Source organism: Vulpes vulpes, chromosome 13 (genome assembly GCF_048418805.1).
Source record: "Vulpes vulpes isolate BD-2025 chromosome 13, VulVul3, whole genome shotgun sequence".
Classification (NCBI taxonomy): Eukaryota; Metazoa; Chordata; class Mammalia; order Carnivora; family Canidae; genus Vulpes; species Vulpes vulpes.
Window position 1 is genome coordinate 52916381 of NC_132792.1, and position 119406 is coordinate 53035786.

General features: G+C 35.7%; 1 protein-coding gene across 2 annotated transcripts; it reads left to right on the forward strand.

The window, feature by feature from the left end:
* Positions 1 to 62933: 62933 nt before the first annotated feature.
* On the forward strand, positions 62934 to 108466 carry IL7 (interleukin 7). 2 transcript variants are annotated; one of them, XM_026012819.2, is made up of 5 exons: positions 62934 to 63064; positions 69070 to 69203; positions 102373 to 102453; positions 103538 to 103669; positions 107427 to 108466. In XM_026012819.2, the coding sequence occupies exons 1-5, from the start codon at positions 63055 to 63057 to the stop codon at positions 107544 to 107546; spliced, it is 477 nt and encodes a 158-aa protein (XP_025868604.1). In that variant the 5' UTR covers positions 62934 to 63054; the 3' UTR covers positions 107547 to 108466. The 2 variants fall into 2 exon arrangements, with proteins under 2 accessions (XP_025868604.1, XP_072590542.1); XM_072734441.1 differs by lacking the exon at positions 107427 to 108466 and adding an exon at positions 106735 to 107419.
* The last annotated feature ends 10940 nt before the right edge of the window (positions 108467 to 119406 follow it).

Consider the following 119406-nt stretch of genomic DNA (forward strand, 5'->3'; position numbering starts at 1 on the left):
ATTATGTCTGGCTAAAGATGTCTATCCTTCAAACCAATAGTTTATTTTTCAGGTACAATGCCTACGGAAACTTCAGAAGCTGTGCACAGGAATATGTATACATTAATATCTAAAAGCATTTTTGGGCACCTGTGTGGCTTAGTGGTTGAGCATCTGCCTTTAGTTCAAGTTGTGATCCCGGGATCCTGAAATCAAGTCCCTCATCAGGCTCCCCTGCAGGGAGCCTGCTTCTCCCTCTGCCTATGTCTCTGGCTCTCTCTTGTGTATATCTCATGAATAAATAAATAAGATCTTTTTAAAAAATTAAAATAGAACAAATGCATTTTATTATAAAGGAGACTGCATAAGCATCTACCATAATGTATTGATATTATTATTAATATTATTAATATAATGTATTATTAGTTCAATGGCATAATATACCATAGTTTAAATAAGTGAAATAATGTATATAACCTGGATAAATCTTATATAATGTAATGTTGAGAAAATGCAACATAATCTATCTAGTATGATATACATGATATAGAGTTTAAAAATATACTATATATATATATTTTTTATGTATAGTCACATAGTAATAATAAAAGCATTTCCATTTCTGCAGTCCTGGAGGCTTCCCCTTCAATCTTCTAGGCACACCTTTCCACAAGGGTTGTCCTCGTGCCTCACGGAGAACTGTTTCAAGCCACCAGATCAGAGTCGCTTTCCTTGACCACCTTTATCTAAAATTGCCTTTTCTCTTATCTTCCTTCCTTTCCCTGCATAAATTTCTCCACAGTATGTCTCAACTACTGACATACCATGTGATTTGTATATAATATGTATATTTTCTATTGGTGTTTCGGTTTACCTCATGCTCATTAGAATGTAAATTCCCAGGAGTAGGGACATTGCTTCATTGTTCTCTTGTACTTCTTGTGGCAAGAACAGCACTTGGCATATAGTAGAAGCTAAAAAAATTAAAATGATTGAATGGCTGGATTTATTGAATCTGTATTTATTAATCTAAAGCAAATATGATAAAATGTTATATTTGATAAGTCTATATGTTGTCATGTAATTTTGCTATATGTAATAATTTTTTAAAATGAAAGCCCTTTATTTAAGATAAGACCTACTCTAAAAAATGGCTTTAGGACATGGAAAGGGCAAGATAATAAAAGAAATGGCAAGAGGAGAATAGATGAAAACAGATATTTCTTTTAGTTGCATCTGACAGAATGGATCACCCATTCTTTACTAGGAAATTATTAGAAATTAATACCAAAACCTTATCACATGTTAACTAATGTCATTATAAACTATGTGCCCATGTATGTATTTGTATACTAAAATTAACTGAATAAAGTTTTATTCCAAAATTATAGATTTAATCCTCAATTAATTCCTTTTTATTTTATGATGTTCTGAGTTTATTTTTATTTTATTTATTTATTTATTTATTTATTTATTTGGCCCAGGCAGGCCAGGCTGGCTGTGGCCAGTCTATGTGCCCGGGGCCTGTCCTGCGACCCATGTTCTGAGTTTAAAAAGTACTTAGTTTGCATTGATATCTACTGGCAATTTAATCAAAATAAATAAAATTTTAAAAATTAAATAAATAAATAACATTTATAAAAAAACTGCAAGTTCCATTTATGCCTCTCTGTACGCCACGTCTTGTACTTGCGGATGGTTCAATTTGACAACATGGATTTTCTTTCTTTCTTTTTTCTTATTCAACACAATTTATTAGTTCCTTGTTATTTATTCAGTGCTCTAGGAATACAGCAGAGAAGAATGGTAACAATAATAACATTATTATTATTTCATTATATATCAACAATATATATTTATTATGACAAACATTAACACTTATACAGTACCTATTATGAACCACGTAGTTCTAGGAGTTTTAGATATATTAATTCATTTAATTGTCACAACAATCTTAAAAAGAAATATAATAGATACAAGTAAAAAGGTACTGAAAGTTCAGGCATCTTGCCCAAGGTTACTCAGGATCAACTTCATGGGCATCCATGCAACCTGCGTAGTTGCTTTGAAGGATCCTATATTTAGAAGGTCCCAAGCTTGATTTAATGTTCTACAGTTGCTGTGTCAAATTTCTTAATATAACTTGAATAAGGTACTCTTAATTTTAATTTTGTATTGGGCTCCACAAATTAGGCAGCTGGTCCTGCTTGGATTTGAAAACAGGTTGTTGATTTCTGGTAAACTTGCCATTAATCACTATGCTCTACTACTTCTTTCTTTCTCTTTTAAAGGTTTGTTTATTATTTATTTATTTATTTATTTTTTATTTATGAAAGAGAGAGAGACAGCATGAGAGGAAGAGAACATGAGCTGGGGGGTGGGGCAGAGGGAGAGAGAGAGAAGCAGGCTCCCAGCTGAGCAGGAAGCCTGATATAGAGCTTGATCCCAAGACCCCAGGATCATGACCTGAGCTGAAGGCAGACCCTTAACCAACTGAGCCACCTGGGAACCCCTACTACTTGTTTCTTTAGACAGAGAATTATTCTCACTTACTTATTCAAAAAATATCAATTGCACCTCATCTGTGTTCCAGACACTATTTTAAACATTGGGGATACAATTATGAGCAAGATAGGCAATGTCTTCATAATCATGAAGCTTATTTTAGTGGAGATACAGATAAGTAAATGCATAGCCAAAAAACATAGGATTGAGATAAATTCTATGAGGTAAACTAAACTAGTTATATGACTAGACATAACTGGTGATTGTCACACATTGATCAAGAAAGAATGACTTTTAAAACAAGATTTAGCAAGCAAGACACCATTCATGAGAAGGTCTGAAGAATGTTTCACTTAGTTTCACATTTGCTCCTTATTTATTCACCTTTAGAAAAAGACTTGATCAAAAATAAAAGCAAAGACTTCCTAGTCTAGAAAATGGATTATAGTTTTAATGTGATTTTCCTCATTTCACGGGCTCTTCTTTATTTTAGTTATAATTCTTGGCTAATCCACTTTTCAAAATGGAAATGCTATCAAAAGATCTATTGAGAAAGCTTACTATCTCTTACATTGAAATGCCAAAGGACTTTGTCAGTGATTTATGTGTCTATAAATTAAACTCGGTATGCTTAGTAAAATCTGACCATGATACTAATTAATTGCAATGAGAACAAGATAGAATTAATTAAAATATTGACTCATCAAATCTGGGCTCTTGTGTATTCTACGTGAGGAGTGCCACCTGGAATTGTGCAGTGTGACATCACTGATCAGAATTTGGCTTGCAACATGCACTTTCTAAAATCAGTAGAATATACATTAGAGTTTACATCCTTTATTTTACAGACAAGGAATCTAAGGCACAGTAAGTTCATTTAGATGGTCCAAAGTTCAGGGCTCCGGATTCCTGGCCTTCTGATTCCTATTATTTATTTATCTTTTATTAAAGATGGAACATCATGACACATTCATATTGAAAAAAAGGGCCCTGGAGCAAATCAGGATCATCTGCAGATAATTAGCTCTTCTGAAATGCCAATTATGTCTCATTTAATATACTTTCTCCATACCACATTCAGACCCCAATTCCACTTCCACACACAACCTCCCATGCACATTTAATTGAGGAAGAAAAGGATCCTTATTCAATACAAATATTTGATATTTTAGAATTAAAACAAAACCCTGTTAATGAGATCATGTTATTTTTCTTTATATCTCCTGCATGTCCTAAATATTTCTTTATAGCCTACAATAAATTGCTCTTCACAAAAATAAGATAAAGATATTAAAATTATTCACATATCTTGCTCAATTGATAAGTTTCTTTCACATATTAAAAAAATGTTCCTCTCATACAAGTGATCAATTATTTGTAATTAGAATCTACTTTCCTTCATTTATCAAACTGTACATTGCTGAAAATGATAAATAGCTTCTGGACATTTGAGAAAACAAGGAGTACAGTCAGAAATATGAAAATTTTTGTCCCTTAAGGGGTGTGGAGGAGGGGCACCTGGGTGGTTCAGTTGGTTAAGCATCTGCTTTTGGCTTAGGTTATGATCCCAGGGTCCTGGAATCCAGCCAAGTTGGCTCTCTACTCAATGAGGAGTCTGCTTCTCTCTCTCCCTCTGCTCCTCCCTCTTACTCTCTCTCTCTCTCTCAAATAAATAAATACATAACATTTAAAAAATAGAAGGAGTGTGAAAGAAACTATGCTTTTGGATTTCTAAGTACAATTCACCTCAAGGTATGTTCTGATCTATCTGAAATTTGTTGGCTTTCCCTCATTTCTTTTTAGGTCTATATTTTTTATAATGGCTATTCATAGATAGAAAATCATATTCTCAGGACACCTGGGGGGCTCAGTGGTTAAGTGTCTGCCTTTGGCTCAGGGCGTGATCCTGGGGTCCTGGTATCGAGTCCCACATCAAGCTCCCTATGGGGAGCCTGCTTCTCCTTCTGCCTATGTCTGCCTCTCTTTCTCTGTGTCTTTTGTGAATAAATAAATTTTAAAAAAGAAAAGAAAATCACTGTCTCAAATTCAATTGCTTTTTAATAAAAAACCAGTGAATTTTTTATTACAGAGAAAAACATTAAAAATGAGGTAGGAGGGGAGTTACTGCCATGGATTTTTAAATCATGGTTTATAAAAACCCAGGGTTTCAGAGAGACCTTCAATGGCAGGATGATTCCAGTGGAAGTGGTGGTAAGGGGTAAGGCAAAAATTGGAGGCTGGGTACTTGTCAGGACACCACGTTCTTCCTATCAGAGTGGACTCCGTTTATTTGTACTGTCTTAATAAACAGTACTCAAAAAGATTCAAAAAGATTCAAAAAGAAATTCTCATTAAGAACAAATTTGATAACCACAAATTTAGCCCTTTCTAACCAAATTTGTGGTTGAGAGAGAGAGAGAAATTACTCTAAATTTGTTCAAAAGACACATACACACAAAAACAACAAAAGAAGGAAAGAAGAAAGAAGAAAGAGAAAGAAAGAAGAAAGAAGCAAGCAAGAAAAGAGGGAGAGAGGGAGGGATGGAAGGAAAGAAGGAAAGAAGAGAGAAAGAAAGAGAGCAGGGAAAAGAGGGGAGGAGAGAGGAAAGGAAAAGAGAAGAGTTTATTGAAAGTATAATAGAGTTCCATACAATCCTAAGGAGAATACCAACAACCAAGGAGAGGGTTGGTTGTCCAGAAAGCCCAGAAAATAAAAAGATCCTAAATTTATGTATCTCCAATTCAATAATCTAATGCGGATGGGCCAGCAGCTCTTGGGCCACCAATTCAGAATTCCCAAGAGAATCTGATTATCTTAGCTCAATTATCTACCCACAGTGGAATAATTAACCATGGTCAAGAAGAGCAGGTTCATGTGGTACCAAATAATTGCTGAGGTTTGACTTCTTTAGGTAAGCATGGATCCTAAGGTGAGCAAGGCAGACACTCCGCCTTCAATCTCAGCACTGACTTGCTAGCAATGAGGAGACCAATAATATTACATCCTTGGATTTTGAGGCCAAAGGTCATTTCAAGGGTTGAATTGCATCTTGCAAAATTTGTATATTGAAATCCTAATTTCAACTGAGGTCCTCAGCCCCTTAGAATGTAATCTTATTTGGAAACAGACTCTTTACAAAGGTAATCAAGTTAAAATGAGATCATTAGTGTGGGTCCCAATCCAATATGACTTTCATATTAGTATTTTCATTAAAGGAGAGATTTGGACATAAATACGCATAGAGAGAAGAAAATGAGAAGATATAGGACGAACACCATGTGAATATAAAGGTAGCCATCGACAAGCCAAGGATAGGGGCCTAGAACAGAGCCTTCCTTCGCAGCCCTCAGAAGGAACTAATCCCCCAAACCTCTCATTTTTGGACTTTTGGCCTACTGAACAGTGAGACAATTAATATCTGTTGTTTAAGCCACCCAGTTTATTGTACTTTTTTATGGCAGCCCTAGAAAACTAATACAATCATTTTTAAGAGACAGATTTTCTTTCTTCAGGTTATATAAATGCATCTCATGGAAAGAAACAATGTGAAGAGCTAAATTCCTGTGTGATTTCAGAAAGGCACTTACTCTTTCTGGATGCCAGTTTCTTCATCTTTAGAGGAGCCATGATACCTCAACTACAGACAATTTGGTTGTGAAGTTTTGAGAATGAATTAAGACGTTTTAGAGAGTTCTCTATGGAAGGTGAAGCAATCTGACTAGAATTCCTTTTTCTTCTGTGAAAAAATATACAACATTGCATCTACTTCTAGCAATCTAATATGACTATAGTCATCAGGTAATGGGAAAATTTATAATAAAGCCATTTTAAGCATTATGGCTTTCACAATTATACATTTAAAAGGTGGGAGGAAATAGGGTATTTTCGACTCAAAGTGGCAAGACATCCTAAAGTAATAGTACCACTTGTCTTAGAGTTTTGTCATTTTCTTCAGCTCCGTTATGGTTTCTTTCCTTCTTATTTCTCACAGCCTTTCTGTTTTACCTGGTGAGATTTGAATAACCCAGTAATTTATCAGAATCTTTTTAACATTTAAAAAATTTGCATGTATCCTGATACATTACCCTGTATCAAAGTATATTACAATACTTTCAAGCCAGAAATATCACTCCACATCAACTCCAGCTTGGAGCTATTTATGACAACATGGTGAACACTAGAGCCTGGACTTCAGCTTCATAAAGCTGGTATGTGTATGCATGCTCTCACTCTTGTGGGTCATGTACTTGATCTGATTTAACTGTTCTTACTAACCAGTGACATGCTTTTTATTGGTGTAATACTAGATCAGAAGCCATCTCATTTTTGTGCTGGATAAAGACTCAATTACAGAGTTTGTTACATTTGACATTATGGACCAGCCTGAGAGATTTTTGTGGGCGACTGATTTGTGGCAACCCTCTTGAAATCCACAGTGAAATTTACTGTGTGAAAGATACCTACTACATCTTTGCAAAGCCTCAGATAGATAAAATGCAGGAAGTTAAGTTGAACATAGATTAAGTTATTCAAAAAACTCAACTAGGTTCCAAGTAATGCGCAAATATTGTCTTTTCTGAAGAAGTTTTTATTATAACTATGTTCACTGTGCTTTATTAAGAGAACATTTAAATTTAATTTTTTTTGCTTAATTTCAAAACAAACTACAAATCTAACACTTATCCTTAGAATGACCAAACTATGTCCAGTTCTTTGTAAATAATAAATCCATTTAATGTAGGCCAAGTTCACTATATTTAAAATCTCTCCAGCATTATAAAAATTGCCTCTTTTATGTTTGCTCTTCTTCTTCCCTTTAGAACATTGAATCAAACATCTAAGAGTGATACTGATGGACTTGACAAGACAGTTGTTTTGTTATAGCTTTCCTCATCTTTGTAGGTCCTCAACATAGCTGCTGGATGCTGGACAATGTTCTAAAAAGTCAACCTTTCAAGTTTGCTTACGTTAACAGGTAATTTGACTTCCTTCATGCATATTCTTAACTTACCCAATATTTTATATAAGATGGTAAAGCGTAGATTAATTTGTAGCTTATCCATTACGTAGACTGCATAATTCACGCATTCATTATATATCATTTCTAGTAGGTATTTCACCAATCTTTGTACGTGAGAGTTTCATACTCAAATTCAACTATTTCTGAAATTATGACAAGTTTTACCCTTCATTCCATATATTAGGAAGCTCAGGGGGATCCCTGGGTGGCGCAGCGGTTTGGCGCCTGCCTTTGGCCCAGGGCGCGATCCTGGAGACCCGGGATCGAATCCCACATCAGGCTCCCGGTGCATGGAGCCTGCTTCTCCCTCCGCCTATGTCTCTGCCTCTCTCTCTCTCTCTCTGTGACTATCATAAATAAATAAAAAATTTTAAAAAAAATTAAAAAAAAAAAGGAAGCTCAGGTATATTATTTTCTTTCCTCTTTTTTCACCACCTTTCTATTCAAATCAATGTTTAATTCCTCTTTGCTTTACTTTAGAAAATTATTGGTTCTTTCTGTTCTCAATGTCTTTCATAATGAGGTCACTAGGGTTAACACAATAATGCCTAATGGATACATTTATCCATTAGTCTTGTCCTGTCATCCATTTCTCCAATTACAATTTTATCTCTATATAACTCTTCCAGAGTTGTTTTCCTGAAATGAAAATATGATATAATATCCCATTCTCCTGCTTGGGAACGTTTAAGGTATTCTAAATTTTAAATATTATGAACTATGCTGCAAATAACAGTAGCATACATGCCTATATATGTATGTGTGAGTAATTTTGAAGGTTAACAACCTAAAAGTGAAATTGGTGGATATGGAGATACATATATTGATACATATATGAAGATGTTAATGTTGATACATTCTGCAAAAAAAAAAAAAAATCATTTATGTCCCAACCAGTAATATCTATTTCTCTTCATACTTACCTTTGGAAGATCAAACTTTATAATTTTTCCAATTTTAGAGGGAAAAATCTAACTTTTTTCCCCCCCACTCATTAATGAGTTTGAGCATCTTTTCACATGTCTTTATTACCCTATTGTGTTTCTTTTTTCTGTAGTTTGCCTATTTATATGTTTTGCTGCCCCAGCTTGGCTTAGTCAAACAAAATGGCTAGATGTAATTATCCATTTTTAATAACCACATAATATTTCAAAATAAATATATTTCATAATTTATTCAGTGGTTGCCATGTTAACAGATATTCAGAATGGTTCTAGTCTTTTGCTATTACTACTAATGCTACATTAAGTGTCCTTATAAACAGATCCTTACCAAGAGATGTTTATAGTACATTAGTAGAAATTTCTAAATGTATTGCTGAGCCAAAATACTGACATCTCTGCGTACTTTTGATTTTAGTAAGTACTGACGGCTAACTTTTCTTTAAAAAATATTCAAACTCACATACACCATCAGTATGAGAACATGCCAGACTCACATTCTTGCCAGCCTTGCTGTTATCAGCTTTGGACTAGGCATGCATGCCCTGAAGTCAGAATGCCTTGGAGCAAAGCTCATTTCCACTATTTACTACATATTTCTATATTTTTTGATCAGTGTTAAATTTGTAAACTAGATACACACTCCCTAAGAGGTAGAATCGTATCTATTTTTCTCTTCATTGCAATTCTCTGTGCCCAGAAACTATGTCTTGAACATAATGTCCAAATGTGATGTGTTATTTTCAATAGTAGGAACTTTCTGTGTATCACTGATATTAAACCTTTCTTTTTTTGTTCAAGTTACAAATATTTTCCTATGTTATCTTTGTCTTAAAGACACTTTATTGAATCAAATATTCAACAGTCTTTCCATTATCATTTCTGCATTTATGTTGTTCTCTTCTCCTATAGGGTTTTTAAAATGTTATCCGAAATAGTTTTCTAACATTTTTAATAAAATTTTTACATTTTTTAATAAAATTTTTACATTTTTTATAAAATTTTCTGTCTGCCTCAGTCAGAAGAGCACGCGATTCTTGATCTCGGACTCATGAGTTCAAGCCCCACATTGGGTGTACTGGTGACAAAAAAAAATTTTAAATAACAAAATTTAACAGACAAGTATGTCAAGAACATGTGGTAAATAAGCCAATATTTCTTTACTAGACTGTAATTCTACTCTTATCATAAATGGAGTTTCCCACATAGATTTGAATTTAAATTTGGAGTGTTTAATCTAAACCATTCATCTATTTAGCATATTCTTGTTTCAATAAAAAAAACTGTTGAATTCAAATATATTATTCTTGCTGAATCAGGAGTTCCTTAATGTGTGCACAATTATATTTACTATTTAATGTAATACATGATTTTAACATATATCAGTTGTATATCTATATGACCACTGTATTTGGTTATCTTTCCCACTAGATTGTAAGATCATTGAGAACTAGAAACAGGATGTTAATTCTGTATCTTCACTGTGTAGTGCACTGCATGTTACGTTATACTTAAAAAATGTTTTATGAATTAATAATAATTGAATGCACATGCAAATTCCTAAGTTCTAAATGTGATACCGGACATTAAAGTCATCATACCACTGACATTTCATTCCTTTAGATGGAAGAGGTAACTGGCAAAACAATTTTATGGGGTTATGTCATTGTTTATCATATAGTTTAGTGTATGTTTACTGACATTGATACAATATGTGCCATGAGTGTGCATGTGCATATGACTGATAAAAAGGACAGCAAATCCATAATAAACAGAAACACTATAATTCTGTGTCCAGAAAATTCTTCTCCTCCAAAGATTCAAGATTCAGAGCTGCTAAAATCCCGTTATTTTAGTTCCCATTCTCCATTGTCTACAGATTCTATGACACAATCCTTCTTGTGAACAGAGAGATTACATGTTTTTAGACCATCAACACCCAACTACATTTTCTCTTCGAGCATCAGGAGAACTCTAATTGTATTGAAAAAGGAGGATTCTGGTCCCAAAATAATTACAGATAGGAAGCATTTTCCATGGGGATAGATACTAACACCATTTGTCTAGTCTAAAAACCTCTGGGGTCCCACTTTCCAGAAAGGACAAACATTATCCGTGTATTTCTTTTAGTCATACATCTTTGGTCTTGAAACAAAACAATAACCATTTTATTATATTAATGGATTCTGTGTATCAAAAATTGGGAGAGTTCAGTGGGAATGCCTGTCTCTGTTCCACGGTATCAGGAGCCTCAGCTGGGAAGACTTGAAGCCTGGAAGTAAGTTGATGACTGGAGGCTGGAATCATTTGAAGCCTATTCACTCATGTCTGGTGGTTGATGCTGGCTTTCTTTCAGCTGAGACCTTAGCTGGGACTCTATGATACATGAAATCTCTCCAAGTAACTGTTGGGCTTCTCTCTACAGCAGCATGAGAGCATGGGTAGAAAGAGCAAATATCCCCAGTCTACAGGGCAAAAATGCATTGCACTTACGCAATCTACCTTCACAAGGCATATAAAGTCATTTCTGTACTCTCTTGGCTAGGATAGTCACAAAGTTCCACCAGGTTCATGTTGAAGGGGCACAGATCTAACACTAAATGAAAGAAATGACAAGGATACATTATAAGAACATGTGGGATGAAAGACATGATCGTGGCCATTCCTGGAATATACAATCTCCCACGGTATTACTACTCTAAATTTGGTATTTAACATTTCCATGTATTTTCTCAAAATTTAGTATATATGCATAGAGAAAGGAAAATATAATACTTTTTGTGTTTTAAAAATATTTATTTCACAAGCCGTGTTTTCCCCCTCAATGTTATTTTTAAGATTGATTCAGATTGATATTATGGCTCTAGCTCTTTCATTTTAACTTTGATATGACATCGTTTTGTATAAGAATGCCAGAATTTATTTATTCCTACTCCTGCTTCTCTATCTTAAAGTCCCAGCAAAAGAGAATTTTCAGCACTCTTCAACACTGCCTGCAATGATGGCATGGTCCTCAAAGCGTTAATTGTAAGTTGCCATAATATGATAACAGAAAAAAAAATTGAAACAATTTCAACCTCAAAAGTCCAGGTGAGGGGCACCTAGGTGGCTTAGTGGTTGAGTGTCTGCCTTCAGCTCAGGGCATGATCCTGGGGTCCTAGGATGAGTCCCACGTCAGGCTCCCCATAGTGAACCTGCTTGTCCCTCTACCTATGTCTCTGCCTCTTTCTCTGTGTCTCTCATGAACAAATAAATAAAAATCTTTAAAAAAATAAGTCCAGGTAAATGTTGAACTTATAAATCCAAAACTGTTTTCTAAAATTTTAATATGTAACACTTGTAATGTCATTATAAAATAACAATATGTTAAATGAATGAATCAATCAACCAGTCTCCTGATGATCAGCCAGGCAGTCAGTGAATTCAAGGTTCTTCATTATCTGGAGACAAACTTTCCAACTTGACTTATCACACTTCTTCCTCTGCTAATATTAGTGCCTCCCCTTGAAATGCCTTCTATTCCAATCCATTCCAATTTCTGTCAGTTACAAACCTTTCCATCCTTCAAGCTGCATCTGAAAGTCAGTCTGGCAAAGTGACAAAGGCTCAGGCTCCCGATTTAGACAAATCTAGACTTAAATAACCTGTTAAGCCACTTACAAACTTTATAAATTTGAAAATGTTTTCTAGACTTCAAGGTTTTTTGCCCATAAAACACAGATAATAATCTTATTAACTTGGTAGACTTGTTTTAAAATTAAAAGGTATAATACATAAAAAATGCTTATTAATGGTAGGTTTTCAATAGATATTAGTTGAATGGCATTTCCTTCATGACATCTTCCTTGAACACCACATCCCAATAGCATAGAGAAGTAGTTCCCCCAATTTTTTTGTTTATTGGAGGATCTTTAAAAAATCCAAGTCCCAGGTTACATCTCAGAACAATTCGCCAAATAACAATTCCTCTGAGGGAGAATCAGAGGAATTTTTAATTTTTGAAGTTTTTCTACATGATTCCAATGGGCAAACAAGCTTGGGAACTATGGATTCCCCAATCTTTCTGTTCACAGAAGAATCATCTGAAATATTCACTAAATTATTAAAAAAGCCTCCATCCCAGACCTAAGAATCTAAATCTTCAAAGCAGAGACACAGTAATCTGTATTGTTAATAAGTGTCCTAGGTAAATCTCACTAGTAGGCACATACAGAAATGAGGTATTGGCATTTTGGATGTACTTCAGATTCTCTTAATAATTTATAAGCTCTTTTTCAATTTGGGAGAGTGTCTCTTTCAACTTTGCGTTTTCTAATGTAGTGCTTACATATATTAGGTATGCAATAAATATTCTTAGCTGAACTGAATTAAGAAACATCAAAGTAATTATGATAAACCCATTCTGTAATTAAAACATTTCCAATTTGTATCAAAAAGTGAAGGTGAAACATTAGTATCCAAAGTGCAAACCCTTGTACATAATCTTATATCTGAAAAGCGCTAGCATTAGCCTCAGCTTTGCCACCATCAAGTTTCAGGATCTTGGAAAATCATTCAGCTTCTTAGGGCCTCAGTTTCCTTAGTGGTCTAATGCTGTACATAAGCACAGAGTTAGGTAACCTCTCTATAGTTTATTCACTGTAAATGCCAAACTAACTCCAAATTTTACAAAGTATGCATGAGGAGAAACAGAAGCTATATTTCTCTCTTTTAAATTGCCTCCCTTAATTTTTCTCCCTGAAAACAATTCCATTACTTTTCTACAGCCAAACATTCTTCCCCTTTTAATGCTGCTCTTTACTATCTGCAGATGAAATGTGCTCAGAGCCTCAATGCCACTGCCCTTCCCACAGGGGCGACAGCCTCCAGGGCTGCACTCTGCCATCGGTACATATGTTTGTGCTTATTTTTATTCTGAGACTTCTCTCTCACTGTCTGGTTTGTGAATTATGTGTCTGCTTTCTGTTTCCTGCCAGAATGTTCCCTCTTCAGCAGTCGGTCATTTCTCATCAGTAGAGATACACAATCATCACCCTCATTGGTAATCCTCTCACTTTACCAAATGAAAAACATATTTATTTTTGTTGCTGTATTTTAACCCCATCTCTTCTCACTTTACAGTGAATTTGGTTTTAAAATTAAGATGACCAAAATACAAGAGCAGATATAGGATGGTCTCTGGTCTTCCTACTCAAAAATTATAACAGAAAGGATAGAAAAATCAGCAATTAACTGCCAAGTTACTTTTTATTAATTAGCTGGAAGAAAACAATGTATTGATATTTAAAAACTCAATCTCAGCAGACTTGAATGACTGCAATACACACACACACAAGGAATGAAATATGTGCTAATAGGTACAATTTTTATAGCAATTGATAAAACTGAAATTATTATTGTTCCCATTATTTTCCAAATGAATTCATACACTTAAGGATGATTTAACTTTTTAACATTTAGGACAAAATGTAATATTAAAGGAAATAATAAAGACCAAAATATAAGTAACACCTGATATCAAAGTACTTTTAAAAGAAAAATATCATTGGATTAGAATCATGGTACATATCTCTTGCTTTTTTTTTTTTCAGTGTTGCCTTTTGGGAACTGTGATTGAAAAGGTTATCCAAAAAGGGAGGTAAACTTTTATAACTAAATCTGACCTGGCCTTGGGACCAACACCTGTTTCATTTCTTCAATTGATGGTCTAAATGTTAGCTAAAGGTCAAATGTCTATGATCATTTTGTAGGTCATTCAACTACCTACAGTCACAATGAGTCATATAAAAAATCTTATGGTGATTTTGTTTCTTTATAGATGAAACTAGCAGAGAATTTTTCAGCGAGACATCTATAATGTCTTGAACAAGTCTGAATAAATCCATAAATTTTTATTCAGTGCCAGTAAACACTGTAGAAGATAAAGTAGAAGATGAAGAAGAGAAAGAAAAACTGTCATTTCAGTTTTTAAGATGCAGATTGAGGACCAATCACACAGGGATGGCTGTTGAAGACATGGAGATAACTGGCACATGATCCTGAGACAGATGGTTTTAATAAACACAGGAACTATAATCTGATTGAGCTTCATTCTTACATCCATTGAGTGCTATTACTCGAGATAACCACTTTGAGCAGATACAGAATATTTTCCATAATTGTCATTGCTCAAAACAATTTTGAATCACCTCTTTTGGTAGATATGCATTTTCCAAGTGACAAGATGGCCTGTTTGTAATTGGTCTTAATTTTTTTGTTCTCTTCGGCAATATATTGTTACTTATATGCATGCAAAGAAAAGTAATTAAGGGGTGCCTGACTGGCTCAGTCAGTTAAGCATCTAACTCTTGGTTTCCCCTTAGGTCACAACCTCATGGACTGTGGGACTGAGCCCCACTTTCCACTTCAGGCTCCTGACTCAGTGCAGAGTCTGCTTAAAAGGTTCTTTTTCTCTGCCCTTCCCCTTCCTTGCTTGCTCTCTCTCTTTCTTCATCTCAAAATAAATAAATAAATCTTTTTCAAAAAGGAGAATGGTTAAGAACATGGAATCTGGATTAAAAAAATAACTAGGTTTAAATTCCAGCTCTACCAATTCCTACCTATAAGAATTTGAACAAGTTACTTAACCCATCTCTGCACAGATTTCTTTCTATCTCTGTACCTAATTCACAGAGAGGTTGTGAGGATTAAATGATTATACATATATGTACAGATATATGTGTACACTATAAACATACATGTATAAAATACTAAATGAGAATTTGCTGTTATTGCTATTATTAAATAATTAGAGCTCATTGCTATTATTAAATAATTAGAGCTCATCCTTCTCTTGATATTTTTCTTGGTGAGGCATTTTCTCTAAAGTTATCTTATTTTTCCTTTTATAAATAATACCTTTAGGGCAGCCTGGGTGGCTCAGCAGTTTAGTGCTGCCTTCAGCCCAGGGTACGATCCTGGAGATCTGGGATCAAGACCCACATTGGGCTCCCTGTATGGAGCCTGCTTCTCCCTCTGCCTGTGTCTCTGCCTCTCTCTGTGTCTCTCATGAATTTAAAAAAAGAAAAAGAAAAGAAAATATAAATAATACCTTTAACCATGCTAAGTATGTTTTCAAAATATTGCAAAATTTACCAGAAGTAAAATTGATATAAATTTAATAAAAATTTGACATGATAATCTCAATATGGTGAATAAAAATCATTACATGTTAATTCTTACTTATGGTTTAGGATGGTTTTAGGATGACTTTAATTTTTTTTAAATTTTTTTTTTAATTTTTTATTTATTTATGATAGTCACAGAGAGAGAGAGAGAGGCAGAGACACAGGCGGAGGGAGAAGCAGGCTCCATGCACTGGGAGCCTGATGTGGGATTCGATCCCGGGTCTCCAGGATCGTGCCCTGGGCCAAAGGCAGGCGCCAAACCGCTGCGCCACCCAGGGATCCCGACTTTAATTTTTTATATAAATTTAGAAAAATAATATATATATATTTAATCTTCCCCCAAAACGACACAGCCTGTCTCTCCCTTTTCATATTGCTCACCAACATTTTATAATTTAATTCATATTGTTATTTATAAGTATTTTACATTTTCTCTGTGGTTTATTATAAATGGAATTATTTTTTCCATTATATTTTCTAACAGGTCATTGACAATATCTTAGGTTTTTTCCCCAAAAGCAGATGGTGAGATAAGGATTCATACACAAGAAACTTATTAAGAAAGTATACCCAGGGAAAAGTATTCCCAAGGGAGTAGGAATATGGAGGACAGAGTAAAAGTGTAACATCCCAGCAAGGATTTAGCCTCAGACCAACTCCTGCCTAAAGTACCTTCAACTTGAAGCCATGGGGAACAATGACATGTAAGCTAAGACTTATGTCAAGAAACTAGGGCATTCATATGCCTATAACATGTCAGTCAATGGTAAATGGACATACCCAGGAAATATAAATTCCCAGAAACTTCTGGATATTCATTCAGACAATGTAAGCCTCAGTAATCTTAAGGCAGTGACACAAAAAACCCGCCACAAATCCAACTCCTGGAAACCAAAGAACACTAAAGTCATGGCACATAAAAGCACTAAAAAGAGCTGATGCTTAATATCACTAATCCTCAACAAAATGTAAGCAATGCAAATAAAAACCACAATGACAAATCACCTTATACCTGCCATAAAGGCTAGAATCAAAAAGACAAGAAATAACGTGTGTTAGAAAAACGAACCCTCATACATTGTTGATGGGAATGTAAATTGGTATAGCTACTATGGAAAACAGTATGGAGGTTACTTTAAAAATTAAAAAACAGGGGCACCTGGGTGCCTCAGTGGTTGAGCGTCTGCCTTTGGCTCAGAGCATGATCTCGGGGGCCTGAGATTGAGTCCTGCATCAGGTTCCCCTCAGGGAGCCTCCTTCTCTCTCTGCCTATGTCTCTGCCTCTCTCTGTATCCTTGTGAATAAATAAATAAAACCTTTAAAAAAATTAGAAAGACCATGTGACCCAGTAATTCCACTACTGGGTATTTACTTCCCCCCAAAACCCCCACTGATTTGAACAGATACATGCACCACTGTTTATTGCAGCATTATTTACAATAGACACGATATAGAAGCAACCTAAGAGTCTTTGATAGATGAAAGGATAAAGATGTAGTATTTATCTACAAAGGAATATTACATAGCCATAAAAAGGATGAGATCATGCCATTTGCAACAACATGGGTGGATCTAGAAAGTATTATGCTAAGTGAAATAAGTCAGACTAAGAAAGACAAATACCATACAATCTAAAAAAGCAAATAAAACAAGCAAACAAAAAATCAGAATCAGACCTATAAATACAGAGAACAAACTGATGGTTATCAGAAGGGAGAAGGTGGGGGATGGCAAAATGCATGAAAGGGTTGTCAGGAATACAGTCAATAGCATTGTATAGTGATAAGTGGTAATTACACTTGGGGTAAGCATAGTATAACATATAAACTTGTCCAATCACTATCTGTACAGCTGAAACTAATGCAATATTGTGTGTCAACTACATTCAAATTTTAAAAAGTTAAAAAGAGAGAGAGAAAGGAGGAAAGGGGACAGGAGACTTTTGCATAGGATTTCTGCACAGAATCCCTCAGCTTCACTTGTAAAAATCATAGAAAATACAATTTTCCATAGGGGTGCTATTCACTTAATAAAATAGATGTTATTGTGATCTTGACAGAGTACCTAAATTGTCCACTTTAGTCCTAGCTTTGCATGTCTCAGACTCACTCCTATCTCACGTTGATTCCACTCCATCCTGTAACAGATTCTTCAAAATAATGGTTGGTCACAATTTCCTAGGAAAAATGTTCCATACTCGAACAGTAGCTGGAATTGGAGTTACCATCTGATAAAGTTTCAAATAATGCAATTATTTTCAAAGACCCACCACATTCTGCACAGGCCAATAGGAAAAGATAAATGGGAATGTGAACAGCATCATCACTCTATATCTTTTGAGCCTTTCATAGTGGTACTCACTTCAGCAATTCCCAGCATAAACACAGTGGATTTTCAGTTCAATATCCCGACAGAGAGGATGAGTTCAGAGGCTTCCATGTACCCTTCCTACCATTATAACCATCACTTCCTGGATCAGAAGGCCATTGCAGGGGTTCTGCTGGATGCCAAATGTGCCCATTCTAAGTACACATTCAGGAAGTAGAGAAATATTCACAGGATGAGTCTGTGGATCTATTGGGCACTTGGTGACTCAAACTTGGTACATAACTCCATTAATTACTTGACTATTATAAACGTCACATTGGTATTTTGAGCCCCTAAACATTGGTGTCAGTTCCCAAGAGTTTAGATCCCTCATTTTCTCCAAAGTACAGTCATTGTGGTAATCGGCCTCAGATCTCTTTTGACAAGGTTGGAGGAAGAAAAGGGCAGATGCCTGTGGCAGTGTTAAATGGGAGCCCAAACTCTCCTTCAGTAAAGAGGCTTTTGGTCTGTGAACTAACTGACTTAGGTCTGGAATTAGGGGAGAGGACGCGATTCTCTATTATGTTGACTCAGATCATGAATTTGGTCCACTAACTGGAATTTGTTTTGTTCTAGATCAAGTAATGCTTTGTGAAGCTGCATATGAGATTGATTAGCTCCTGCTAAGGATTTCTGTAGGTCAAAACTTCTGATGTACATTACACTAATATCTCCACTTAGTCTGGCCATTAAATGTTGCATTTATCTTCATGAAGAGCCCAACTCAATGATGGCATATCTCAACACAATATCTGGCCTACTGAAGACATTCTCATATTTTAAGCATATGGATGTTTCTCTCACTTATGTAAGTTCCCAGTGACTGAGTGAAGGGAGTATTTTGGGCTTTCACAGAGAAAACAATGAGGGAAGAACTGGTTGCACATGACAAAACCATTTCAACTTGCCTATTTCCCTAAGTCCTTGAATTCTTTTCTCTGTTTTACATCAAGAAAGGTCTGGTATCTCAACCTTACTGAGTTACTAGAGACAAATTTTTACTCAACAAACCAGGTAAGATGTTAGAGCCCCTCTCACCTGACACATTAAATACATTATATTCAGATTCTTTGATAGATGCACCCATATCAATAAATTTGGCCATATCCATAAACATTTTGCAATTCATTTTGGAATACAAGCGCTTTCCTCCCAGGTCACTTTAAGTGTATCCCCTTGGAACATGCTGAGAATTGACACCAGATGGTTGGGATGAATCTTGAGAAGAAGAGGCATCCCTTGTATGCAACTACACTAGGAAATATTATTACAATCCTTAGTAAGAGAAAGCTAATCTCCTCAAAACAGGAGGGAGGGCTGTTTCCATTAGGAAAGAAAGTTCAGAATGTTCAATTGTTCAACCTTCTTGACATCATCCAAGACTTCCCAATTCTCCTATTTCAAGTCTCAGAGTCCACTCCTTCCCCATTAATGCCCTGACCTTCATACAAGACACTTGAAGAGACTGTGGATTTATAACCCATACAATTAAATTTGTTTCTGGTTTTTCAGGGAGATTATCACAGAACTTCAGGAAATAAGAGATGATGTTTAGATCCACCATTGAATTTCTCTGGTTCTCTGAATGTGACTTGACTGCAATTCACATCACTTGAGAGTTTAAAGATATCATTTCCTTTCTGAAAGCATTTCAATGCACTGAGAGCAGCCATCTCACTCCAGAGTGGTTTTGGTCATCATTGGAACCACAACAGTTAAACACAGTAGCCACTTTGGTTCTCAGTTCATTTGCTTCACTGGATACTTTACCAACAATCAACTGGAGATGATACATTTGTTAATCATGGCATCACTGAATGTCTTGGATCACTCAACTCATTTGGATCCCATTTCATTTTGGCAAGGTTCATAGTGCTGCATTCAAGTTTAGTTCAGAGAGAAAACTGAACCAATCCCTAAATACAATACAAATGTTTGCAAAGACAAATACATACTGGGAGAAAAGACTTGCAATGCGTTTAACTACAAATGATTAATACTTAAAACATAAAAAAGAATTTCTACGATTAAGAGAAAAACAACACAAGAAAAAATAGGCAAAGGCATATGAACCGCCAGTTGCACACAGGGAAATGGCCAATAAATGCATGGTACCCTGATTAATTGAGTGCTTAATCTTTAGGTAGTAGTTGTTTTTATTCCTATTTTTTTGTCTTAAAATGAAATTTGTTGATATTAATACAGCCTTAAGAGTTTCTTTTGGTTAATATCTTCTGGGTACTTTTTTCTTTTGCCGTTTTTCCACACTCTCAGTTGTGCACAAACTGCAGATAGCAGATTTTTTAAAATATAGCCTATTTATTTTCACTGCCGAGAATGATCTTTTTACATTTATAGTGATTATTTCTATATTTGGAACGGTTTCTACTTTTAACTCAGATCATTTCCATCTCATCTTTCATGCTATCATTTGTAGCACATTTTATGTCTGTTTATTTATTCCAATGTGTAGTCATTATTGTTTTATATGTTCAATGTTTGTTTATATTTACTTGTGTGTTTAACATTTTAATTTCTTTGCCCACTTAATGTTGCAACTCACACTCTTTCTGGGATAATTTCCCTTCTGAATTACATCATTTCCAAGATGTAATGAGTGTAAAAATAAACTCAGTATTTATTTGTCCTAATTTTTTTTACTCTTATTCTTGGAAAAAAAGTAAAAAATCTGGGTCATTTTTGCTCAGCACTTTGAAAATACCCTTCTGCTCTTTTCTGGCTTTCACTGTCACAAAATCTGTTTCCGATTTTATTCACACTTAGCTTCGTTATTCTATGGCCTTTTAAAGATCTCTTTACCTTTGGTGATCTGTAGAAAACTGTAATGCATTTAGAAATTGATCTTATCTTCCTTTTAACTGCTTAAGATTCCACTTACACTTCTGGAATTCAGTAATTCATGTCTTTAATCAATTATTAAAAATCTTAGACTAGATCTTTTTTGTTTTTAAAGACTTTATTTATCCATTCACAAGAGACACACAGAGAGTGAGGCAGAGGCAGAGTGAGAAGCAGGCCCCATGCAGGAAACTCGATATGGGACTTGATCCTGGGACTCCAGGATCACAACCCGAGCCAAAGGCAGACACTCAACCACTGAGCCACTCAGGTGTCCCTAGACTTGATCTTTAAATATATCCTTTACTTCATTGATTCCATTCTCTTCTAAAAGCCCTATTGGTTCAATTAAAACTTTCATGAAAAATATGCTTGATTTTATTTTTTACTACAAATTCTGTTTCCTCATTAAGAATATTTGTTCCTCTTAACACATACACTTCTTTCTCATAGTCTCTGTGTTGCAGTCATTCTCATCCACTGTGGCTAATTTCTTTGTGTGTTTTAATTTTAACTGTGAATTTATATTCAGTGGACTTTTTCTGGGGAATTTTCACCTAGCCTGGGATCTAACCTTCTTCAAAGGTTATATATTTGTTTGACCATGTATATGAAGCATCTTATTTCATGCTGTTTATTTTGTCTTTTCTTTCCGTTCCATTTTACTTGTCTTTTGCTACACGTGTTATATTTTGTTTGCTTTCAGATCAACTTAAGTTCATGTCTCTGCTTGTGGTTCCCTAAACCACAGGAGTAGTGTAAATTTGAACTACAAACCAAGACAGTTACACTTTCTCAGTGTAAACTTTTTGTTCCTGGTTTGCCCACTGAAAGTACAATAGCCAAAACAGATAATCTTGTCTTCTATCTTTCTTTACAAGAAACTTTTTTTGGTTGCTGTTTTTTGTTGTTTTCTTTTTTTCATCTACTCTTTTACTGTATTTTAATTCCTTTAATTTCCAACAGTGTTCACGGACTTCACATATAGCCTTCTTTCTCTTTGCCTGCATAGAGCCAAGGCCTGGTCTCCTGGGAAAGCTTCCTGGCTTTCTGGAATTCTTCTGCAGGGGAATTACAGACTTCAATTTATTTCCCAATCTGTTTTTTAACTCTTTGATTTTTAATCCCTGGAGTTTCCCTTACCTTATAGTAAACGCGTTAAAAATGGTTTGCTCTATTTGATCCTCATAGAAATGTATGTTGTAAGTGAAGCTTTTTAGGATATGGCTTCTGCATCATTGCCAGAAATATGAGTCCTGAAATTTTCATTTAAATTTCATCTTTGGGGACGCCTGGGTGGCTCAGCGATTGAGTGCCTGCCTTCGGCCCAGGGCATGATCCTGGAGTCCCAGGATCGAGTCCCACATCAGGCTCCCTGCATAGAGCCTGCTTCTCTCTCTGCCTATATCTCTGCTTCTCTTGCTCTGTGTCTCTCAAAAATAAATAAAATCTTTAAAAAAAATAAAAAATAAAAAATAAATGAATTTCATCTTTGATTCAAGAGTTCCTTAGAGGATATTTAATTTCCAAATAGTTGTTGAGTACTGTTGTTTAATTTTGAGGTTTTTTTGAAAGGGTTAATCTAAAATATGACCTGTATGTTTCTCCATTGGGGGAATTTATTGGGATTTCCATGTGGTCTGTTCTATCATCAATTTGATCAATGTTTTAAGAAAAATGAAAAGGATGAGAAATTTTTAAGGGATGAAGTATCAATTACCAATCTATTAGAATTTACTATTAAATCTATTAGAATGTTCTATGTTTTTATTTACTTTATACTTTATCACTTGTCAAAAGTTGAAAGTGGCAATAATAGCATGTTTCAAATTGTACTGCTTTATTTACTTTTCTTTTTCTCTAGTAGTTTCTGCTCTGTATACATCAATACCATCTTGTTTGCTGTTTTGATTTTGGTTCTTTTATATCTTCAGTGCAGGTAGTAACTTTCATCTTCCACTTACTGGTTTTGTTTGGGAATTATGTTTCAGGGAATATTCATAGTCCCACTCCTAATAAATAATAGTTACTGTTTGCTGAATATACCTTTGCCCGTCCTTTTATTGTTTACTTTTTTTCTTTTTTACTTTTTTGGGTTATCTTTGGTATATGGTATATATTTATATATTTTGGAGTGGCCAAAATCTAATTTTTTAAATTCCACTATAGTTAACCTCCAGTGTTATACTAGTTTCCAGTGTACAATACAGTGATTCAACAACTCTATACATTACCTAGTGCTCATTGTGGTAAATGTACTCTTAATCCCTTTCACCTACTTCATCAACCACTCCCCACCTCAGGGAACCATCAGATTGTTCTCTATTAATCTTTGTGTTTTAATAGTGAGTTAAACCTCTTTTTCCTTTGCCTTTATGGTTGTGTATAGAATATTTAGTCATATGAACATCACTGTGTCTCATGCTCTGTTTATTTTGTGCTTCCTTTCTGTTTCCTTTTGTTTGTCTTTCTCTATATAGATTTTTTGTTTGCTTAATTTCTGTAGTGATTTAGAAGTCATGTTGTTTTTATGTTTCTACTGATTACTTACAAATTAACATTTAGAAAATACACTGAGAGTACCTGGGGGCTCAGTCAGTTAAGCATCTGCCTTTGGCTCAGATCATGATCCCAGGGTCCTGGTATTGAGCCCTGCATCTGGCTCCCTGTTCAGCAGAGAGTACACTTCTCCCTTTCCCTCTGGCTCTTCCCCTGGCTTGTGGGCTTGTACTTTCTTTCTCTTGCTTGCTTGTTCACTCTCTCTCTCAAATAAATAATAAATAAATAAAATCTTAAAAATATAATACATTGTAAAATATCTATATTTAAGTTTTCTACATCAGTGCAAGTGTTATCCATTGACTTCCTCCTATGAAAGATGAGAAATCTAGTATGCTTTTACTTCCTTTCTTCCTGCCACCCCCCCCCCCACTGCCTAATTTTAATAAAACATAATCTGGATTTTAGGTCCATTTTGGCATTAATACATGATATGTATAGTCCCTTTAAAGAATTGTTTTTTTATATTTATATGACTTGTTACAGCTGTTTTTACAGCCCCTAAGTATTAAATAAAACAATGTTCAAATAGTTTCTGTGCTTACTGGCTGTCATTTTATACCATAACTTCCTCATTTTCGTGATCTTTATTTTAATTAATCTCGTGTTCAACTGCTCTTTTTTTTTTTAAGAAGTGAATGTGGGCAGTGTGTTTTCTGAGAGTTTGCATACAAGAAAAGAACTCTCTGTTGCCAAAGCACATGACCAATAATTTGCCTGTGTATCAGATTTTTCAGTGGCAACATTTTCCCTCAAAAAACGATTCCTCCATTTTTTTCCTAAGCACTCGATAATGAAGGGATAATTCTTTTGTCCTGATTTTTAAAAATTTTTATCACTTAAAAATATACCAGGTCAGAGATTGAGCTGTCATTGGGGAAATAGTGAGGTTATAATATCGCTGCATAATTCAAGTAGGGCTTTTGCCTCTCTACCAATTCTTGTTGTCCTTGCCTGCAAGAGAAGCCAAGTCCCTATCGAATATGGTTTTCCATTTGCCTGGTTGTCCATATTGGGCAGAAGGCATGGCAACACTGGGGTCATCCTCCTTACTGTCAACTCTCTGCTTGGTTTAAACTGACCATACTAGGAACAAATCCTCTACTTTTACGGTGGAGGCTGAAATAGAGTTTTATGTTTGAAAAAGAAAAAAATAGTTCAAGTTCAGTGCCCTTCATAGGCTACAAGTCTCCTTTGCCTCCTTCATTCACCTCTTGATGGAGATGTAACAATTATTTTATTTCTCATTCTCATCTTTGAATATTCATATAATTTCTCTGAATCTGCCTTTGACTCTTCATAAGAAGAGATGTATGGCCCAACCTCTTAAGTCTTGGTACCACCAGCACAAAACAAAAACTTCTTGGCATAAAGACAGGTCATGTGTATCCATGGAATACATACTAAGTGGCCCTGTTTTGACTTTGCTTTTATGAAACTGCACTTGGTTTTCTGTGCCCTCTGCCCTTGTCAAGGATATTACATGAAACCATCCTATGAAACTTGTAAACATATTCACTGTAAGATATTGGTGAGTTAGTGTTAATTACTTTGCTCCATAAGGCTGTCACCTATAGATTCAGCCTTAACCTAGGTTAAATAACATATCTTGCCCCTAAGCAGAGAAATTTCTAATCTTGCTCTAATTGTATATTCCAATCTCTAAAATTAGGTGATTGTCTTGTGACTTAGTGTCGGTCACTGAAATCTTCTCTGGTAACACTATCTCTTCCCAGTAGGTCTTTGTCCTACCTTGTCCTAATTCGTCTTTCTAGGTATTAGGAAGCTGTCCGGAAATTCCAGTCCCTGTGATAGAATGATGTCTATCTGGGGCTAGATGGACTCCGCCTGACATAGCTCTTCCTTTTTGCTAGTTCTTAGCCTACTGTTTTCCACGCATCCCCTGGCCATGAACCCTTCCCTCCTTCCTTCCTTCCTTCCTTCCTTCCTTCCTTCCTTCCTTCCTTCCTTCCTTCCTTCTGTCCTTCCTTCCTTCCTTTTCTTTTTTATTTATTCATGAGAGACACAGAGAGAGAGAGAGGCAGAGACACAGGCAGAGGGAGAAGCAGGCTCCCCACAGGGAGCCTGATGTGGGACTGGATCCCGGGTCCCAGGATCATGCACTGAGCTGAAGGCAGAAGCTCAACCACTGAGCCACCCAGGTGCCCCTGTACCTTTCTTCAAAGGCTTTTCATTTCCTTCCAGTTGCCCACTTCAGAGGCTGCCATACCTCAGTGGGCCTATGCAGCCCCATCCATGAACCTGTGTACTTAAATCCAATCTGTCCTACCATCTACCAAGCCCTTAGTTCTAACATAATACTTATTTTTCACCAGGACTAAGGCAATTCTGAAGACTTGCCTGAAATTGCCTATGAAGTGATTAAAGTTTTCTACAAAGACAATAATATTTGCAAAGTGACTTACCAAATATGCTGTAGTGAATGACAGGTTTTTAGGGCATATTCCCAGTCATCTGATACTGAAATTCAATCATTCAAATTAAGATGGGGCCTACTCCACACCACATAATTTTATCTCTTTTTGGCATGTAAATAATTCAAGGGCTTTTAGGCATGTTTTTCATTTTTTCTCTAAGCACCTTCACAAAGGAAAGCACAAATGTTTATTTCCCCACCACCAAGGAGCACAAAAAAGAGAAGTACACAAGTATCTTCATTTGTTTTGTATGTTTCTAAGTAAACTTTACCAGTATTTTTACAAACTTTTCCAACAAGTAGAAATTCATTGCTAAAATATTGGCAACTTTTCTTCTGTTTAAGTCAAGAAATGACTATAAAACCCAAAAGGAATGAACATTTTCAGAAATTCTGTCTGAATAATTCCTTTTGAAAGTATGGATTGAAAATTTCTAATTTGGGGACGCCTGGGTGGCTCAGTCAGTTAAGCATCTAATTCTTGATTTCAGTTCAGGTCATGATCTCAGTGTTGTGTGATAGAGAGCCCTGAGTCAGGCTCTGTCCATGCTAGATGTGGAGCCTCCTTAAGCTTCTCTCTCTCCCTCTTCCTCTGCCCCTTCCCATCAAAAAATAAATAAAAAATAAGAAAATTTCTAACTTGAATCTGATTAATAAAAGCACAAAACAATCTGAATCTTTTGACAGATGCTTGCTCTGTTTCTGAGATAGCCATTTTATCTTCTTGAATCTCTACATGGTTTGATTTTCTATGACTTTGCACATAGTTATTTTCTATTTATTGGTGAGTATTTACTGAGGGCCTCTGATCAGTAAGATCCTCTCCTGAGCCTTTCATGTGTACTACTTTGCTCCATTTCACATCAAACCTCTAAGGCAAGATCATCACCATCTCACAGATGAGAAAACTGGGACCCAAGACAGTTCCCCAATGCATCTCACTTTCTTTCTTTCCTTTTTTTTAAAAAAGATTTTATTTATTTATCCACGAGAGACACACACAGAAAAAGAGAGACGCAAGACACAGGCAGAGGGAGAAGAAGGCTCCATGCAGGGAGCCTGATGTGGGACTCGATCCCGGGTCTCTAGGATCACCCCCTGGGCCAAAGGTGGCGCTAAACAGCTGAGCCACCCGGGCTGCCCTGCATCTCACTTTCTAATGAACTTCTATCCAAGTATTCTGGAAGGATGGGGAAAAAAAGAGACAATAATTAATATAAAAATGTTGACCTACAACATAGTGATGCTATGAAAAATGTTTGTTTTATTTTATTTAAACAAATACTACTGTCAAGCATCATCCTATTAAAAAAAAAAAAAAACCCGTAATTTAAAAACAACAACACGATACATACTATTCTTTTTTCTGTTTTGCAGATGAGAAAACTGAAGCTTAGAGATATTATAATTGCCTGAGATAACTCAAAATTTTAGATCCTAGGAGGCAGGCTTCACTGTCCATGCTCATGACTGTCATGCGAGACAGTAAAGACAACATACGCAAGTCTAAACAGAGCAATAACCAATAGTGTTATTTTCTTATAATGCTTTTCAGATTTGAGATTTTTGAATTTTGCACGTAGTTGATCTCATTGAGAATAACAATGCTTTATGTGCCCCTGCTCAGGTTTTTAGAAAGTACAGTAAGGGATGAAAATCAGCAACTGGCAAGGAAAGTTAAAATGAATGTTCAAGGAGCTTTCTCCTTTGGGGAGGGTATTTTCTTTTCTTTTTTGGGGGGGGGGGATAATTTCTAAGAATGTTATTCATTTGGGGCATTATAACATTTGAGTGAAACATATTCATAGAATTATTACATTTGAAATACAAGGAGAACTTTGAAATGTAAAAAAGGGAACACCATCCAGAAGTATTTTTCTGCAGAAAAATATTAAGCCACCCTAGCTTTAAACCTTGTTTATACATCTTTAGCATTAAGGAAGAGTTGTTTATTTCTAAATAAGTGAAATAAACTCTATCTCATATGTTGTACTACTAAAGGTGGTCTAAGAAAACACATTTTAAAACGTATTCTTTTATTTCTTTCTTCTTTTTTTTCTTTTTACATTTTGGTAGCTCCCTGCTTGTCCTTGGGAATTTGTTTCTTTAAACACTTTACCAGTCAGCGTCTGCCCCCTGTGGTAGGCTGAGGAGGCAGCAGTCATGAGAACATATTAGTGCAGATTACAGTCTGTGTGTGAGGAGGACCTCTGCACTCTATGCAAAATCAGCCCTATGGCTTTTTAAGGCGGTGTTTCAGGGTCGGTGGAGGACTAGGAGAGGGCAAAATAGCACTCAGGATGCACTATGCTTCTAAGGGAGCTAGAATGTTTCAGGAACTGAATATGACTTATTTCCTGGGTGCCTGTGACTGCAGCTGTGAAATCCTGGCCTAGGGAATAATCACAGTGAGGTGCAGGCATCTAGGAGACTAGTATGGTTCAGGCCTCTTAGATTCGGAGAGGTGATCTCATTCAGCTTGAAGACCACAATCTATCAACTTGCTAAATACCAATTTGTTAGAGAATGACTATGCTTTATGGAAAAATGTAAGTTAGGGATGCCTGGGTGGCTCAGCAATTGAGTGTCTGCCTTTGGCTCAGGGCTTGATCCTGGAGTTCTGGGATTAAGCTCCACATACAGCTCTCTGCAGGGAGCTCGCTTCTCCCTCTGCCTATGTCTCTGCCTCTCTTTCTGCGTCTCTCATGAATAAATAAATAAATAAGTAAATAAATAAATTAATCTTTAAAAAAAAAGAAAAAGGTTAAGTCAAAATAGAGATTTTATATATTTAATATACTACTTTGTTTACAAGTAGTTTTTGTTTATTTGTTTTGAGAGACAGAGCTGGAGTGGGGAGAGGTGGGGCAGAAGGAGAGGAGAGAGAGACTCTGAAGCAGACTGTGAGCTGAGAACAGAGCCCAATGCAGGCTTTGATTCCACCACCCTAAGATCACCACCCCAGCCAAAACTAAGAGTCTGATGCTAAACTGACTGTGCCATCCAGGAGCCCCCATAAATAGTTTTAAAATTATCCAGGGAGATATATATACCAAGGTAAAGTGCAAAATTATGCTAAAATCAACGAGATTTTCTTATGTCCAAAACGCTAATATTCAGGCAGTGTCTTTATTAAAACTTTTCATTAATACATTGAATATATTTAGAGAGAATGAGGAGAAAGGAGGTGAAGAAGGAGAATATATCAATGCTGCCTCTAAATGAATAGATGTCACCATGATGCAGGTGTTTATATTTTTCAACTGAGATAATATTCTAGTTATGGTACTATAATACCCTTGACTTCAACTCAGAACTGAGAATTAAAAAATAACAACAACAACAACCTGATTTTAATTAAGTATACGGGAGAGAAATAGGCCAGCTAGCAGCCTCATGAAGCAATGGAAGGCAATATACCAACTGATGCACTAAAGAGTCCTGGAACCACTGCCAGGTCTCTCATTCATCTGCTCCATGGCACTGGTAATTGCTTAACCTCTATGAACAACAATTTCCACAGCCATAGAAAAGGGCTGACCGAGTTACTGTACGAGAGAACTTTGAGAAGCTTTAGAATCAGGTAGAGGCAATAAACACCAGAGTGCTCCAAGGAACTGCCCTTTCCAAGAACTGTCCTACTAAAGGATACCTGGAAAGGGATGGGAAAATATGACCTGGAGGCTCGTTTATAAGATGCTTGACATTTGAAATAAAAATTGACATTTCTGGGAGATCCAGGACCCTTCATTACTGGAGAGAACCAGCCTAGTAGGGGCCTGTTCTGCCTGCAGGGAACAGCTGGAAATTTCCTTTCCCATTCCACACCCACATAATACTTGTGGAAAAAAAAATGGAACACTTGATTCTGCTATGGAAAAAAAAACAAAACACAAACGTAGACTATTATTTAAAACTGTTAAAATCTTAAGAGCTATTCATAATTTAAGAGCAAAATGGAGTTTGATAGCCATCCCTGAGATAGAAAATTTCAAGAGGGCAGCAAGACCCTACCCTACAGATACTAGTTTCATCCTTTTTCTCAGCCTATGCCCATAGTGTTACCTTCCCAAGTATGTTGCCATAGGGCATATGTAGAGCGATGTTTCTAGGGAGAAAAAATACATTCTAAGAATAGTTGGTTTTGAGGAATGTTTCATATTATAACTTTGGGGATGATGAAGATGAAGAAGACAAAAAAAAGATGTGTATATTTTCTGAATCTAAAGAAGGAAGAGAGAATATGAAAAGAGAAAAAGAGGCTTGGGGCTGACACAATTCCTGGCCGTTCCATTTCCTATGTATGAATGTGGGTGAAATGGGTAGACACAAGGGAGCCCTGAAGTCCATTACCAAGACCACAGCAGGAAAACAAGGTGTTCCCCACCGTCAACACCAGCCTATAAACGTTCCGTGAACCAGCAATCCACAGAACATACTTTGGGAAAGCTTCACAATAAAAGTCATATAAATATAGCAACTAAGTGAACAACTAATAAGATATAGATATACAAACAAATACTACTATCCAAATTTTGGGGCCAAATTTTCAATTATTATATACCTTTGTATTGGCTTATTGATAGAAATCACTAGATCTTAATCCTGGCTATATACATAATAACCTGAGGAGCCTTAAAAACAACAATATCTGGGTGTCACACCCAGTGACTGATGAGAATGTTCTAGGATGAGGCCCAAACACTGATACATTTAGAAATACCCACATAGTCAAGTGGCAAACCCAAGATAAATAGACAAAAGATACCTCCTTCCCTCTTGGTTACAGTTCCTTGGTTTTCTTCCCATCCTCCTTCCTCTTTCTGCCTAATGTTGTTGTTGACAAAATGTCATCATTCCCCTCCTTCACTAAGAGCTGGCTCAAAGGGGCAAGAAGAGTGGTATCAAAAGAAGTGGAAACAAGGAGAGATAGGAGGGACATAATTGTTCTTCTGGCCTAATCTCCACCCCAGCATGGCTGTGGTTCCAAGCCCTCAGGCGACTCCTCCCATGATTCCCACATACAACCTCAGATTCTTGGTCAGTTCTGAGAGTAGAAAGAACTAGGTATTCTGGTGATATATTTTTTAACCCTGAAATCTCCTGGGGAGAGCCTAATGTACACTTGTAGAGCCTCTGCCCATCAACTTGACCAACTCTTGTCTTCAATACACTCTTATGGGCCCCATCATGACTGCTGGCCTCAAACAAGGACGCCAGGAAGCATTTGCCAGGGCCTAGCCCTGGCGGTTGATCTCCCTAAGACCCAATTATCTCCTGAAATGCTGATTCCCACTCCCAGTCTGTCCTGTTTCTCTGCTTAATTTTCTTGGTTTCCCTTCGGGACTTAAAGCCTCTCATGGACTCTAGGAAATGTGTCTAAATCCTGGAACCACAGGTAATTTTTGTCAAGCCTTTCCTTTGTGTGTACCTTGTCCAAGGTTTGGCTTTCTAGGCAAGATCCATGCCAACCACCTGGGCTTCAACTTTACAAATACAGTGTGAATCATGCCTATCATGCCCCACCCATGGGACTGTATAGCTTGGTATGCACACCTCCAGAGTTAGGAATGAGATAGATTCATCACCATCTGATTGCTGATTGCCCTCCACTGAGCCAACCTCAATAGCATGATCAATGTTCCTGAACCTGGTTCTGGCTGAGGCTGCAGCTTCCAACAAAACCTCAGGAGACTTAATGTCTATTAGGATACCTGCATCAAAGCACATAACTCTAAACAACTCTCTACCACAAAAACATAAAGAGTAGGTGTGAGAAAAGCATCCTATAAACTGTAACCCCATGTATATTATGTATTAAGAGAAATTGGTTTAGCATTTTCATTAATAAAGTAGTGATGTCAGATACCTCATATATTAAATAAGACTTACAGGTCTTCCTAAGATGTTGACTATTATGACTTAGATTGTTCTGTGAACAAAATGCAATGAATTCTAAAGCATCCACTGGCATGCCTGACTCCCCAAGTAGCTAGTTAACAAAACCAGCAACATTTGGTTGACATAGGTAAAAGGTGGATTTTTTTTTTTGCAGCATATTTTCCATTTTTCCATATTTTGCAGTCTTTTTCCAAGACTGTCATCTTTTTTTTTTGTATTTTTACTGTATCTAAAAGAATATACACTAATTGAGATGAAAAGGAATAAATTGATGTGTAGAATGGACAAAAAAATCTAAATGACTCTGTTTCTAGTGCTGTCTGCAAGAGAGTGCGCCCTAATGAGATCTGTCCTAAGGGTTTGTACCATGTCACAATTTTATATACCAGAGCACCAGTACGCAGGCACAATGCACTTGTTCTTATTACTAGATGCTCTTAGGTTAGAAGAGCAGGGCAAGTCTGCCCTGAGTCATAAAATCTGCTGCATTGCAACTAAGTAGAGAAGTCAGTGTGTCCTTTTCCCTTTAAATGCGGAGGCTGACTTCTCCTTACTGGATATGTGTGTTCACATCTATTTTCCCGTAAGGTCTGATTTCATCTTCACTTACCATTAGTTCCAATCAGTTTATGATTCTTCCCCCATCTGAAATTCTTTATCCCAAAAAGAAAACTCTAGAGTGCCAAAGTGATGGTTTCCGTTAACATTATTGTAAGCAAATACAAACTCTCTTTAAATGTTCATACTTCATTCACACTTGTGGGAGCTAAACTTGTGCCTTCATCCCGTATTGTTCACAAAAATATTTGCATAAGCTTTGAACTTTCTCAGAAATCATGTTTCTAGTTTTTATTTTTTTAAGATTTTATTTATTCATTTGAGATGGAGCAAAAGCAGCCGGGGATGGGAGAGGGAGGCAGGGGGAGAGGGAGGGGCGGGCTCCCTGCTCAGCAGGGAGTCTGATGTGAGGCTCCATCCCAGGACCCCAGGATCACGCCCTGAGTAGAAGGCAGACACTTAACTGACTAAGCCTGGGTTGCTCAGTGGTTGAGCCTCTGCCTTCGGCTGAGGGCATGATCTCAGGGTCCTGGAATCAAGTCCTGTATCAGGCTCCCTTAAAGCAGGCTCCCTGCTTTTCCCTCTGTCTATGCCTCTGCCTCTTTCTCCATGACTCTCATGAATAAATAAAATCTTTAAAAAATAAAAAATGTTTAAAAACGAAAAACTAATTTGGAAATATTAGGAACTTGCAACGTATTTCATAATGAATCTCAACACATCAGTGTGTTACAAGAGCATATTTGAGAAGTACTGGTCCATAGGTTTCAGTGTAGGGTAATGGGATTAATTATGGCACTTTATGTGCGTTGCTTCATTCAGTTCTTGCAATATTTCTGTAAAGCAGGAGATGAACATATAACTTCCCTCATATTAAAAGTCAAGTAAGCAGTTCTGTGTTGCACAAAGGGGCATTTAAGCATTTCTTGCATAAGTGGAGGGAAGGAAGGAACAGAAAAGGGAGAGGTGGAGGGATGTTTCTATGATTAACTTTGCAAGGCTCACATTCAGACTTTTATTTATTCTTAAATTCCTCACTTGCAATAAGGAAATCATGCTGTTATACCAGTATTTTATAGTCTACAAATTTATTTTTCCTTTGTGATGCTTTACAGAGAAAACAAAAGGTACTGAATTCAAATAAGTTCTGGGAAACACTGCGTATTTTGTCTTCTTTATAGACTCATGATGCCCTTTTGTATAGTAAAGGTGCTGCAAAGTCCTTCAGGAAAGACTCATGTTTAATTTTTTCACGTGTATTATTAACATTTATATGACCATAACAACCTTTTATCCTATAACCCATTTTAGTGTGACATGTAATTGGGTTCTAAGGAACACACTTTGAGAATTGCTATATAAAAGTGTTAACTGTCTCATGGTTCAAATAATAAAGTACCTTAGAGATACTTTACTCACTCATTTTCATTTGAAAGAAAATGGGCAATAATCTTATGAGAGCCCCTTATAAAGGCCTCTTCTTAAAACTAACGGAATCAAAAGAAATAAAAATGAGAAAAAACTGTTTATCAGTTCTGAAACTAGTAAATACTGCCAAAGATGTATCACAGATCTTTGGCAGGAATTACTACCAAATACAGTAAATTTGAATCAGTGTGAAGAAAAACATCAAAGGTTGATGTGCAACTTCCCTTCCTGAAAATGTGCAGTTTTTAGAGAAGTATCTAAAGCAAATACTGCCAATTCCCATTAATGGTGAATAAATGTAGGAACAGGACTAGAAGAAGCAAGAGGCTTTGGGAGAAAGACTTCTGCCCTAATCTGTCCCTGTCCCCAAACTAATGAGGGGGTAGAGGGAAGAATGAGCAGCCACTCTGCAGGGTGTTTCATTTATTTTCTTAAAATGTAACATATTTTCTCCAACCTGGTTGCTGGGAAGGATCTTTATGATCTAAAGACTCTAGACCTAAGGGTGAGCATTTTTCACAGATACAAAGGTACTTATGCAAGAAAAAGGAAGTTAAAAAAAAAAAAGTAGCTTTACCAAACTAAAAGCCCTTAGGCCCCCTAGTTTTTCTCCAGCCTGACTTCCCATCTTCTGTCTTAGTTGCCTTGGGTTACTTAATGAAATAGCACAGACTGAGTGGCTTAAAGAAGACATTTATTTTCTCGCACTCTCTTGAAACTGGACAAGTTCAAAGCATAGTCAGTGTCTTAAGAACTGTCTTCTTGGCCTCCAGAGGGCTTCTACTGTGGGCTCACGTGAACTCCCGAGCTCAGGTGACCTTTCCTTAGTGAATTTACTTTCTCTTCCTCTTCTTACAATTAAAGAGATAAATTAAAATGAAGTCAGATAAGCAGAAAAGGGAACCAGGAATAATCTATCTATGCTCTTTTGGGAATACAGCAGTCCTGTAGTTGTTACTTTATTCAATGATGAATAAAAGCAAAAAATTTGTTTAAAAAAATAACAGAATCATATGGTATTTGTCCTCCCGTGACCAGCTTATTCTAGAGATCTGCTGTTCAATACTGTGTCTAAGGGTAACAACTCTATACTATGCACTTAAAAATCTATTAGGAAAAAAAAATAAATAAAAAAGAAAAAAAATAAAAATCTATTAGGAGGGGAGATCTAAAAAAAAATAATAAAAAATTAAAAAAAAAAGGAGGGGAGATCTCACGTTGTGTTCTTACCACAGTAATTTTTGTAATTGGTTAAATAAAAGAAAGGAATTAAGAATTTATCCTTACTTTCCTATTTTTTTATACCATTGAGCAATCAAGTAGCTTAAGAAAAACATCTTATACAATTGTTTCAGTTACTGAATTAAAACAAAGCTAGAGAATTTAAATATTAACATTTTTGAATGTTAGGTGTTGAACATCAATGATGCTGACATTAAAAAAAAAAATAGTGAAAAGCTGACATCATGTGCTTCCTAATGAAAGAACGTATCATAGCTACAGTCTTGGCAAGAGAATCAAACCAGAGTCTAATGAAGCATCTGGATCCACTTACCAATTTACAAGAAACCCAAGACAAAGAAATATGCTAAACTGTGAAAAACTTTATCAGTCCAATTCCCCAGGTTCTTCAAGATATTTATTAGAATAGAAAGAAAGAAAGGAGAGAGAATGTGTAGATTAAAAGACACTTAAAAGTAATATAAGTTTTTAAACATGGTCATGCACTATTGGGTAATAGAATCATAAGGAAAAGCAAGGAAGTAATCATTATGAAAGTCAGAATAGTGGGTACTTTTGCAGGGATAAAAGCCATCGTTAAGATAAGAAAAAAAGATAAATAAATCCTGGGTATGTAAAATATAGCATGGTGACGATAGTTAACAATACTCCATTGTATATTTGAAAGTTATTAGAAGAGTAGATCTTAAAAGTTCTTATCACAAGAGAAAAAAAACTTGTAAGTATGTATGGTGAGGGATGTTAATGAAACTTATTATAGTTATTTTGAAATACATACATATATGAAATCATTAGGTTATACATATAAATTATTATTATTATTATTTTAATATTTTTATTTATTTATTCATGAGAGACACAGAGAGAGAGAGGCAGAGACACAGGCAGAGGGAGAAGCAGGCTCCATGCAGGAAGCCTGATGTGGGACTCGATCCTGGGTCTCCAGGATCATGCCCTGGGCCGAAGGCAGGCACTAAACTGCTGAGTCACCCAGGCTGCCCAGGTTATACATATAAAATTAATGTAATATTATATATCAATTGTATCTCAATAAAAAATAAATTAATTAAAGAGTAAAATTCAACAAAAACTGCACAAACAGATGGAAAAAATGGAGGGACTTATGGGATGACTGCTATATTCTTGACCTAAGTTATGGTAATGAGATTATTTATTTGATTTCAGCTATGTAAGATAAATAAGCTCTTGAGATCTACACAGCCTATAGTTAACAATACTATAGTGTATACTTAAAACTTACTAAGAGGATAGATCTTATGTTGAGAGGATAGATCTTATGTTAAGTATTCTTATCACAAAACAAATAAGCTAATAATAATAAAGGGATAAGAAAGGAACTTTGAGAGGCAATGGGTACATTTGCAGCCTTGGTGATGATGGTCTCATGGGCACTTATTTACAAACTCATTGAATTGTATACATTAAGTGTATACAGCTTTTTACATGTCAGTAACACCTCAATAAAGTGATTTTAAAAAAATTCACTGGATAATAATTTATTAATCTCTAATTCTTTTTTTGTTTGTTTTCTTTATTCGTGCTTTATTCCACAAATAAAAGAGTTAAAAAAATATGGCAGAAAGCACAGCATGCAAAATATAGATTAAGCATATCTGCACAAAGATTTATTCTAGGAAAGAGAAAAAATTTTTAAAGAGGAATATAATATCAAGGTAATTACAAATATATAAAATATACTATTTTCTACAGATAAAATCCCTTCTTTTCAAGTTCCCAAGGAAATTTTAAATTTATGTAGTCAACTTTATGATTATAAAAATCTGTTTGGAAGACATTTTTTCTTGGAACGGCATAAATGAACTACATTCTTTCAAAACAAATCATTGATAAAATAAAGCACTGACAAAGCCACTATACAGCAACAAAGTGTGTTACAGAATAATTCTTTGAGATTTCAAGGAGGAATATTTCTGTGAGCACGAACAAAGAAAAAATTTTACTATACATAAAGCTAATACAACCCTGAAACAAAACCTGATCAAAATATCATACAAAAAAATAAAATCACAGACTCATTCCTATATAAACTTAACAACTAAAATTGCTAATAAAATACTAACATGTGTATTCCATTGCTGTATTGAAATTCTATTATATGATCAACTGACTCATTTCTAGAATGTAACTGTTCAATACTAAAAGGCTTATTAGTATCATTTCTCTTAAAAATAGATGAAGGGAAAAAAAAATAGATGAAGGGAGGGGCACCTGGGTGGCTCAGTCAGTTAAGTGCCCGATCTTGATTTTGGTTCAGGTCCTGATCTCAGGGCTCCCTGCCTGATCCTTATGGAGCCTGCTTAAGATCTCTCTCCCTCTTCCTCTGCCTGTTTTCCCATGCCCATCCCCTGCCACTAGCATAAGCATGCCCATGCCTGTGCTCTCTACAAAAATATATTAAATAAATAAACAACTAATAGATGAAGGGAAAATCACTCTGTAATTTGGCATCATAGATATCAGAAAGTCATCAAACCCTTATTCTACATTTTTCTTAACTTTAGTAAATGACAACATAACAAAACAAACCTTCAATAACAGCCAGAAACTTTAACTCTCAACACTGCTATTAATATCATTCTAGAAATAACATATTGTTTTAGACATATTGTTCTAAAATAACTAGGGAATTGTTCAAAAATATTTTCAAAGAAATGAAGTATTAATAATTAAAAGGAATCCTTATGTAATAGGGGATTAAAATGTATTAAATATTTTTTATTTGCAGATAAATGACTTTGTACACGAAGATAACATGAGTATTGACTAAAAATAACTGAAAATAAGACAATTCCACAAAGGCATCCAGTTTCAAAATTAAAATTTTAGTTTTCAGTAAATAGCTACTTAAAATGAACATATTCCATTCACAACAGCAATTGTTAGGCAGTAGTCTAAGACATCAAAATGTAAATAGTGAGAGAGAGAATTACATGGGCTGGTTTCAACTCCTTTTTTCGTTTTCTACACTACTTTGAAAAGAAAAACTGTCAATCTTATTATCAAAATCTAAAGACCTATTTTTTTAAAACTTGATAAATAAAATACATTGATAAATTTTACCATTATATTTTAACAGATAATGGAATTTGATACTTCACAGAAGCATTGTTTTAGCCAATTTTATTTATTTTTATTAGTTTTATTTATTTTATTTTAGTACTAGAAGAGTCTTCAGTAGATGTCTACCTCAAGCCCTCATTTTCAAATAGAAAGTTTAGGGCTTTCTGCTTTAAAGGATTTGTTTAAGGTTTCTAGTCAAAATCAAGGTCAGAATTAAAACCCAGGACTTCTGATTTCAAGTCCATATTACCTCTACTTTTACCTAATTCCTCTTATCTACTTCACTCTCCTTTTTTTTTTTTTTTTTTTTTTTATTATTTATGATAGTCACAGAGAGAGGCAGGCTCCATGCACCGGGAGCCCGACATGGGATTCGATCCCGGGTCTCCAGGATCGCGCCCTGGGCCAAAGGCAGGTGCCAAACCGCTGCGCCACCCAGGGATCCCTTCACTCTCCTTTTTACCAAGCATAAGTTTTAGTGCTTCACGGTCTTTGTTGAAGCTGACTTAGATTTTAGATTGTTAAGAAAACAGGGACACCTGAGTGGCTCAGCCGTTCAGCGTCTGCCTTTGGCTCAGGGCGTGATCCCTGAGTCCTGGGATCGAGCCCCGCATCGGGCTTCCCACAGGGAGCCTGCTTCTCCCTCTGCCTATGTGTCTGCCCCTCTCTTTGTGTCTCTCATGAATAAATGAATAAAATCTTTAAGAAAAGAAAACACTTTTTTCAACTGTCCATTCAACTCTAGCTAATACTTTGAGCTTGGAGTGAAAATTTATTGGTGGAGATTTAAGGATTCAGTCCAGCCAAGCACTGAAAATTCTTGTATCTTTTCTCACCTGATACTGATTGTTTTACTACCGCCATAGTATGTTTATTTTCTGCTACGACAATAAAACTAAACATGGGAAAATATTCCCGTTTCCAGGGGGGGTCCTTTGTCCCCTGCTCTCCTTCTTATCCATCTAAGAACAGAATAGATAAAAGGGACATATCCATTCACAAAAATACATGTCCTCCCTGCCCATATGAGAAACTCTTTAAACAGAAGTAAAGATTTTGTGGCCAGATGCTAGATATTGCTTTATTAATTGGCTGGTTATTCTAATTTATACTCAGGTTCCCAGGATCCTGTTCCACAAACTTGATTCAAAAACAGTTCCTTCTTTTATTTTTTAAGATTTTATTTATTTATTCATGATAGTCACACAGAGAGAGAGAGAGGCAGAGACGCAGGCAGAGGGAGAAGCAGGCTCCATGCACCGGGAGCCCGACGTGGGATTCGATCCCGGGTCTCCAGGATCACGCCCTGGCCAAAGGCAGGCGCCAAACCGCTGCGCCACCCAGGGATCCCCAGTTCCTTCTTTTAAATCTAGTCATACTCTACAGGACAAATGATCCCATAATCTTAGCCAATGAATTTAAGGAGATAAAGCAACATAACACACTTAGCATTTAAGAGACGTTTCAGTCAAACAATACATGAACTAAGTTTAGCTCCTAATTTGAACAAATCAAATGGGAAAAAATAATTATTATGAGACAATTGACTAAAAGTGAACATTGAAAACGTTATGCGATTGTATTATTTTTAGGTGTGATTACGGTATTGTAATTATATTATGTAAGGTATTCTCATCACCTACAGATATGAAATAAAATCCTTACAGATGAAAAAAAAATAAATCTGATCATAATTCCTAGCTTAGCCAAACATATCTACCACGGTCAACTTTAATTATTAATGTCATAGTGGAATAAAGTACAAAGTGCAAACAATTAGTGCCCAGGACAGTAGGTAAATCACAGAAGTGCAAGCAATGCAGATTAGACAAGGAAAGGGAGAGTAATCACAGGTTTAGTCAAGAAGCAGAAGCAAAGAGGAGAGAGACTAAGGGTAGAAATCCAGCAACTCTGACTAACCTTAGAGCATGGAGCTGCCCTGAGCTACCATGGTTGGGGCACCCCACCCCCCTACTCAGTGTCCTCCTGCTTGTATGCTGTGATTATCTAACCCATTCTCTTACATGACTTCCTGTATGTGTCTCCTCCTGCCTCTGACACCTCTCCTGCCATCATTCTCAACTGGTGATTGTGCTTTCTAATTTGCTAAAACTAAAACTGAAGCAATCAGAAGACACCCTCAGGGACTCCCCCATCACATTTGCCTATAGTGGAGATACTCATATACGCTGTTTTCCTGTAATTACAGGTGAACTGTCTGCATCCTTATCTCAGGCAACTCCTTAATTAGGCACTAAGTCACATTCCATGTAGCCTACTCAAGGATACAGCTTCTCAAATCTCTCTTCCTTCCCCTTCCCACATCATCAATTTCCCACTGTATACTGGATCATTTCCATTTGTGTTCAAGTATGCTATTTCTTACATATTAAGCTTAAAAAAAAAAAGAAGAGGACACAAGCATTCAACTCTCAACCCATCTCTCTCTTCAGATTCCACTCTGTTGCTCCGTGCCTTGCCCATGCTATCCCCTGCTCCTTTCCTTCTCCTGCCTTTGCCACTCTCTGAACCATGCTCAGATCAACATCTCCAAAGACCTCCAGATTACTAAATCCAATTCTGATCCATTCTCAATTTTTGTCTTATTTGATCAACTACAGAGAAGCATTGAAAATGGTTCTTTACATGGCTTTCAAGACATGCTCCAGAATTTCTACCCCCTGTCACTGATTATTTCTACTCGGTTTCCTTTTTAGCGCTTCCTCTCCCCCCAGACATTTTAATGCCCAAGCATCTCACATAAAGTCCTTTAGCCCCACTTCTAAATACCTTCACTGCTTTGGTGAATTTATCCTGATCCATGGCTTTCAATATCACCCTGTCACAGAGAATATTTAGATTTATATCTGTAGCTCATAATTCTCCTGTGAACTACATATTCATATTCATATATCTGAGGTTCTAATGTGATGCTTACAACTTAGATCACTATATCCAAAACAGAGCTTTCTCTTCTCCCAAATGCTGCACCCTTTTCCCATCTCTGGTAATGCCAATACCATCCATTCAGGTGCTCAGATCAAAACCCCTGGACTTGCCTTGATTGTCTTTCTTCATACCCTACATCCATTCTGTTAACAAATCCTGATGACTCATTCTTTGAATTATATATAGGATCTAACCTCTCCCTGACATCCTCACTATTATCACCCTGAACTTTGTCACTACCTTCTCTCACCTGGATTATTACAACATCCTTCGAACTGGTTTCCCTGCTTTCACCCTTAACCCACTCCAGCTTGTTCTAAACAAGACAGACGGAGGGACCATTTTAAAATGTCAGCCATGGCCAGTCACTCTTCTGCTTAAAACCTGCATGTAAAATAAATATGCATATAAAACTCTACATATAAAATGAGTAATTCCCATTTCAAGTAAAAGCCTACAAATCCTACATATATTATCCTGCTATTACCTCTCTGATCTCCTAGTGTCTTGCTCTTCCCCTCAATCCTTCTGCTTTAGCTACAGTGGATTACCTAGTGTTCCTAGAAGAAATGAGGAACTCTTTTGTCTCAGGGCCTTTGCACTGGCTGTTCTCACAGCCTACATTCAACTTGTTAACAAGTCCTAATGGCTCTGTCTTCAAATAAATTCTAGAATCTCATTTTTTAAAGATTTTATTTATTTATTCATGAGACACACACAAAGAGAGGCAGAGACATAGGCAAAGGCAGAGGCAGTCTCCCTGTGGGGAGCCTGATGTGGAACTTGATCCCAGAACCCCAGACCATGACCTGAACCAAAGGCAGATGTTCAACCACTGAGCCCCAAATCTAATCTCTTCTTAACACAAAAATGTTCTCACATTTCCACTGCAAAAATCCATATGGTTCACTCTGTATCAGACATCACCTTATTAATGAGGCCTACCCTCATTGCAACTCCTAACCCCGTATTCAAGCATCTTTATTTTGCTTTATTTTTTCTGGATTGTACTTATAACCTTTTTACATACCATGCAACTCAATTATTTATTTTGTTTTATTGTTTCTCTCTCCCCTTACTAGAATGGAAATTCTTTAAAGCAGGACTATTTGCTGTTTTGTTCCCTGTTTTATTCCTACTGTCTTAAAGTACACTAGTACATAATAAATCAATAAATAATTACATGAGTAAATGAATGAATAAATCTAATTGAGGAACTCATTATCACAATGTGATTTACCACAAGAATGTTGTGCTTTCAGAGCAACCTTGCTGATAATATCAAAAACAGAACATTTTACATTTGCTTAGCACCTTACTCATTGTTTACATAAAGTTTCTATTCTATAAGTCTTTGTACTCTTAGTTTTATAGAGAAACAAATTCTGATTCAAAGCTAAGATAATCAACAAGATATTTCCAAATAGTTGATTCTTTGTTGAAATCCAACCTTGGCTTGTGATCTCCTAGTATTTAGGAGTGTGAGTTTTCCATCCTGCTGGCCTCATATTCTTAGATTGTTAAACCAGTCCTGCTTTTACCTTTTGCTTGTCACAATTTATTTTAAATTTATTTAATGAAACATGTAGCTCAAGATATAATTTAGTTTATAAACTTGTCTGTTCTGTGACCTTTTGTACAGATAACATGCCTGGTGGTGTACTTGAGGCTGTAAGTATAAAGTTCACTAAGGTAATTTCTCACACAATACTGGAAGTATTTAGACCACCTGCTGACTATAGGTGGACATGTTGCAACTACATTTTTATATTAATAAAGTATCAATTTGTGATAAAGGATGATAATGCTTTCTGATTTGCAGAGTATACAAACTTGCTCTTGAGATATAAAATTGGAGAAATCAAACCCAATTATTTAAGCAACCAGTCTGTATTTTGAGAAGTATAGAAATGTGATCCTGTCAGTTTTTGGAATGCTCGTCTTTAAAGCACAAAACATCACTGATGCATATGTGGTTTTTTTTTCCCCCCACTTCTTCCAGATGTTAAAATACAATAGATTTCAAAAAACAATAACTGATAAAACAATTGCCAATATTTTTTAGTTCTCTCTAATATTAAACCAACAGACCAATTCTATGTAGATTTCCAACTGTAACTTCCTAGGAAACCATAATGGAAGCAATACTTAAAGCTGACACAGTAGGACCTGATGTTTCTACAATTGCAAAAAAATGGTTATGTGGCTGCTATTACCAGCTCCCTGTGTTGGTGGTACTAAGGCTTGTCTTCCCTTTTTCCCCAGGACTATTGTAGCCCAGAGTCATCTAAAATTCTTTGCAAGGTGAGTCAGGCTAAGACAGAGTAGGGATATGGTCCATCTCATGAAAAACAAAGACCTACTGCTAAAGCAGGTGACTGCACACCCAGTCAATAAACCTACCTCTGGCGAGGCTCTTTCCAGTTAGGCTCTCAGTGCTCTCTCTCTCTCTCTCTCTCTCTCTCTCAATCTCCACCTCTCTCCCTCTGTCTCTTTCACTGCCTTTATACCACGATCATCACTCAGACACATTTCTGACTGCAATTTGTTGGATCTCAGTTCTGTAGGTTCTTATAGATCTTGTGTGGTGCTCATCAGATCTTTGTGCTAAGGAAAGATCTACATATACTTGGTTAGAGAAGTGAGTATTATTACAACCTAGTGTAAATCTTAGAACACATGATATATAACTGAAAAAAGTGTGAGATAATTTTTCACTATCTATACCATGTTTATCTCCAAGCATAGTCAAAGTCTTCATGATTATAAATTACTGTTTCACTTACAAAAGTGCAAAAAAAAAAAAAAAAAGGTAAAAGAAAGAAAGAAAGGCAAGGGTGTTTCCCATTAGCCCATTAGCAAAATGCTTCTCTGTCCTCAATCTATATTTTACTATCACATAAAAGGCTGAATATGACTAAGTGAAGAAATCAAGTGCTAACCAAAGAGCTACGGAGGAAGAGAGCTGTTTCCCTTTCCAGTTCCAGACTGCTTGCATCACAGAATGCAGGCTATTTCCCCTTACCACTGGATATGTCTCTGCTTCCTGCATGTCCTCCTTTGGTGTGCTCTGCACTCCTGGAGTGGGCAGACAGACCTTCAGCAAAATGCTAAATGGCTCAGGTGTTCTAAATGCACCAAATAAATATTTAATGTCATGAGGATGTTGTTTAAAAAATAATTCAAATAAGCATGCCACCAAAATTGTCTTTTAACGTTAAAGAGCTAAGTTTTAAGATAAATGTATTCACTACAAAGCTATATATATCCTTACTAAACAGCATGCATCAACATAATTGATTACAGAAATTTCATATTTAAAAAAAGTAGGAAATATTTAAGAGAATTAACTACATAAATAGGTCAAGGTGGTGAAAAGGTATAAACTTCCAGTTTTAAAATAAACAAATCTGGGATGTAATGTACAGCATGGAAACCATAGTTAACAATATTGTACTGCATATTTGAAAGTTACTAAAATAGTAGGAGACCTCAAAAGTTCTCAACATAAAAAAAAATTCTGTAACTATGTGTGGTGATGGATGTCAACTAACTTATTGTGGTAATCAGTTAGCAATATTTACATATATCAAATCATTATATGATACACCTAACACTAATACAATGTTATGTCAATGATATCTCAATTTTAAAAAATACTAGAGAAAAATCCATCTATAAGGTTTCTTTTTTCCTTACAGGATTTATCTATCTATCTATCTATCTATCTATCTATCTATCTATCTATTTATTTGAGAGAGAGAGCACGAGAGAGTATGAGAGAGCACAAGCAGGGGAGCAGTGCGGTCCTTGATCCCAAGACCTCAGTACCATGACCCTAACTGAAGGCAGATGCTCAACTGACTGACCCACCCAGGCACCCCATCTATCAAATCAAAAGGCCTTTCTCATTCCAAATTATGAAATAATTTTAAAAATTTATAAATTACTCTATATATTATTTTAAAACTTTTGAACATGAAAATACATCATAGGATAAAAATGCAACTAATTGACTGGAAAAATTATGTTAGCATAAATGACTTAAAAGTGTTAATGTAACCTAATACATAAAGGTTTTTATAAGCCATTATGAATTGCCTGATAGAAAAATAGGCAAAGGACATGAATAGGAATTTTACTAAACAAGTACTAAAGATCACGAATAATATATAAATGTTCAATAAATATACATTAAGTACAAACTCATCAGTAATAGCAAGGATGAAAATTAAAAACAATGATGTAATAATATTTTTTATGATAGCCTAGGTTATGATGTGGCATAAATCTCCAAATCTCCATAATTTATTAAATCTCCATAATTTAGCAGGAGTATAGTTTTTGAAGACAGTAAACAAAACTTAAGGATTTATGCTTTTTCAAAGGTAAAATTTAGGAAATCATTTTTTAAAGGGCTAAGACAGCATGAAAATATTTGTTATAAGAATGGACAGTTATAGTTTTGAAACACTGTTAACTAAAATTTCCATAAGAAAGCACAGAATCTAGCGACAACCAGAGGTTCACAAAATGAGAACATTTGTCCACAAAAGGCTCAGTCCAGTATCTTTTGTGGGAAGATCTGACTCTGGATTCAGAATAGTTATGGCAGCAAGTACTCTAGAAATCTAACTAAAACAGGAAAAAAAAAATCAATAAGTTCTTATACTTATTTTCTCCCACTTAAAAAAAAAAAGTACTACTGAACCTTCAAAGAAAAAAGAAAAGGGGATGAAATTTAAAACCAACAGTGGGGAAATTTTTTTTACCCCGCAACAAAAACACGGAACCTACGCCGCCTCAGAATATTGGTTTCTCACTCATGCAGCAAGTTTATCACAGATTGGAGGAGGAGCTCTGTTTCACATAGCTACTTAGGGATCTGGACTGAGGAAGGTCCCACTAACTTTATAGTGCTTTCATCTGAAACCTGTGCCCTTCTTAGTCAATGAAGTATGAGAAGAGATAAGAGAATCACACATAATCTTTTCTGTGCTTTAGCCCAGAAGCAACAGTTTTGTTCACAATTTTCTTGGCTGATACTCATCACGTGCCTTTCCAATTTCAGTATTGTTCTCTGCCAACCTTTCAAATTGACAAAGATTAAGAAAAAAGAAAAAAGGAAGAAAGGAAGGAAGAGAGGAAGGAAGGAAACCCGTGTTCATCAAGATTTTTCTTGTCAAAAAAGCAATGTAAGCAAAGAGAAAGAGACATGAAACTGTATGACACATTTGCAATTCTGCAAGGTATTTAGCTGGGAGAGAAAGGAAGGTAAGAAATAGTTTGGGAGGCAAACAGTAGCCATCTGATAAATATCCTTAAAGAATTTAGGCTTCACTCTGAAGATAATGGGCACTACTGATAATTTTTAAGCAGAAGAGTGCTATGATCAACTATGCATTTTAAAAAATTGCTTTGGCTGCTACAAAAAAATGGAGGTGGAAAAATTGGAAACTAAGAGATAAGGAAAGACACTATTGTAGGGAGCAATACAAAGAGAAGTTAAAAATTAAGAATATCTACAACATAACACATTTAGGTATGTCAGTATGTTAACTCAGGAGGGGGGATCATATTTCCATCTGAATTTCATACAAAAACTGAGTATTATAAACTAACTTAATCAGCCAGACTACAAGATTTAAAGTTAATATTGCAGCTGGTACAAAGAGTTGCAGAACCCTTTCCCCAACTGTTCATACCACAGAGATCTTATCCTTGTATGTGACTTTCTTTGTTTACTGTGCCCTCCCAGTTACTGTAATGAGATGGGTTCTAACAAGCTGCAGCTCCTGGTAAACCATCTACCTTCAATGGCATGCCTTCTCTCTTTCCAAAACCCACAGAGGACATGCAAATCTTTTTTTTTTTTCTTTTTTACAAAGAAAGAGAGTCTTTAGTGTCATCTTCTTACAGTAACCTTCATTTCTCTCCTATATGGCTTGTTCATTCTTTGTGAAGAGCTCTTTCAGCCCTTCTTATGACTTCAGGCTATGGAGTTATTTCAAAGCTCTTTTGATACCTTTTGGCTTTCCTCCTCTATCATTTCACCAACTGATTTAATATTCCACTTGAGAGACAGTAGATTGTAGGAGTTAAGAGCACAAACTGAAGCCAGACTGCTTGAATTCAAATACTAATGCCATCATCTAATTACTCCATGACCCCCAATCACTTAATTAGCTCTCCATAACTCAGTTTCTTCTAAAATAAAGATAATAGTACCTATCTGTGGAAAAAGTTGCAAAAGTGGCCCCAGTTCTTTATTGGATACATACACCTGACATCTGACTTCTCAGCTCTTATAAAGAAGCAGAATCTATTCCCGGACTGGTATTTTGACTTGCTTTGTCCAATAGAATATGTAGGAAGTGATAGTGTGCAGTCTGAGCTTAGACTTCAAGACTTCCATTCTTTCTCTTTTGGGATCTTGCTGTAGCCATGAGAATAATCCTAGGCTAGTTTTTTTTCTATGTGATTTTTCAAAATCACATAGAAAAGGATGAAGTTGTTTTATCTGAGACCATCCTAGACCGACAACTCAATTTAACTAGGCAGCTGACTATAAATAGGTGAATAAGCCAGGCCAACATCTTTTAGGCTTTACCCAGCTCAGCAGAAACAGTGACTTGTGAAATATAATAAATGGCTATTGGAAATTGTTTTACACGTTTAAGTTTTAGAGTGGTTTGTTACACAGCTATTGTGGCAAAAAAATAACCAGATATACTATCTCATAGGAATGAGACTTAAATGAGCTAATATATGTCAAGTACTTAGAACAATAGTTGGCATTTAATAAGTGTTATTTAAGTGTTTGCTTTTATTAGTATTATTTGTGGTAGTAATAGCAGTAGTAAAGAAATGGGATCTAGATTAGAAATGCAGATCTGAAAATGAGCATAACAGTGGCTAAAGAAAACATGACAATAGATGGGAGCCCATAGAAAACATTTAAAACCCTAATTTTACCTGCCTTGACAGCTTGAGATATGCATTTATCTTCAATGTCTAGAAATATCCCAAAGTTTAAACTAATATTTCACAAAGACAGAGAACAAGAGGTTAGTAGAGTGAGGAAAGATGTATGTATGTATGTATGTATGTATGTTTGTATGTGTATATGCATGTACTTGCTGAAATGTTATCATTGGAAGAGAATGGATTCATCTCAACAGAAAGCTTTTGGTTAGATTCTTTGGAAGGAAGGAGTAAGGAGTGTGGTTAACAATGAGGCTTTGGAGACAAGTGTTTATGTAACTTAGTGTGATTTCCACCCTACAACCCTATCATACAGACAAGCTACTGCTGTTTCCACACACCTCCTTGGCCCTTCATAGGAGTCTGAAATCACTTTCTGGAGGAAAAAAAAAAACTGTCTGAGGGACTGAACTTCATAGCGGTAAGCAGAGTAGAAGGTGTGTGTTTCCACACACCTCCTTGGCCCTTCATAGGAGTCTGAAATCACTTTCTGGAGGAAAAAAAAACCGTCTGAGGGACTGAACTTCATAGCGGTAAGCAGAGTAGAAGGAATGGGAAGACAAGATAGAAAGGAGTTAAGAAGTCTGGATGCTAACGAGCAGATCTTCAAACCACTCCCTTCCACCTTGGCATTGGTACATAGTTTTATAGCAACCACCCATTTCTAAGGGATAGAAAAAAACATCCTCTGAATTTAGCAAGAGATGCAGATAACAAAATAAAGACAGACAGGGAAAAAAGACTTAATAAGTGGAGATAATGCAGGTTAAAAAAAACAGATATTTAAATATCTGTCCCTTTTTCTCCCTCTCAACAAAAGTTATTGCAGCCACAAATCAAGAAAAGGCTTTTCTACCCCTCAAAAAGGGAAAAATCAGAAAATTAGAGTTCAAAAATGAAGACTTTAATTAATCATTCATTACCTTAAACTGAGACACCAAGAAGTTGTACCTTCATTGTTACACTGTCAGTAATACGACCCTTGCATAGATGCATAACCTGGTTTTTCATCATCTGGATGGTCCAACAAACTTCAAACTTTGAACTCACATTAAGATGGTCCTAGATTGGAAATGCCTCTATTTATCTGGCATAAGAAAATAAAAGTTCTCTCTGAAGAAGGATGTCCATCATTCTAGACGTCCAATTAGTTCTATAAATGAGGTTTCTAAAAATAATGTCTAGCATACAATGATATGACCATACCCAAGCACACAAAGAAACAAGACTTTATGAGTGAAAACAAGCAGAAATAATAGGAGATAAAAATATACCTACAAATACTTGACATACTATGCTTATTAAAAGTAAGTGGAAGTATAAGGAGACTATAAAACACCTGTGCTTACTTTATTCAATTAAAAAAAAAAGATCAAACTTAATTATTTCAGCAGGGCATTATAAGCTACATGCCTGAGTAAATTTTACAATGTTTAGTCTGAAGAATCAAATCTTTAAAATAGACCTAAATACTGCCTGTATGTTAGGCTATGCCTCTGTTGGATAGCTTTCAATGTTTAAAAGTACTTTCTTTTGCTAAGCCTTTATCTCACAACCCTTGTGTCCCGGAGTGTGCTGGTAAATGACATGTTTGTATCATTTGCTAGTTTCTGGAGCAGAAATACTTTCACCATGGCTGGCTTCAGGTAACCAAGAGAACGCCACTAAATGCAGATCTAAGAAGAAACACATAAATCAGCTCCCATAGGCCAGTATGAGCCAGTGCTCATTGGTTGTATTGCTGATTATGTCTTTTCTGGCCAAGATTAAATATCCATAATTCTTAGTTATTTCCCCCATGCAGTTGATTATCTGTGGAATATTCATTCATTCAGTGGGTATTTATTAAGGGCCAACTACCTGTCAGTAATTGTTCTGGGGACTAAATATATATCTATGAACAAAAAACTATCTTCATGGAGCTTATAACAAGGTGGAGAGGAAAAGACAATGAACAAACAAGAAAATATGCAATCTGTAAAATGTTGATAAATGATATGAAGAAAAATATATAGGGATAAGGTAGTGGGGATTGCTATTTTATATGGGAGAAGGCCTCACTGATAAAAGACCATATGATATATTTACTCTTTGTTCTCATACTTTGCCATAAAGCTTCTAATAAATTAGAAAAAAGAAGAGAGTTGAATTGATGAAAACTTTAAGCTTACATAAGCATAAGCACTCTGAAGAGGTATTACTCTAAAGCAGATATTCCAAAAAAATGTTCAAAAGAATTGAACCAACATTCAAAACTTGGGAAATTCCAGTAAATATGAAAAATTTCAGGCTTGCTTGCAAGACTTGAAAACCAGACAATGCTGATACTGCTATTCTGGTGTCCTTTAGACAAGGCCTGAGCTCTCCAGGCAGGCACTGCAGTCCCTAGAAGGCTGTATAGCCTTATGTTAACTTACATGGCCCCTGTAGCCATTTGAATTTGTGACCCTGCTAAAATTAATTATTATTTTTTAAGAATTCTTTTCATTTCTGAATTTTTTTCAGTGTCTTTGAAAAATCAAACCTATCCCAAATTTTGAGAAGTAATACTAGAGGCTCTGCAGCCTACTCAATAGGGGTTTCCAAAATACATTTTGAAAAGTGCTAGCATGAACATAAAATAGACATATAAATTCACAAGATAGCCACTTTAAAAGGAAAGGAAAAAAATTAGGAGGCAAAAATCCCAGAGTGTTAAAATATTAATAATACCTTCTATTAGTAATCAAGATATTATAGCAATATTCATATTGTTCAATATGTGTCTATTGCAGCATTAATTTTCAGTCTTGAAGCATAGTTTCTTCTTGTGATTGCCCTTACCCTATCAGCATTATTAAAATATAGCTACTAAATACCACTAAAATATAGTGACACATAAGTGTATTTTATACTTTGAAAGTAATTAGTATATTTTGGACAATACGGAGGAGAGCTGACCAAATTAATTACAAGTTGACACAAATATCTTTTCATCAATGACTGTAGTATGAAGGTTATCAAATTACTGCCCATCCAATTCCAGTAGAATATTTTTTAAATTCGCAATTCCAAGATACAAATAACTTCAAAACCAACAGCAAAACCAACACCTACACTAGTCTATGAAACATTTTATAGACTCTCTTTATGCAACATCACCTTCCATCTGCCAAGACACATAAAATTCTATTTACAATGCTGCCTAGAAACCACTATTAGTCATCATAAATATTGCTATAAGCAAATAATTCCCATAAACCTAAGGTTATAAATAAAAACAAGTGATTCTAGAATAATTTCTATAACCAGTCTCCTTGATTTCAAATTGTTTGTGGGAAGGAATAGGAGGATAAAATAACTAAAGCAGACCTTTAAAAAAAACTATAATATTTTCAACTTAATAGTATATGTAAATGGAAGCTATTTCATAATTTTTTTAGTTATTTCATAATTAACTCAATTCTCTTCCCCTTCATTTTGAGATTTCCTTATATCTACTTCTCAGTTATAGAATACATACAACACACACAAATATATATATTTTTTAGTTGACATAAAATACATTTGGAGACCCTCTTTTTTAAAAAAGAGAGCCTTGTTTCATTTTCATAGTGTTATTTATCTAGATTATGTAAAGTTTGAAAACACTTAATTTCTCAAGATAGGAATTATCTCTTATACCACATTTTTAACATAGCCAAATATACTAGTCACTTTGATATCAGTTATGCATGATGAAATCATAATAGATTTGTTGTTCAAATATACAACCAAACTGAATGTGTCTAAGAGGTATAATCTGTCTGAATCTTGAATTTCTAAGTGAAACATTCCAATTAATCTAAACTCTAGTTATAAGCTGTTGAGTAAATATATTAGCATGAATACATGCACCTATGTCTAATATAAAATGGGATATACGTGTACTTACTTAGGGCCTGTGATGTCCAGAGATTGTGCTAAATATTGAGAATAGGACCACAAATAAGATGAGTGTCTATTCTCAGGAAACTGAAAGCCTAATAGTGTAACACATACAACAGCAGAAGTAGCCATCCATTCATTCAACACACATCAAACACATAAGGCAAGATAAACTTGTTCTGGGCTCAAAAGATACCATAAACAAAAAAGAAATCTGTTTTTTCAAGGACCTCACATTGAGGAAGAAAATCATCAAAATGATTACAATATAGCTACTAAGAATTTGATAAAATCAAGACCTAGTCCATACAAGTGACATTAAATAGAACATCTCTTAGCATATAATACCTGAGCTTAACTTGCAGAATAGGTAGACAGGGGCACTCTAGGCTGCAAGGTCTTCTAGGGAACCCTGGCAGTCTGAATGGCCTTGAGGATTCAGGATGTTGATGGGGTGTCTGTCTAAATAACTGGATGGCAGAAAGGTGGAGCTAAATCATGAAGAACCTTGTATTCCATGCAGAGTGCCTATGGACACTGCCTTAGGAAACAGGAAGTCATAGAAAAACTTTAAGCAGGGAGTGACATAGTCATTTTTTTTTTTAAAGAAACATCTTTTAAGGAGGTTTTATAATGGAGGAGAAAATGATTCCTATTGACTAAACAAAGGTAGCAGGAATGGATGATAGAGGACAGTTAGTAGCAAGCAAATAGTATCACATAGGCTCTAGTTGTTAATTTATCATCCTTAGGTTTCCAGTCTGGGGGATAAAATGTACATTTAAACTAAATATTCTGGAAGGATATAGAGTGGGAAAAATGAGGTAGAAAATAAGTATATGTTGGTATAGGTTGAGTTGGAGATACCTTTGAGAAACTTAGGTAGATGTACCATAGCCTGTAGGGTCCTTAGGGGATGTGTTCAAAGAGCAGAAGGAACTATGTAGGCAATTTAGAATTACATTAGAAGTTATATTGTTTAATGTAATATTAATATTAATGTTTTGCAACTACTTTATATCTATTGTTAAAAAACAAGGAATTAAATTAATATCAGGAGTCAATATCCTTCAGTGAAAGAAAAAAGTGAAAAATAAAGAAATTAGGTGAAAAAAGCTGAATTATTAAAATATAATTAGAAAGATCAAAACTGGGGCACCTGGGTGGCTCAGTGGTTGAGCATCTGCCTTTGGCTCAGGTCATGATCCTGGGGTCCTTGGATCGAGTTCCGCATTGGGCTCCCCACAGGGAGCCTGCTTCTCCCTCTGCCTGTGTTTCTGCCTCTGTCTCTGTGTCTCTGTGTCCCTCATAAATAAGTAAATAACATACTAAAAAAAAAAAAAAAGAAAGATCAACACTAACCTGTAAATTTTCCACTAAGACTACTTAAATGGTCTAGAAGCATTGAATACTTCTAGTGCTCAGATTGTGGTCTCCAAGTAACAATCCAAGAAAAGAAGAAACCAAAGCTCCAATGTAATAGATGTTTGGGAGTCAATTTTGGAAATATGAGTATCTATGCATTAGATAAGAATTACCAAAATATAAAGGTAGAAACAGATAAAACAAAGCATGTTGTAGAACAAGATGTAATCTGATCTCATTCTGGTTAAAAATATATTTTAACAGCATGACCATTGTAAATGTGATGTCTAGATGGAGTGTTAATTTTTTAATTTTGCTTGTCTCCATTTATTAAATGTTTATACGTTACATGTCCATTTTTATAAGTCAATTTAAGGGTCACCTGAGTGGCTCAGTAGGTTAACCATCTACCTTTGGCTCAGGTCATGACTCCAGGGTCCTAGGATTGAGCTTTGCATTGGGCTCCCTGCTTGCTTCTCCCTTTTCTCCCTCTCCCTCTGCTTGCCACTTCCCCTGCTTGTGCTCTCTCTTTATCTGTCAAATAAAAAAATTTTAAAGTCAATTTAAGGAGTAACATCATCAACAATTAACCAACTAATTCACTGAGGAGCTGGAAAATGGTAGACAGAAGTCGGGGTGTGGTGGAGTGAAAATGAATAGGAGTGGAAACTGGAAATGTAAACTACTCAGTGAGTTTGGTACAAAAGAAATGAAGGAGAAAGGAAAGTAATTACAAGCCGAAAGCATAAAGACTTCAGGCATCTTTACCCTAGAGCTTTGGTGCTGGATTTCTTCTCACCAGAAGATTCCTCTTACAGACATCCATGCAACTCATTCAATTACCTCCTTTCAGTGTTTGTTCAAATGTCACTTTCCTATTGAAGCCTATTCAAAATCACACCTCTCTTCCCTAACCCTCTCCACTCCACTGACACAAATCCCCTGCCCTGAGCCTACTTTTTTTCCATTGACCTTAGTAATTTTTTGAATTTTATATAATTCTTACTTTTCTCTTGTTTATGTTTCCCCTAGAATGTAAACTCCATTTAACAGAAATTATTTTTGTCTCTTTTATACACTGATCTATTCAAGTACCTAGGACAGTGTATGGCAGATAGTGTTACTTGATAACTATGTGCAGAATTAAAAGAAGTGTTATTTAGGGTTGGGAAAGACTTGAACACATTTATGTGCTAATCTTGACTATTCTTAGGAAAAAGGGTAACCCCTGATTACTGAGGTTCAGGATGGCAAAAGCAATCCTTACGACATTTCCTTTGTACCTCTTCCTAGAATGTATATAGCACATGTAGAGTTGTAAGCAGATAAAAGCAGCTCAGGATGTTTTAAATACCATTGAAAGAGTGAAACTGATGATCATTTTGTGTTCTTACTATCTGATCTTTATTTCTAGTAACATAAAATGCACAGCCAGAACAGCTATACCACATTCTGTTTGTGCTTTTTCAGTGGAAGATACTCACTTCAGCAACAATCCATTGCAGAAAAACACAGTTTGAGTTAGTACTTACTACCGTGGAAAAGCAAAGGTCCAGTTAATTCCATTTAATGATATGGTGTATTGAATTAACTGCACCCCACAGTAGAATAAAGTACCAAACGAGAACTGCCAAAAATATCTGCTTGTAAGAACAGGTTTGTCATGAGGTTTATTTCCTTTTACAGTTTAATATTCAGTAAAGATTAGAAGGAGGAAAAAAGAGAATTGTATTAAGCCAAATTAAAGTCAAAACAAATATTTATTAAGGGCATCAAAAGACCTAGAGAAAACTAATGTCATAAAGAAGATAGTCTCAATTAATATTAACACGAAGCAACTATAATATTATATTGGAAGAGGTCGCTGGGAGGATGTGACTGGTGGTTGGCCTTGAACTGGACCCTCAAATCAGAGATTCCTCACTGCTTTCATTGCTCCCAACCCTTGGAATGTTGGCTCTGCTTGCCTCTCCACCTCCCAGAGGATATAGGCTTGAAATAGTGATGTGGTATTAAGATCATCTAGATGGCATATGCGATTGAAGCCACATCTATATAAACTTGGGCAGGCATGGAGATCTACATGTCTTATTGACATCCAAGACAAGCCCCCTGCCCCCCTGGAGTGGCCTGCCTCTTTCTTCTGCTCTCTCTCTCCTCTGAGGACATGGGCCAGTTTCAGATTACACCTGGGAGTCTCCCAGGAGCTTGCAAACTGAGACAATAACAGTAGCAAAATTATGAATTTGCTCTACTCTGTTATCTCCTAGTGCTTTTCTAGATTAAACCTCCTGAGATATTTTTGGGCCCTTTAATATTTTTTTGCCTTCTGATAGTGTCTTATGGCTCTTCAAAGTCCTCAATTTTGCTTTGTTTTGATTGTTTGGAGATCTTACTTTAAAGTCACCAGTTTATATCTCAGAGCTATTGAATAATGCTTGCAAAAACCTCTAGTCTCAGAGGACTGTTCTTAAATGATCAATGTACCAGTATGCACAATATTGTTTTTGTCTTGATTTTTGTTAGGTTTCATCATAGGTCACTTGGATCATGTACCTAAAATGAAAAAAAATATATACTCAAAATCTTAGAAAGCAAATTCAAATAGGTTAATACACGAGGATACATTTGTTTTTGGTAAACAGCCCTAATTTCATAAAGTTTACTTTAAAATTTAAAAAAAAGTTCTAATATGGGGTAGTTTAGAATTGGAAGCAAAAGATCCTCACTTTTCTAATATGAATAAAAGTTTTAAAGTCTCTGAAAGAAAATGAAGCAGAGTATCATTCTGAAAAGAAGGAAATAAGAAATAGAAAATATTACATTTCACTGGTAAAACAATGTCTTATCCAAGACAGACTAGGAACAAAAGTGTTTGTCAGAAAAATAATCTAATGAGGAAGACATGATTATAAAACTTGTTAGTTAAACATTAGGGAGAATTACTAACATAGTAAAATAAATAAGGAAATCAAAGCATAGAACTGCCATTTCAGAGGGCATATTACTCAAGAAACCTATGACACTCGGCTCCATTGTTTGACGAAACCATTTTCTGATACACCAACTCAACAGCTCAGTGTTTTGATCTCTTGAAGACTTCCATTTTTGTGCTCTTCTCATTGAGGTGTATATGTCACTACCAGCTAATATGTTAAAATTTTAGGCAAGCATGTTAGTGGTAGTTCCAGGCTCATGGGATGCCAGTTAATCAACACACTATTGGCATAGAGCAATGACTGATACCCTGAGAACTCAAGAAAGTATAAGTTCTTTTTAGATTACCATTTATGGACTTAATTACTACTGCAAAACACTTAATCATACATGAGTTAATGGATGTTCTGAGAGTCCAATCATAGTCCAATGCAATGACAAATGTGCTGCAACAACTTGGCTTGCCATAAGGAGAGGCAGATTGAACTAACTTTCTAATTCAACTAACTTTCTAATTCAATCCTTTCTAATAAAAGGATTTAAATAGGACACACAGCCTTCCATGTTAGAAAAAGAAGTCTAAATTCAGGGTGCTTGGATGGTTCAGTTGGTTAAGCGACCAACTCTTGGTTTTGGCTCTAGGGCATGATCTCAGGATTGGTGAGATCGAGCTCCATGTGGGTTCGGGGCTCAGCATGGAGTCTGCTTGAAATTCTCTCTCCCTCTCCCTCTCTGCCTCTCCTCTTGCTCACTCAGGCTCTCTCTCTCTCTCTCCCCAAAATAAATATGTAAATCTTTAAAAAAGTCTAAATTTATATTAAATAACAATACTGACAAGCCTACCAGAACCTTAGACATATTAATGCCAGTCAGTACTTAGTATTATAACATTCTTAGATATTGACACGGGTTTGCCCAGAGCACTGATTCTCTGTAAGAACAGCAAGTCAAGACTTGTGCAGTTTGATATCTCCATTTTCTACAAGTCATACTTAGGACGAATTTGTAACTTGAAAGGAATTCTATTGACTTCAGAGAATTCCAGGTTGAATAAGACACTGTCACTATTGTCCAAAGGGCTCATAAGAACAACTCAGCATCTTCACATAGTAACTGGATGATATAAAGGGACTCTGTCCAGGGATTTTAAAGTAATAAAGAAGAATATTTTCGCATTTTCTTCAAATAATTTACATGGAGAAAATGGTCCTAAGTGTAATCTTCCTTAATTAATCATCTATAAAGGCAATGGTTAAAAGCACAGTTCCTCCAAAATTTAGTATATAAAGGAAACTTCTGATTGCCAGCAATATATCCGTTAGTGTGAAAAAAGGATTGGATAATGCAAACTACCTAAGATATTGCTTCTCCTTCTGAAAGGCAATTTGGGAAATATTTCTCTCTTACACTAGCCAATACTCCACCCAGAGTACACAACTGAGGTTAGAGGGGACATTTCAATAAGAAACACAAAATTAGACACCAGATTTATAGTGGATTCTGACTGTTTAGAATCACACAATTTAAGGACTAAAATGAAAGAGGGGAGAACAATGAAGGGAGGATATGAAAAAAATAAACCAGGTATCTTGAGTTTCTAGGTTCCATCCTTTCCTACTTCTTCCAAAGAATGGAATTTTATCAATTAATATGTAAATATGCTCTAGTACCTCTCATGCATGAAAATGGAAATTTCCATTATGTCTTTCAAACTATTATTCCTATTTCTTTTATCTTTGCCACGGATCTTTTAAAAGTTGTCTCCTCTCTTTACATCTTTCCTTGTACCCGACAAATTGGAATACTGCCTCTATCTACCCTGCTCTTCTCAAACTCTTGTCATGTGGACCACAGACAATCTCTACCCTGCCACATCAGTGGACACACTTCTCAATCTTCATTTTGTTCGATCTTTTTGTGACATTTGGAAATTCTAACTACTTAACCTATTTTTATTTTTTATTTTTTTTTGTTTTTTTTTTACTTAACCTATTTTTATTTTTTTTTATTTTTATTTTTTTTTAATTAATTTTTATTGGTGTTCAATTTACCAACATACAGAAAAACACCCAGTGCTCATCTCGTCAAGTGTCCACCTCAGTGCCCGCCACCCATTCCCCTCCAACACCCGCCCTCCTCCCCTTCCACCACCCCTAGTTCGTTTCCCCGAGTTAGGAGTCTTTATGTTCTGTCTCCCTTCCTGATATTTCCCAACATTTCTTTTCCCTTCCTTTATATTCCCTTTCACTATTATTCATATTCCCCAAATGAATGAGAACATACACTGTTTGTCCTTCTCCGATTGACTTATTTCACTCAGCATAATACCCTCCAGTTCCATCCACATTGAAGCAAATGGTGGGTATTTGTCGTTTCTAATTGCTGAGTAATATTCCATTGTATACCTATTTTTAAATTCTATCCGGGGACAGTGACTTCTGCCTCTTCCACTCTGCTATCCACTATTTGTCAGTTTGTTGGTGAGCACCCGTTTCTCCATCTACCCCTAATGTTTGTATCTCATGGTCCCTCCTGGCATTTGGCTCTCTCTCTCTCTCTTCTTCTAAGTTGGATGATTTCATTCATTTTCATGGCTCCTGCAATCATCGATATGCGGGCATACATATTTTTGGCAGAGTTCCTAATATTCGGATTCAGCCTTGTAAGAAACTTTTTTTCTTTTGACTCTTCTAATGCTTCAAACTGACAGTCTCATCCTACCCCTGGGCTGCATCCCATGAAATCAAGTATATCTTATTGTTAAATTCGAGTCGATCATTCAGAAACAAACAGTTCATATAATGATTAAACACCGTTTTAGAAAACAATAGAATTTCCACATCCCTTTATGAAACTAAGAAAATTTTACAAAATAGCCCAAGCCTAGCTAAATATCATATGAAGAACAAACCTTTACCAATTACAAACAAAATTGCAGAAATCTGTTAAATATTAGCACCTTGAATTTAACAGTACAGTAAATTTATAATTTCTTTAAAAAGACAACTAGAAAAAACATGACCATGTAAATACATTCTCAGTAGTCATTTGATAAAATTCAAAATCTATCCTCAAGCTCAACAGATACGATTGAAAATCAAACAGATACAATTTAGAATTATAGGTCATCCACTTAGAGCTTACTCTAAGTAAGCTCTTAGATTTTTCCACCAGACAGGTAAATTAGCCTTTTCTGGTTCCTAGTTTCACTAATTTTTCAAATGGATCTAGATTGCCTTAAACCCTTGTTTGAAATACATCTCATCCTTCCCTTTTCATAATAGTCTTTATCTTTTAAAGTCACGCATTTAACATGTTTTCCCACACTGGACTGCAACCACCTTGAAGACATGCATGTATGTGTGTGCATGATCAGTTACAGAATTTGTAGGGCCCAATGCAAAGTGAAAATGAAAGTCCCCTTCTCCAAAAATAATCAAGAATTCCAAGACAGTTATAGCAGAGTATTAAACCAAACAGGGAGCCCTTCCACACAGGCCCCTGTGCGACTACACAGAACACATGAGGCTTTATGTGTATGTGGTATGTCTGTGTGGGCCTGTGTTTGAAATACGTTGTGTATTATGCCTGGAAAATTAAGTCATAGGAACTTCAAAAAATATCCATAGAAGAAAGATAGCTAGCACCCAGATCTCAGATTATAAATAATAGTCATATTAGGTTGGGCAAAAATATTTTGGATAATTAATCAAGAAAATATTTTCAGGTACCACTAATTGACTAATTTGACTAAAGATTATAGAACAATTAAAAATACATTGATTAATCTTTAACAATTCTTCCTTTAAGGAAACATTCCTATCATTATTATAATTATCATTATTTCAATGTTTTCTATTACATTGCATAAATCATTCTGAGATGTCCTCTCTTCTAATATATATTGGTTGTAATTCACAAACTATGTGCTGTTTTTGTCTCTGTGTCGACTTTTTTGCACAATTCATTGAGTCTATGAGTCTAACCAGTGAACATTAGAGTAACCACTCCATTTCTCCAATCATAAAACATTAGCATATAAAAATTCATAGAATATTTAATCCTGTCCATCTGTCTTATAAAAGAAAATGTTCAGCTTATCAGAATATCAACCACTAATTTAAAACCTCATTTGGGAATTCTTTCAAAATGCTATTAATTCCCTCATACACAGAAAAATACTGACTTGAAGGAGTTAGAATGTATCCCTTTTCATATACCAATAAAAATTCTAAATGCTTTATGAATACTTTTTCCCAAGAGATTTTTCACATTTGGGGTCAAAGTTTAGGGTGGAATTTATATGTCTTCTTCTTGACTTATTCACAAACCCTTATTCTGCTGGGTTTTATTTATAAATATATTTATTTTCTTCATGAAAAAGGAAGATGAATTTTCTCTTAAGGAGGTTATTGATGGATGTTCTTTTATCTGTCCTTGAAAAGTATTAAAAAAAAAAAAAGATGGAGGCTATGTGCAATTACATACCTGAATGCTGCTGTCAGGGATTTTAAATTAATAAATAACCAATCTAAGTGTGTTTAGTTACAGAATTCATTTTTAATAGTCACTCCATCCTCGTTTCTCCACTCCCCACCTCTCACTCTAGGCTCCAGTCAAATGGAAATATTTGGCGTTTCCCATCCCATTCTGTCTCCTGTCCCCATTTGCTTCCCTCCTCCTTCTCCTCTTTCCTTCTATTTTCCTTCTGCCTTTGCATATTTTCTTTTCATGCATATGCTCATTCATGCATTCTCATACAGTTGTTCTCTCTCATTCTGTCACTCAACAATACTTTCTGAATGCCTGTGTGCTGGATATTGTTCTAAGTGGACAGAGGCTTGGCTGGGCCACAGGGAAGAAAAAGGCCAGAGCGGAGTGAGTTGTGTCCCAGAGGGGATCAGAGAATGTAGTAGCCCCCAGAGCATACAGGACAACCTCGAAAGCTTAGTATACAGTGGGAAGTGGCCAGAGGGCGGTCCCAGAAGGTGACATTGTGTAAATCAAATATCCTGCTGCTATGGAGAGAGTGAAGGGGTCCTAAGCAAGAGTGAAAGCTGGAAGATCCCCTAGACAGCAGGACCTTAATGGTTTCCCCATGGGCAGTTCACAGAGTGAACGGCTTGGATTCAGGACTTCTTTTAGAGGTAGAGTTGACAAGACTTGCCTAAGGATTCCATGTGAGAAGTGAGACTAAAAAAAAGGAATCAAATGGGAGATCTAAGCTTCAGACTTGAGCAACTCCGTCTCACTCTTTCACTGTTATTCTCTCTTTCTCTGTCCTTTCTTTTCCTCTTTCCTTTGTTCACACTATAACAGAATCTGGAATGTTCACATCCTAGGTCAGTTCCTGCTTAAGTCTCAATTTAGAAGTCAGAAACTCCAGGAAGCTTTCCTGAGGTCCCCCACAGTGGGGCAAAGACACGCCCACATGATTCCTGACCCTGCTTCCCTTCTGGGCATCAATTTCCACATTATTCACAAAGACAACTAACACAGAGGCTGCAAGCATGCACTCCAGAGCCAGAATACAGCTAGCAGGTTTGCCTCTAAGTTCTGCTACTAACTAGCTAAGTGAACTAGGGCAAGTTACTTTAGGAAGTCGCAGTTCCCACATCTGTGAAGCGCAGATAAGAAAATTGTCTACTCTTAGAAAATTTTGGGTGAGAGGATATACATAAAATGCTCAGCATAATACTAGCATGGAGTAAATGCTAGATAAATGACAGCCATTATCACCATCACTGTTACTACTTTACCTACGTTCTTTTAAGCAGGGTTCCTGCAGAATATCCGAAAGCAAATTCAAACAGGAAATACTAAAATCATTCAGCCTTAGGGAAAAAAAAAAAATTTAACTCCTCAGTAAAACACAGCAAAAACGTCTAGTACGACTTCATTGGCCAATTCAGATAAATGCATAGATAAGGGAGTCATGGTTAGGAACTCTTATTAGAGTCAGTCTGCAATTCCTCCCCCTAACGTGGGCTTTGATTTCTGGATTCCAAAACACCACTTACCAGATTTGATGCACCCACAGGATTACTTTTCTTTGAGGTCTCACCTGGGCAGGTGCATCTACAAAACACAGGGCAGAAAGAGACTGATTACTGAGGTTGAGGGGCTGAGGGCGTGACCCTTTTAATCTTTCCTTACTTCCCTCTCTCTCTCTCTCTCTCTCTCTCTCTCTCTCTCTCTCTCTCTCTGTCTCTCTCAAGGCGTCTTGGCACCGTCCACTCCATCCGCGGCGAGAGCTGTGACGCCTCCTTTCACCCGACACGTTTGTGGCTTCCGCGGACAGATGGGCAAGCAGCGCTTTTAGATCCCAAGGCGCCCAGCTTTGCCAAGACGGTCAGAGGTCATCTGGGAAGTCTCTCGCCCGGGGTAGGGCTCATTCACAAGCCGGCTCCTTTCCCCCCGTGGCGCTTTGGCAACTCGCGCCCTCCTCTGGTGCCGGTTCAGGTGCGCAGGGAGAGCCCGGGGAGCGCGCAGGTGCGCGAGAGGTGGGGGCGGTGCGGGCACCCCCGGGGTGCGGGTGGTGAACCCGGAGACCGAACCTGCAGACCCAGCGCAAAGTAGAAACTGAAAGTACGTTGCCGGCGGACCGCACGGAAGTTATGGGAAAGGCAGAGCGCGGAGCCGGGCCGTGGTGTGTGCCGCCCCCCTGGGGATGGATGAAGCAGCAGGCGCGGCGAGGGTGAGAGGACCCGGCGGCAGAGAGCGCCCGGGCCGGCGTCCGCTCCCAGCAGCTCCGCGGGGCGCCAGGGCCCCGGCGGCGACTATGGGCGGGGAGAGCGTGCTCCTGCTGCAGTGGCGGTCACCATGACCTCGCCCGCCTCCCGCGGACCATGTTCCATGGTAAGCGCTCCGCTCCGGGCGCAGCCGGCGGGGGCCTCGGGGACGCGGCCCCGGGCGCGCGCGGGCACAGCCCGGCCTCGCACTTTGGACCCGCCGAGCGCGCGGGCGCGGGCGCTCCCCCCGCAGGCGCCGCCGCGCCCCGAGCCCGGCCCGCAGCCACCTGCCCCGGCGGCGCAGCCCCCGCGGGGGCACCGAGCGCCGCAGCCTCCGCGCCGCTCGGCGGCGGCCGCCCGCAGCCCCGGTGCCCCAGCGCTCGCGGCGCCCGGGGCGGGGCCAGGTACCTGCGCCCGGGGGGTCCCTCCTGTCGACGGAAGTGAAAGCGAAGCTCCCACGGGACGGGGCTCTGGGAACCCCGCTTCGCCCCCTCGGCGAGGCTGGGAGTTTCCGACCGGGGGCCGTACCTGGTGCCCGGGGCGGGAACCCGAGTCTTCGGGGCCGGCACCGAGGGAGACGAGTTGGGGGGCTTGGGTGGTTTCCCCGCTGCGGGTGCCCCGTGGCGGAGGCCGGGTTCAACACGCTTAAGGCTGAGCTCGAGAGCCGCGCCGCGCGCTAGGGTGCTGCGTCGGTGCGGACCCGGGGCCCGGGGTAGGAGGGGCGCGGGGGCGCGGGGGGCGCGGGGGAGCACGGGGGCCGCGGGGGAGCGCGGGGGAGCGCGGACGGAGCCCGCCCGGCCACGGCGAGCGGAGGCGAGGAAGGGAGCACGGGAGCTGCGGGGGCGCGCTCTGCGGAGCGGGACTGGACTGTCTTGTACCAGATACTTCCTCAAGCAAAAAGAAAAAAAAGAGAGACTAGACGGGTGGAGGAGGGTGCGGGAGGAGGGAGCACGGTGCTCTTCCCTCTCACGCCCCGGCCGCGCGCTTTCTAGGCGACACCATTAGCTCCAAAGAGCCTTTCCTCTCTCATAGGTAGTAAAGGATCTTGAATTGGCATCGCCCAGTACTAGGTCAGCGGCAACATAACGGCGGGGGGGGGGGGGTGGGGGGTGGGGGGGGTAGAGGATGGAAGACAGTTATGGAAAAGAATTGGCTATGGGTGCCCTCCAGTAGCTTACTACAGAATTGGAAGTTAGGTGTGTCCCCATCAGCCTCACGATGCCATGGATCTCCTGCATTTCGTTCTTTCCCTGTAGCTCTTGCTTCTAATTCCTGCATCATCTCCGATTTGAGTGAAGAGGTAAAAAAGAAAAAAGAAAGAAAAGAAAGAAAGAAAAGAAAAGAAAAAAAGAAAAGAAAAGAAAAGGAGAAAAGAAAAGAAGAAGGAAGGAAGGAAGGAAGGGAAAGAAAGGAAAGGCAAGGAAGGAAGGAAGGAAGGAAGGAAGGAAGGAAGGAAGGAAGGAAGGAAGGAAAAGGGAAGCTTGGGTGTGCATTATTAACAAAGAGCTTTATTTCTTGAAGTGTATCTATGTAATTCATTTACCGAAAGTTGTTATTAGCAAGCAAAATATTTGAAGTCTCCACTTTGGATAATAATGATTATAACGTGTGGCTTTTGCATTTTGTTCCAAGAGATTTCACGAGAAGCTTAAGGATAGAGTTCCTCTCTCAACTTTTTCTTTGCTGCTGCTTTGGGGAGTTGAAGGAGCTGAGGCCCTACTAGGTGGTACTCAAGGGTGCTATCTAGTTTAGGCAATTTAATCATATTTGAGGACTAAAAATGGAATGGTAGGAAGAACAGGGCACTGAGAAAGATGAGAAAGGCTGAACAGGTACAAAGGAAAGTTACACATGGTACCACATAAGTGTTTCAGTATCTTCAATAAAAATGGAAAAAGCTATTGTCTAGGAACAATTTATATGTCTCATTCACACTTATGCACATGAGATTATTTTTTCTGATCTTACCTATGACACATAACCTGGTGTAGTAAGAACAAATATTTAGTATCTGCTTTTCTGAAATGAGTGCATGGTGCAGTGTTTCAGAGCTTGGCCAGGGAGCACCTTAGCAAAGTCCACGTGGAAAAAGATGGGTTTTTGTACATTCCTTTGACTCCGCGCGTGCGCGCACACACACACACACAATAGTTTTTGGAGGAAGCACTGCAGCTCAGTGGCTAAAAGCTGAGTTTCTAAACTTTTTAACCTGTCTCTTACTATACATATTATATATGGGGAAAGCCTCTTTGTTCCTTAGATTCTCTATCTGCAGAACTGTGAATAATGGGTAGTACTTATCTCCTGAAGTGGTTGTAAGATTAAGTGAAATATTGTATGCAATATCATAGGATGGCTGCAGAAATGTCTTTAAGTGTTTATCATGGGATTTGTGGATAGAGTTTACAGTGCAGTATTACTATTGATTGTGGCAGATACTAGATTTCTTTATATGAGGATAATCAAATTTATGTTTGTAACCTTAAGGAGCTGACTTCCATACGACCTATGGTTGTTTTCTGCTTATCAACTTTTTTTTTCTTTATCCACCAATTTGCTTGTGCCAGTTGTTTGTATTAAAGCCAAGTCGCATATATTCAGATAATGTGTTCTGTTCCATCCTGAGTGTCTTTTGAGTATTTTTTTTTTTAATTCCCAGTGAAAATGGGTCTATGAAATGTTTATAATGGATATTCAGTAAGCACTTAGGGGTCCTTAAAATGATGAAAGATTGGATTTGTTAGACTGTAAAAACTAATGTATTTATGTTCACTTTGACCCCATAACTGATGCATCTGAGGATTGAGTGTATTATTTGGCTTAAATTAAAAACCAGCAAGAATTTTTTAGACAGCCATCATTCTGGTTTAACCAAATTCCCTACTGAAAACAAATTCTCCACTTTCAATCCCTTCAGGAAATCTAAAGACAAAATTCCACAAGCCCAAGCTTGCCTTGCATTATTCCTTATGGTTTGTCTTTTCTGCAACCTACAGAAAAGTTCAGGGTCAGGGAAGGGGCAAGTGTCTATGCATAATCTGAAACAAAACAAAAGAGAATAAAAGCAGAGTTTTTTTCCTATTGTGACAACAATGTCAAAAGCATGCTCAAACTAGGCAATATTAATATGGTGTGGGGAAAAGATTTCAATTGCAGACTAAACTGCAGTTGTTGATTTGAGAGGTGAGAACCTGCAAGATGTATGTCTGAAGTCCTGGGTATGTTTGCAGTATTATCCAAGAGGTGATTTAAAGAAATATTTTATTGGGATGGCCAGGGAGATTCTTAGAATTTAGGTGCTTGAAAGTTGAAAGGGACATTAAGAGAGCATTTAGTCTAAAGTTTTTATTTTACAGATCAGTCAAATGAAGCTTAAAGGACACCGTCATTCACTCAGTCACACCACCCATTGTCATATGGCTCCTTGTCATACCAAGCCAAAACCCCAAGTCTCCATCCTCCAACCTTCTGTGTTTTATATTGCCCTAGTCCATCTGGAGCTAACCTATTTAACAATAGTGGCAACACAAGACGCTCTTACAGACAAAGCAAATTATGTTTCATTTTTTAAAAGAATTTTAAAAGAATTTCATTTATTTATTTAGAGAGAGCACACAAGAGGGGGGAGAGGCAGAGGAAGAGGGAGAAAGAGAATCCTAAGCAGCCTCCACATTCAGAGCCTGATCTATCTCACGACACTGTGAAATCATGACCTGAGCCAAAATCAAGAGTCATATGCTTAACTGAATGAGCCAGTTGGCGCCCCAAGGCAAATTATGTTTCAGAACTGAGAAACTAGTTGTAATACATTAAAAAAAGATCAAGTTGGGACACCTGGGTGGCTTAATGGTTAAGCGTCTACCTTCGGCTCAGGGTGTGATCCTGGGTTCTCAGGATTGAGTCCCACAGTGGATTTACTGCATGGAGCCTGCTTCTCCCTCTGCCTGGTTCCTGTGACTCTTCTCTCTCTCTTCTCTCTCTCTGTCTCTCATGAATAAATAAATAAAACCTTAAAAAAAAAAGATTAACTTTTTCTACTAAGCCATCATTGAAAGCACCAGTAAATGCTGTTCAGTGAATAAATGGGTCAATATGAACTTGAGGAGCACTAATTGCTGAAAATTGGGGTGAAGAGGACACAACAGCTGCAGTAGAAAATAAACTCCTTTGTCAAAACCTAAAAGGTGGACCTTTAAAATAATATTTATGTAGAATAGTAAAAATGTCCCTTTTTTCATTCTAGTATTTAATTATTTTATTATATTCCCCTTAAAACTCATTTCAAGTTATATGTTGTACAACTTCTTGTTTACTCTTTCCAAAGTGTACCTTTTGGACACCTGTAGGAAGACAAAAAGTGAAGTTTGGATCTATGCGGTCTATACCAATCTAATTACAAAGTCAGGATCTAGTAAATAAATAGCAATTGACTATTGGCTGAGAATCTTCAGGATGAAGGAACAGTAGTACACAAGAAAGGCAGAGCTATGTAATATTACATAGAAGTGGTTTCATTCAGAGAACTAACATAATTTCATGTTATCAAAAGATTATGGCCATTTCTGATCAAATCCTGGTGAGGCAGTAAACTTAGGTTAGAATCCAGACCTAGCACCTACTCTCTGGGTTCTTTTAAGAGATTAATTTGTAGGACTCTTTTCATCTTTACAGAGAAGTATAAGGCAACAAAGTGCTAGGCACATGACAGGTACTTGAACATAACTATCATCATCACCATTATTAACCTCCTAAGTGAATTCTGCTGGTATGCATATAGACGCTTAGTGGCAGAGCTGTGAATCAATTCCATGTCTCATTTTGTTCCTCTTACCTTGTCAAGTATCTGTGATATATGAAGATGAGATGTAGGATTCATATTTATTCTCATACCTGCTATTAAAGCTACTTTCTCTATTTGTCAAAATATGTGGCACAAATAGCACATCATTTATTGGGGAGTACTATTGATTTGTATACGACACATAGTGATACAATAGATGATAATGTTCTTGGGAACTTTGACATATGTCACAATATTAGCTCCTTGGGTTCCAAAGAGTATTGTTTGTAGGCCTAATCAGAAAAGATATACATGTGAAATGTCTTACACTCATCAAGTACAGTTAAACTTTATTTGGGAAATTAAAAGGAAATACATTGTCAGCGTAACTCAAGAGTTTGCAGAAAGATGTAAACGGCATTTTGGCAGACTTATGAAGAAATAAGTCTCTCTAATAACCACATTTTAATGTCTCTGGGAATAGCTGGCTTTCCATCAGTGCATTATTACTGCCCCAATGATACCATTTATGATTTCATTCCTTCTGATTAGACAATTGCCCCTGTCTAGGAAGGCTTATCAAAAATAGATATAAATCATTAGTTAACAGGATGTTAACTAATGAATAAATTTATTTAATGGGTTTTTCTAACATGTCAAGAAGCAGGACAGCTGTGTTGTAGAAAATATGGGTCTCTGGGTACTCCAGAAACAAAGAATATACTGAAAAGATAAAGTGTCAAAATGTAAATGTCACCTTTGGCACCTTTGCCAAATGTCGCCTTTGGCAGTTCTGGGAAGGGTAAACCCTTTCAGGTCCATCATTAAAAAGAAAGAATATAATCATAGTACAGTACCATGGAAATAAATGTGCAATGCTGCTTCTAGGAAGAGGCTGGGTACTCGGACAATCATCAAGATTTACACAAATATACATGCCATAAATGATAAAATATCAAAAATTTGTAACTTTCTTTTATCTGTAATTTACCTGTTTACCTGTAGATGCCTTTTCTTGTAGAAATGTTCTACATAAACCAAAATTGAATAAACTAATTTATGCTCTAGAGTGGTTTTCAGAGGCAGAGAGACTCTGCTTTCCTCACACCTGTATGGTGCTTTTCCGAAGAGTAATTTTTAAATAAAAAGGTGGAAGAAATCTAAACTCTAAAATGCCGTCCTACTTTGGTTGTTCCATAATGCTGGATTTTAGGGTTCTTTCCACACTATCCTAAAGCTGAGATCCATTTAAAAATATTGTTAGGAATAAATCATCAGGCCAATTGAAACAACACGAAGTATATAATATGACTTACAGAATTCAGCTTATTCTTACTCACTGTTCAATTTAGTTTCTTTTAGGTATATCTTTGGAATTCCTCCCCTGATCCTTGTTCTGTTGCCAGTAGCATCTTCTGATTGTGATATTGAAGGCAAAGACGGCAGAGAGTATCAGCACGTTCTAATGATCAGCATCAATGACTTGGTATGTGCTTGTTTGTTTTCCTCACATTCTAACAGTTTCATATTCAAATATCCATCTATATTCCTTGAAAGAAAGTGAAATAACTAAGGAGCAAAATTTAATGAGCTACTAACTACATATTTTTTATAGCCGGCATCATTTATATCCTTTTAAAGTCATTCTTTAGTCTTCAGATTCCCACAGCTATCCATTTCAGCTTAGTTCCCTTCACTACATTTCTTGAAAGCATAATTTAGCATAACTACCTGCATTTCCTCACTTCCTGCTGACAGTCCCTGTAGAGAGGGAAAATAGCAGAATACACATTAAGAAAAACTATCATGAAAAGAGATGTGTTGTTATTTCATCTGAATGCTTGTATATGTATATATATTATATAGGAATTTTATACACATGTATGTATGTAATTTGCTGTAAATTATTTTTTAATTTACTGTGGACATTTTTTACAATATATTTTGTATTTTAGAGCAGTCTTAAGTTCACAGAAATGTTAAGCAGAAAATAGAGAATTATTGTATAGCCACTCTTCCTCTGTACAATTTCCCCTGTTATTAACATCTTGCATTTGTGTGGTACATTAAACTGATGAACCAATATTGATACAATATTATTAATTAAGATCCATAGTTGACGTCAGGGTTCACCTTTTGTGTTATGTAGTTCTATGGATTTTAACAAATGCAGTGTTATGTATCCACCGTTACAGTGTCATACAGAATAGTTTCACTGCCCTTAAAAATCCTTTGTGGTCCGCTTATTTAACCAATCTGTTTATGGACTCTATAGTTTTTACTTTCTAGAATGTCATATAGTTGGAATCATGCAGGATGTAGCTTTCTTAGACTGGATTCTTTCACTTGGCAATGTATATTTAAGGTTCCTCCATGATTTTTTATTGCTGAATAAGATTCCACTGAATGGATGGAAAATAGTTTTTTTTTTTTTTCCATTCACTGATTGAAGGACATGTCTTGGTTGTTTCTCATTTTTGGCAATTATGAATAAAGCTTCTATAAGCTTTCTTGTGTAGGATTCTGTATGGATACACATTTTCAACTCATTTGGATAAATATCTAGGAAAGTGATTGCAGGATCATATGGTAAGATTATGTTCAGTTTTATATAAAACTGTCAAAGTGTCTTCTAAAATGACCATACCATTTTGCATTTTCACCAGTAGTGGATGAGACACCCCCACCCCAATGCCTCGCATTCTCACCAGTATTTGGTGTTGTCTGTATTTTGAATTTTACCCATTCTAATAGGTGTGTCGTGGCATCTTATTGTTTTAATCAACAATTCCCTAGTGTCTTTGGAAGTTGGACATCTTTTCGTATACTTTATTGCCATCTGTATATCTTGATCAGTGAGGTATCTGAATTCATGTTTAAGCTGACATCTTAACTATTAAGTCTTCTTATAGTGAAATATCTTTTTCATTTGTTTAGATCTTTCGTTGGCTTCTTTCATCTGTTTTATATTTTTCCTTATATAGAGCCTGTTTACAGTATCTTTAAAAAAAAGGATTTTATGTATTTATTCATTAGAGACACAGAGAAAGAGGCAGAGATATAGGGAGAGGGAGAAGGAGAAGCAGGCTCTGTGGGGAGCCTGATTTGGGACTCGATCCCACGACCCTGGAGATCACAACCTGAGCCAAAGGCAGATGCTCAACCACTGAGCCACCCAGGTATCCCTTGTTTACATTTTACATTTTCTTAAATCTGTACCTCGGGTGCTATCATAGTGTTTTGAATTTCAATTCCAGTTGTTCATTGCAGATACATAGGAAAGCAATTGACTTTTGTTTTGTATATTATCCTTGTATCACGAAACCTTACTATAATTACTTATTAGTTCCAAGAGGTGTTGTTGTTGACCATTTGGGATTTTCTACACAATTATGTCACCAACAAAAATAATTTTTTTAGCATTTAAGAATTGAACCAACATAATGGGATGTGTTTATTTAAATATTGAAAAGATAATTCTTGAAGGCCCAAGTGGCAAAGGAAAACCCTCTCAAATGTTCATAAGATGAAGGAAATGATCTAATCTAGCCCCTTCTGCCATTCCACTATCATCTTCTCCACATACTTATACTGAAGTGACATGACTCTGGGAAATTCACTGTTCTGCCTCTTGAAGAGATATGGGAAATTCAAGATAATACAGAACAGGGACCATAGAGGTCCCTAATTTTGCCCATTGACAGGGAGAGAAGTGTACATTAAATGATAATTATCTGGTTTTGCATTTCATGAAGTTTTGACCTTTGACATTTTCTGCATTAATTAATGCTACTAAGTTAATGTTTTTGAGTCAAGATAATGCTTTTATTTAATTTTATTATCTGTGTAAGGAATCAACTAGAATTAATCCTATTATATTTATAAATGTGTGTAAAACTGCAAAAAAAAAAATGCTATTGGCAATCCAAAAGGAGAGTTTTGTCTACCAGATTCATAGCACATTTTTTATGGAAATGTAGAGTAGTTTATCTCATTAAAATGCACAGCAACAACAAGAACAACAGCAGCAACAATGATACTGCTTTGACAAAGCAAAAGAGGGGCACTTGGGTGGCACAGTTGGTTGAGTGGCCAACTCTTGGTTTCGGCTCAGGTCCTGATCTCAGGGTTGTGAGAACAAGCCCAGAGCCTGCTCAACTCTCTCTCCTTCTCCCTCTGTCTCCATTTCCACTCTCATTCCTTCTGTCTCTGTCAAATAAATACATACATACATACATACATACATACATACATACATACATAAATCTTTTAAAAAAACAAAGCAAAACATGGCTATTCTTAAGAGACTAATTCACAAGACATTGAAGAGTATGGGAGGAAGAGTATATGAACTAATCCAAGTGAAAAGTGTCATGATAATCTCAAGAAAGTTGAGAGGATAAGTAAGGAGGAAGGAGAAGAAGTCACAAAGAATTATTCATATCAAAATGACTAGTAGAGAAAATTTCATTCACTTATTCATTTCGCATGTACTAGATGCTTTACAGACATTACTGTGTTTGAGTCTCAGGGAGACAATAGGAATGCTAATATCTATGAAGTGCTTGCTTTGTTTTAGGTGCTAGCCAAATAGACTTTCACAATATGCCTACAAGAGAGGTACTCTTACTACTTTAATTTCAGAGGAAGAATTCGAGGATTGTGGCTGGCCAGTTTATAAGTGGCGGAACCTGGATATGAGCCTCTGCTGTTAACCAGCACACTCTCCTGACTCTTGATAGCAATATCTGTGTTAGTTTATGCATGAAGCAAACATCTGTTCGGAGCCTGTTATCACAGAAAACCCTTTTGTATGGTGAAGTGGTGGGGCTTCAGGGTAGATATGACAGACTAGGTATAGACCCTTCTTTAAAGAAACTTTTATTTAGTGATGGATAAGTTTTGGTGTGAAGTATGTAAGTTGCAGCATGAAAAGGAGTAGCTGCCATACTGTCATCTGAAACAGACTGGTTGCAGACTAGATTTGGGAACAGAAAGATATAAGCTGTGTTCTAGGAGAAGCTGAACAGATTGGCTTGGCGCTAGGAGGGAGACCATGTTGCGGGATAGTACTCTGATCTCCACAGACTTTTGACAGTATACTCTTCAGTAAAAATTTTGTGAGCCTGCACTTCCAATATACATGAAGCATTTATTTACATATTAGAGTATTTCATAGTATTTTTGCATACATTAAAAAAGATATATATAAAAAAACGAGAATTCACAAAAGATCAGATAAACACTACGTGTAGATAGAATTCTAAAGTTTTCCTCGCATAGTTGGCAGTGGATTGTCCAATGTGGCTCCATTTTCAAGACCAGTGATAGAAGACATAAGTGGATCTATACTTTATAGCAAGATTGAGAGTGGTCTTGATGCAATGATATTTAGACTTTATTCTCAGCAAAACCAAAAGTCCATAGTAATTTGATCATAAAGGTACCATTTAATTAGAATATTAATTTTTGAGTATTTATTATGTGCAGTGTAGGCCACTAAAAAATTAATAGTCGATCTTCTTCTATACTCTATAAGGGTGCTGGATACACTTGCCACTATAATACAAAGTGACAATAGCAGTGCATTACAAAAAGTTTCACATAGGGAAGGCTGGGTGCTTCAGTGGTTGAGCGTCTGCCTTCAGCCCAGAGTGTGATCCTGGAGACCCGGGATCAAGTCCTGCATCGGGCTCTCTGCATGGAGCCTACCTCTCTCTCTCTCTGCCCGTGTTTCTGCCTCTCTCTGTATGAGACTCTCATAAATAAATAAAATATTTAAAAAAAAGTTTCACATACATTATCTTTTTTGAGCTTCACAATACCCCTATGAGATGATGATGATAATAATAACTAGGACAAAATCAAGGTGTACAATGGGCCAATGCTTTTGTGAACACATTCCATGTATTAACTTATGTAATTCCTACAGCAACTCTCTGAAATGAGGAAACTGAGACCACCTAGCTGGCAAGTGGTAATACTGGAAATCAAATTCTAGAAAATGTGCTCATTATTATGAGGAAAAACAGGGTAAAGCACTGCTAATTTTTTTCACTATTTCAGGTCCCTTGCCATTTCATATGAATTTTAGAATCAGCTTCCAGTTCTTAGGAAGAAGTCAGTCGGGATTCTAATAGGAAATTTGTTGCACCTGTAGATAAATGGAGGGGTATTATCTTTTCAACAATGCATAACAATGCTTCTGATCCATGAACACATGAACATGGGATTTTTTACATTTATTCAGATCTTTTTAAATTTCTTCTAACAAATATTTTGTGTTTTTCAGACTATAAACTTTGAATTCTTTTGGTTAAATGTATTCCTAAGTATCTTATGTGTCTTTGATGCTGTTGTAAATTGGATTGTTTTCTTAATTTTATTTTTAAATTGTCTGTGATTCTTAACCCTATACTCCTTCTACTTACCTAGGTTTATGTCTTATTTCCCCATACTAGTCCATAAGTATCTTAAGGACAGTTTATGCTTGATTTATCTTTGTATCCCACAGAATGTTCAATAGAGCATATATATAGTAGTTTTTCATAATAACAATATGAATTATAATATTTGATAAATAATACATGAATTTAAGATCAACACCATAAGGTCATGAGAACCCAGAACTTGTTTCAAATAGGCTAGAAGTTTCTTTTCTTGAACATCTGTTTCTTTGGAAATTTGTTAGGAATCAAATGTCAGGAACCTTTCTGATATTCAATATGAACTAGTTTGGAATATTATATAATAGTTTTTTTCCATAAAAAATTATTTTGCCTAAATGTGACTTATATGGTTGAATTACATAACTCTTAGTTGGGATCCCTGGGTGGCGCAGCGGTTTGGTGCCTGCCTTTGGCCCAGGGCGCGATCCTGGAGACCCGGGATCAAATCCCACATTGGGCTCCCGGTGCACGGAGCCTGCTTCTCCCTCTGCCTATGTCTCTGCCTCTCTCTCTGTGTGACTATCAAAAATAAATAAAAATCTAAAAAAAAATAACTCTTAGTCACCAGAACAGAGGCTGGTTAAAAATATAAAGGCTGCGAGAGTAACCAAATACTTTCTAGGAATGACTCGGTCTAGTTATAACTTTATTATAAGTTATTAAATTATAAAATCCAATGATGAGTAGGTTATAATTAGCTTTTACAGTTTTCAATGTCCTTAAGTCTGTCTGCATCTTTATTCAAGCGGCCTTCACAGATTCAACTTTTGTCTTTGCATTGATGGCCTTCAGGTTTACACGCCTTTCATAAACTTTACACGCCTTTCATAAACTTAAGCACTGTTTAATTTAGATAGAAATAAGGAATCTTTACCCAGAGGTACTGTACTGGTACATCATACATAATAGAGAAGTAATTATCACTTTTCATCTGTTCTTGCATCCATATTCGCTGTCTTAGGTAACAACATTTTCATTTGCCCAGTCTCTCAATGCTGAAAGCTTGGAATCATTCTTGGCACCGTTGCTCCTTCATCTCATCCATCACCAAATCCTAAAGATCAGTATCCTTGCTTAACACCTGCCAAGTCATTCACTCTATTGACTTCCACTACTATAGTTTCAGTTCAGATAGTCATCAGACATCACTGAATCACTTTTATAGTTTCAGTTCAGATAGTCATCAGACATCACTGAATCACTTTCATAGCCTCCATGGTGTTCCTGGCGTATCTCACTATGTGCATCTGTCCTCTTGCTGGCATTTGAGTTATTGTCCCAAAATTCAAATCTACTACACTTTCTCTCCTTTTCAAAAACTCTTTAACACTTTAAAATATCTCTTACCTAATACCTATTAACTTCGATCTTGCGTTTCATTGGTTTGCTGACAAATGATCAAATTCTTGTCAAACATTACATTTATATATATATATAAATAATATTTATAATATTATTATATAAATATTTATAATATTTATAATATTTATTTATATATATATAAATGTTTAAATATGTTTAGCTGTAATTAATAAAGGAAAGATTTAAATTGGCCAAATCTTAAATTAGTTCTTCTTGTATCAGGTTATGCTAGAAGATAAAACAGGAGTCCTGGGTATAGAATTTAGCAGTATGACTGAATCAGTTGCAATTTAACAAGAGAATTTATCTTTTGACAGGCAAGTCTTTTTGTTCTATTAATGACTTTATTTTATTTAATAAAAATGAAATTAAAATACACTACTTAAACGATAGAGACGTGCTGAGTGGATAAAAAGAAAAAAGAAAAAGAAGAGCCAACTATGTGTTGTCTACAAGAAACTCACTTTAAGTATAAACATATCTGTAGATTAAAAGTAAAAAAGATGAAAAAAAGTAAAAAAGATGAGATGATAAGGCATGTTACCGCTAATCAAAAGAAAGCTGGAGTAGCTATATTTACTTTAGACAAAAAACACAGTAAGAAGACTATCAGAGATAAGTAATAAATAAAGTAAGGACATTAAATAATAAAGGGGTAAATTATTTAGGAAAACATACAATCTTTAATGTATATCCCTAACCACAGCATCAAAATTTGTCAAGCAAAAACTGGTAAACTGCAAGAAGAAATAGATAAATCTATTATAATTATAGACTTCAACACCCTTCTGTCAGTAATTGACAGATTCAGCAGACAAAATCAGTAAGCATATAGTTGAACTAAAAGTACTATAAAAACTGGACCTAATTGACATTTATAAAATACATCATCCAACAACAGCATAATACACATTTTTTGCAAGCTCACATGGAATATTCACCAAGTTTCAAACATATTCTGGGTCATTGCACACGTTTTAATGAACCTTTAGCAAATAGAAGTCATGTGAAGTCCTCAAACTAAAACATAATTAAACTGGAAATCAATAATAGAAAAATAGATGGTATATTTGGAGATTAAACAGCATATTAGATAACATACAGATCAAAGAAAATCTCTCAGGAAAATTTAAAAATATTTTGAACTAAATGAAAATACATATTAATAAAATTTGTTGGATACAGTGAAAGCAGAGCTTAGAGCATTGAATGCATATATTAGAAAAGAAGAAAAATGTTAAGTCAATCATTTAAGCTTCCACATTAGGAAAATAGAAAAGAGAGAACAAATTAAAACTAAATTAATAAGAAGAAAAGAAATGATGAGGATTAGAAGAGCAACTGAAAACAAGAAATTAGTAGAAAAAAATCAGTGAAACTAAAATCTGGTTCTTTAAAAAAATTAATAAAATTGGTAAAATTTTCTCTAGCTAGGCTAACCAAGAAAACAAGAATTATGCAAATTTCTAATATTAGAAATAAAAGAAATGTCACCACTACTAATCCCATGGATATTAGAAGGATAATAAAGGAATATTATTGTGATTTATGTGTCAGCATGGCCAGGTTATGGTACCTGGTTATTTGGTCAAAAAGCAATGTAGATGTTGCTGTAGAGGTATTTTTTATATGTTAACATTTAAATCAATATACTATGAGGAAAACAGGTTACCCTTCATGATGTGGGCGATCTCAAATGTCCAAATATCTATACATTTAAGCTTTTAACCTCCAATATGATGGTCTTAGGAGGTGGGACTTTGGAAGGTAATTAGGCTTAGATGAGGTCATGATGGTGGAACCCCTATGTTAGTATTAGTGCCTTTGAATCAGAAAAGATATCAGAACTTTCTCCATCATATGAGGACACAGTGAGAAGATGGCTCTGCAAGACAGGAGGAGTGTTCTCACCAGGAACTAAATAGACTGGCACCTTGATTTTGGACTCTCCAGCCTCTGGAACTGTGAGAAATAAACATCTGTTGTTTAAGCCACCCAGTCTGTGGTATTTTATTATTTTATAATAAAATGTGTACAATATCTCTATGAGAAAAATGATATAACCCTAATGAAAGTAGTCAAAGAAGAACCAGATAACTGGAGATATTTTGTGTTCATGGATAGGAAGCCTTAATAGCATTAAGATATCAGTTCTTCAAAGCAGTTTCAGTCAAAATCCAGGAACTTACTCTGTGGATATCAACAACCAGATTCTAAATTCACATGGAATGTCAAAGACCCAGAAAAGCCAACATAGTATTGAAAAAGAAAACAGAGTGCTGACATTATCTAAACTCAAGACTTATCATAAGGCTAAAGTAATCAGAGTAGTGTGATATTGGTGAAATAATAGACATTTCAACAGAACAGAATAGGAAGCCCAAAAGAAACCAGCATTTATATAGTGAACTGATCTTTGACAGAAAGATCAAAGCCAATTCAATTGGAGATAGTCTTTTCAAAAAATAGTGCTGGAACACTAGAATATCCACATACAAATGACATTACAGCTTTCACCAAAATTGTCTCAAAATGGATCATAGATCTAAATGTAAAACACAGAAACTATAAAACTCATAGAAAATAAAATAGGAACAAAATCTAGGTAACCTTGAAAGTGGTGATAACTTTTTAGATACAACACTCAACAGTACAATCCTTGAAATAAAAAAATAAGATTGAACTACATTAAAAAGTAAAACTCTGCTCTGAGAGGAGTGCCTGGGTGGTTCAGTCAATTAAGCATCCTACTCTTGGTTTCAGCTCAGGTCATGATCTCAAATTCTGGGGACTGAGCCCCATGTCAGGCTCCACCCTCAGAGTCTGCTTGAGATTCTCTCTCTCCCTCTCCTTTTGCCCCTCTTAACATCCCCCAAAATAAATAAATAAATCTTAAAAAAAAAACAAAACTCTGCTCTGAGAAAGACACTGTTAATAAAAAAAACAGGCCACAGCCTGGGAGAAAATATTTGCAAAACACATATCTGATAAAGACATCTGAATATCTGTATTCAAAATATAAAAACAAAACATTTAAACTCAACAATAGAAACAATCTAATAAAAAAAAAAAACAATCTAATAAAAAAAATGGTCAAAATACCTGAATAGACACTTCACCAAAGAAGACATATACATAGGAAATAAACATATCAGAAGATGCTCAAGATCATATGTCATTAGGGAATTGTAAATTAAAAGTGAGGTAGCACCACACATCTGATGAATGTCTAAAATCTATCATAATTAAAATGACTAAAACAAGTCACACATCAAACGCTGACAGGCATGCAGAGGAAGTGCTCTCCTTCGTTACTAATGGGAATACAAAATGGTACAGCCATTTTGGGAGGCAGTTTGGCAGTTTCTTACAGAGTTAAACATAGTCATACCATGTAATCATGATTCTAGGTACTTATCCAAGTGAGTTGAAAACTAGTGTCCACACTAAAACTGTCATGCTAATGTTTATAAAGGTGTTATTTATTCATATTGGCCCCAAATGGAAGCAAATACATTCTTCAGCAGGTAAAGGGATAAACAAAATGTGGCATATCCATTCAGTGGGATATAATCAGTGATAAAAAGAAATGAGCTGTCAAGCCACAAAAGGACATGAAGGTGCCTTAAGTTCATATTGTATGAAAGAATTCAGTCTTCCAAAAAATTAATAATAATTCAGTCTTAAAGGTCTACATATCATATGATTCCCACTCTACGACATTCTAGAAATGGAAAACTACAGAGAAAAAAGATCAGTGGTTATCAGAAATTGGGGAGGGAGGAAGGTAGGAATGAATTAGTGGTGCACAGAGTAATTTTAGAGCAGTGAAACTATTCTATATGACACTGTAATGGTGGATACATGACATACATTTGTCAAAACCCATAGGACTTTATAGCACAAAGAGAACCCTATTGTAGAACTATGAACTTAAGTTGATGTTAATGTAATGATACTGAGTCATGGACTATAACAAAGATACCACACTAATGCAAGATATTAATAAAGGGGAAATAAATAATGGATTGAGGGAGGGGATATATTTGAACTGTGTCCTTTTTTCAAGGTTTTCTGTAAGCCTAAAACTTTTTAAAAATAAAGTGTATGAAAACAAAGTAAAATCCATTCATTCATTCATTAAAAAAATAAAAGAAGACTAGCAGCACTTATTTTATGGCTACATAAATTCTTCAAATCCAAAATCCCTTGGTATGTACAATTAATTGCTAGGGAGGAAATAATTACATTTCTATAGATAGTTTCCTGGGCAGTATGAGATTAAGAACCCAGCCTCTTATTTTCTGCGTCTCCATGATATTAGATTCTTTATGAAAGACTGAATTGTTCCTGTCTGATACCTACTGATTCATTATGAGAGAAAAGAAATTTGACTGGTTACCTAGATTCAACACCAAAAAGATACTTGTTGTTCAAGATATTTGGGGGTGAAAGTTTACTCTGGAAAAGAGTGTAAGTATTGAGACCACTGTGGATTTGAGTACCCTGCCATGGTGGATGTCTCTGGAGACAATGCTAGGCATACAGGTATGAATCAAATGATTATAAATTTGGGACCTTGGGCCTGTGCTTGAGCTTATACACATATCTGGACCAGCAAGAACATGACTATGTTGCACTGGTTTTCTGTGTCAATACCTCATATTTGCAACAGAAATTAAAGACAAAGAAAAAGCATAAGCAGAAAGCTGTGGATGGATCACATAGTCCTGTTTTGTCTACATGGCATATGGAAGAAAACTTAGTCTGTTTGCACTGAATAAACTCTGTACATTCTTGGCTAATTCAGAAAAGTGAAAAGAGATTTATATGAATCTAACAAGTGGGAATAGAGCGAATTTAATTAGAAAATTTGTAAAGATGTGACATTGTGAGTACTCTCAATCTGCTGAAACATGTTATCATACCTGTTTTCACAACCACTATGATCTCAGTACAACAAAGAAATGACATTATAAATGTTCTAACCTTCATAGTGAGCTTTAACATACTGTTTTCGATGATCACACAATAGAGTCTAAAGGTGTATGTATTATTGGTATTCATGATTTAAAATGTACTGCTGGGTGAGAGGACAGATTGAAGCACATTGAAAGGACCTAAAGTTGGGAACCTAAAACCATACAAAAGTATAAAATAGAGAATCAAACTAACGAAAAGACATTTCTTTATACAAAAAAAAGTCATTGAAAACGGACAGCCCCCAAATGTGAAAGATCTTTCAGGAACCCACATGACTAACAGCATGTCCTACATCAATACCCTTCTAAAAATAATAATATAGGTGGTATAGTGGTTAGAATGGTGGCACCCCAATTGCTCTGTGCACCTGGGACCTGTGAATGTGAGCTTATTTGGAAAAAGTGTGTTTGCAGATATAATTAAGAATCTCAAGATGACATCAACCTGGATTAGGTGGGTCCTAAATCCAATGAAAAGGGACATTAGACATGAAGAGCAGGAGAAAAGACACAGAGGAAAAGCCATGTGAAGACAGAGACAGAGATTTGAGTTATGCAGTTATAAGCTAAGGAATGCCAAAGATTGCTGGTAGCCTCCAAAAGCTAGGAAAGAAGCACGGAATTCTGCCAATGCCTTGATTTTGGATCTAGACCTACAGAGAATATATTTTTGTTGTTTCAAGCCACTCAGTTTGTGGACATTTGTTATGGCAGCTATATAAAACTCATTTAAAGATGGTGGCAAAAGTGGTCAAAATTTTGAAAAAAAAAATCTCACTAATACTCCATTTTGGAGAAAGACAGTGGAAATGTCTGCTGGGGAAAGGCAAGTGAAGTGGATAGATCACTCCCTGAATATTTTAGTCTCTATGAAAGGTGTAATGCTCCATTCTTAATTGGAAGGGAATCTTGATGGCCAGGTGAGCACACTCTTTCCAAGAAAGGCAGCTCACCAAAACCCACAATGGACTTGAACATAATTATTATGGACTAGACAAGGCCACAGTAGTGGCCTCACCAGAAGTGCTGGGAAGAGAAAATTTTCTCTGATAGGTGAGAAGGGACATATGGGGTCAAATAAATAACAGCATAGAGTGGTTCCCTGTAAAATTAAGATGAAAACATGACAACCATGCAGAAACACCCCAGAGAATAATGAGCCAATTTATGGACTACTGTTCCTACAAAAGAAAACCCATCATCAAGTGGAACAGCAAAATAACCTATGATAGAGGAAGATTTCCCCCAAAATGGCTTAAAAAATAGAATTAACAAAATAAAGGGGGCATATCATGGGAGCCACAGGGTGGTACAGTCGTTTAAGCATCCAGCTCTTGGTTTCATCTCAGTTCATGATCTCAGGGTCATGAGACTGGTCATGTGTTGGGCTCTGCGCTTTGCCAAAGTCAGCTTAAGACTCTCCCTCTGCCCCTCTATCCACTCAGTATTAACTGCCTTTCCACTTACTTGTTTCTAGTACAAGAACTATATTTTAACAATCTTCAAGTTTTACATTGTATTTTTATGTGTTATTAAATGACAATATCACTAGTCACATACTCCTAAACTTTCAGAGGACATCAGCTGCCATATGTAAACCCTGAAGGCTGAAATAACCCATCTTTCTCTATGCTTCCCATTTCCAATTTATTTTACATGAGCTATATGAATTGAATTTCTAAAGCCCAAATCTTGTTCTGCCATTCTGAAGTTTAAAAGTCTTCAATGGCTCCCTATCACCTAGTCCTAGAAAATCAAGTCAACATTCTTCAGATTGGCATGGAAGGCTTTCCAAGATCTGATCACAGCCTAACTTCTAAACTTGGCTACACTCAAATCTCCACCTAAGCTCAATTCACAAAGGGCCACTGACTTTTAATGCAATTCCCAAGCTCACAATATTGAATTAGTTGCTTTCTCTGAACATTCTTAACTGTAATTATCAGCATTATCCCCCTGTGTTGTAATTTTTGAAGAATCTTTCCTTCAAAACTGTGAACTCCATGGGATTGGAACCTAGTCTGGAAGACTGGTCTTTTTTCACTCATGTTCAATACCTAACAGCTTATGTATAACCACTTAATGGTTATATGTATTTTATAAATACATTTTATAAATGCATACAATATTTCATTGAAAACCTTGGACTCCAAGCTTGATTGAAGCTTGATTCTGTTCCTTTTCATTTGCCTCTTTAAGACCTACCATTCTTCAAAGCCCTATTAAAGTTGTAATTTTTGGGACACCTGGGCAGGTCAGTCAGTTAAGCGTGGGCCTTTGGCTCAGGTCATGATCCTGGGGTCCTGGGATCGAGCACCACATTGGACTCCCTGCTCAGCATGGAGCCTGCTTCTCCCTCTCCTGCTCCCCCTGCTTGCGCTTGCTCTCTCTCTCTCTGTCAAATAAGTAAATAAAATCTTTTTTAAAAAATTGTAACTTTCCCTTCAGTCACTAGAGTTCTTAGAGAGTATATCATCCATCTTTGAGTTGGCAGATTATAATAGTCAGAGCCTAGTAAATGTTTGACTGAGCTCTTAAGGAACAGAAGTTGGCGATTTTACACAGATCTGGAGAACTGATTGTAAACCTGCCAATGCATGCATATTGATCATTTTAGGAGTTTTAATCACTCACCAATCTCAAGGTTAATAGGCAGTAATGATTATGTACTATCTTACACATATGATAGCAATTAAAAATGTACTAAACATGAATTTGTCTGTGTGCATACATAACTCTACTTTCTAACTGCCTTACTACTTGCCTGAACTTTATATATCACTTTCAACTTTAGGCCTCATAGTTTTATCAATGAGAGAATATGAAGGGCCAAGTACTAGATTGACTATATTAGATTTCAGTGGGCTGAAGAAAAGGTAGACTCTCTGGCTCCAGCCATATCACTGCAAATAGCAAGATTTCATTCTTTTTATGGCTGGGTAATATTTCATTGTAAATATATACCCATCTTGTTTATCCATTCATCAGTCAGTGGACATTTGGGCTCTTCCATAACTTGGCTATTGTTGATAATGCTGTCATAAGCATCATGTATTCATCATGATACATGATTCATGTATCCCTTTGAATTAGTATTTTTGTATATGAGTAAAAACCTAGTAGTACAATGGCTGGATCATAGGAGTTCTATTTTTTTTAAAGATAGATTTATGTATGTATGTATGTATGTATATATGTATGTATGTATGTATGTATTTATTAGAGAGAGTAGGGGAAGGGAAAAAGGGAGAGGAAGAGAATCTCAAGTAGACTACATGCTAAGCATGAGGACTGATGAGGGGCTCAACCTCATGACCTTGAGATCATGATCTGAGCTGAAATCAAGAGTTAACATTCAAATGACTGAGCCACCCAGGCACCCCAAGGCAGTTGTATTTTTAACTTTTTTGATGAACCCCCATAATGATTTCCAGAGTGGCTGAACCAGTTAGAATTCCCACCAAAATGCGAGAGGGTTTCCCTTTTTCTGCATCCTTGCCAACACCTATTGTTTCCTGTGTTGTTAATTTCAGCAATTCTGACAGGTATAAGGTGATATCCCATTGTAGTTTTGATTTTTATTTTCCTGATGATGAGTTATGGTGAGCATCTTTTCAAGTGTTTGTTAGCCATCTGGATGTCTTCTTTGGAAAAATGTCCATTCATGTCTTCTGCTATTTTAACTGAATTATTTATTTTTTGAGTGTTGAGTTTTATAAGTTCTTTATATATTTTGGATACTAACCCTTTATCAGATATGTCATTTGCAAATATCTTCTCCCACTCTGTAAATTGCCTTTTAGTTTTGCTGATTATTTCCTTCACTGTGCAGGAGCTTTTTATTTTGATGAAGTCCCAATAGTTTGTTTCCCTTGCCTCCAGAGACATATCTAGTAAGAAGTTGCTATGGCCAATGTCAAAGAGGCTACTGCCTGTGTTCTTTTCTAGGATCTTGATGGTTTCCTATCTCAAATTTAGGTTTTCCAGCCATTTTGAACTTATTTTTGTGTGTGTTGTAAGAAAGAGTTCCAATTTCATTCTTTTGCATGTAGTTGTCTAGTTTTCCTACCACCATTTATTGAAGAGACTGTCTTATTTTCTTGGATATTGGATATTCTTTCCTGCTTTGTCAAAGATTAATTGACTATATAGTTGTGGGTTCATTTCTGGGTTTTCTGTTCTGTTCTATTATTGATCTATGTGTCTGCTTTTGTGCCAGTATTATACTGTCTTGATGACTACAGCTTTGTAATATAACTTGAAGTCCAGAATCGTGATGCGTCCAGCTTTGCTTTTCTCTTTCAAGATTGCTTTAACTATTTGGGGTCTTTTGTGGTTTCATACAAATTTTAGGATTGTTTTAGCTCTGTGAAAAATGCTAGTGGCATTTTGATAGAGTGGAGTGTTTTTCCATTTCTTTGTGTCATCTTCAATTTTTATCATCAGTGTTCTATAATTTTCAGAATACAGACCTTTTACCTCCTTGGTTATATTTATTCCTAGGTATCATATAGTTTTTGGTGCAATTGGTGCTGCTTCTTTATTGGTGTATAGAAATGCAACAGATTTCTGTCCTTTGATTTTTGTATCCCGTGACTATCCTGAATTCTTGTACCAGTTCTAGCAAGGTTTTGATGGAGTCCTTTGGGTTTCCTACATAGAATATCATGTCATCTGCAAATAGTAAAAGTTCTTTTTCTTCCTTGCTGATTTCAATGCCTTTTCTTTTCTTTTCTTTTTTCTTTTCTTTTCTTTTTCTTTTTCTTTCTTTCTTTCTTTTCTTTCTTTTCTTTTCTTTTCTTTCTTTCTTTCTTTCTTTCTTTCTTTCTTTCTTTCTTTCTTTCTTTCTTTCTTTCTTTCTTTCTTTCTTTTCTTTCTTTCTTTCTTTTTGTGGTCTGATTGCTGAAGCTATGTCTTCCAGTACTATATTAAGTAACAATGATAAGAGTAGACATCCCTATCTTGTTCCTGATCATAGAGGAAAAGCTTGCAGTTCTTCAACATTGAGGATGATATTAGCTGTGGGTTTTTCTTATATGATGTTAAGGTATATTTTCTCTATCCCTACTTAGTTGAGGGTTTTTTTTTTTTTTTCATCAGTGGATGTTGTACTTTGTCAGATGCTTTTTCTGCATCTATTGAGAGGATCATATGGTTCTTAAAGCAAGATTCCATAGGAGTAGTGGAACTGAAATAGCCCCCAGCAGTTAGAAAAAGAAGGCACTTTTCCATGTAGGGGCAATGAGATGAATGCTAGCACCACAACATGATTACAAAGTCTGTCCTAGTGAAGGAGGAAGGGCTTTTCAGAGTTCTTTTTTTATAGGTGCCTATTATTGTAAAAACTTCGTTTACTCATATCTGGCCAGAGTTGTGTTAAGTCTGTGGCTTTTGTCTTTGAGGACAGTGGTGTTTCTAATATTCCTATGCTTTAATAGCAATTTTGTGAGCATTACTATATTGGTAATTTTTAAGTTTGTTTTGAATCCAGATCTAGGTCATATTAGATTTGGTAATATAAGCTTAATAAAATCAGTTTTATGCATATAAAGGTAAATCTGGGTCAAGTATCTAATCAAGGTATTATAGATGTTGTAGATCATGTAATGACTATATGTGAGCCTCCGTTGCTTTCTATTAATAGTGATTATTTATGCAGGTTATTAAATCAATGACCATCATGGTGTCGAGCACTATGAGGTTAAGAGTGTAGTTTATAAAGATAAAAGACCACAGATAGGGTTTAAACAGTGAGAACTTTAGAATGAACCTATTTATGTCATGGTTCAATAGACCCTATGTGAATATACAATCTAAATTTGCCAATTGCTAGCTATGTGCCATTGGATAAATTACTTAGCCTTTTTATGCCTTAGTTTCCTTATTTCTAAAATGAGGATAGAAATTAGTGCCCACACTTCATTGGGTTATTATTTGGATAAAATGAATATATGTAAGGCTGATGAAATAATTACTGAATTTAGTAAGCATTCAACAAGTGATGGTTCTATAATCTTATTCATGTTAGAAATAATATTTATGCGACAATGGCTTCTAAATTTCTATTTCACACCCTTAAGAAAATAATCAAATAAAAGCCTTTAATATTTTAAATGGCTCTAAATTACTTGATTTATGAGAGTGAAATTTTATTAAAATTCAAATGTATAAATGATGATTTTGCATTTATAACTTAGAAGTGGATTATCAATAAAACTGTGGTTTTCAAATTTTCATTTATCCATGAATTTTTCTTCAAATAAATCTTACACAGGACTCCAGTGAGGCCTTGAGTGTTAAGTGTTCTGTATTATCTTATGCCTATTTTCAGTGGCCTCTGAGTCATTTCATAAATCCCAGGATTACAGGGAACAGAGTGTTGGAAAACCACTGCACAGGTTCATTGTACTCATTTTACAGATGAGTTAAGTCAAGGAGAAGCTACATCATGTCAGCATACCGTTATAGGGAGATTGTTGGTCTGGAAATAAAGATTTATTTAAATTTATATATATTTATATAATTTATAAATTTATATATATATAAATTATTATTATCTGACCAAAAGGTCAGAGTCCCAGTTTTGCTACTTTGGGTTTGGGACTTTGGCTAAGTCAATTAACTGCTATAGGGCCTCACTTTTATAAATCATAAAACTAGAACTTAGGCTTACATAATTTCTGAGGTTCATTACTGCTGAGAAATTATTTAATACCACTAGTGGAATGTTCCGATCCAGCTATCCACACCTCTGTTTCAGTGTTCTTTACATTGCATGTAGGATTTTGGTCTATTTAGAAGAAACAGAGAATGCCTGCCATGTATGAAACTTTTCTATATATCTCATAATAGCATTCCTACACACCCAGAGTAGCATGTGCATAACTTTTTTATCTGTGGCACTATACGAACCACAGGTGGATATGCCATCAGGTTTCAATGACTACTCAGTGCCCGTATTTGATATTGAATATTGATATTTAGAGAAATATGCCAATTGCTGAGTCATACAGTTCCTGGAACATAGTTTCTTATCTCCAATCTTAGATAACCATACTTTGATTAACACGAATGAGGAAAATAGCAAGTTATGTACCTAGGGTGTGTTGGTAATGCTGAGAGGCTTCCCATGAATAGAAAATATATATCACCTCCAAAAAAGGCATCCAATACATATATAGTTTCACACAAGATAAAGAATGGGTTTAATAACTACGATTTATCCATTATTCTTTTGTAGTATCCTCCTTTGTTCTGCGTTCACAGAACTATAAGTATTTTTAATGAATGTTGCTGATTGTTTTACTTTTCTTACTTTGAGCCTCAGCAAAGAAATTTTATAGAGGTATTTTTACTAACAAGTGGAAACACACAAACACAAGTTTTCCTGCATAAAAAGCACTTCGTAGGCACTTTCAAGATTTAAAAAAAAAATTTTTTAATTTAAACTCAATTAGCCCATATAAAGTACACGCTTAATTTCAGATGTAGTGTTCAGTGATTTATCAGTTGCATATAATACCCAGTGGTCATCACATTATGTGCCCTCCTTAATGCCCATCACCCAATTACCCCATCCCCCACACACCTCCCCTCCTTCACTCCTCAGTTTATTTCCTATAGTTAGAGAGTCTCTTGGTTCTTTCCATAGTTTGGGTATTGTGAATATTGCTGCTATGAATATTGGGGTGCAGGTGCCCCTTCAGATCACCATATTTGTATCTTTGGGGTAAACACCTAGTAGTGCAATTGCTGAGTCACAAGGTAGCTCTATTTTTAACTTTTTGAGGAACCTCCATAGTGTTTTCCAGAGTGGCTGCACCAGCTTGCATTCCTGCCAGCAGTCCAAGAGGGTTCCTTTCTCTGCATCCTCGCCAACATTGTTTCTTGTCTTGTTAATTTTAGCCATTCTCACTGGTGTGATATTTCATTGTGGTTTTGATTTGTATTTCCCTGATGCCGAATGATGTTGAGCATTTTTTCATGTGTCTGTTGGCCATTTGTATGTCTTCTTTGGATAAATGTTCATGTTTTCTGCCCGTTTCTTGACTGGATTATTTGTTCTTTGGTGTTGAGTTTGATAAGTTCTTTATAGCTCTTTATCTGGTATGTCATTTGCAAATATCTTCTCCCATCCTGTAGTTTTTTAGTTTTGTTGGCTGTTTCCTTTGTTGTGCAGAAGCTTTTTATCTTGATGAAGTCCTACTACTTCATTTTTACTTTCCCTTGCCTTTGGAGACAAGTCTAGCAAAAATTCTCCTCCAGGATTTTGATGAATTCCTGTCTCACATTTAGGTCTTTTCATCCATTTTGACTTTATCTTTGTGTATGGTTAAGAAAATGGTCCCATTTCATTCTTCTACATGTGGCCATCCAATTTTCCAAGCACCATTTATTGAAGAGACTGTCTTTTTTCCAATGGGCATTCTTTTCCTGCTTTGTCACAGATTAGTTTTGAAATATCATATTTGATAAGACAGTCATTTTCAATGTTATTTTTTGGACTGATTCTCTTTGTTTCTATTCCTGGTGTACTCTATAGTAAGTGATTGTTAATATTGTTAAAACGTTTAATTTTTTTATTTCTGCTATTGTTCATGTACCATGGAGACATATAATATAAAATATACTGTTTTTTGAATGTAAGTTAAATGAGAAGCAAAATGATAATATATTTAATTAGAGCCTTACTTGGGCTACTCTCAGTCATAGGAAGGACTGGGAAATTAACATTATTACACTTTGATAGCCTCAGAACTTTGGTTAATAATTTATAGTTGTTAATTAATAGTACTCTATAGTTTACGTTAGAATTTTAGGATAACAATTGGTAGGAAACACATTTTGGCTATCAAATATCTCCTATTTCTTGAATGCCAGAGCATAACTAATATATATTCATTGTCATAACAAAAAATAAATACTAAAGCCAAAAAATTTCAGCTACTCTGCACCCCCCTGGTTAACCTACTAAAGGAGGGCATTAGATAAAGGGAAGGCAAGGATATAGGATTTGATAAGGATGTGTTGTTTTAGTCTTTGCATATGCTCGGTATCTGTTTTCTTAAAACCTATTCATCCTCTATTGAGGATGAATTCTCAGAAATAGAGAAATCCAGAATGTTAGACAAGACAAACATAGTTGAGCATATATGTACTGTGTCTTATATACATATATTTTTCTCCTACTTTTTTGATGGAAAATATAGGACATGGTTATACATTTGGAGTTGATTACTGTATCATTTGTTTCACAGTGACTATTCCAAATTAAAGAATGCCTGTGTACCTATTAAGATATTTCCAAATTGGAGTCAGAATCTTTATTTAGTGGAACTTACCTCAGTCATACATTTCCAGTGAGACAGAATTCTTACAGCCTTCCTTCTAATTCTTTTGTGTTTCTCATATGAATTATATCTACCTCCTCATACAGGTTTTCTCTCATAATTTACATCTACTCACCATCTAATTTGCATCCCTGGGCAAAGTAGATAAGCATCACAGTCATGAATACTCTGTGAATACTTCCCCAACATGTACTGATCACCATAAGGCAGAGTTGAAACCATGCTATATTCCTGTGCAACAACTTTACACAGGTTACCACTCACTGTCTGCTGAATGCAGGATTAATACCTTATCTGGGCATTTAGAAAGCATTAACTGCTCCCAGTCTTCATTTCTAGCCTATTTACCACTCCACATTGCACCTTAACACTCTCTACACCACAATCAAACCAAATTACTTACTATTTCTCAGGGGAGCCCCACATTTTTGTACCATGGTGCCATTGATCTGTGTTCTCTCATTCTGGAATTGTCTATTTCCCCTGTCTTTCTTCCCAAATATTCACATACTCAAATTTAACTACCTTTTAATATTAAGCTAAGGTTATACTTCATTCATAAGACCAGTCAAAAGTAATCTTTTATAGCATTTTATCTTGACTACTATTAAGGCATTTATCACTTTATAATATATGCATAAATCTGAATATGCATATATTATATATGTATATCCAGTAAATTTTTTAAGTAGGCAGATAAATTAATGTATAAGCAAACAAAAAAGATTATAAGCTATATCATATGGATAGGGTTTAGGATTGAGAAAATAATATATTTTCTAGGTTTTTGGCTAGAAGTTATATTCTCAACTCTTCTATTAAAGATTTTTAATTAAGTTCACATTACATGGATGACAACCCTGGTGTAGTAGAAAAAGCATAAGCTTTGTAACTGGGCCAAACTTGTGTTTGTATGCTAGCTCTGCCTATCATTAGTTTTCTCACTTAGTCTGTTGTGAATCTATGGTGATCTACTTTGTCTGGGATTTTGGAGTGTAATGGTGATGGTGATTGTTGTTGTGTTCGGTATTGTTTGCACTATCAATCATTCTAAGAAGAAGACATGCCTGGGAGGATAGAAATGTGACTGTTTTGGGGGTGTTTTTCTTTTTCTTTCTTTTTTTTAATACAGGAGGAGGAACTCCCTCCTCTCCTTGGAACTAGAAATAGTTGCTCTAAAAATCTCAGTTAAGAGGACTCTAGAGAACTCTTCTAATGCTAAAGGTGACTGTGCAAAGGTAGAGTAAGAGTAAGCCACAGATTTTCATTGGTAGAGTAGCTGCATCAGAAGGGGGACTATTTTTAGAGAAGCCAGAGTCCAGATTATTAGTTATGAAGTCCTTCAGGCTGAAGAAATTATATCAGTTAATATGCTTTCACTTAGAAGTAGTAGAAAACTAAACATAAATGAACTGCAACATTAAAGAGTATTTATTGGTTATTTTTAATTAAGTATAATTGACAGAAAATATCCTGTTAGTTTCAGGTGTACATTATAGTAATTAGATATTTTTATACATTGTGAAATGATCTCCATAAGTCTAGTTGCCAGCTATTACCATACAAAGTCATTATAATATTATTATATTTCCTGTTCCATGAATATCTTATAATTGAAGGTTTGTACCTCTTAATCCTGTTTGTACCTATATTTCACCTGCCCACCCACCTCTATTTCACAGATACAGGAAACACATTGTATCTGTGAATCTTTCTGTTTTATTGTTTTAGTTTTCCATATATAAAGGAAATCATGTGGTATTGGTCCTCTGTCTATTTCACTTAGCATAATACTCTGTAGGTCAATCCATGTTGTGGAGAATGGCAGGATTTTATTCTTTTTGTGGCTGAGTAATATTCCAGTGTGTGTGTGTGCGTATACCGTATCTTTTTTATCTGTTCATCTATCAGCTTCATTTTTTTATAGTTCTTTAAACCCTACATTTCTCTGCATGTCGTTTGGCTTCATGCTGTGGCTTGACAGTAGCAACCATAGTGTATTGCTTTTTTCAGATCCAGAGGAATGATCATTCTGTTGTCTATAACTAATTAATCAAGGAAATAGCTATATTTTTATTAGATTACCTATGAAACACTTGTTATGCCAGTAGAATACCAAGGACCTGAATGCTTTGGATCTTGGTTACTTGAGCCAATTACTTTGGAAAGGAAGATCAGATAACTCTTATTGACTTAGTATCTGAGTCTTAGACCAATTAAAGTCCAGTCCAGAAGTGGGAGTGTATTAAGTCCCAGAAATCACATGACTACTAAATAATGTAGAAGGAGAGGAATTGATAAGATATGGAAAGAGAACACAATGTTCATTACAATGGGAGTGTTTGGAGTTCCAAGAGCCAGAAAAATGTGTTGACACAAAAGGCTATGATTCCTCTCCACAGCTAGAGGGGAAACATTACTGGTTGTCACTAGAGAAACTGCTTTATCCAAGAAAGTGGTGAATTCATGAATATTATCTCTAGAGGAAGATCTTGACAGCAAGTTGAGGAGATCAAGTGGAAGAACTGAGGAGTTATTAGAGTACGCTTTCGATAATACCACGAAAACTTTCAGAAATAACATGGCAAATGAGGAGAGTTTATCTCAACCAGATAGGAAGATAAAGGCTTATATTATAATAACATGTGTGTACAAAAGAAGAGCAACTTTATGTTGTAACCATTACATGGACACACATATAAAGATCTCCCAAAAGAAAAGGTAAAGACTTTATGTAACTCTGCATATTGTAAGAAAAAAAAGTAACAGATGAAATAGAAGCAAAACTTCTAGAATTGAAGAGAGATCTGTTTCTGTATTTTATATATTTATATATACATATATAAATAAAATCTGTTGATTATGTCAACAATAATAAGAGACAAGCACTGGTATATATCATAAGAATTTTTTCAAAGAAGCATCATCCTGGAAGGATAAAGAGAAAAGGTTTACAATAAAGGAAAATAAAATTAGGCTACCCTCCAATTTTCACCCATTTTTACCTCCAATTGACCAATCTCTACTGAGATTTATAATAACAAGAGTAGGAATTCGCAATCCTACACACAGGCAAATTTTAATCAATGTGCCAAGGGAAATAATGCACAGAGCTCAGTAAGGATACAACATCCTTACCTAAAACAACCACAACAAAAATGTGACTGCAAGATTAGTCCAGCTAAACAAGAAATTAATATATTTCAATATGATGCTACAAAAATGAACTGCTATTAAATACTGAACTGTTTGGTGATGTCTAGATAGTTATTACAAATATAGAAACACAACAATATCATGTTTTCCCTAAAAACTAATAATATGCAAAGCACGTGGTTACAAAAGGACTGAGAAAGTAAAAAAGGCAATAAATCCCTCTTTGCATTTCAGAATGGTCAATAGATATATTTACCATTTATATTGAGAAAGAATAGAATTTTAATAGGTTTTTAGAAAATACTTTTTAAGAATTATCTTTTATATACCAAAATTACAAAACAAATGAAATGGAGCATAAAAACATAATGAGTATCTAACAATAAATAGAATTAAAGTCTGAAATAAAGAATAATTGTACAAAAATATCTCTTGCATTATACAAGAGATACAACTGAAATAAAGGAGAAAGTTTAAAAATATTTCTTATGTAAAGTGTACAAACTGATTATCAAAAGACAAACAACCTAAGAATGGGTAAGAACAGGCTATTCATATAAAAGGAAATGCAAATTGTCAACATGAAATGATGCTAGTTTTCTAATAGTAATAGAAATGCAAATTCAAGCTACAATGAGGCACAGATTTTGGCATATCAAGATTGGTAAAAATATTAAAGGCTGATGACATCTGTTGCTGGCAAGGATGTGACAAAATGGGCTCCCTTATTTGCTGGTCAAAGTATAAAACATTTAAAAAATAAATATACCATTTTATTCAGCAAATTTCAGTGAAGGGAAACAATTCTACAGAAATGCAAGCATTCATCTCACAGGGGATAATATGCACATATATATGTATATGTATACACACACAAAGATGCCTACGGTAGCATTGTTTATAGGAGCAAATATTGACTGTCCATCATTAAGAAAACTGTTGAGTAAACTGAAGAAGACACTGAATATGGACTATAATACAGTTATGAAAAATCATTCTAGATATATTTGGCCATTAGAATGATAGTCACGATATAAAGTATAAATAATACATAACAGGAAGAGTAAGGTGTATACTATAAACCCTTTGTAAAAAAATGGTAAAGGAAAATATCTTCATATATCCTATATATGCATATATATGAGTAAATTTTGTATGCTTATATGCACATTACATATATACATAGGTTTTCTTGAGTAAGAAGGATATTTTCATCAAACTGCTAATATTAATTACTTCAGATGGGTGATTCTAGTGATGACAGTGGAGAGGAAATAAGCTTTTCATCATACATCTCAGTATTGTTTGAAGAATGGCAGCAAGTAATATATTTGACATTAAAAAGTATTTTTGAGTTATGTTCAAAGTAATTAAAAAATAAAAAAGATAGGAAAACTCTATACCATACAAACCAAAAATTTAAGTAGCATAATACAAATAGGGTGAGCAAAAAATTTATTGCCCACACTAGAACACTTTTAAGAATACAAGAGGAAGCTGACCAATAGGCTGCCATTCTTGTACAATCCAGAATGGTCCCAGAAAACTGGGGTGTGTGGTCACCCTATAATAAAATGAACTTCAGAAGTATTATCAAAGATTACAAAGAAGAATCTTTTTCTTTTCTAAAGTTTTATTTAAATTCCAGCTAGCTACCATACAGTGCAATATTAGTTTCAGGTGTAGAATTTAGTAATTCATCACTTATATGCCACACTAGTTCTCACCACAAGCACCCTCCTTAGTACCATCACCTGTTTAACCCATCCCCTTGGGCCCCACCTCTCCAGTAACCATCAGTCTGTTCTCTATAGTTAACAGTCTGTTTCTTGGTTTGCCTTTCTTTTGTTCCCCCCCATGTTTGTTTGTTTTGTTTCTTAAATTTCACATGAGTGTTGTAATATGGAATTTTTCTTTCTCTTATTTAACTTATATTAATACTCTCTAGCTCCATCCACATCATTGCAAATGGCAAGATTTCATTCTTTTTCGTGGCTGAGTAATATTCCTGTGGTATATATAGATATATACCACATCTTCTGTATTCTTTGATCATTCTATGGACATTTGGTCTCTTTCCATAATTTGGCTATTGATAATGCTGCGATAAACATCAGAGTACATGTATCCTTTTGAATCAGTATTTTTGTATAAATACCTTTGGGTAAATACCTAGTAGTGCAACTGCTGGATCATAGAGTAGTTCTATTTTTAACTTATTGAGGAAACTCCATACTGTTTTCTAGAGTGGCTGTACCAGTTTGCATTCCAACCAACAGTGCAAGAGGGTCCTCCTTTCTCCATGTCCTTGCCAATACCTGTTGTTTCCTGTGCTGTTACTTTTAATCATTCTGATAGGTGTGAGGTGGTATCTCATTGTAGCTTTGATTTGTATTTCCCTGATGGTGAGTGATGTTGAGCATCTTCTCATGTGTCTGTTAGCCATCTGGATGTCTACAAAGAAGATTTTATTTTAATACAAAATTATTGTAAAGAACAAAGAGACTATTTATGACCTTTACATGTAATATATGGCAATACTGAAGCAAAAATTCCTAGAAATATGCCAATCTTCTCATTCTCTTCTGTCTTGGAGAAAGACATATCTTCTTATATTCTAAAAGTAACAACTTTAAAAATGCTCTTGAGATTTTTATTCCACACGACCTCCTCTTAGACTCAATTTTGACTTAGTTATCTATTATTCTCTTTCTTTAAACACTGGCTTCTCTACTGAAAAATTCCCATTATATAACAAATATGTAATGTGACTATTCCAAAAGAAAGCAGTTATAGCATTACAGTTACGAAAATGTGCTCTGGATTTAAATCTCCTAGGCATAATTTTTGACTGTAGCACCCAGCAACTGTAACTTTAGACAAAGTATTCAATCTCTTTATGCCTCTGTTTTTTCCTTTGAAAGACATTGTATATTATATCTCAGTGTAATAAAGGAGCATTAATAGTACTGAACTCAAAGGATCTTTCTGCGAAAGGGAGAAATAGGTAGTTAAGCTTTGTGTCTTTTACAGAAATACACATTGAAAACTGCGACTGAAAGTACTATAGGAATACTTTTTTATCTGCAGATCTTCAGGGTCTAGAACCACATCTGAATCTTTGAGCTGTTTAGAAAGTATTTGTTAAGTTTAAAAAGTCAATTATATTATCATTATTACTAAGATAACTTTATTCCCCTTTTCTTTACTTTTCCCATAAACTTTCTATGTTGCTTCAGTCCTCAGTCCAATTTAAATTGTTTCTGCCTCCTTCAGTCTACAGACCACTGCCTGAAAGTACAACAATTCTATCTCCAGGGGATCCCTGGGTGGTGTAGTGGTTTGGCACCTGCCTTTGGCCCAGGGTGCGATCCTGGAGACCCGGGATCGAGTCCCACATCGGGCTCCCGGTGCATGGAGCCTGCTTCTCTCTCTGCCTGTGTCTCTGCCTCTCTCTCTTTCTGTGTGACTATTATAAATAAATAAAAATTTAAAAAAAATTGTATCTCCAGCGTGCTTTGCCTGTCACATAGCAGGGGGTGGGGTGGGGGTGAAGGTAGTCAAAAGGTACAAAATTTCCATTATAAAATCAATAAATCCTGGGAATGTAATGCAAAGCATGGTTACTATAGTTAATAATGCTATATTGTATATTTGAAAGTTGCTAATCGATCTTATAACTTCTCGTCACAAGAAAAAAAAGTCTGTTTAGTGATAGATGTTAACTAAACTTATTGATTCATTTTGTAATATACATAAATATTGAATAGTTGTATGCCTGAAACTAACGTTGCATGCCGATTGTATCTCAACTAAAGAATAAAAAAATGGGGCAGCCCCGGTGGCTCAGCGGTTTAGCGCTGCCTGCAGCCCAGGGTATGATCCTGGCATCCCGGGATCGAGTCCCACATCAGGCTCCCTGCATGGAGCCTGCTTCTCCCTCTGCCTGTGTCTCTGCTTCCCTCTCTCCTCTCTGTGTATTCTCATGAATGAATAATAAAATCTTTTTTAAGAATTTAAAAACATAAAAAATGTCTGGAGGGTTGACAAAGGTAAGGCAGGAATCTACTGTTAGAATGTATGCTGAGCCACTTTATGAGACCTTGTGTGACAAAATGTTATATTCCTGTATTGGTATTCATCTTGTCTAGGTTAAAAAATTACCCCTGGGTGGAATGGCATCTTTTAAAAAACACTTAGATTCTTAATTAGTTACTGTGGCTGCAGGCTAATCACAGATGCAGTCATTAGATGATAGCATACTAATCTGTTGATTCCTTCCTTGCCTATCTATGTGAACAGCCTTAATAAACCAGCCCCTAAAAAAGTTTATTTTGTAAACTTTGTTTTCAAAGAGATGTATATGTGCATGTAAATGTAATTATTATATACACAGTGCTATTACATACATTTTATATCTTGTTATATAAATGTGGATGCTACTATAATTACTGTAATCAGGGGAAATTTATATGTATATGTATGTGTTTTGAAGTCTTCATTTTAATTAAGATTATCAATTATTTCTTTTGTGACTCATTCTTTTAGAATTTTATTTAAAAAGTCATTATCAGTGATGTTGAGCATCAATTCATGTATCTGTTGGACATCTGTATGTCTTCTTTGAAAGAATGCCTATTCATATCTTCTGCCCATTTTTAATTTGATTAATCATTTTTTGGGGTGTTGAGTTTAAGTTCTCTATATATTTTGGAATTAAGTTTTTATCAGATATGTCATTTGCAAATATCTTCTCCCATTCCATCAGTTGCCTTTTAGTTTTGCTGATTGTTGCCTTCACTGTGCAGGAGCTTTTTATTTTGATGAAGTCCCAATAGTTCATTTTTCTTTTTGTTTCTTCCAGAGACATATCTAGTAAGAAGTTGCTATGGCTGATGTGAAAGAGGTTACTGCCTGTGTTCTTTTCTAGGATTTTGATGGTTTCCTGCCTCACATTTAAGTCTTTCAGCCATTTTCAACTTATTTTTGTGTATAAAAAAATGGTCGAGTTTCATTCTTTTGCATGTTGCTGTCCAGTTTTCCCAACACCATTTGATCATCAGGGAAATACAAATCAAAACTACAATGAGTATGTTCTCATTAATTTGGGGAATATAAATAATAGTGAAAGGGAATATAAAGGAAGGGAGAAGAAATGTTGGGAAATATCAGGAAGGGAGACAGAACATAAAGACTCCTAACTCGGGGAAACGAACTAGGGGTGGTGGAAGGGGGGAGGAGGGCGGGTGTTGGAGGGGAATGGGTGACGGGCACTGAGGTGGACACTTGACGGGATGAGCACTGGGTGTTTTTCTGTATGTTGGTAAATTGAACACCAATAAAAATTAATTTAAAAAAAACTACAATGAGATATCACTTAACACCTGTCAGAATGGCTAAAATCAACAACACAAGAAACAGGTGTTGGTGAGGATATGGAGAAAGGGGAACTCTCTTGCACTCTTGGTGAATGCTAACTGATGCAGCCACTCTGGAAAACAGTAGGTTTTCCTTAAAAAGTTAAAAATAGAAGTACCCTACAATCCAGCAATTGCACTACTAAATATTTGCCCAAAGAATACTAAAATACTAAGTCAGAGGGATACATGTACACCAATACTTACAGCAGCATTATCTACAGTAGCCAAATTCTAAAAAGAGCCCAAATGTCCATTGACTGATGAATGGATAAGGAGGATGTGGTGTACACCCCCCCACACACACACACACATACACACAAACTGGAGTATCACTCAGCCATGACAAAGAATGAAATCTTGCCATTTGCAATGACATGGATGGAGCTATATATGTACATAAATACATAATGGAATTTTATTCACCACAAAAAAGAATGAAATTTTGCCATTTGCAACAATCTTGCTTTTTGAAAGTGGATCCACTAGTCAAGTCTTAGATGATTACAGACATGGCCAACATCTTGACTCCAGCCCCATGGAAGACACAGATTCAGAAGTACTAAGTTAAGCTTCTCCAAAATTCCTGAGCCTCAGAAAGTATTCAGTTAATAAATGTTTGTTGTTTTAAGCTACTAAGTTTTGTGATAATTTATTATATAGTAATATATAATGAATAAGCTGCTACTAGAGGCTTACTCTCTTCATGTTGAAAGACATGAACACAAGTAACCAAATTCAGTTATGCAAATACATTTCAAACCTCTGCTCTTGTCCCATCTGCAAATATCCACTGTCCAAAGCATAGTTTTTTGATCAAACTCAAAATCAAAGGGCAGGGAAATACTTCTCTATAGGAGAAGTATTATAGATACTAGGTTCAAATCTTTCTTAATTTATAGGAAAGAGGAGTCTTTGCAGATGTGATTAAATTAAGAATTTTGACATAATCCTGGATTATATACTTGGGCCCTAAATGCCATCACAAGTGTCTTTATAAGAGAAAAGTAGGGGTGGGAATGCAAACTGCTGCAGCCCACTCTCAAAAGTGTATGGAGTTTTTTTCAAAAAAGTTAAATATAGAACTTTCCTATGATCTAGCAATTGCACTACTAGGTATTTACCCAAAGGTCACAAAAATACTGATTTGAAAGGATACATGCTCCCTGATGTTTATAGCAGCATTATCTACAATAGCCAAATTATGGAAAGACCCCAAATGTCCATCCATTGGTGAATGGATAAAGAAGATGTGGTGTACACATAACACACACACACACACACACACACACACACACACACAGACACACACAGGAATATTACCCAGCCATGAAAAAGAATGAAATCTTGCCCTTTGCAATGATATGGATGAGGCTAGGGAGTATTATGCTAAGCTAAATAAGTCAGAGAAAGACAAATACCATATAATTTCACTTATATGTAGAATTTAATAAACAGAACAAATGAACATAGAGGGGGAAAAAAGAGGCAAACCAGGAAACAGACACTTAACTGTAGAGAACAAACAGATGGTTACCAGGCAGGGGTGGGGGCTGGGTTAAATAGATGGTAGGAATTAAGCAGAACACTTGTGATGAGCACCAGGTATTATATGTAAATGTTGAATCACAAAATTCTATACCTGTACTAATATTACACTGTATGTTAACTAAATGGAATTTAAATAAAAACTTGGAAGGGAAAAAAAAGAGAGAAAGGCAGGGGGAGATTTGACATTCACATAGAGAAGAAGGTGACGAAGTTGCAGGCAGAGACTGGTGCCATGTGGCTACAAGCCAAAGAACACCAAAAAATGCTGGTAACCAACAGAAGAAAGAAAAGGCAAAAAATGCATTCTTCCCTAGAATCAACAACTAATACCTTCCTTTTAGACTTCTGAAGTCCAGAACTGTGACAGAATAAACTTCTCTTGTTTCTGGTAATTTGCTACAGCAGCCCTAGGAAACTAATACATTGTCTGATGGAGTAGAGGGAAGAGTTGGATATTGGCTGAAAAATAATCTCATTTATTTTGCATCCCTTCAAAAGATAACCAGAAAATAACACCTGTATCCCAATGTTTATAGCAGTAGTGTGCACAACAGCCAAACTATGGAAAGAGCCCAGATATCCATCAACAGATGAAGGAAGACAGAAGATAAAATGGAATATTACTTAGCCATAAAAAATGAAATCTTGCCATTTGCAATGATGTGGATGGAACTAGAGGGCATTAATGCTATGCAAAATAAGTCAGAATGAAAATTATCATATGATTTCACTCATATATGGAATTTAAGAAACTAAACAGAGGAACATAGAGGAAGAGAGGGAAAAATAAAACAGGATAAAATCAGAGAGGGAGACAAACCCTGAGACTCTTAATCATAGGAAACCAACTCTGAGGGTTGCTGAAGGGGATGGGGTAACAGGGTTATTGGCAATAAGGAGGGCATGTGACATAATGAGCATGGGGTGTTATGTACAACAGATTGATTCACTGAACTCCACCTCTGAAAATAATACACTATAAATTAATTAAATTTAAATTTAAAAAAGATAAAAGACTATGCACTGAATTAAATGGAAATCCATATGAAGATGATTTAAAAGAATGTTAATTCTTCACTACCTTTTCAAAGATGTGTATATAAAAAAAAATTAAAAAAAAAAGATGTGTATATAATGGCAACATGAGCACAGTTATAGAAAATATATCCATTTGCCACTTGAGATATTTGCAGTATGACTGGAGAGGTTGGCACTAACAAATATTTTGTTTACCAAATCATACTTTTACAAAGGGAAGAAGTGATGTAAAAGTGTCCAAGGCATGACACAGCATCTTCCCTTTTTTATCAAAAGGCTCAAGAAACTGGGACTGTGCTTTCTTAGTTTTTTTTTTTTTTTTTTTTTTTCCTCCCGGGGCTTGGCAAGGATCTCGCACACTGGCTGATAGTAAGTGTTGAGTGGTTAAGCAGATATTCAGAGACTAGTTCCTACAGAAAAGCAGATAGTATATACAGTTAAAGTCAGGATAAACCCAGAAACCATTTACACTTTTCACAGGTGATCAGAGAGTAATGCAAACTTTTCTGAGAGGCAGATGAAGACTAGAAGCCCATGACTAAATCCTGCCATTACTCCACTTATCCTGTTTCCTTGATGACAACATATAGGCTAAGATTGCTTGAAGTCCTCTGGAAGCTCTGATAGCATGGAATTGCTAGTTTGCTTCATAGACCTAGTCCAATCCTCCGCATAAGAGAATCCGAATCCTTAGGAAATTCTTAATACCTCAACTAAATTCTTGATTCAGGTAATCCCCACATTCTACATTCCTTATAAATGAAAAATGAACATGTATTGTCTGCTTTTCTCCTCCTAGATAACAATAACACAAAAACATACATTCAATCCCATTGTTTCTTGGCAAAGTTCTATCTCAAGCATCCCAGACAAATTGGATTGTTAAAAATGCTGAATAAATTTCAACTTCACACTCTCTGTCAAGAGGTTTTCTCTTATCCTAATGTAAATTCCTTATGTTGCTGTTTTGTAGTGACAACTGGACTGGAAAACCTCTTAAATGCATCTCAACTTCATGATTTCAAAATTTATTGTACTTTGTCTACATAGTGTAACTCCTAAAATAGGTACTTCTATTTCTCCAAATGAACGAGATTCTCCGTGATTTCTGGGATTAAATTAATGGAGTCTGAGGGAAGCTCTAAATATGTGAGGGTTTGTGTACATTCTTGTTTATTCTGTAACTATAGAAAACTATTTTTTATGCCTGGTCAGCTGAGCCATGCTAAAGTTATTTTCCTTAAAATGCATATATTAATACCAAGTATTATAACATTGTTGTTTTAAAAATTGCTACATATTAGAAAAGTCCCCAATTTAACCATACTATTATATAATTACTTTTTACAGGACATCATGATAAAAAATCGTACCAATTGCTCGAATAATGAACCTAACATTTTAAAAAAACATGCATGTGATGATAATAAGGTAATAATCATTTGGAATTTATATGTCATTCAAGCTTGATTTTAAGGAAGTTTATATTATTTGTATGTCTGTTAGATAATTATATTGATTATATTAATAACATATTCTTTTGTGGGTTCTAACCAAACAATTCTCACTGTATTATTAAATTGTACTATGGTCTTCTTCTATACTTTTATTTTACAAAAGGCCCTATGCCTGTTTGGTAAAAATTTTTTTTTAAGCATTTCAGTTTTCACTTTGAAAATGTTAGAACTGCTGAACTCTATTTGTGACATTCATATGCAGGGAAATCCTTGTCAGAGTGATTGCTTGAACACACACAAACATAAGCCATTGGCATAATTTACTTTTAGGACTTTGAAATTTTTTCCTTTTGATATTTGCTTATCGTCAAACAACTACTACCTCTGGTTGATGGAATATTACAATTCACAGACCTTACAACAAAAGTTTGTGTCATTTCCTTCTACAGAAAGTAGTATGATATTCAGTTGCCTTTTTTAAACACACAGTAGCTGAGTTAACCTCATGGTATTGCAATTTATATTCATAAATTCTTTTTAATTTCTTACTTTAAATATTTGAAACACTTGTTTGAGGCGAATATGAACCTTTATTTTCTAATTGCCAGCTATTCATAATTCAAAAGGCACAAAAATAAGATACATACATACAAATAGGGTACATAACCCATTAACTCAAAAGGTACAAAAATAAGAGAAACCACATACCTTTCATTTTTGCTGCCTCCAGAAGCCCTCTCTTTTAGTTGTCTTGTTTAAAATGGAATAATCTTGTTATATGTTCACCCATAAGTGATAAGATCATAAATTTATAAAGAAAGGAGTTTTCAAAAAGCCAAATAACCATTAAGCAAATTCTAGGCCTTTCAGACTGTCACTTAGGAGCTAAACAGTTTTAGTCTAGTTACTTGTCAGTCATGTGATTAACTGGAACAGAATCTGGGGTGGATGTGGGGCATTATTTGGCAATACAGTGCTGGCTTTAGGCTCCTTATGAAAGTTAATCATTTTAAATATTTTATTTGAACCACAACCCTTCTGATTTTTTTCTGTAATAGGAAGGTATGTTTTTATATCGTGCTGCTCACAAGTTGAAGCAATTTGTTAAAGTGAATAACAGTGAGGATTTCAATCTCCACTTATCAAGAGTTTCACAGGGCACATTACAATTGTTGAACTGTACTCCCAAGGTAAGTTGTTTACTTTGAACAAAAAAATAAACTAGTTCTGTGATAGGATACTATAATTCTTTGATGATCATATCTATTATCATAGAATTCTTAGTGCTTATTATTACCTAAAGTTGAAATACATTTACTCAACTCTAGAAGAGGAAAGTCTTAGCTTGGAAAGTACTTATTCTTAGCTAGGCCAAACAGTTTATGGAAGTGGAGTAAAAATAAATGAGTGCATGCTTCATTGCTATAACTTTCAAGGAGGCTAATGTGATAATTTGGGTGGGGAATGGTAAATTTTTACCTCTAAAACTTATTAACAAAAATTTTTACATGTTAAAACTGGGCATATATGTATGTCCAATAATTTTTTTTGCTTCAGTAATTTTAATAAGTATAAGGTTAATTTTTCCCTACTTGTCTGCTTACCACCACTACACCCCTCTTCAGAAATTTTACCAGCTGCCACACAAAACCTAAAGTTTTCTTATGATTTTTCTAAAAGAAATTTTTAACATTTTCATGATAGGAAAAGGGTCATGTGTGTTTCCATATTTTAATACCAGTAGTTGCCCACAGGAAATAAAATGGTAAGGTTATCTTTGAGCCTTCTTGACAGTGATGAAGTAAAAATGATAGAAGGTGAATCACTTCATTTTATTATTATATTATCTACTTGATGGAAGCCAGTCTCCTCTTGCTGTCCTGGATTTACCAAGCTTATTTCCAATTTTGTCCCCCAATTATGTTAGTCCTTAATATGGAATTTCTACTGTTCTCTTTTCTATAAATCTGCAAGGGATTCATCAATCACTAAATTCTATACCTGGAACCAATTTTACCATACATGTTAACTAACTTGGATTTAAGTAAAACCTTGAAATAAAAAAATAACAAAAAAATTAACATTTTAAATTGCTTTAAAAAAAACCCTGAAAACTAACCTGCCTTGCTTTTTCCTTTTCCCTGATATTCTATTTCTAAATGAAATTAGTCTTCTTCCATACTAACAAGAAATAGATTCTCAAATAGATTTGATGAACTTGACAGTAATATAAAAATTACCAGTGACATTAATGAAAGGAGCAATAAAGGATTAACATTCAATATTATAAATGTGACTTTGATTTTAAGAAAGGAATAAAACTACCTTCCCTGGGTGAACTCCAACCCACTAAAAATTTGTTAAGTGTGATTGTGCAATTTTCTTCCTTCATCGTCTTTTTTATTCAACTTAATTCCTTTATGTTTCCCTTTGAATTTTTTTCCCTTTTTATGGTTCATTTTGAAAATATTATAATGTTAATAAAAGGCATAAACTCCTTAGATTGGATCCCTTTAAGCTACACTTTTTTAAGCCACTGCTTTATAATTTTTATTTTTTTTTCTTTTTGGGGAGGGTGGTGGGGGAGAAAATCTTAAGCAGGCTTTTTTATGTCTAGTGCCTGAGTCCTCTGCAGGGCTCCACCTCATGACCCTGAGATCATGACCTGAGCTGAAATTAAAAGTTGGATGCTTAACCGACTGAGCCATCTGGGTGCCCCTTAAAGCCACTACTTTAAAATAAAAGAAGCTCGGGAAAAATATCAGAGCACCATTTTTTTTAATAAAGCAACAAAATTAAAACATCAATAAGTAATAGGCAAAAGAAATGAGCAAACTACTTTGATAAGAGAACGTAAACTAGAAAACAAGTATATGAAGAAAATAGCCTTCCTGGTTAGTTACTAAAGAAATATAAATTAAAATGAGGACCCATTTTACACCTAATTTACTGGTATAGAGTATACACAACATATATTATATAGCATAATAGTATATGGACATTCTGTACTTATATATTTATAAACTATTAGAAATTCTTACCCAAAATTATATAGCAGTATAGAAAATAGGAATGAAAAAGAACACTTGATTAAATCTGATTAAACATTAAAATGATGTAAATATTAACTAGAATGGACCACGGAAAAATGAACACACCTGATTCATGACCATGATGGATTATTTCCATTATTTCACATTTCCGTTATTATTATAGTGTTATTCCACCCAGATATATGGGAGCATGGAAATCCCTTATTTCTCTTTAGAGAAGCAGTGTGAGTTTGCATACTGTGGAACTCAGGAAATCTTAGGGATTCCTGAAGATTGGAAATGAATATGTGAGTAATATAAAAATATTGAGGGCTTATGGCTAAGAAAATCTGGAAACAAAGTTTAGAAAAGGGAGATAACATCTGTGTTCCCAGGATTACAGAGGTAAAAGCACGGTTCTTTGAATCTGACTTTATAATGAATGTTCATTCAGTCCTGGTGTCCTAGGAAACGTCATGAAGTAATTTTCATTTCTTTTTTTTTTTTTTTCATTTCCATGTATTTTAAAACCGCTTAGTCATATGAACTTCACTTTGTCCTTTATAACAATTTATTTTATTTATTTTTAGAGGAGTGGGAGGGGCAGAGAGAATCTTAAGCAGGTACCACCCACAGTGGAAGCCAAGGCCAGCCTAGGTCTCATGACCCTGAGATCATGATCTGAGCCAAGATCAAGAGTCAGTCACTTAACCGACTGAGCCACCCTGGTGTCCCTTCAATTTGTACATTTTAAAGATGTCCTGGGACCCTCAATAAAATGAATCTGAGAAATAATTCATATTTTTCTTTGAAATCTGTTTAGTCTTTTAAATGTATTATTTAAAGGCTATGTGTTAGTGTTACTAACTGTATAACTAAAAGAGATCCCTGATTTGTGACTTAACTAATAATAGGACAGATGAGCTCAAATCACAGGTATTATACTTACATGACCATGGCAGATTGGTTCCCTCATCTGTGAAAGGAGACAAAATCATCAATTTCATAGTTATTAAGTAAATAAAATGAAATAATGTGTGTAAAGCATGGAACACAATACCTGACCTAGAAAACACCCAATAATTGGTTGCTATCTGATTAACTACCCTACCCTTTATTAATCTCACTTCCCAGGGGCTCACTGGAATGTAATCAAGTGTATGCAGAACTACTCCCTTATATGTCTATTCCATGTGAAGTATTTATTTCTCCACTTTTTGTAGGTTGGAAAGGTAGTCCTTTTTAAGATTCTCATCAGGGACTGAAAACGAGTTTTGAGGCAGACACCTTCCATACTCTAGTGAAGACCAAATTGTTGGGGTGGACCTTAGGGCACAAACTCAATCAGGTAGATCATTATTAATCATCTTTGCCAAAATACTCTGAATATTTGCAGTGTTAACTATTCCTTCCACAAAAAATTTTTTTTTCTATATGAAACAACTCAATTGGGTATTCTACAAATATCTTTTCCATGTTTCTTTTTTCAATTTAAATTCAATTAGTCAACATATAGTACATCCTTAGTTTCAGATGTAGAGTTCAATAATTCATCAGTTGTGTACAACCCCCAGTGCTCCACATTGCATGACCTCTTTAATGCCCATCACCCACTTACCCCATTCTCCCTCCCCTCAACAGCATGTCCAATATTGCAGTGATGAAAATAGCAGCCACCTGATATAGCTCTTTAATCCTAAATCTTAAACCACAACAATCCTGAATTTCCTACACATCATTTACCACAAGTATAGTTAGAAATCATAGTTTTAAATATATCATACAAGATTTTCCCTTCTCATTACACCAAACCAACCTTCAGCATAACCTAACATGGTGGAAATTAAAGACTGAGCATTTTAAAATGTGTATTTTTTAAATGTGAGTTTAAAACTTTTTAAATATATTTTTCTAGGAAGACAATAAATCTTTAAAGGAACAGAGAAAACAGAAGAGCTTGTGTTCCCTAGGGATACTACTACAAAAGATAAAAACTTGTTGGAACAAAATTTTGAGGGGCTCTAAAGAACATTGAAAAATATGGAGTGGCAATATAAAGACATATGAACTTTAACTGTATCCACCAAGAATCTATCTGCTCATACAATTTTTTGGGTTAGAATACCCTAGAAGTTACAGAATGCATCCTGGTAAAAGTGGATTAGAGCAATTGAGACATTCATACCGTAGTACTAGAAGATGGATGTAAACAGTGGAAACCAAATGCTGCAATCGACAAACCTTCATATGTTTTTGGACATATATCAATCAGTATTAATTGTGATTTTTGTAAGACCATCAATGTAAGGTATTAGTCGCAATAATACTTTTTAAACCTGTTTTAAAACTTGAGAAGAAGACATAAAACCTGCGAAGTATATAAGTGGCAGGAATTAAAAATTAATATTGTTTTATTATCAAAATAATTTTATGCACCAGCACACTACAATGAGTGGAAATCGTCCTCTTCTGTGCTGAAAATGTTTCAGAGCTACCAGTTAGATGTGGGTAATGCCAATGAGAGTTAAGAGTTACATATCTTAAAGAAACAGCAGTATGAAGGAGTCCAAGATACTTAAGAGAGATATTAAGACATGTAATTAAACATGAATGCATACCACAGTGCCTTCATTAATGGTACAGCAAATGTTTTAAGATGACCATAAAGAATGATTTCACAAAATAGAAAGTCACCTGTTCTAAGGATGCTAAACCGTAATACTGAGTTACTTTTGTCATTTATGTGTAATAAAACTTGTCCAAATGAGTTTGCAATTTGGGAAGTATATTTTTAATAGAATAATATATGTTGACCTTTTAATTAATGGAATGTATATTTAATTTTGACATTATATCTGTATTATATAAAAATATTTTCATACAGTATTACAAACAAATTGCTTACTTTGGATAACATTTCTCCTTTGATAATAAATGACCTATATAAGACTGTCAGATTCATTTAATGAATTTTTAAGAGGTTTTAAGATTTTTAATACTGCATTACTCTTTGATCTCTGTCATTGAATCTTTGACTTTTAATACCATTTACTCAGAATGTACGAGACTAGGACCCTAAAACTATGTAAGAACAGGAACATTACTTCTATGTTAAATTTTAATCTTTTAAAAGAAACTTTTGTATATGCCAGATCCTGCTTAGAAAGGTCAACAGCCTTCACTTACTTATAAAGGGAAATTAAAACCCTAGTCTAGACAGGTCAGAGTTCTCCACAGCCACCAGTTTGCACAACTCACATCCTTCCTGCTTTTGTACACCGTCATCAGCACCTGGTTAGGTGCTGACTGGCTTTATTTGAGCTTCAGATGATGCTCAGGTGCCATCCTCACTGTGTGGTGGTAAAACCTTCTTCTTCTCTGTTCATGTTTGTGTGTTTCCCTCTCTCACTCTCCCTAATGCCTTAGCCTTTCACCCTCACTTTACACCTAATGCCTCTGTGTAGAATGAGACAGACTGTTGCCCAGAATTCACTGACTGCTCCATTGATAGGGCTTTGAATCAAGTATGTTTTCTGTTTGGTTTTCATTATTAACTCCAGAAAAGGGAGCTGATGAACACTTTTAGGAGCAGATGATTCTTTATCCAGTTCTTTCTTCAGATGGACTTTTCTAAGCAAGCTTTGCTTCCTTCTACCATAATACATGGTCAACTGTGTGGTAGACCTCCATCCTGATGAACTGCTACTGTTGGTAAACTACCAGCTATAGAGAGAATTCTAAGTTTCTAAAGGTAAATTCTTTTTTTTTTTTTAAGATTTTATTTATTTATTCATAGACACAGAGATAAAGAGGCAGAGACACAGGCAGAGGGAGAAGCAGGCTCCATGCAGGGAGCCTGATGTGGGACTCGATCCTGGGACCCCAGGATCACACCCCAGGCTGCAGGCGGTGCCAAACCGCTGCGCCACCAGGGCTGCCCTAAAGGTAAATTCTTAAAACTGTCCTTGAAAGTGTGTCTTTGAAGGCTGTCTTAAAACATCCCTAACAAGTGTTGAAAAAAATTCTGAGATTGTAGTAAAATAAGGAATATTTTAAAATGCTTGCTAAAAGCTATTAAAATTTTCTTCCTTGATTTTCATTTGTTTATAGATTTAAATTTTAGAGAGAATTAAAACTCAAAACAGTATTCAGCATACACTATGTGTCAAATGCTTAGGAAAAAAAAAATGCCGACACGCTTATGGTTGTGTGTGCTTTATTTATTTCATACCCACTAGCAAGGTAAGTAGAGACAGGTGGACTAATTAATAATGAACTTGGATATTTTATTTTTATTATTTCTACTCCCCAATTAAATACTTGTTTTATCTCAATGAACATTTTCTTTCAAATATATATGTAGATGCTTTAAATCAGCATTTTCTAAAGTTTGTCCCGAGACCCTAATCCTCTTCAGTGCTACAAATAAAAAAGAAGATGATGATGACAAAGAAGATGAAGAGGAGGAGGAGGAAGATAAATCAAAAACGGAAAAAGAGGAAGGATTCTGAGTTTGGGGGTCAGATAAATTTTCTCTTGAAGATTCGTGATTTATACAAGTATATTAAAGACTGCATAAACTCATACAGCTTTTTTCTTTTTAAGTTTAACAGTAACATATCATTTCCAGAATGTGACTAGAGAACACTACTTTTATGTAAAAACCATTACCTACATGCACCTTGGAAAATACTGCATTATACAAAAGGACTCAGTAAAAAGGCTTTTAAAATAGGCTTTCAAGGAATCTTTTGAAGGAAATACTCCTTTCAGGAATAAGACAGTTCTATTAAAACTAGAAAAGTTTCTTTGCCTTAGGCCATACTTTCATTGACAGCCAGCTTACAAAGGACATTTAATTAAATCTACTGTAAATATTTCTTCAGAAACATACATCCTCTACTATAAGTCAGATAGTCTTTATGGTTACTCTGTCTATGCAATCAATCTTCATGTCCTTAGTTATTATGCTCTTATTGCTTATAAAATTCTTCCAATTTTTTTCCAGATCCTGCCCAAACTTCAAGGGGCATCTCAATTATTTTCTTTCTTTAATTGCTATGGCTTCCATTATAGTTCTAGATAATGTTAATATTTCTTCCTTTAGTTGCTTAGCACTTAATTCCCTTTATCATGCATTATATCTGATCAGATTCACCTTAATATTTCATCTTAAATACAACTATTATTTACATAATTTGTTTTCTACTAGTGTTCTCGCCTCAAAGAGTATATGACCTTTTATGTTCCCTTCAGCTCCTAATGGGAAAAGTCAGGCATATTGTGGCTAATAAGTAAAGACAAATTGAATTAAACCAGTGTATTAATAAAATTTAATTATCAAAAATACATTAGAATAATATAATAGAATCTGTGGAAATATGAGAAATAAAATATGTAAGTACATTCATAATTACCAATTCCAACAGTTTTTAATGTCTCAATATCAAAATATATCTAGTATGCAACTAGATTCATGAATATTTTAGTATTGCAGAAAGATGCAAAATGGTTACTTTGGGAGTAACTTGGGGTTTATTTTCACTTGTTTTGTTTTACAACCTCTGTATACAAAATAGTAAGAAAGAAGTGCATTTTTCTGTGTAAGACAAACCTTCTAAGTGGGAGAGAGGTTAAATACATCTTAAGATCTTATTCTCAAAGTGAGTCAATTTTTTTTTTTTTTAAGTAGGCTCCATGCACAACATGGGGCTTGAACTCACAACCCTAAGCTCAAGACCTGAGCTGAGATCAAGAGTTGGACACCCAACCAGCTGAGCTATCTAGGTGTCCCATCAAAGTGAATCTTGTTTTCTATCTATATTTTACATGATGAAAATTAAGACAAGTGATAACATTTACAGTTTAGAACTTGTTGCCCTTGATTGCTGATTTCTGAAAAGAAAAGGCCTAGTCTAAGGGTCCCATCCTTTCTGAAGACTTTCCACACTTTCCAGGTAGTGTTGATGATTCCTTCATTTGTGCCTCCGCTGCTAAGCTCAACAAATAACTCAGTAACCTACCAGGTGCCACCATGTGAGAGACAGACCTGTGTTTGCCAGTTTCTGCCTTTGACGCTTATCACAAATTTTTTAAAGGATTTATTTATGAGAGAGAGAAAGAGAGAGGGAGAAAACAGTGGGGAGGGGCAAAGGGAGAGAGAGAAACTCTAAACAGACTCCAGGCTGAACTCAAAGCCTGTTGTGGGGCTCAATCCCATGACCCTGAGATCACAATGTGAGCCAAAACAGAGAGCCTGATGCTCAACCGACCACACCACCCAGGCGCCCGATGCTTAGCACAAATTTATGTTTGAAATAATCTGATTCAAATGGGAATATTTACTTAAAAATAATTGTATAGGGACTCTTATGGAAATGGTTCAAAGACTATCACAAATAAAAGGACCTTGGTTTGCAGAACAATCAGGTAAAGTAAAGCTTTCTAGGAGAATCAGAAAGATCTTCCAGAAAAGTATAAAATGACAGTTCTCTACCCTATCATCTCCTTGCTCATCATTCCCAGTGGAAAGGAAATCTTTAGCTGTGAAAAATCTTCAATGTGTAGACAAATACATCTTTGTACTCAAAGTGTTACTTTCATTATGGGTAAGTCAGACACCAGGGCTGGGACATACATCTTCACAGGCAGTGGGTTTAAAGACACTCCAGGATTTGAATACATACCATTTCATGGGAAGATGCAACACAGATACAGATAATTAATTCACTCAAGAAATATTTATAAAGTATCCATCTCTAATGTGCCAGTTCCGGTCTGAGGGGTCCCACAAAGTCCCTGCCTTCAGGGAACATTTATCCCAAAAGAGGAGAGAGTCAACAAGTGAAGAAAACTATTTCAGAAAATAAGTTCTATGGAAAAAAAAAAAAGAAACAAGATAGATTGATGGAGAGAAGTGGCATTTTAGGTTAGATGATCAAAGAAGACCCCTTTGAAGACATTTGAAAATATTTTATTGGTCACAAAAATCTCAACATATATTACTGGCAATATGAGTTTCATTGAAGAATTGAAGTGTTTTGTGAAAGATCAAAACAATATTTCAGCTATAGGACCTAGTATACTGTCACAGAAATAAATAATGAAAATATCAAATGGTTGACTTTGAAGTAGTATGTTGATCTTATGTAGTGATGTACAAGCTCTACTTACATATTTTGATATGATTTCAGTATATAGAAGACTTGCAAAGATAGTACAGTGTTCCTGTATACCCTTTACCAAATTTCCTCTAAGGCTAACATCTTACATAACCATGGCACATTTATCCAGATTAAAAAATCAGCATTCTTTGTTGTGGGGGGTAGGTGTGCTGTGCATTGTCCAATGTTTGGCAGCATCCCTGGTCTCTACCCACTGTATGCCAGTACCATCACCCCCCAAGTACTGACAATCAAAAATGTCTGTAGACATTGCTAAAGCTTCTCAGGGAAAACACTGGAACCAATGTTCTAGAAGTTTTATAATTTTACATTTTACAGTTTAGGTTCATGACTCAATTTGGGTTATTTTTTAATATAAGGTGTGTATCAGTTCACTTTTTTTCATATAGACATTCAGTTGTTCTAGTGCCATTTGTTAAAAAGACTATATGCAGTTGGCTGGTGGTTAGGAGTGTGGTCAAAATCTACATATAACTTTTGGTTCCTCAAGAACTTAACTACCAATATAGCCTACTGTTACCCAAAAGCCTTACCAATAACAGTCAATTAACACATATTTTGTATGTTATATGTATTACATCCTGTAATCTAATAAAGTGAGAGAAAAGAAAATGTTAAGAAAATTATATGGAAAATACATTTACAGTATTTATTTTAAAAATCCATGTGTAAGTGGACACATGCAATTCAAACCTGTGTTGTTCACAGATCACTGTATTTTGTCACTTGAAGTATCTTTGTACTTCTGTAAAATTCAGTTTATCATATTTGTCTGAATATATGGATGCTATATTCCGTTCCAATGATATCGGTCTATCCTTTCTCCAAATACTAGATTGACTTGATTACCATAGCTTTTATAATATCCAGAAAATGGATAGAATAAATTTTCAGAATTTTTTCCATAATTGTTTTGGCTATTGTAGTTCTTTTCCCTTTCCATACACATTTTAGAATCAGACTGTCACAAAAAAGCTTGCTGAAATTTTGATTCAGATTGCACTGAATCTGTAGATTAAATTGGGTAGATCTGACATCTTCACTGTATTTATTCTTTGAATTAATAAACACTGCATTATTTATTTAGATCTTTTGAGTTCTTTCATCAGTGTTTTAGTTTTCACTATATATTTTGTTAGATTTATGTATATCTGTGTGTGCATGCTCACATGCTACTATAATTGGTAAAGTTCAAATTCCTATACTGTTCATTGATAGTACATACAAGAGACTTATTTTTTATATATTTTCCTTGTATCCTATGACCTTCTTAAAACTAGTTTTTATCAGTTCTAGTTTTTTTATATATAGAGGTCTTTGATATTTTCTACAGTCATGTCATCTGCAAACAGAGGTCATGTCTTCCATGAATGTAGAACTTAAAATCTCATTTTTTTAAATTCTTAATTTATTTTCAGCATAGCCTCACTAGCAGAGAACTTTTTTTTAAGATTTTATTTACTTACTCATGAAAGACACAGAGAAATTGAGAGACAGACAGAGAGAGAGAGAGAGAGAGAGAGAGAGAGAGAGAGGCAGAGACATAGGCAGAGGGAGAAGTAGGTTCCACACAGGAGCTTGATGTGGGACTCAATACCGGGACTCCAGGATCACGCCCTGGGCCAAAGGCAGGCATGCTAAACCACTGAGCCACCCAGGCATCCCTAGCAGAGATTTTCTGTCAAGCTTTACTTTTTGAGGTTTATATTATGAAAAAAAACAAAAACAAAAACAAAAACAAAACAGGTATAATGAATTAGCCTTTTAAAACTATTCAATGCTCCATCTTCACAAATTTTTGGCTGCATATTTCACAGGGGTTTATCTTTTCACAGCTGTTGAGAATCTTTGCTCTAAATTAATACTAAGAGTTATTGATACATTTCTATATAAAACATTTTCACTTCAATTTTCAGATTTGCTAGTTTGAAACTACTACAAATATAAACACTTGTTTTCTAAATATGTCAAATATAAACAAATACTTGTTTTCTAAATATGTCAGTCATTCCCTGTGATGTCCATACTTCCTGTAAAGAGTTCTCCAATATCTAGGATTTCTTCTTAAGCAGCTATGTTCTTTGCCATGTGAATTCATGCCTCTATCCCAACTAATGAGAAGGGAGTATAGGGAATCTGTCCTAAGTACAACTAATTGATAGGCTGGCTAATGACCTGTGATGTAGGTCATATAGCTTGAAAAGATGCAGTAATTCAGGTGCTCTGTGTCAGGAATTTGAACCACAATCTTAAATGAATTTGCCCAAAATGAGGCTGAAAAAAGAGAGTTGTGAGGTTTACTTAAGCTGGATACTGACAAGCTAAATGAATGGGAGGGTAAAAAAAGATACATAGCAGTGAATGAAGAACATAGACAATAGAGAATGGACAGATGAGCTCTGAGAAGAATAAAGCCTGGCAGGTAGACCAATTAATTCTTGGAGCTGCCTCAGCACCTAATAACCTTCCAGTTTTAAACTTACATGCATCTTATGTTAAACACTCTTTCTCAAGGTAACTTAGAAGGATCTCTGTCCCTTATATTTGAAGGTTCTATTCAGATTATTTGACATTGATGAATAAGGAAATAAGAATGAGAGACAGGCTTATGAATATTAGGTACTAAATTTAGAAAGAATTAATCACTTTTACCTAAGACAAAGTAATTGTCAATAAAATAATAGGGCTTTACTTTTAATGAATGGAAGATTAGAGAACTGGATGGCAGTCTTGAGAAATGAGGATACTTCTCCTTTTGTCGTACTTAGGTGGGGTTGAAAAGTCTTGGTTTGTTTCAGTCTAAATTGCACATAATCAAATATCAATCTATACTGTAGAGTGTGACAGTTTTCTGAGAGCTGAGTGTTAAAAGTATTTAATTTGATCAACACACACACAGACACTTTAGGATGAAATGGGCAACAGCTATTTCCTCTTCTTTCTACATAATTTAGGGGCCAAAGAACATATATACGAATTATATGTTTACGCCAGATCATGTCATTCCCTGATTCCTATCTTAATGAGTAAACCAAAACCATTTTAGCAGCCTCTAGATCATACACAATAATGCTGCTGCATTACCTGACTTAATTTTCTAATCTCTTCCTTGTTCACACCATTCCAGAGGTACTGGGCTCCCACCTCAGAGCTTTTGCACTTTTTACCTTCTGCATAAATACTCTTTCCTCTCTTTTCCACCAACATGCTTCAACCTATTGAATATTCTTCTTAGCAGAAAACACTGAACGTTAGGGTGAATAATCCAATAAATAATGCAATAAACAAAAGAGATAAGCAATAATGCCTCACTCCTCTTTCAGGTCTGTGCTCAAATACCACTTTATCAATGAAATCAACCCTAAGCTACCCTATTTAAAATTTCAATCCACTTCTACTCTCCCTCCTGTCTCTCTCTAACCACCTCTTTCCCACTTTATTTTTCTCCATAGCACTTGTCACATTCTAACAATAAATATTTTTACTAACTTATCTACTGTATTTTCAATATTACTCCACTAGAATGTGAAATTCAAAGGGACAGGGATTTTCGACTGCTTCATTCACTGCATGTAGAACAGTGCCTGGCACATCATAAGGATTAAAATACTTGATGAACATGTAAAATACACATACATCCAAAATTATCAATACTACTAAATGATTGATGCCATTTATTGACAATCTGTTAAGTGCCAAACATTGGGCAGAGATTTTATATATATTTCTGATAATCCTCAAATTAGCCCTGCCTGATAGGTGTAATTATACTCACAGCATATTTCTTAAAATTCAGTTTGTGATTATATAACAACGTAATTGGGATAAAGAAAAGTATCTTGACTCAAGACTCTGAAGATTCCCTCCTGTAGAATACGATTTTAAGCACTTTTCCCCATTCCCACAGACATTATAAAAGGGAAGTATGAGGTCACGTCAAATTTTATCATTGAAAACTTTTTAAGTACAAATAACAAATCCCAGTCCAGTTAGTTTAAGCAAAAAGGTATCTATTAAAAGCTGTTGGAATTCACAGAATCTCTAGGAGAGCCAGATAACCAAGGTTGGTGTCTCTGTAGCCAGAAACAATGGCCAACTTAGAATGCAGACTATTCCAGGGGAGGAAAGTCAGCCAACGTGATACCACAGGGACCAGTCACATCTTAACCCTGCCACTCCTACCTTTGAAGCTCACTGTCTCTCCAGCAAACTTCACCATCTTCACTAGAAAACAGACACTGCTTCTCTGGCTGCTTCTTCACAGTGCTTGTTTCAGAATCCAGGTCTGTTCAGACCTCAGGTGACATGACTACTCCCTAGCTGCAAGAAAGTATGGAAAACTAAACTCTGGCTATGATCTTCTTGAGGCAGCTGGATTCAAAACCAAAAACTTACCAAACAGAAAAGAATTTCTAAAAGATGCTAGCTACAAATGTAACAAATGTTCATTATAGACAGTAATAAAATTTAGGTTTAAAATAGATCAAAAAAATTTCTCACTACTAGGTATGACTTGGACAGTTTTTAATTTCTAGCATTGTTCAATGTTTTCTAGTTAACTATAGTTAAATATTTAAAGCATTGAAATAATGCCCCTCCTCTTCATATAAGTTTTCTGGTAAGGCATCAGTGAGAAATAACCTTTCTACTGATACAAGAGGGATAACTATACCAGTGTTCACTAAGGGAAGACCATGTGAATACAGTGCCTCACCGAGGATAAAGAGCTGGTCTAGCATACATGCTGCCCATTCAAATGGAATTTTGATTTTATTTGTAGTGAGACATATTAAAAAACAAACCTATTCTTTTAAAATTTCAAATTAATAGTTAATAGTACGTTTCCAAAGAGAATCACCCTTGAGGAATTAGAGTTTAAAATTTAAAAATTCCAAATGTTTCCTGTGGGGTTCTTAGGAGTTTTCCCCAGGAGTGGCAGTTTGGAAATTTTAGCAAAAAATGTTAAAACTTACTGGTTCTAAAATTATTTTTCTTAAGTAAAATAACTACAAGACACTAAGAAGATAACATTAAACACTTTTTAAAGTTTAAAAGCATAATAGGTAAATATGTGAAAACAGATGTAAATATTTCAGATATATGCATATATATATATATATATATATATATATATCCCCCTAGCTCAATAATAAAAGTCTTAAATATTTAGACCAGCTTAGTTTTTATTTTATGTTTATGAACTAAAAATTCACTTGAATACCATGGACTCTTCAAATCATGTACGTAATAAGCAACTAGAAAAGGGTGGAGGGACTGTATTATAATGTCCTTTGCATGAAATTTGGGAAAATAATCTCATCAAAATATACCTAGAGTTAACAGATACTTTCAGCAACCAAGGTATTATAAAAACTAGTTTAACTTGATCACAAGGGCTACCATCTATATTTGTGAATGCTAGAGTAACGGAAGATGAGGTAGTGATTTTAAACAAACTACTATCACATGCAAGCGATTCTGAAAACATAATCCTATTTTTTAAAGATTATTATATATTCATTTAAAAATTGACAGTATAAAAATATAAAGGAAACACATCAGAAATTCTTCCTAGAAATAAGTACAATATATTGAGGAATATATTTCAAGCCTTTATCTGTGCAGTTCCTTACATAGGCACTATTTTAGACTAGTTGTCTTACTGTTAAAACACCGGAATTTTATTAGATTTTATTTATTAATTTATTGTTATACAATTAAAAATTATTTGAAAGTGCTTTAATTATTAACTTACTAAATGACTCAATTTTTGTGGTTTCAATTGGCCTTTTGTTTTTATTTGAGTATGGTTGACACACAATGTTACATTAGTTTTAGGCGTACAACAATGTGACTCAGCTTCTCTATCCATTATGCTATGTTCACCGCAAGTGTAGCTACTGTCTGTCACAGTGCAACACAATACCACTGACTCCATTCCATATGCTGTACCTTTCATTTCTGTGACTTACTTATTCCATAACTAGAGGCCTAGATCGCCCACTCCTTACCCATTCTGACCATCCCTCCGGTCCCCTCTCCTCTGGCAACTCAGTTTGTTCTCCGTTTATAGGCTGGGAAAATGGTTTAATTTTTATCACAGCAAATAATAGTACTATTAAACATGGCCTGCACAAATATTTTTCTGTACTTCAGACTTCTTCCTCATGAAATAGTATATATCTTGGAAATAAAAGTACTAGGTTACGAGGCATGAATATTTTAAAAGCTTTTAAATTAAATTTCATCAATGTTTCAAAAAGTATTAACAAATTTTATTTCAATCATTAGTGGATAAGGGCATTCATCCTAATGCACCATGGCAGTTTTCAGTTCTATTATAATTTAAGATTGTTGATTTGATGAATGAAAATCAGCATTTTATTGTTAAGTACACTCACCACTACTCAGAACTACTGGCAATCTCCAACCTTACTGGTGCAAATACAAAATAGGCATACAAACAGGGATTTGAGCAGAGAAAGAAGGACAATGAAAGTGGAGAGTTATGTGAGGTAGGATGAACAGTTCTGGAATTAGTCATTTTTACTCAGCATCATTTTTCATCAGTCCTCAGGACAGTCCCAAGTAGTTCACATTTTACATTCCAATGGACCTCACTGCACACACATCCTTTCCACTGACACTTGCCTTTTCCCGAGTAATAGTGGGGGAAGTGCACCTCTTGCTCATATTTATACCAGGCTTCCT

Bases quoted from the DNA above. Each gene is read 5' to 3' on its own strand.
- IL7 (XM_026012819.2), top strand. The intron at 102,454-103,537 runs GTAATAATCATT...TTTCTGTAATAG, and splicing joins ATGCATGTGATGATAATAAG to GAAGGTATGTTTTTATATCG. The intron at 103,670-107,426 runs GTAAGTTGTTTA...ATATTTTTCTAG, and splicing joins TGTTGAACTGTACTCCCAAG to GAAGACAATAAATCTTTAAA.